The sequence below is a fragment of the Epinephelus lanceolatus genome, chromosome 9 (assembly GCF_041903045.1).
Source record: "Epinephelus lanceolatus isolate andai-2023 chromosome 9, ASM4190304v1, whole genome shotgun sequence".
In the NCBI taxonomy this organism is placed as follows: domain Eukaryota; kingdom Metazoa; phylum Chordata; class Actinopteri; order Perciformes; family Serranidae; genus Epinephelus; species Epinephelus lanceolatus.
Genome location: NC_135742.1, coordinates 34,796,835 through 34,941,013, shown reverse-complemented (window position 1 = coordinate 34,941,013; position 144,179 = coordinate 34,796,835). Strand labels below are relative to the sequence as shown.

General features: G+C 43.1%; 4 protein-coding genes across 14 annotated transcripts in view; all 4 read left to right on the top strand.

Annotated features, from left to right (window-relative positions):
* cdca2 (cell division cycle associated 2) overlaps positions 1–8,437 on the top strand; it is a 15,666-nt gene extending 7,229 nt beyond the window's left edge. For 3 of the 6 annotated variants that reach the window (XM_033619899.2, XM_033619904.2, XM_033619903.2), the window contains 9 exons: positions 563–692; positions 1,895–2,223; positions 2,511–2,562; positions 2,668–2,742; positions 3,191–3,321; positions 3,844–3,909; positions 4,148–4,216; positions 6,253–6,418; positions 6,687–8,437. In XM_033619899.2, coding sequence (XP_033475790.2) covers positions 563–692; positions 1,895–2,223; positions 2,511–2,562; positions 2,668–2,742; positions 3,191–3,321; positions 3,844–3,909; positions 4,148–4,216; positions 6,253–6,418; positions 6,687–7,633 — 1,965 coding nt within the window. In that variant the 3' untranslated portion in view covers positions 7,634–8,437. The remainder of the gene's footprint in view (positions 1–562; positions 693–1,894; positions 2,224–2,510; positions 2,563–2,667; positions 2,743–3,190; positions 3,322–3,843; positions 3,910–4,147; positions 4,217–6,252; positions 6,419–6,686) is intronic. The other 3 variants (XM_033619902.2, XM_033619900.2, XM_033619901.2) reach the window with 3 other exon arrangements.
* A 19,227-nt stretch (positions 8,438–27,664) lies between these two features.
* On the top strand, positions 27,665–60,229 carry kat6a (K(lysine) acetyltransferase 6A). 2 transcript variants are annotated; one of them, XM_033619898.2, is made up of 17 exons: positions 27,665–27,798; positions 29,264–30,750; positions 42,190–42,298; positions 43,997–44,112; positions 45,434–45,515; positions 46,373–46,487; positions 46,795–47,108; positions 49,437–49,549; positions 50,860–50,975; positions 51,811–51,952; positions 52,914–53,075; positions 53,579–53,672; positions 53,814–54,045; positions 55,159–55,357; positions 55,468–56,172; positions 56,328–56,586; positions 56,701–60,229. In XM_033619898.2, exons 2-17 carry the CDS (start codon positions 30,058–30,060, stop codon positions 60,078–60,080), a joined length of 6,831 nt encoding a protein of 2,276 aa, XP_033475789.1. In that variant the 5' UTR covers positions 27,665–27,798; positions 29,264–30,057; the 3' UTR covers positions 60,081–60,229. The 2 variants fall into 2 exon arrangements, with proteins under 2 accessions (XP_033475789.1, XP_033475787.1); XM_033619896.2 differs by having other exon boundaries at positions 56,325–56,586.
* Positions 60,230–66,316: 6,087 nt separating this feature from the next.
* On the top strand, positions 66,317–77,490 carry ap3m2 (adaptor related protein complex 3 subunit mu 2). The gene is made up of 9 exons (XM_033620514.2): positions 66,317–66,427; positions 68,826–69,118; positions 69,220–69,391; positions 70,757–70,894; positions 71,373–71,458; positions 72,085–72,218; positions 72,463–72,670; positions 72,816–72,960; positions 75,762–77,490. The coding sequence occupies exons 2-9, from the start codon at positions 68,846–68,848 to the stop codon at positions 75,860–75,862; spliced, it is 1,257 nt and encodes a 418-aa protein (XP_033476405.1). The 5' UTR covers positions 66,317–66,427; positions 68,826–68,845; the 3' UTR covers positions 75,863–77,490.
* Positions 77,491–83,927: 6,437 nt separating this feature from the next.
* tet3 (tet methylcytosine dioxygenase 3) lies at positions 83,928–135,947 on the top strand. 5 transcript variants are annotated; one of them, XM_078170894.1, is made up of 11 exons: positions 83,928–84,308; positions 95,650–95,709; positions 112,265–115,205; positions 119,741–119,831; positions 122,904–122,997; positions 124,708–124,916; positions 126,270–126,420; positions 126,602–126,691; positions 127,021–127,158; positions 127,327–127,681; positions 127,895–135,947. In XM_078170894.1, exons 1-11 carry the CDS (start codon positions 83,943–83,945, stop codon positions 129,718–129,720), a joined length of 6,321 nt encoding a protein of 2,106 aa, XP_078027020.1. In that variant the 5' UTR covers positions 83,928–83,942; the 3' UTR covers positions 129,721–135,947. The 5 variants fall into 5 exon arrangements, with proteins under 5 accessions (XP_078027020.1, XP_033476195.2, XP_078027021.1 ...); XM_033620304.2 differs by lacking the exon at positions 83,928–84,308 and adding an exon at positions 94,456–94,928; XM_078170895.1 differs by lacking the exons at positions 83,928–84,308; positions 95,650–95,709 and adding an exon at positions 101,184–101,924.
* The last annotated feature ends 8,232 nt before the right edge of the window (positions 135,948–144,179 follow it).

Sequence of the window (144,179 nt, the reverse complement as noted above, 5' to 3'; positions counted from 1 at the left end):
AAGAAAATGGAAGTAGTGATCGGGACCCGGCATCGGTACATACTCAATATTGAATGACTTGGATTGGATATCGGGGGCAAAAAAAAAACCTCAATCGGAACATCCCTGATTTTGGAACGGGGGGAGCTGTCTCGTCTTTAAGTCGGCAGTGGACCTAGTAACAGTGCCGAATTATCGTCTGTGTAAAAAGGACAGCTGTCCGGACGGGATGGGTGTGACGATTTGGCAACTAATGCTGACTGAGCATTTCCTTTTTGTCTTAGCTAGCAGCAATAAGAAATGCAGTTTTTGTCACTTACTTCACTGCTGACAGCTGTTGGTTAAAACAGCTGGTTTACACAACAAGGTTTGGATTTTCCCCTTTTTTTTGTAAGTGGATCAGTTTAAAATGTTATAGAAGAGAAAATCTACATTGAACTGATTAGATGAATTAGTTATGATGATGTAATACTCAGCATTAGATTTTGTACACAAACCATTCTCTTGTACAACACCCTGTTCTGTGAAGCTCCTTCAACTGTAGTCCAACAGAATGGGGGGCTCATTTATTCTCTCTCAACAGGACAGTGTCTTTGAACACCAAAGCCTTGGCCAACCACCACCTGATGATCCTGCAGCCGCCTCACCAGCTCAGCCTGCCTCCCCCTTCTGCGTCCCCTCTTTCCCTTCTCTGTTGGAGATGAAGCCCATGGGTAAACACACAGTTCTCTCAGTGGCCATGCAAGAGTAACCAGCCTTTTATCTCGGTTCAGCCCTGCCTTTGAGGCTTGATATGTAGAGTTAAGCTTGATGCAGTGTATCCAGGCTGTAGGAGAGTGTCAGAGTTGTATTATCAGAGAGGAAATTCATGTTAATTAACAGGAGTTTTCTGTGTTGGAGGATACCATGGGAGATTTAGCTACAAGGGGAGTGTCTGCGTTCTTATGAAATGCCAATGTTGGCATCAAATAGCTCGACATGGGATGAATGTGCAACAGTTGTGCAATGTAGGGATCAGTACCCATCACTCACCTGAGTGAAGACCTGTGCTTTGATTAGCAAATTCAGTTGTCCTGATGTTGATAGCACAGACATGACTTTAACCTGATGAAAACCTTTTTTTCTAGTTGTGTGAAAACTACAATTAATCGGAACAATATTTATGGTATATTATTGTCTTAATGGAATACTTGCTGGGGCAGAGTCACACACACAGTGACAGGGCTAACTAACTAACTTGCTAACTGTTAACATCACACAGCTAACGTTACCCCAGAGTTATTAATGGGTTTAGTGACAGGCCTTTTTGGTGTCGGTGTGAGTTTTTGGGGGGCTGTTTAACAGCTCTGTCGGATGTTGCAATATGCATTGCAGTTTTTTAGAAAAGCGGCTGTGATATCAGGCATTTCAGGCTGTAACAATCCCAAAAAAGAGCCTGTAAAATCCTGAAATGACTGATTATTGTGTGACTGTAGTGAATCCTAACCAACCCTTCAAAACTAACTGATAGAGGCAGAGTTTGTAAACGGGTGCTTTGATATAGTTTTGCCGTTAACTGTGAACCCATATGACTGTAATTCATCAAGATTTTTTTTCAGTTTTTGAAATCTTCAATCACCAGAGGCATGCAAGGGAAACAAACTTTTTTTTCCCCAAATTTTTACATAACGCAGGATGAGTAATTGAAATACAAATGGTCATCTGGAGGGTTACTTTGAGTTTAGTTCTAGTATGTCATAATATATCTTCTAATAGATTAATTATAGTTTTTAGCTTCAACTACTATTTTCTGGTCTGGCTTGACAATATCTGAAAACTTTAAATTTATGTTGACTCAACTTGCAAGCATTGTGTAATGACAGTAACAAAAGGTAATCAGCTTTTTTGTGCATTCATGGTTTTACTGTCTTTGCAGGAGAGGATGACTCCACCGGGACCTCCGCAGTTAAGAAGAAAAGGAGGGTGCACTTTGGAGGTCCACTCTCCCCTGAGTACTTTGATAAGAACCTGCCTCCCAGTACACCATTACAAAAGGGGGGCACGCCGGCTCGGGCACCCACACCAGGTGGGAGCTTACTGCCACGCTCAGCGCTGAAGACACCGCAGAGAAGTGAAGCCCAAACACCTCCAGCTCAGCCAGATCTCAGCAGCCCTGCTGTGTTTGGCGCCTCACCTACACTTGCAATGTCTCGCAATCGCAAACTGCAGGCTATAGGAGGGGACAGTGAAGAGAATGATGTTAAGGTAGACAACATGCCAGGATTGTTTTAAGATTTTAATGTTTATGTGATACTAGCATGGGATACTGTTCTGTACATGTCATTAAATATTAGTTACAACATTGAGGTTTACATTGAAAGAACCTGGATTATCCAGGTCACTCTCAGCTAAAAATATCCAAGCTATCACAAGCAACTAGGGCTTTCTTTTCAGTACTTTAAAGGGTCAGGGTATGCCCTGCTCTCTGGTCTAGATTATGCATGTTATAGTCAGCATGAACAACATTGTTTTTCTTTGTTTTGTGGTTCTAGATTGTTTTTCCTTCACTGGAGGAGATTGACTCTGGGGTGACAAGAGATACAGGTTGATTATTACAGTTTATTTTCCCTGAGAGTTGTATCTTATTGTCTCTAGAATGCAGTCAGACTCTGTACTATAACAATTCTTTCCTTTTTATTGCATTTTCAGAATTTACGTGGGACACCCGGCCATTGAATTTAAACATTGCTTTCCATGAGGAGTCTCTTTCTCAGATTGTGACAGGTGAACAACAGTCATACTTCTCCATTTTTTCCTTTCATTGACACTTAACTTTATGTCCTCATCTCTGCTGTTCTCCACCTGCTCCCCCATCTCCTGACACATTCAAGAGTCCCAGACTATAAGACCTAACAGAAATGAAATTCATGTTTGTTTTGTGTAGCTCAAACAACTCAGGTTTCTCATTTTAAGTCAGCTGAGGAAAGCAAGCCAATTGCCAGACTACAAGTGTAGGAAAGGGTAAATATCAGGGACTTTTAAACCCCTGATTGAAAATATCAGAGATGGTACAGGACCTTTTTCATATGGATTCAAACTCCTGTGAAAGATCTGTTTACTCTGTGGGTTACCATTTACCATGCTAACCCACAGAATCGATATTAATGTTACTTACAGCTGACAAAGTCTCAGCAGGTGTCAATTCAGCTATAATCCTGTCGATTTTCCTCAGAGTCTGAGACTGAACCCAGCACAACCTCCCAGATGGATGCCCTGGATGAGCCTACATCCTTGCCAGATAAGGAGATGCAACATGAAGCAGATGTGGAAACCTGCGCCAAATTGAGAAACCGAAGGAAAAAGGTCTGCCGCCGTTAGAGCTCCAGGCTTTTTTTTTTTTTTTTTTTTAATCTTCTTTCTTGGAAAGGTCATTGTGGATTCACAAGATACATTTTTAGCAACACATAGCTCTGCATTTATTCAGTGACAGTCTGTTGAAGTCGCCTTTATTAAAATGAGGTCTAGGCAATATATTGATATTTTATTGATATCCTAATATGACACTACATATCATCTTAGATCGTGATAATGATAGTGATTTAATTTTCTGAACTTACCAGGCTGTTGCAGCTGTTTCTTGATTAGCCTTTACCCACCTAGTCATTAAAGCCACAGTAATGATGATGATTTATTGTGTAAATATTTTGTGAAAGCACCAATGGACAACCCTGCAATATGGTTGCAATATAAATATTGAGGTATTTGGTCAAAAATATTGTTGTATTTGATTTTCTCCATATCGTCCAGCCCTAATATTATCTTCTACAGAACCCCATATTGTGAAAATTCCATGTCATACACTGAAAACTTCTAAATTTCTTCCAGCAGTCAGAGCCAGAGCAGACATTTACCAGTGAGACTCCAACTCGTTCCAGCAGTCGTAAGAGAAAGGTCTGCTATTACCACAAACTGCTTTCAGCTTGATCTCACTTGTAAAAGTCTCCATTTACCAGATGAGATGCCTTTTTTTTAATAATTTAGGGGTCATAACATGCTCCTATTTAATCTACTGTTTAATTCCACTGGATCTGAGCTAAATCGCATCTGAGGATATCCACTTTGTGTGTGAGAGAGTGTGGCAGAGACGGTCTATATAATACATCCTCACGCCAACTCTGTGTTCCCCCAGCAGCCAGAGAGCGAACCTGTGAAGAGGTCGACACGCTCTGCTGCCAAGTCGGCCTCTGGGAAGATGAAGGTGAGTTGGCTGAGTCTGCTTGTTTGATTTCTCTTTACACCACTCCACTGAGGGATATGCAGGCCCGTCTTTCTGGGAGGCAGTCACGGAGCTGATAGCTGCACAATCTTACTACAACTTACTTTGCCTGAGTGGGGGAAAAGAACCGTGTTTAGTTGTTTATATGCCACAGTCAGTGTTGCTCCTACGTATGGCACACACCACAGATTAATAATGCTCACTACAGGATTATAAATAATATGAGTTTCATTATAAAATCTTAAATACATTCATAAAGTTATACCAAGTTGTGCATGAGCGGAGAACCTGCACTGCTGTCACAGATAATAGTAAAAAGCAGTTTGGCAAGGCTGGAAGGTGTTTTTAAATGCTTTATCAAGTCTCATTCAGCCATGTTAAAGGACAAGAAGGGCAGTATTCTATATTTATGGTATTGTCAACTAATCCATCAAAAGACCAAAACCAGAAATGTTTGTCTGTCTTATAATACTTGCTCACTGACAGCTGACCGGTGTGTCAGCCTTATCAGAAAAATGCACACAGTATTTCTTAATACATACATTCATTGTTGATTTCAGTGTTTTCAGAGTGTTTTTAACAAAAATTAACTATGGAATATCACCAGACTTTTAGCACATTCAGACCAAATTAATAAATGTGATAATCCAGACCAGTACAGTAAATGAGAGTCACAGGAGCTGTGCTTCTCACTAAAGACATGCATCATTCTGGATGGAAGTTTATCTCGTAGAAAAGTACAGCAGATAGTTTGTAGTTGACAGTATGCATCAAATAAGTCATTTGAAGGCAGTCTGCTTTCCCAGTCTGGATAGCAGTAGCTGTCCTTATTGTAGCTCACAATACAACTGCCCATTTATTGAGCTTGCAGTGTCTCAGTGTTCTCACAGCTTTGTAGTTGTTTTTTGTTTGTTTGTTTGTTTGTTTGTTTGTTTGTACACACACTCAGGCCTGTGTTTTGGTCTAAATGGGTTCCTATTCCAGTTCTGCCATCTCACTCCGCAGAATGTGGGCAGAGCTGATGAGATTTGATGAAAGCAGTGTGTAAATACTCTGAGATTAACTATAAGCCACAAGGTATCACTCAGAAAGGGCCCTAGTAACCAAATGGGAATTAATAGCCTCTCAAAATTAAAATGGCACATCTCTCAGTGAGCTAATTTTGATACATAATAAATTTGAACACAATAACACTGTAAGGGAAGAGACGTGACACACATTTGCCTCATTAACAATGTAAATAGCACTGTAAAATCTACCTAGCTTCTGTAGAGAAGTAAATGAGTGAGTCAGCGAGGGGTGGGGGTGATGTGATACAACAATGACAGAGTTACGGCTGACTCATATAAACAGGTCCAGCGCGGGCTGAACTGGCATCGGCAAGATTGAGTTATAAATGTTTGGTGTATGACATGTCTCTATCGTTACTGCGCTGCATTTTACAAAGTATAATAAACTCCTGCTGCATCCAGGCACCTCCTCTTCCTCCCCTTGCAGTTCTCGTACTCTTACGCCTGAGGTTGCATCCAGTAACGACTATTAGCCCACTAACAGCAGAACATTACCAGCAGAAACACTGAGTGTTTTTGCATCATCAGTGCATACATTGGACACACAGCTCTACTCACTCACAGCAGCACAGCAGCTCCGGTCTGGCTGTCAATTCTGTCTGTCACAGCAGCCTTTAGTGTTGGTAGGCTTTTACTCCTGACATGGAACCAATCAGATTTTGCTATGGGAAGGGCATTAAGGAAAGCTACAGACTGACTGCAGACAGACTGGTGGCTGCATCAGAGTCAAAGTAGCACATTTATTTAATCAACTATTAGATTTTAAATTGTAAAACTAGAAGAAGAAAAAAACAGAAAGTCATGACGTTGTAACTAATGTCGACATTGTGTTGGGCCGCCACAGTTAAAAGTTTTATGGGAAACACTACACTGAGGCAATATCAAATTTCAGTTGGCACTGATGTCTCATTACAAACCTTTCTAACAGTACTGGTTGTCTTTCCACAGACAACCTCTATGGCAACACGGCGGTGGAACAGGGAGGTGGACCGCTCCCTGTACGGCTCAAGGGCATATGCCTCAAAGAACCCTGCCCTGAGTCCCATCAGGGAGAGGTTGTCTCTTATCAACCAGTCTCCAGCAGCACAGCAGATCCCCTCTACATGCTGCACAGGTAAAACATACATGCAATAACTTTATCTTTATAGCAGGTGATATTTTATTATGCATTTTCTTCTATGTTGTTTTAGGAAAATATATTGTAATTCCTGTATTTTCCTTTCTTCCATATACATATTTCCATTATGTATGACCTCTTCAAAACCTGCAGTTGTCAGATGCTAAATATATTTTTGATTCCCGAAAAGTTAGAACTTGTGGAGGGCAGCGGTGATCGGAAATTAATACCCATAATGTTGTTTTGTCCTCATGTCTCCCAACAGCCCCAAATGATGAGACCCACTTGCACCGTGAGATGGCTAACGACACTCAAGCGATCGGTGACCTCACTATGACAAATGGCCCGGAAAATTCTTCCGAAGATTCCGTCACATCTCCAAACTCCAGTGAAGATGGCATCACAGGGAAGGGCAGGAGGGCTTCAGGCCCCAGGGTCAGGGAGAGAGGACTGAAGAAAAGGAAGGTTAGTGTTCCAGATGATAACTGGCTTAGTGAGGAGAATCTGGACCAGACTGGAGAAAAGACACAGGAATACTGTGAAGACCAAACCACTACAAACCTTGAGGCATCAGGGGAAACCCCACTAAACCACACTGTGCTCGAACAAGAAGTCAACACGGGACATACTGCCCAGACTTCTCCAGATATACACTGCACAGACTCAGATGGAAAATTAGAATGTCATGGTAGTCTGGAGGCACCCATTTCAGACTGTCCACCTGCAGCTGAAAAATCCAACACTTTGAGTCTGCCAGCAGAGCCATCACAGAGGAAAGCCAAGCGGGGCAGGAGGAGCTCTGCAATCAGCTCATTGCTACAAGAGCAGGGGAACCAGGCAGAGGAGCACCCAAAGAGCCATGAAGTGGAGAAGGGACAGGGAGACCAAGCAGCTTGCCAGCAGGAAAACATCAGGTCAAGCTCTGATAGTCAGGAGGAGGAAGGAGCTGAGTTCGCCCCCTGGCAGGCTGACTTTAATTTTGAGGATGTGTTCAAACCTGTCGCCACTAGAGGGCAGCGCTCAGTACGCCGCAGCCTGAGGAACCAAAGCAATGCAGAGCACAGCAGCAACAGTGCAGGTCTCGCCTGGCTGCCTCGGACCTCCCCTGACTCCAGTAAAGAGGCCCGCAGGAGGACGCGGGGCCGACGGCTCAGTGCTGCTCAGCCTGTCCAACCTCCACTCCCTGAGGATACACAAGACAGCGCTTTGTAAGACTTTCAATCGACAACATGAACTGAGATTAAAGGGAGGGATAACTAATTCATTCATCACACCTTCACACACACACACGTACCCTGTTTTCTTGGGATTAAATGGAATGATTTTCCAAAGAACAGGCTGATTGTTTTATATTAGCGAAAACACTGATGCTTTTGTTCCCTGTGAATTATTAGAGCTGACCAGTAATTTGTAATTTGCCTGTTTCCCCTCTGCTAACCAAGCCGGTCAATACGCTGTGAGCCCAATCATCTCTGCTGACCACGTCCCAATCAATATCCAACCACTCAGCTGGTAATCACACAGCATCTTCAGACTCACTCTCCAAAATCATTGGATTGAGCATCTCCAAGTCAATATCTACTCTTTGTGGATAGATGAAGATGGCTGTACTGCGTTCACCTTCTGTCACGCAAGGCTGGGCAGGAGGAGGGGGTAATAATAATGGAATAGTAATGGGGAGAGAAAATGTGCCTCACACACAGAAATCTAATTAATAGGCTTGAACATTTCTGTTTATTTGTGGTCGCTGGAGTGTTGTGTTTTTTTGTTTTTTTTCTCCCAGTGATCCAAACTGTACATACAGGAGGTTCCCAACTTGTTGCAGTATCTGAGCTTTAAATAGATGATTTTGATATACTGTTAATAATTATTAGTAATAGCCTGTTGGATTGAAATGGTCTTAAACATTGCACCAAATCAAAAATGTGGTAGTGTTTTCAGTGAGTTTCCTGGAATGTCAGATGTACCTTTCTTGACTCTGATTCTGATTAAATGCTTTGGTTGCAAGTAAAGACACCTCATTAGACCAAATTGTGTTCATTTGAACGGATGATTTATACTCATTTGGAAGGGAATTCATCCAGGTAATAAAAAAGCCACTATCTCCACAGATGTGGTGATCCAGCTGTGTGGTCCGCTCAGCTCAAGAACAGCAGCTTCCCATTCACATAAACCAGGACCTCGCGCTATAACCGAATGCACGGCTACATAAATTACCATTCTGATCTACATTTTGAACACAGCCAAATGTCTGGAAGTAAATTGACCTCTAACCTCAGATTCCACCAGTCACAGATTCAAATCATTTCGTCTGTACCAGCTCCATCCATCTGTCAGAGGAACGGAGAGAGCAGTAACAAATTGAGTTTCAAATTCAGTTCACATAGGAAAATTGGCTCCCAGAATGATGCATGGCTGTAATCTATCCATCACGGGGTAATTGACTCGCTCCTTTTACATCAAGTCAGAGTCACTTGGCTGAAGGACACCAGAGGTTTCTGGCTCCCAGTGTGTGCCAAGGTCTATTCTGTATCCCCACTGGAAGACTGATGGACAGAGTCATATAGACACTAATATAGTTCTGGCTTGACACAGCGGGGCGACTGTGCCATCTGGTGGCACACCTAAGGAACTGCAGTCAGTTACTCAGCTGTGAAGTTGATCAAGTACGAGGAGGTGAAAGTTTCAGGAATGAATGTTATTGTCGGGAGTGAATATAATTTAGTAGATGCACATTCATTTGTGTCAAAGGGGCTTTTGTTGGGTGCTGCTGCTGAACAGGAATCACTTCAGGCGTGCCTGTATTTACTGTTTGTTTTGTTTTTTAATAGCGTCATGTGCCCATGTAATGACTGTGTCTTGTTCGCGGTCTGATTTTTAAACTTGTAACTGGAAGTCTTTGTGACCTGGCTGTTTTATTGTGTGAGCGTACAGCCAAACTGCTGCACCACTATACAAGTGGGTGTGGGGTGTGTTTTCAGTGTCTGAGAGAAAGCGGGAGTGAGTGTGTGTGTGTGTGTGTGAGAGTGAGTGAGTGAGTGAGAGAGAGAGAGAGAGAGAGAGAGAGGTGTGAAGCCGAAGCCCCTGTCCCTGGCAGACGGGCATAGTGAAGACGGCTTAACACAAGAACAATGGGGTCCTTTGACCAAAACGACGCCCCCAAGACATGTGGCCTCCTGTCACCGTGGCAACCCCCCATGGGACAGGGAGCGGGCTGACAGCTGGAGAGGAGGACTTACAAAAATGGAGTCCATTTCTTTCCACTGAAGCTCCCCTGCTCTATATCTTTTCCCTCTTCTCCCTGTCTGCCTCTGCTCAGGGCCCTTATGAATGTGGGTTACATCTCATTTTACAGCTTCATGTGATTGACCTTATGGGACTGACTCACCACCTACAGCCCATCTAACTCCTCCGCACAAAAAAAAGAGTTAAAGAGAACAATAAATCAAGTCTTTATAGGCTCTTGTTGCTGTCCGTAATAAGAGAGCATTGATCTCATTGACAAATATGGGGCTGAGCCATAAGATTTCACACTCACTGTAAACTTGATTTTACGGCTCATTTTAAAACGGATGAGCACTTTCTGTACGGACACAAAGAGGCATAATCACTTATTTGTACTTCCAGATTTAGAGACTTTTGTCTTTCAATTAGTTAATTAGTAGCTGAATGGTATTAAGTTGTCCCACCGCCTCGGTCCTTTCTGTGCTCGATGCTGTGAGCCCTCTATTATTGATGCTCAGAGGCGCGCTCTCTAAGCCTTGCACAGCTCTCCTATGGTGCTAAAGACAGCAGGAGGAGGGCAACAAACAAAGGCAGGACAACAACAAGAAACCCTCTAGCTACTCTCAGTTTGGTTTTCTGTCCCAGTGTGTGTGCAAGCTACAGCTACAGCTGTGGCTGGCTCAGACCTGCTCCCAGCAGCTGCCTCTGCATGGAGCACGCAGACAAGGTGTACAATAGATTTGCTACAGAGCTGTTTGGGGAAGAAATCTGACATTCATCATGTAGTATGCACTCGGCACATTTACACAGAGGTGTAAAGCAGTCATATTTGCCCTGTTCTTCTGAATTAATGAGATTATTATCTCAGAATTCTGAGAAAAGTTTTCTTTGGAAACAGTGCTCTTGTTATTCTGAATTCTCAAGATAATATTGTAAATTGTTTTTCTGAGTCAGTGAGCTCATTATCGCATGGTTCTGGGAAAAATCATGAAGAAAATGTTTGCTCATGTTTTTTGGATTAAAAAGATAATTTTCTCAGAATACTGAAGAAAATCCTGCTGTTATTTAATGAAAAATGAATGAGGTGAGCTGAACTGATTAATGAGATTATCATCTCAGAATTATGAGGAAAGAGTTCATGGAGAAAAATCAATTTTTTTTAAATATTAATTAACATTATTATCATTGTCATTTGGAAAAATAAATTCCATGCTTTAGTTTTGGTACAAATAAACTGATCAAGATTGACAGTATCGGTGAGTTTTAATTATAACAAGCTCATGAACCATTTCCATCAAAAAGGATTCAACCTCACTGCAGCAGCTGGAGGGAATGTACAATATTTAAAAGTTGTTTTTTCAGTGAGAGGTTCTTTTTATTTTTTGATCAATCTCTATATAAATGTCAGCCTTTTTCTAAGTTGGCTTCATGGGCATTTCCATCGCCCTCCATTGCTGCAGACCTCCAATACAGTACACTCAGCATCTCTGCAAAGAGCTTTGAATAAATGCATATTGAAATGTTCTTTTAAAGCTTAATAAAATATCTGTATAGCATGGTCAGTATTTAACACTGATGCATTTACTGGTGGTGTCTATCCCTGCACTGTCAGTCTGTGTATCCTCAGGTAAAGGTTGCCTCAAATTTACCTGCACCAAGTGCAATACCTTTGATTCCTGTCACATTAAAGGGGAATTATATTTCTTCATTCTGGGTCAGATTGGGTGATATTTTCTTGAGAGCGTTCTCTATTGTCCTATACACAAGTGATCCTGGTGTGTAACCATCTTCAGGTGAGTTTATGTCTGAACGTGTAGTGGCTTTTATAACATGTTGCCACTGTCTCTAGGTTTCTGCTTTGTCTGTAAACACGTGCAGGGAGAGGCCAGAGGAGGAGAAAGGAGACAGCTAGCGTCCTGGTTGTGTCAGGAAGCAACAGATGTGTGGTAAACAGGACTTCTGTGACACAGGTGCGGACAACACTGTTGGTGTTCTGGCTAACAACACCACACATGAAAGAGGCATCCAATTATCTTAACCACAGTCTCCGTTGTTTATGAAAATGATGTGCATATGAATCATTGCAGCGTGATTCATTGGACGATGATATATTACACCTTTCAGGGCATATTAACAGTTTGAAAGGAGCACCTTCTTGCAGACCCTTCCATCAATAGGTGAATTATAGAAAATAAGATGAATGCATTAACATGTAGGCGCAATCACATGGTGTATTTGAACATACATGGAGTGTCCAAAATATACTGGTACTAGTAAAAGGAGTGAGGGCAAACAGTAGTGTCAGTATGAAGTGTAGCATGTTACACAGGACACAGAGAGCTGCCCACTGACATACCTGTACAAATCTCTAATCTGTCTGGGCATGTCTGAGCTGGAGTCACCTGTGACTGATACAATGTAGAAAAGAGTGTCTTCAGGTGAGGGAAAGTAGCGTCTGCTTGAACATGAACTGTACCAACATACAGTACTTAGCTGTACTAAGAAAATGTACAGAGATTTGATCACTGTCCGATTTCAGTGTTGTAGGAAACTTGGAATTTATGTAAAAGATTTGGTGGTGTTAATCAGGGTGTCTGCAGATCTTTAAAAAGATTTAAAATGTCCTAACTTAGATATTAGATATATATAGATATTAGGCCTTAAAAGTCATTAAAATGTGAAGTCTTAATTGCCACAAATATTTCATCTCATTTCATTTATTTATCTTTTAATTTTTTTTGCAAAAATAAGAGTGTCAGACACTTCATTCCTTGCATTCTGGTGAATTTTTATGCACTCATTTGTGTATTTTTGGCACTGATTTACACTTTAAATGTCTTTAATTTTGTTAAAAGTCCCCTGCTACTTTCATGGATTTATGGGAGAGGTGCAAATGGACATGTTCTAAATACTGAGGGGTGTTCGTGTGACCTGCATCCCACCTGATGTCTACATCTATGACATGGCAGAATACTGAGAAAAACATTAAGTTGATGAAACCTTTGAAACATTTAACCCCCTGGTTGCATACACTGTTAAGAGAATGAGCCATCTATTATCTAATTCTCATATTTACATTTCATAATTGCTTGTACATTTGGGTATAACTGGGTTTTACATTTCTGCAGAATTTGTATTTTGTATCAACAATTCTAAAATCTTTTAATTACCAAACTATTTGATATCATTAGAGACACTGAAACTGCTGAAAACATACTGGAAAGATGATATTTCTGCCTCATGTCAAGGATGTTCTGCTAAATTTGAATCTCTGTCCAAACTCATGTTTCCCCATGTTCATGAGTTTCCTCCCCATTCCGGAAACATGCCTTCCCTCTGGGCATGGACGTGAGCTATCTCTCTCTGTCTGCATCTTGTGTAACTGGACTGGTGACCTGTCCAGGGTGTTTCCCTCCCCTCTGCCTGTTACATGCTGGGAAAGGTTCCAGGCCCACTCCCTGCCTGTATGTAGTAGACACAGGAACTGGGGGGGTATAAAAAGAACAAAGCTCTACACTGTAGGCCTAAAACATAAATGCTCAATGATATCAAAAACTTGTCCATCTGGGACCCACTAGTGCTGGGCGGAGGAGTCAACTCAGCCAGCACATCATCAGTGGCGTCTCCAGAGGAAGGAGGTAGCCTGCCTTTGCAACTGGAAGACAAGAACTGTTGCTGTTTCTTGAAGAAATCCCTGAAGGGAAGCTCAATCTTTGACTCTGTGTTCAACTGTGTGAGCATCGAGCTGAAGGGCACTGAAGGCAGCTGCTACTAGTTCTACAAAAGGGCCTCAGAGATTTAGCTTAAGAAGAGCTATAAACTCAGCTCCAATACAGGAAAAGAAAGGATAGTATAAATAAATCAAATACTAATGATGAAAGTCATTTTTAGCCACGCTACAAGCTAAAAAATGGCAGTGCCTGCCTCAGTCCACACCAAAATATGTTAACAATTGTTGGATGGATTGCTATTAAACTTTGTAGAGACATTCATAGTCCTCAGAGGTGATCAACTGATGCCCTGATCTCACCCTGATCTAAAATAGTTGTTTCCAAATGCTCGAAATTGGTCTGTTTAGTTGTTAGGAATTAACATAATTCCATCCAGATGCCCTGGATGGGCATAATACTTGGCATAAGTTAGATCAGTGATATGCAACTGATGACCTGTGGGCCAAATCTGGCCCATGGTAGGGTGCAGGCCGGCCTACTGACCATCTTCTAATTCACAGTGAAAATATTTTTTTCTTTACAAATTGCACTTTAAGTGTAAATACAGTGCCAGAATACATAATCGCTGCTCCATAGTTGTACGCCTCCACAAATCAGTCAAGCTGTAGTTAAAGTTTACAGCCATGCCTGTCCTGTCTCCTCTGTTGCCATGACAGTTTGAAATACTTTAAAAAATGGAGAATGCAAAGATGCTGAAAATTTTCACACATACATCTTGAACCCAGCAGCACAGCAATCTATACGATCAGCACAGTTTCAAGGTGGACACCCAAGATTTGTGTCACCAATGCAGTATTTGACCAAATGTCTCCCCTTCTGTTCCTGAGATATGACGTTAAGTAATGGCCAGAAAAGTGTTTCTTGGGAAAAACTGTGATGTCACAGTGAAGTTTTGACCTTTGATCTTTGACCTTTTGAATATAAAATGTCATCACATCATAATTTTGTCCTGTTAGACATTTGTGTGAAAGTTTGTCACAATTAGTGTCTGATTTCTTGAGTTATGGCTAAAAACATGTTTTGCAAGGTCACACTGACCTTGACCTTTGACCACCAAAGTCTAATCAGTTTATTGTTGAGTCCAAGTGGACATTTGTGCCAAATTTGAGGAAATTCCCTCAAAACATTCTTGAGCTATCATTGTTCATCATCGTTCACGAGAATGGGGCAGATGGACAGATGGACAACTTGAAAACATGGCTGGATTTGCCTCAATTATTTATTTTATCTGATAAATAATAGTATATAATAAAAGTGTTTTTTTATTACCTGGCTCCTGATCCTGTTTGAATCTGTGGGTTAGTTATCATAACATAACATGTAAATTAGATATTTTTAATGTAACATTATTTTTAATGTAACAATGTAACATCTTTAGTGCAGGTAGGTGACACAGGCCCTGAGAAGGCCCTCCCCAGATCTGCTTTACTTATATCAAGGCATGTGCGTGCTCTTTATCTCCTCAGTTTGTCAGTTTATCAGTAAATGTTTTTTGTTTTTTGGGGGTGTGGTTTTTGCAGTTGCGTACAAAAAACAAATGACTCATACCTTTATCAGATGCTCCCTCATTCCTCATTGTGGTGATGGTAGTCTAAATTATCTTTCATGGCTGTCGAATGTGTTCTAGAGAAAGACATATGACTCATTTTATTATCTTCAAACCTTTCATGGAACCTTTGTTCCCTGTATGAAATCATCTGCATTCATAAAGTTTCATCCCTTATATATTCAAGTTTCTCAAAAGCTTAACCTTTAGTTTGTTGCCCAAGATATTGCAGTGAAAAACAAACACTCCTGTGCAGCATGAAGCTGCTATCAAGACAGACTTTTACACACACTGTGGCACAGACTGTTGTTTTTATGGGACAGAATCCTACAAATGTTAAAATAATGTGCACCAGTTGCCAACCAAATGCAACCAAAATCAGTAACACTTCATATACCGTGTACAATCAAGGTATTTTGAATCAATAACATCCATGCACACACTTTGTCAGCGTCCAGGATTTTGCACTAAAAAGCCAGTCATGCCACAAGCATGACTGTGTAATTATTTGCACTTAACTCTGTGTGTTTTCCATGTATCAATCTACTCACTAAAGCCCCCCCCCCCCGAACCGGAGGTGACCTGATCAAGATCTGCAGTGGCTGGCTCCTCTGTGAGCAATGGGCCAGGCTGACATGTGTCAGCCATGATAAATGAGCAGGTGTTTGGGTCGGTGTTAAGTAAATGGAGTCATTATTGATGACCTCAGAGCTCCCTGTGTGTTGCCAGTATCAGTGATGACTTCCAGGCCCCAACTGCAGTAAAAGAGGATGTTGTGATTTTGTGGGTCAGGGAAGGACTCACAGCCTCAGGGGCCAGCAGGCTGGAGTGTCTGCCACAGCGGGGTTAAGTTGAGTTACTTGGACTGATGACCTCAAAGAGGGAAGTTCATTGGCACTGAAGCTCTGTGGCAGCCTCTGAGTGGACTGGCTGTTACTTGAGCCTGTCACGATGGTTAGAGCTGAAAGTTACTTTCATGCTTTGACATAACTTTATTGTTTTCTATGAGAGACAAACTGATGTAGTGGTGAAAAAAGATGAATATGTGCAGGGAGACACAAGGTGGCTTAGCTTGAGGCTTCACTAGTATACAATAAGAATGATAATTAGAGTAAGAGTAAAAATAATAATTAGAAAAAGAAATATAAAGGATAACAAAATGGAGAGTTCATTCAGGAACACTTTAATCAAAGAAAACTTTATTTCCATTTGCAGTATTATATTTGGCGATATGGCTCTGTTCTGGGACCCCTCTGCCTTTCCTCGGGCCTATGCAGAAAGCCTCTTCCGCGTGCCTAAGTGGAAAGCATAAGGCAGAGAGAGCATACCTCTCCACCCTTCCACATGCCTGCACGGAAAGCCATAAGGCAGAGAGAGCACACCAGTCTGCCCTTCCATGTGCAAATGAGGAAAGTCTGAGGCAGACAGGCAAACCTCCCTGCCCTTCCATGCACCTACATGGAAAGCCTAAGGCAGGGAGAGCAGCAGCAAAGACCCCCAGGGAACAGAACAGAGCAGCATCAATGACAAACAGAAATGACATTGATAAGTCAGACACAACATGAAAAGGAGGAGCTGGAATGGAGGTTGATTGCAAAATGGCTTGCAGAGGAAGCAGCAACAGTAGGCAGGCCAGAGCAGTTTAAATAGGGCATCCTGAATGAGATTTGCCAACTGGTTACATACAAAGGAACCATGTGATCTATCAGCTGACTCCCTTTCATCAATCAGCTGCTCCATCAGTTGATTGAGCTGTTTGAGATCAACTGATGTAGCTGGGATGTGAGCTGAGTGTGACTTGTGTCCTGCCTGAACTAATGCTATGCTCAATTTTAGAGTCATGCTAGCAGCTATGAGACAGTGCTTAGACCATGGAAGTTATTTATCACTCTGCTGGTTTAAGTCATTTTGTTAAGTTCAATTCAAAGACTTGTTCTAACATCAGCATGATAACATTTGAGATGCTGGTGTATAAACAGCTCACACAGGTAGGGAGGAGGTTGTGATGGATGGATGGATGGATGGATGGATGGTTAAAAAAAAAAAAAAACATAGGACTTTGACCCAGGAGGCCTACTTACATGATGTACTTACGTTAATGTAACATACTTATGGGACTTATTTCAACCACAACCAAACCATCTTTTCAAAAACCTAACCAAGTAATTTTGTGCCTAAACCTGCATGTTAACCACTTGTTTAACATTGCAAGTGTTAATGGTCATATAGACCGTTTCAAACTGGACAACATAAACATTCTAAATGGGTCCCTTTGTATTTCTTGTTTGAATGTATGTTAATGCAGAAGCTGACAGGAAGTAAACAGGGACCAAAGTTGTTGCCCTAGCAACAGAATAGCAATGAAATGGTCCACATGTTGTTTTGGGAGTCACTGGCAAATGAACTATTCATATGTTTAGGTATGAGGACATGATGATCTCCTGACACTGGTAGGAGAACCAGTTCATTAGAGGGCAGGAACATTGTGGGGGTTGAAGGACTTGTAACATTCTCAGGATGACAGTGTTAGGATGCTAATGTTTAACACATATAATGTTCAAAATGTTCACCATTAGTTTACCACAAATTCTGATCTGTTGATGGAGGCAGATGAAAAGTTAAGAGATTAATAAATTTACCACATGTAATCCTGAGGGGGGCATAAGTGTACCAAATTTCATGGCAATGCAGCCGATAGAGATTGAGACGTTTCACTTAAAACATGAATGTCAACTTCATGGTGGCGCTAGAGGGAAAGTCAGGGGATCAGTGTGATTCATCCTCAGTGAACCATGAATGGCTATACAAAATTTGAATGCAATACATCCAGTGGTTATTGAGATATTTCAATCAGGGCTAAAGTCACTAACCAACTGACAGACAAGCTGACTTTGCCATTTCTAGAGCAAAATATATTCATGAATGAAAAATTATGAATATATAAGTATTAAGATACTATTGTATATATTGGCATATTGTGTAGGTGGCAGGTGCAATTCCAGTTAATAAAATGTTAAATGTACATGGCTCAGTTGAAAAGCAAACTATACAAGGCAAACAACCATTAACGTGAAAAAAATCAATTACATATCCCCTTTAAGATTTATATCAGCTAATAAAGTGATTGAAATGTATCCCACATTTAAAAAGGCTAAAAGCCAATTTGCCGGGAGTTCACCCTCCACTCCATCCCTGTAGCTGTCTGTTTCCAGGCAGGAAGTGTGTGTGCTGGGAAACCTGGATGGATGAGACATGATATTATCATCACTCCGAGCAGCAGTTTCTGTTGTCTTTCTCCATATGAAAAACACAGCAAGCCCTCTGTCATTGTCACCTGGATGAGATACTGTTATCCCAAGGGGCTGAAGGTATTTATCGCCCTGAGTGTGATATGTATAAGCATGTCACTTTGTTACACGTCTCTCAGGATAATCTGTGATTTTAATTTACATCAATATGATTACATAACACGCTCCATCTGTTGCCTCTTGGTAGCACAGGGGGGAGACAAACATGCATATCTTTACACAGACAAGAATCTAATTATTCAATTAGGGTCCATATTGAATGAATAACTGATTCGCCACAGTTTACATAATAACAACACAGATCATTACTGCCTCTGTAATGCAATTTACGACGACCGTGAAGGGCTCATCATTCATGGGAATGTACACTTTTTGCCCCCATTACCCTGCAGTAATCTGAAAGTGGTATCATTAATATAAATGACTGTGAACTGAACGGCTTTTAATATATATTTCATGGCTCACACTGATGAAATCAAGGAATCACATCATTTGCGTTCACTCGTCCATTAACCAACATATCCTCTTTGACATAAATCTCGCTCCTGACTCTTAATGGAATTGATTAAGGAGGTGTCCGTGTTCTGTTTCTGGTGTGAGAAAAGCTTGTTGTGTCAGTGAACACTTGGTAAGAAAAAAAAAAAAAAAAAAGGTGGGGGTAGCATTTGGTTGGGAGGGGTGGAGGTGGGGTGATGGGGGAGAAGTAGACAAAGCCTGCTGAGCTCCAGAGGTTAAGTCCCCCCCACCACCACCACCAGGCCCACAGGAATGTGTGTGTGAGAGAGTCCTGGAGGCTGCATTGTTGTCTGTGGTGCATCCTGCTCTGCAAACACCACGGAGCTGCCGTTCTCCAAGACTCTGAGGCTTGGACTTGGTAAGGAGCCTGTAATGTGGGAGGTCTGGATACCAGACAGCCAAACAAGTCATGATATATGGTTTCTGTGAGACAGTTGTGTGGTCATATGAACGTTTTCACTCTTAAGAAAAAGTGCTTTGATTCTGTTTAAGCACAAAAAACCTCCAGTAAAAACAGAAACTAAAACGGCAAGCCCATGGCCATCGGTGTCTTTTAATTACTATCCTTCCAATCTCTATTGTTGCCTCTTTCATGGTATCAGGCACAGTATTTTGTTTATGTGGACACTCCCTGCTCTCCCCTACGCTGTCTCAGCTTGTCTGGTTTGTTTGGTTAGGTGTTGTGTGCCTAAAGTGGTTGCTGGTTGTGCCTTGGAGTGTAGCCAGAGGAATTAGGCTGCCAGACTGCCATACACAGCTTCTAACCAAATGGTGGGAGTCTCTGCCTGCATGTCTGTCCCTCAGTTCTCTCTACAATCGTTCATCCAAACGACTTCAAACTTGGCAGGTGTATTGTTGAGGACCCCAGGAAGTGCAGTGTCGAGTGTGAGCTCTTGAGATCTTTGGGACATATTTACTAGTAGTGTGTTACGACTACCAGAAGTACACACTGTGCAGTATATTGAGAGGAAATCCCTATTAACAATTACACTGCCAAACGGCATTCTGGGTTTAGCTTACTCTGCATCGCTCATGTTACATAATTTATGCGTCTACTCGGGAGCCAAAGTAACGAAATCTCGTTTAATATGTGCACCGATGGTGTATTTGTTGAATGACAATAAAGCAAGTCTAAGTCTCTAAGTCTAAGTCAAGAATACATGAAAAAAGAGAGACTGGAGAAGTTACCATGTAGCAATGTAGCAAACTCAAACATTTCAAGTGTCAGCGATGTAACTTTTTGTTCCTGGAGATAGCCCAATCCCCAAAAGTTATCTGTTAACAAATGATGTGAAAACTTCAGCATTATTAAGGGATGCAACTATGTCCTGGCAGGTTTATTGCCCAAGGAAGCGCAGTGTCAAGCGTGAGGTTGTCTGGATTTGCAGTTCTCAAGAATGCTGCAAGCAGCAATACGGTAGGCCAAGCGATTGGCCTGTCCGGAACAGGCCTGTTTTGAATGGGTACTGTGCTAGTTAATGAATTAAAAAGCAAAACAATGGCTACTGTTGCTAGAAATGTAATCGGGACCAAAGGGAAAAAAAGTGGGGATGTATTGGAAGGGAAGAAAGAGAGTAAATCTGAAATCCTACAATCCAGAATAAAAAAGATCACATATTCATCTCTACCCAAATAAAAAGTTATGCAGTTTTGTGAGGTATGCTTATTTGCTCTCCATGTCGGGAATTCACCTCAAAGAATAATATTACTTATTGGGGCCTTAGAGGTTTTGGTAGGCAGATCTTGTTACCGTTGAAGTGAACAGAGTCATTCTAGCTGTTTCCCCATGTCTTTTCTGCCTTAATGCTAAGCTAACTGGCTGCTGGTGGTAGCCTTATATTTAGCGTACACTCATGAGCAGTGGTGTAGTGGGAAGTAGTAGTGCACTACGAAGTACATGGGAAGGCTACAGAGGAGGAAGTGGGTATACGCTCCTATGTATTCCAAAGGCTTTTTGGCTGACATGTGAGTATACTGTAAATGGCCAAAAAAAAAGAGGTGGTTATACCTCAAATATCTGCCTATACCCTCCACTACCTCGCTGGCCATAAGAGTGGTATCAATCTTCTGATCTAACTCTCGGCAAGAAAGTGGGTAAGTATATTTTCCAAAGTGTCGAACTATTCCATCAAAACAAACTATAGTCTTAAGGTCTAGATAATGTCCCGCTCAACTGGTTCCATGTTTACCTTTCACAAAGAGCTGTCCATTCTGGTACATTTCTATTTACACTATACTTAACATATACAAAATTCTGACCTGGCAGCAGAATGCAGGGAGGCAGGCTGGGCTGCAACTATCCACGCAGTGGAAATCAGATGCAGGGGCTTTGTGGGGAGGTCAGCGATCCACCTGCTATGGGAGGTTGGAGTTTCAGGGGTGAGGCTGCAGAGGGCCATCAAAGAGCTGACTGAAGAGGCCGACAAGGCTAGCCACTGGTGGCTAAGGAGGAGGGAGAATATGTGGGGTAATACACCCCAGTAAGGTCAGCTGCAGGGGGTGGTGGGGAGACGTCCCCACACAGCCACTGCCCCGCCACCAGGAGATGTACTGGAAAGGGGGTGAAACATCAGTGAACGGTGGCTGCAGCTGACGACCCTGCAGCTGACCCAGAAGGCACTGGAGGAGGTGCGGCAGGCAAAAAGCCTAGCAGGTACAACAGCACCTGTATTCTTAATTGACGAACATCATTCTTCCCAGTATCCCCTTCAATGTAGCTTTTTATGCAGATGATACAATTCACCATGTCTTGATTCCACTGCAACCGACTTTTCAGTCTGCATATTAATTTGTTCCAGTGGAAGGAATCCCCTCCTGATCATAGAGTTGTTATAATTGCAGATAAGATCAAAAACATGGTATTCTCTACATCTGGCTCTGACCACTATGCTATTACAATTTTTTTTACGGTATTGTATCACTCTTGACAAGTCATACAACTTGACAGCAGACTGTCATTCAAAATTCAACGTCTGCCAAAACTTTAAAATCTGATTAGGCTTACTGTACAGAATTAAAAGGAATAGTAATTTAGATGAGATCGACTAGCCTGGCTCTGTCAAAAGGCAAACAAATATGCTTACGAGCTTACTAATTAACACAATATATCTCGTTTATTTGAGTCATACAAAAGGTGAGAAAAAAATCAACAATTTGCTTCTTTACTGGGGATTGTGTGTCAGACTAGGCTATTCTTGACCAAGACAGTTGCCAGGCAACCAGACTCCAGGAAGTAACTGGTGCCAGCCAAAAAGTAGTGCAGTGCACAGCTCTTTGTAAAACAGCAAATGTAGTTTTTACATATCAGCTTTTGTATGGATTACATGAGATATAACATGTTAATTAATGAGCTGCAGAGGTGCTGATAGATGAGCTTTTTTTTAATAAAGAGCCAGGTTGGCTGTTTCCCCATTTGTCCAGTCTTTATGCTAAGCAAAGATAATGCTGCTGGTTCCATACATTTACCGTACTCTCAGTAAGGAAAAGGGTGTATTTGACAAAATTATGAACTAGTCCTCCTTTATTTGACTGTAAAACATTTCCTACTGGCTTGCCTCCACTTCAAGGTACAATGTATAGGATTAAGAAGGATATATTGGCAGAAGTGGGAAAATAATATTCATAACTATGTTTTCGTATGTGTATAATCACCTGAAACTAAGAATCATTGTGTTTTCATTACCTTAGAATGAGCCGTTTACATCTACATATGATGCAGGTTCTCTCCCTCTGAGCCCATCATGTTGTTTCTACAGTAGCCCAAAAAGGACACACCAAACACTGGCTCCAGACAGGGCCAGTCACCTTTCGTGTGAGCAGTTTTTTGCTGAGCTACTCTCAAGTACGACGCATCCTTTAAATGGAATGAACCACAAACTGCCCTCAAGCTAGACTTGAAAGCTTTACCGCCGGATGTTTTCAGGACTCCTATGATTATTTTTATTCATTATATTTTGTTGCTTGATGGTTGTAGCTCTGACCATGAAACATTCCTGCCCTCAGGTCTGTCTTTAAACCTGATCTCAAAGAGATTATCTGATTAAATAAAGCCATCTTATGATTCCTGCCTTTAAATCTAAACTAAGAAACAGATGTGTCAGGGGTTTTCCCGCTTCAGCACTATTGATTACTGTGACTTGTTCCTCCTCTGCTGTACTTAATAGTGTTAAAGTCAGAGCTATTTGTGCATCTTAATGGCCTTGTCAGAGGCCCCTGCTTGAAATGTATGTACACTTAAAACGACTGTTAACCACAGCAGGACAATTGATTTGTCAAACAAAGTAGTTCTTAACATTTCCCTCCCTGTCTCTACACCGCTCATGTCTGGCATACAAGTGTACTCTGCGGTACTCTTAAGCACTTCTGGGTTCAAGTGAAGGAGGTGGTGTTTTCAGACAGGAGGAGTTGGAAGGAGCACGAGAGGTGTCTGGGTGGACTTTCAGCTCAACGCCGACAAGCTGCACTTCACCTTCCAGCTGCTCCCTGTCCCTTTGGATTCAAGGCAGGGGAGGGAGCAGGGGCCACAGGGAGGGAAGGAGGGAGGGTGGGAGGAGGGGTTTGGATGATGGTGGGGGTCATTGGACGGGTGGGGGCATGCTCTTGAGCGGACAGGCCCTGGAAATTTCCGTTGTATGTTTCAGCGCTTTTCAGGATGGGAGGGGTTTGGAGTTGGAGTTTGGGTTGGGGGGGAGTGGTTGGGTTGGAGTTTGGGGACTTGGCAGCTAGCCAGCCACAGCAGGAAGCTTGCTAGTTTCACACGGACAAAAAAAGCAGTCCTGGACACTGCCTGGCTATCTGAGCGCAGCACTCCAGTCATCACCCAAAAAAAACAGGAACTCAGAAATGTAGTGTGCACGGGTGGTGGCACAGATTGACTGCGAATTAGTCACAGCTGCACTTAACTTTCATATTGCCTTATTTTGTTGATAAAGTAAAAGGCATTAGCTCCAGAGGATGCACTTCCCATTTTTCCTTTCAGCTGAGTCACTTCCAGACTTCCATTAGATAATGTTTTATTTTCAGCTCTCATCAATTCACCCCATATACACCTGCCTTTTCCACAATACAGAAACTGCCACGGGTTCAGTATGGGTTAATTTTGGATAAGTTATGTGTCAAGAGGCCTTGTTTACTTGGAAAACGTCCCCTCGGCTGGATGCAATATGTAAACATCCTCCTTAACTGAACCTAAACAGGCAATCAATCAGATCCTATTTTAAGCACGTTTCACAATAGGGGAACTGACTGCAAAATGATTTAGCATAAAAACAACAGTAAAACCTATTTATAGGCTGCGTGGAAACTGGCCAGCTCCCAATTAAAAACGTTGTAACAAAAACAACAGCAGCAACAACTAAACAAGAATGGTAATTGTAGCATTATTTTTTTTAAGAGCGAAATGGATCCCTTAAGTTTATTTGGCTTGGCAAAGCACCAGCTTTTAAACCGGAGGCAGGAAGAAGTGGAGCAGAGCAAGAGCCAGCAGGCCCGACAGCAGGCCCAGAGAGCAGGAGGTGCTGCTGTGCATCAGGTGGACGGGATGTGTGTGTTTATGTGTGTGTCGGAGAGGGAAGGGTTGCAGGGGGCAGGTGGACACTGGTGCTGGGGGCTCAGGGCCCCTAGCAGGTGGATGCTCAGCGAATAGAAATTAAAAGAGGAGGGATTAAAGGGATGAAAGGAAGCTAAGGATTACTTGCCTCCTTTTCTCCACCAAAGATAGAGCACAAGCCGAGGGTCTCATACCAAAACATCCATTTGTGGGTGAGTGGGGGCAAAAAGTATTACCCAGTGCTATTTTTTTTCAACCTTATCGATGATCAGAAACAGTTCATTGTTCTGCTGTTTTAAAAATATATTTTAAACATAGATGCATGATTTAGGGATGCAATAACTGATTTTTAAATGGGTAAAACATCAAAAAAGTGAAAAATATCAGTCACAATTTCCTATTAGGTGTCATTTTCAGAATTGCTTCTTTCGTCTAAAGATATCTAATTACAAAGAGAAAAGCAGCAAATCTTCACATTTGAAAATCTGGAACCTGAGAATTATTGACTTTTTTCAGGATAAATCAACATTTAGGGAACTATTCATATGCTTTCAGTTAGATTTGCCAACTTGCTGCTGGCTGTATAGTTTGAGTTTTATTGAAAGAACAATAAGTAGCCTAAGTGGATCACCACATTGGCAGATCTTCCTGTAGGCGAAAAAAAAAGGGAAAAAAAATCAAACATGAGGGGAAAATGATTCAAAGATCTAGTGCCAACAGTCAGTATGTAGTAGGGGCGCTACTTTTTGTCATGGCATTGGAGTTTACCTTAACCTGTTCATCAGTGAGTAATCATGGTCAGAACATGCAAGAGCAGTGATAGGTATGGTGGAGTGTGTTTGGAGAGCATTAGAGTCAGAGAAAACTTAAGGGGAAAAAAATAAAAAATAAATAGCCAACCATATTCTTTTATTGTCTGTTATTTATTATTATTGTTTTTTAGCTAAGTCATTTACTTGTGTTGACTTCTCATTCGCTCTTGTTATCACTTTAATAATAATAATAATATAATGCCAAATGTAGTATGTCCAGCACTGGATCTCCAAAATACTTAACCATTCATTTAAATGACTAATGAATTAACAACAGACTTGCTGCCCATTAATTTTCCATAGATCAGCTAATTAATTAATGGACGCATCATTACAGCTCTTGTATGTTTTGATTGATTGATTGATACTTTATTGTCAGAACAGGTCTGAAATTTGTCTTGCATCTCAGTAGCTCCATTTGCAACATCATAAAATCAAACACACATCAGGACAAAAAACAAACAAACATACATCCCACATGACATTAAAACCATGAAAGTTAGGACAGGAGACAACAATATTACATTTAACAATATAAACACAGAAGATGACAGTCAATGTTTTCCTTATTTGGAAATGCTTTCATGCAGCATACATGACTTTTATACTGTGTACAATTACATATGCAGTAATATCTTATAACAATTTGTAATATTTAGTAAAAAGATAAGTTATCTTGTAAATAAAGATAAAATGAATTTTCCCTCCTTTACATCCCTGCCCTCATTCTTCCAATTACTGTAGAAGTTGACAGCACTCATTTGGAATAAGTAAAAGTCTTCAAGTTGTGCCTCTGCCTCCATTTTTCTGACTGAAAATCAATAAGATCTTATCACAATTACAGTGAAATGACTCCCTGCTCCTCCACCCCAACCCCGGGTAGTTTGTTTCTGTTGCTGTGTATTAGTGAACATGGCCTCTGCTGTAGATCATGGCAAACAACATTATTTATTCATGGCCGGGAACGATAGATGCGGTGCAAGCTTCTCCTGAGTACTGTCCATCTGTTAGTCGGCCTACTGTACACACTAATGTAATATGTGAGTCCTCAGGAGGCGTACTAATAGCCGATCATGTGTTAACGCTTCACACTATTTATCTGTGTAATAACACTGCCGTTAATTATAATTAGTGCCTTGTCGTTGGAATGTGATTTATCTGTCCCTGAAGAAGTGCAAGATAAACAGCAAGTAAAATGTGACCTTACTGGTTTTATTTGATCACCACTGTGCTGACAGCAGTTCACCCTCTCACAAGACACCTCTAACATGGGAAAAGCTCAGGTCTAATTGCTCCCTATAAGACACTCTATAATCTGTCTCTGAGGACTGCCGTACACATCATTTTACACAAAGCTGCAGATAATTTAATTTCCACCTAGGGAGCTTTCAGCGTTAGCCTGTAATAGAAAAGGAAGATTGCTGCCAGATTTCCAACACAAGTGCCTCTGTATCACTATGATCATGAAATTGAAGCTGCAAAATCAGTTTTCCTCTATTGATTGTTTTTCTTCTTAGTAAGAATGCTGTACTTAAGTTGTTCAAATTTCCCCAAGGCAGATTCATAAATTATGGGGCTATACGTGATACTTTATCAACCCTTGTGTAGAACTCTGTGTGTTCTGAGACAAGATTGATGGCTATTTCTTTTAATGTTGTAATTTTTAATTTTCTACAACATATATTAAACATAAAGTGTCCATAACTTGCATATATTAAGTGCAAATCACTTTTAAATTGAGCACACTGCAGATTCAAATGTGATACCTTCACATTATGTTGCCTCCATCTGTCACCAGATGCTGTAATTTATATTGCACTGAGAGCTGTAAAAAAATGCCTTCTCTCTCCAAACATAAATTAGAAGAAAAGGTGTTAGACTCAGCTGTCATTTAATGAAATGTAACAAAGTGGATCGGCTGCAGACAGTTTACATAATAGTTTTCTTTGCTGGAAAGATAATACTCAGTTTCACAGTCTGACGAGCAATGCATTTGGAGACTACTCTGCATAGACAGATAATAACATGCTTTATCATGTACTGTAATACTCCAGATAGCTACACACTGCAACATCTGATCATCTCTGGGGACTGGATCTGTGTGGCTCTCTTCCCATCTTTAGCTTAAAAAACACACAGCTGCTACAATAGACTGCAGTGTGGTGGGGTGTCTCACTTTGATCTTTAAATACCCTCTAACGTTAAGGCACGCTCATTGGCTTTGATTTTTTTTTTTTTTTTTTTTTTTTACAACTGCTGGACAAAATGCGGACGCTCCCTTGAATCCCCCCTATGTAGCTGTAGTACAGCAGAGAATGCGAGAACACCTATCCTCTCTTTTTATTTTTTTTTTCCTCCTCCAACACCACCACCATCTGTCCCTTTCTTCCATTTCATGTGCTCAAGCAATATCCACACCCCTCTCATAGCAACAGCACAACGCCGCCGCCCCCCGCGCCTTGCAGTGAATTTTTCTTCCCCTAGATCTTCGCCTCGCACCATGCAGACGGTCCCTTGGCCCTGCCTGACGGTTCAGTGTTCCCCCCTCCCCCACCAGCCGTGCTCCTGTTTCACTCAAAGATGGCGTCGGCTCTAGAACCCCTGGTCTGTGGCTGCATTTTTAGGCTTGTTGTTGTCTCCGTTTCGCACGGTTTTGGCACCTTCTCCTCGGCGGCTCGACACGAAATTCCGGTGAGTAGCAGCGGAAACCGGATGGGGGAATATGAGATTTTTTACACGGTCTGCTTTACCCGAGCTTCCCTCGGAAACCAGAACCGGACCAGCTCGGGCTTTCTGGGGAACCGCGAGAGGTAGAGGGAGAGAGGGGTACGGAGGGATGATGATCGCGGAGGTGGGTGGGGGGTACGGAGGGGGGAGCCGAGGCCTAGCTACTTCGCTCCAGCGGCCTTGTCTTCACCGCACCGCAGGCTGTAGCGTTACGTGGGAGGGCGGTTGGTGGAGGGAGGAAGTCAGCGAGGTGGGGACCGCTTGTAGGGACGCGTCTAAGCGGGCAGAGGCTCCTCGCCCATACCACAGGCTGAGAAGGAGGCCGGAGAACATGTAATACTGCAGAATCCGCCGCTGTGATATCTTATTTTTTGCACTTGCCCGCTAGCCGAGATGGCCGTCTGCAAGTTGCATTGTGCCTTTTACAAGGCCGCGATCTTACGTTAATATCTGAATGACATTCAAAATGAGATTATTCGCTGTGTTTGCTGCGGTGTGGTGGTTAGTGCTGTCTGAAACACAGACTGACGGGGAATACGTTGTGTTTTTGAGCTGGAGCGCTGGCTAACCGCTCGTTTCATGCTGTTTACGTTTCGGGTTAGCGACTAACGTTAGTAACATAATCGTAACGCTAGCTCGTTGGCTAGCTTCTAACGTTAGCTTGCTAAACAACAGCAGTTAGCGGGAAGGCTTGTTGTCAGATACTTATCTACATAATATCATATCAGTGAGAGTAAACAGCACCGCAGGAAATAGTTTGGCATTGCAACAATTGGCTAAGCTTTGATTTTTAGCTAGCCTCTCAGCTAATGTTTGCTAACAGTCTGTGTTTTGACTGCATCATGTTTACCTTAGCAACCCAACTAGCCCACTGGTCAACTTGCTAGTGCAGTTTTTAGGATGGTGTTGTTTACCCTGTTATACCTCATCATTTCCATCATTATGTGACACATCTGTGCCATCTCCAGTGGTTGTTAGAGGTTATGGTCCTGTCTGTTTGTTGTGATTCCTGTACTACTCTGGCAGTTGTTTGGGCTGTGATATCTATGTAACATGAGAATTGCACGGTTATTTACAAAACCATACCAAACCATAGATTCATAAGCTGTTAGGAGGTGTATCAGCTAAGGGACTTCTCCTCTTCATAATTTGCATGGTATTACTAGTGCATGGCCAAAACTTATGGTGCTTTCTAAAAGCATGCATGGCTTTGTTTATATATGTGTGTTAGGGTACTATATGATGTCCCAGTTTTGTTTATAATGCTGCACCTTTTCTAAGGTGATCTGCGTCTAATTAAAACTCTCATCTTTAAAAGACTTAATTTCATTGTCATATATTTTTCCCACTTAACAAAGGTCTCACTTATTTCTGCAAGGTTTCGCTAACCTCTGTCTCTGTGTGTTGTTTTCTTATTTTTTTTGTGCAGGGTTCGTCAGCACCCGAAGTGCAATAAGCATGAAGGTGATCAGTCGTGGCTGCTCCCTGGGGTGAGATATCTGTTCCGTCCCAGAGCTGAGAAGCCTAGACTGCTGGAAGAATAAAAGACAGCGAGAGAAAACAAGTAAAGACAAGGAATCGTGGATGCAGTGGAAGTCCCCATCTTGTGGAATGTTATAATCCACAGAAAACATATTTACTGTGTTGCGCTCACCTTTATCATTGAAACACTAATTTTATGTCTTGGAGACCATGATCATCTTCCACAGCTTGCATTGAGATTCGGCTAGTTTGCCAGCGGCAGGAAACTGACTGAACCAGTTTTATTGTCCGTGTGTAGGTATTTTGCGACAAAGTGGGAAACACCTTATTTTTTGAAAGCCCCTCTTATCACCAAGATCTGCTCTACCCTACTTTGTGTTCTGTGGAAGTTTAAGTTGCTAATAGACCTGCTACTTCCTCCACTCCCCCTGCTTCTCGCCAGGAACTTTCACCTGGTTGGGAGTGGGTGGTGGGTGGGCTGCATTTTACAGGGTGGAGGGTTGGCTCGGGGGGTTTGTGCTATGGTCAGCTGCTCATTACCGTGCTGCTCATACTCAGCTTCTGAGGGACTCTCTGTGCGACCACAGGACAAGGGATAGTACGCAGGCAGAGGGCGAAGAAAAAGAGGAGGCGGCGGCGCTACGGCGCAGGCCAGGTGTGTCCTTGGCTTACAGTCCCTTTTTTTGTGTGTGGTCATTGCGGTAAGGCCTAGGGCCCCCTGCACCCACCCAGACCGCAGCCATGGTGAAACTGGCCAACCCAATGTACACCCAATGGATCCTAGAGGCCATCAAGAAGGTGAAGAAGCAGAAGCAGAGACCGTCAGAGGAGCGAATTTGCAATGCGGTCTCCATGTCCCATGGTCTGGATCGCAAAACGGTTCTGGAGCAGTTAGAGCTTAGTGTCAAGGATGGTACCATTCTTAAGGTCACCAACAAAGGTCTCAACTCTTACAAGGACCCTGACAACCCAGGGCGCTTGGCTCTGCCCAAGCCCAAAGGTAGTGGCAGCTCAGGAGGAGGTGGTGGAGGTGGTGGAGGCGGTGGAGGGGGAGGAGGTGGCAGCAGCAGTGGCAGTGGTAGCTCTCACTCCCATTCGGGGAAGAAACCAGGACTCGACTGGAACAAGTTGATCAAGCGGGCCCTGGAGGGGCTCCATGAGCCTGGCGGCTCCAGCTTAAAGAACATTGAGCGCTTTCTCAAGTGCCAGGCTGATGTGGCGGCCTACTTGTCAGGCAGCGGCTCCATGGGGCCCGGCCTCTTCCACCAGCAGCTGAGGGTGGCCCTGAAGAGGGCCGTGGCCCATGGACGTGTGGTCAAGCAAGGTCCTCTGTTCCAGCTAGTCAGCCGCAGCAGCTCCCTGGATGACGGAACCGGGACAGTGTCTCTGGAATCACTTCCACCTGTCCGGTTGTTGCCCCATGAGAAAGACAAGGTGAGAAAGACAACAAACATGTAAAGCTATGTGCATGCACCTCAAACTTAGACATGTTAATAAAATACACTAAATAGTAAACACCTGGTCACAGTCATTATGGACATCAAACAGCAACAGTTACCATTTTGATGTTGTTGATCAGTGTTGATAGAAAGTTTTTGTATACATTACACATGTAAAAAGATAAAGGGGTTAAACCACTCTTATTTGTTGGCACCTTGTGTCTGATAAGATCATGCATATACTGTTGAAACAACAGCTGTCGTTGAGGAAAGTGTGACAAGAAATCAGATGTGCTCCTCAGTCAAAACTTTTTGGGGCAACAGAAAGAGAGTGAATGTGATATTTGAAAGTAACAAAAAACACCCTGTGAGTCTTTTTGCAATCCACACAACAGTCACTCTACTCATATAATAGTTGCTGTACACCCAGATTTGTCCAGATCTATTAGCTGGCATTACCCAAGACATTGGCACTGCATTTTCTCTGCTTGTTCAAATTGGTATTTTCCTACAAGGCTGTATTTTACTACAGCACAGCATGGTCTTTGACTGTGTGAATGTTAGTTGTGAATTTTCATCCAGCATATGGTGTAGTGGTTTACATAGCACATTGCAAAGTTATTTTAGAAGTGGCTGAGAAGGGTTGAGCAACATCAGACAGATGCCAGAGTGAGGATCTTTGCACAAACTGGAGTGTGCATCTTTGTGTTTAAGACGTGAGAACAGGGGTACTGGGTCAGAATACATGTCAGAAAGACTTCACTGAACCCAGCTGGTCAGTGTGGATGAATATATGAGTGACAGAATCTCAGGTGTGTGCGCTGTGATCCAGGCGAGCAATACAGGCGTGATGCTGGGTTGGTGGCTGGTGGGCCAGCTTTCAGCTGAGGAGGAGGTCAGGGTAGAGAGTCACATGGCTCTCAGCCTCCTGCAGGGAGTGTGGACCAGCTGCAGGGCTGCTCCTTGTCAGGAGATGGGTGGAAGAAAGGAAGAGAGGGAAGGGGAGGAACACAGACAAGTGAGAGAGAGAGAGAGAGAGAGAGAGAGGTGGTCTGTAGTGGTGCCAAAGGAAGAAGCCTGGATGACGCAAGCTACAGGCCTCTGAAACCAGAAAGGGAGAGAGAGGCAGAGACACAGAGAGAGAAGAAAGCGAGAGAGACAGAATGAGTTAGAGAGAGAAAGAGAGAGAGGGAGAGGCAGACATGCAGGCGACAGAGGAGAGAGGGAACACACCCACTTTTGTAACCTGATCAGAGAGAGCAGCCTGCTGCTAACCTCTGCTTCGAAGGGCCAGGGACATGTGTACACACACACACTCACGTTTAAAACCATACAACTGCATGCAAAGAAAGGAACAGAATAGTACAAACAGACATAAACACACAAGCCGAGTGCAGTCTGCCACAAGATCTCACACGTACACATATCACTTCAGATGCCTACAGACGTGCAAACATGCATACATGCATTCTAACAACCAGCACGTAAGTAAACCTGTTAGAGCTACACGCCAGTATCTTTCAGCCATGTGGCCCATCATTGGGTCATATGTCACTTAGGTTATCAGACAGCCAGTAGATCTGGAGGATACCAGATCAGCCGTAAACACTGTTTTGACTGGCTCCTGGCTTTATCTGGCCCCTGTGTGGATGTGTGTGTGTACAAGTCTGTGCAGCTACAGAAGCTCATGTTAAGGACAGCCTTACACATACACACACACACACACACACACACACACACACACACACACAAAGTAGGATTAGCCTAGAGAGCAGGCTGAAGTCACATGGGGTCTGCCTAACATAGTGACCTGCTTGGCTGCAGATGGCCCGCTCTTAAGACGAACAGAGATCAACCTCTTTCTCTCTGACTCAGCTACTGATAAGCCTGCCTTAGAGAGCCAAATGAAAACACAAAGGAGTGCACACCTCAGTGGGAAAGCGATGTTTGTACACAGGGGAATTTGTAATATCTAACTTAATATTGCACCAGTAAGTGTAAAAATTATCACATCCTGTAAATTTAAACTAAATTTTGTCAGAAAATCAATTTTAGCCCAAGTGATTTTGCTGAAAGAGAAAAAAAGACCACCCTGTTGAATCAAATTGTTCAGCAAAGATGTTGAATTAAACGTGTGGTGATTTTGTTGTTTGTGACGCGCATCTTCAGGCTGGATAGGGCATGGAGAAGCAGCTGCAGCAGTGAGGAAATTGACATTTGCGTCTGGCATTCACACAAGCCTGTTTACTCTTCTCCCTCCTGCTTCTTGTGATGTTCCTTTTCATATATCTCTCCAGAGGATGCAACCTTATTGCTGCTCCATCATGTGTGTTTTGCAAGTGACTGCTGGTATGTGCTTGATGTATATGTTAGCCTGTGCCGGTGCGATGGCATATGCATCAAAGAGATAGAAACTATGCGCTGAAGACAGAGTTGGCGTTGCATGATCACTCCGCTCAGTTCCCCTGCTCTTCCACCGGTGCATCATTGCTATATTGCCCCGCATGATTGCTAACAGTTATGATTTCCCAAGGAAAGGGGGAGAGAGAGAGAGTGTGTGTGTGTGTGTGTGTGTGTGTGTGTGTGTGTGTGTGTGTGTGTGTGTGTGTGAGTGAAGGCAGGGGGGAGGAAAATCCAAACAAATGGCTAAGCACTGGCTTTGACCCCATTTGCGGGGAGATTTGTGTACTCAACACGCTGATGTTTGTATCGGAGCACTCCATTCAAACAGGATCCCAGACCCTATTTCTGTCTCCCCCCTCTCACCCTAATAGGGTACCATTGCCAGGTCATGAAGGGGGAGCTGAATGGGGGAGTGAAGTCAACCAGAGGTCATGGATATATAGATGGCAAACCTCATTGCCTCCCTGAGCACCCGTTAGCAGTATGAGGCTACGGCCATTAGGTGGGATGGGCTTGACGCTGAGCCTTTGTGTGTATATCTGTGTGGGTATATAGTTGTGTGTGTGTGTGTGTGTGTATGATGTTCATTCCGTCATAATAGGCAAGAGCAATCTCCCTGCCCCGCAGTTGCCCTCTCCTCAACAGCTGGAGCGGGGTGAACCAGAGTTCTCGATGTGGACGTGCAGTGTCACGGCGAGGACGTGTGAAAAAAAGTGGCTCGTGAACAACATACACACAGACACATTATCTGCTCGTACACAGTGTTGTGGCAATTTCCCTCCAAAACATCCCACTGACCCTTTAACAGGTTAGCATCCAGCAGCTAATGGTTCCTTTGCTGGTAGTGGTTGTCAAGCTGCTACATTAGGCAATGCTTATTATAAACCATAATGGATATATTTATTCACTGTAATTCATTCCACTTTTCCAGTATTGGATCGACCCCACCTGTCTCTCTCTACCATCACACACATTACCTCTGCTTGTGTTGGTTCAAGGTGAAGACATCATGTATCATCACTGGGAGAACCGTGAATACAAAATGCCCTCAGACATCGATTATATGCCTTGGGTGCAACCTGCTTCTTTTTCCCTCTCTCTCTTACCTTCCCATCCCCCGTTGGCGCTATATCATGTTGTGTAGTCACAGGAGAGGATTTTGTGTGTTCACTGGATGGATGGAAACATTCTCAGAGTTAGCACAGCATCACAGGAATGCTTGGAAAATTATCTAATTGGGTGCGATGAAATGGTCTCCCTTGACTCTGTTGTCGGCTTGAATTTCAGATGTAGGACTCATCTATTTTTCCAGGAGGAGGTGAAACTTGTAGAAAGTCTTTATTTCTGCCTCCATTTCCCTGACAGGGATCTGTTGTTTCCATTCGGCCAGAGCCCTGGCCTCAGTTGACCCATTATTAGTGCCTAAAGTTGAATTTTCTTGTTCCAGTCTCTGATGGCACCAGCTTTAACCTCACACTGCGCTGCTACCACAGACCCAGTTCTTGTTTGACATTTAGCAGTACACACCAGCTGTGAAGTGGAAAAACTGTAGAGCATTTATTAAGTTGGTCAGTTCACACAAATTGTAATGAACATATTTTCATCTCTGCCGTAAGCAGTAATTTGCCAGTCATTGCCATTGTTCAATGTCGGTGGTAGGTGAGCACATGTTGCCCGAGTTTGGGTGGTATGTCCTGCACCGTTGGCACTAGCCGGCCTTTGTCAGCCCTCGTTGGCTTTAGTTAGCTAATTCAGCATGTTGAATTGGCGATTAGATGGCGAAACTTGTCAGTGAGTAAAATCACTGTGATTGGCAGTTCAACTCTGTCCATGAGAAGAGATATGGAAGTGATGAAAGCAAACAAACAGCTAAAGTCAAGTGCGCGCGAGATGAAAACAAACTTGTTACATCAGTGAAGTTTTTTTGTTTTTTTTGCCATTGAGCTCTGCAGCAAAAACGATTTGTACTTGTTTGTGTTATTGCTTGCTACCGCAAATCCAATAACTTTTGTTCTTTCAACATCGAGTTGTGTTGTTCATGTGCTAACTGGCTAAATAGCGTCTTCAATCTGTCCTATCGCTCCTTTGGTTTCCCTTTTTTAATAAAAAATGCAGACTGCCACCACCTGCTGGTATGGAGATTGATTTTTCTCTCACGCAAACGCAGAATGTATGTGCAGTGTGTACATGTGCAACTTTTTGGCTGAGAAACGAGGCGACACAACAGTCAGCCTTTGCGCAACTAGTTCTTTGATGTCAGTTTGGTGTGTCTATGTGTGGATATTTTAGATATCTGTCTCAAAGTTCCGCTGCCACCCCAAATACAGTCATCATTTATGGTGTGTGAAGTAGTGAAAAAACACATTTGAAAGATCAACAAACTATGTGTTTTTCCAGACATGGTGTCCCCAGGTAACTTAAAGGTATACTATGCAGGATTTTCCTTTAAGAAAAAGATACAGATGCAAAAGTAATCCCTCTCAACCATCACTTACAACCCACTAGAAATGTGTGGTGGTGTATTTATCTGCAGAGACCCTGCCCTCTGTCTGTATTTTCTGATTTTCTTATAATTGTGCTGTGGTTAGGATGTGTAGAGGGGTGTCGCCCACAGCCAATGATGGCATGCAGAAAAGGTGGGGACTTGATGAAAACGTAGCCACCATGTGCTAGACCATAAGCACCACACATCTAGGAAGAAGCTACGCAGCACAGCACTTTAAAACACAAACATAGTGAGGCGAAATACTAAGTGGACAGAGCTTGATCCGAAACAAAAGTGAAAGCAGAGAATGGGGATGAAAAGTGACACAGAGTTAGTCTGTTCTCTGTTGGACCGGTAGGTGCTGGCAGTTAGGTTAGCTAGCTTCCTCAAGTATTGGCTTTTCCTTAACAACAAATGTAACGCTCTTAGAATAGTAGTTTTTAGTGTACGTACAAGTAATGTAGGGAGGTGTGGCCAAGTTTGGATGTTGTGTTTACAAACAGTAACTGACAATTCCTGCATAGTATACCTTTAAGATAATCCACAGACCTCATTGTCAACAGTTTTCATCTGGACTGTCTTCTGAAAATGATTATGATAAAAACTGTTCAAAGTGAGGTCTGTGTCTAATTTGTCACATGCAAAACACATGCCAGACAGTGTGTTTATACAGTGCCAGTGTTTTACCAGTAGCCTTAGCACTGGCCATCATTTGTGTTTTCAGCAAAGGTGTTCCAATCTGACCCTACTGGCTGCAGAAGAGCAACCAGGAGCAGACGCTGCGAGCCATGAGTCTATAGAAACAGCATTAGCAGTGGTGTCAGCACCCAGGGGGAGCAGTTACCTCGAGCTCACCAGTGACTGTGATGTGAATGGCATTTGGCAAGGGAAGTGTAGCTGTGTGAGGCCTTGCGTATGGCTAACCTCACCACCCTGCAAATAGAGCCAATGTGTTGAGCAGCTGTGGAAGTGACGGCTGGAGCGCGGCCAGCCCCGCTCCGTTTGATGCAGTGATTTAGCTTTGTGCTCCCTGGCTAACCTCGACCATAATGGAGGGTGATGCTTGGCTGAAGGGAGGGCACGCTGGCACAACACACTTCCTCAGGCTGTTGTAGACGTCACATGAAAATGTAGACCACTTACTTTAAAGTCATTTATACGCCAGTGGGACCACAGGGATTTCAGATTTGAAATGTCAACATCACTCTCTTACATCTCAACCAGAGTCACTTGAACATCAATGTATACATGTTTGTGTACTTTTATATGACGCCGCCACCGAGTAATGTCTCATGACTACTAGTGCTTCGTGCATCTAATGACTACAAGTGCAAATGTGTTTGTGTGTCGTCTGCGCGGTGTGTCCTGTAACAGTGATCAATGGGTTTGTGTTCAAGGCGGGGGCGTCCATAAGGGAAGTGTGGTGGTGGTGGGGGTTGCTGAGATTGGGCTCCCATGTTAATGAGATCCTTGACTTGAGATGAGACAAGGACAACAGCAACGCTTTTCCCTCTTTCTCTTTTTCTCCCTTTGCCTTTTATCCTTCTTTTCCTCCTCCTCCATTTCTCCCTCTCCTTTCGTCCTTCCTCTATTGTTCTCTCCTTCCTGTTTCACTCTCCTGTCCTCTGTCTTTAGATAAAATAAGCCAGTTTATAAAGAGGAAACCCGGCCACAGTTTGTTGTTTTCCATACCCTGTTATCTCTCGGCACAAGGTCTCAGACAATGCTGCATGTTGCCTCAAGTATTCATTTTGACCATTTGAAAACAAAATGAATAATTATGCCAAATTTGGAGCACAGTGCTACAGGATATGGAGCGTATCTGACAGTGTTGACACAGCATGGGTCAGACTAGTGTGCACTCACCTGTCCGTTTGTGTGCAGGCATGTATTTATAGAGGAACCTGTAACTTGTAAGACATGTTTTTAATGGCATTTCAAGTCCGCCCAGTCGATGTGGCTAGCTGCTAACGGTTGCCACAAGGCGTGTCTTTTTGGCTCAGAACAGCGTTTTGTTCCTGAGCGCTCCTTACGTTGAGGGGAAAAAAGAAGAGCACATGCCAAAGCATGAACACACAGGCTTAAAATAGACACACATCCACACACATCTCAAGTCAAAAGTCGGCCATGACACTTAACTCAAGCAGTCGGTCGATGTGAGAAATTTCTAGAGCGATGTTGTGGTGTAAGAGCAGTCCTGGCAGCCGATGCTGGCTGAGGTAGAAAAGGCTGAAACAGGGAGGAAAAACAACTCTCAGGAGGAATTGTGTTTCACTGTTCCAATATCCCTGTCATGAAGGGAGGATTAGCTTTTCATTTTTTAGTATCTGTTGGGGATTAATTTACAGTGGCAGCCAGTAACTGAAGCCTCACTGTAACATGCGTCTCTATACAGGGTGTCTGTGTGTGTGTGTGTGTGTGTGTAAGGCAACGCTCGCTTGCTCACTCTTGGCTCGTGTTTACTCGAGCGCTTACGGGGCGAGTGGGAGCAGTTGACCTGCTCCAGCGGGGAAGGGGTTAAGCGTCAGGAATGATTGAGGTGTTGGTCGCACGCAGGCTGCTCAAAGGACTGCCGCTGCAGATTTTCTCTCTTTCTTTACACTTTTCATTTCCTTCACTCTCCTGCCCTCTGGATTCTTATTTTTGTCCTCGCTCTGTCTTTTTTCACACTCCTCTTTTCTTTCTTCTCACTGCTGACTTTCATTTTTCTTCAGTATAGCTATTTTTTTTATTGTGCATTCATATCATTTTGTAACAATTTGTTTTGGGATCTTACTGTATAATCCAGTGCATGATCACCATTTTATATACTCATTACCTGTGAGACTGTAAAATGGTCTCAGGAAAACAGAGCTAGTGCTTATATATTTATCCTCAAGTACGACTCTATCTTCTTCTTTGCACCCTGCGTGTCTGTGCTTATCTGCCTCCCTCTTCACTACTCATTCTTTACAACCCTCCTCTCTCTTTACCTCTTTCTTCCCTTTACTCCCTCACTCCTTACCTTTTGTTTCTCTTGCTCTCTCTGTCCCTGTGCTGTTAGGTGGGTGGGTAGAGGGGTGTAGTGGGGGTGTTGGAAGGAGCCTGAGTCAGAAGGAAATGAACCCAATAAATCACGCTCTTGTCCCTGTCTCCTCCCTGCCAGGACCTGCTGCCTTCCCAGCTCTCTGCGGCTATGTGCACTTACACTGTTGTCCTGTGGAAAACCTTGTAACGCCATCCTCAGTGAATGTCATGTTGTTTTTCCCATTTAAATAAATGATTGGATTGTTCCCTGTGGGATGACGTGCATGTTATGACCTTGTGTGCGCCTCCTACAAAGTTTTTCATGACTTCTATGATGTAAAATGATCACAATGATGTAAAACGTACACAGTAGTGTGCTTGAGAATAGAATTCCTTTTTCATTTTTCAATTTTTGCAGCTATTCTGTAAACTCATAGTAAGTAGTGACAAAAAGACAATCTTGCACAAACTTCAGCCTCATTACTGAGTTTAAAATGGGTGGATTTAACAGCTCAACAAAAAGAAAACCTATGCTGTCTGTTAAAGGAATACTTAATCCCCCAGATGACCATTTGCACATCAACTTGCAGTCCCCATGCTACACATGCCCATTCTGCTTGGCCTGTGGTAGCGCTGCTTGCAGCTTTCTCAAGAACTGCTCGTATAAACACTGTGCTCCTTTGGGTTTTGAACAACACACCTGCAGTATCTATAGATTTATCATGATGCTTAGGTATGGGAAATATTCAATAATGTTGCTATTTTAACTCCTTGTGTAGCGAAATAACCAAAAGAAGGCCCCCAAAGTAAAAAATAGGCATCTCAGTGGAACTTAGTGTGTCACAAAATATGAGACTTTATCATTCATTAAACTATCCAGCATTATATAAGAACTGAAAGCTTCAGTTCAGTGTGCTGATAATTTCTCTCTTTTACTCACTTTGAGTAAAAAACTGAATTCAGGACTTCTACTGTGCAGTATTAATAATAGTGAGTAGTTTTACTGAAGGAAAAAAGTTGTGAGTTGCTACTTCTTCTCCCACTGCCAGTTCTGACATTTCCAGTTAGAGAAAGGGTGAAAGGTAAAGCAAGATGATGTTGGCCTTGGGCCCCCAGATCACTAAATCCACCCCTGAAAAACACATTCATCGTGGCTACTTGTGGTTAAGCACAGTGATACACTAAACTGGTAAAAAAAATAATAAAGTAGAGCATGGATTTAATTGGGTGAGGTATTTTGCTGGTGGTAATGTTATCTGTGTTAAAAGTTAGTATGGCAAACTTACACACTTCGACTTGCGAAGGCAGAGTGGTGCTTATCCTGAACGTTATCCAGACTTGCTTGTTGACTCCAGGGAAGTGAAGAAGAGTTCGGTTGTAATGTTATTATTGCTCTGCTCAATGTTTTTTTGACTAAATTTTTTACTATTAAACAGGCTTCAGCATAAACAGCCCCAGGCACACATGAGTAGCACGCCTGCCCTCTTTCAGTTCAAGAACTTTCTCCGTTTTTTGGATTCGTCGTTCACTGTAAGCGCTTGTGAGAAGAGCCAAGTTTTCTTTACAAATTCAAAGTAACATGGGGTGAGTAACTGAAACTGCCACATTGTTGTTTGGCAGGTGAAGTATTCTTAAAGTTGCTTCATAATGTTGTAAGCATAGCCTGTGAGTATCAAGAACCATTCTTTCATTCAGACACATGAACCTGGTGATGTTGGTGGCTCATTGAAGTGTCTGAAGAATCTCTTGTTTCTCAGTATTAAAAGATTTTGTTTTTTTTGTGTCTGCAGAAGTATTCATCTGTCCTGGGCTTTTTAATGGCATTCCAACTTTAAATAATTAGTAGAATAATTAGGCTTTTTGACACAAATGAACACAAAAAAGACAGTCAAAGTGAAAACAAATCTCATCAGGTTCATCTGAATTAAGCATGGATGTAAAACACAACAAGTGCTAAGTATTTATCCACTTCATGTCAGTTTTAAGTTGTGAGAGCTGGGACATTGCTCAATTTCTGCCAAGTTTCAAGAGGACTGGGAATGAACAGCAATTTTCAAGTCCTGCCACAAGTTTCAAATTGGATTGAGGTTTGGATTCTGACTTGTTTTAAGGCTTTTGATTTTATATTTGCACTTGTGTCTTCTCAGATGCTACCATGCAGTGTTTGGGCTGACACACAAGAGTTTAGTAGGATGATCAAAACGTTCCACTTCAACAGTGGCTTCCACCGTAAAGCTTAGCACGTGGAAGCAGTGAGGCAACAGATGTAGTATGCACAGTGTCCATCACTCTTCTCACACACACACTCAGTTTTTGAGGACAGCTTGTTTACACATAGATGATCCTGTATGTGACCTATAAGAACAAACGGTTGCTCCAGTGACGATTTAAGCAGCTTAGATTATTTTTTCGTTTTAAGTTTGCTTGTATCAATTTGAAGACATTTATTTGGGCTTTTTAGTTCAATCACAGTCAGAAGATCCTAATTACACCTGCTGCTTTTCATTGTTGCTCTACAACAGAATATGAAAAGGTCAAAATGAGTTTTATTGGCACCTTAAATCACAGAACAACCCTATTACAGAATTTTAAATACACAAAACAAGTTCTCCTGGCATTTGATGCTACCAACATTCATTTATATTCAGGACATTTATGTGAGTTGTAAATATCACAGCCAGATTATATGGATTTTTATGTTTAAATTATCTCAGTAATACAAATTTGACTCACTTGTATCTCTTTGATACTCAGCAGTAAACAGTGTGTTGCTGAAAATGACTTGTGGTGTACTCTGAGGTAGCAGTAAGCCACCACTTCCCCTCAGGGCCTCCAGGCTCTAGAAACTTTCAAGGAGAGTCACCCCACGGCCCCTCCCTCTCGTGTTTGCGCCTGTGAAGTGCACCTGCAGTGCTTCGGGGATGTGATTTTTCAGCTTTATTGGACACACAAGTCCTATTTGATGTCTAACAACATGTAAAGTGTTATCCTGCCTTTTGTTTTCCTGGACACAATCCTGGCTTAGGTGCGTATCAGATAATGTGTTTGTTTTGTGTGTGAGTGCACACCTGCTGACACGGGTTGTGTTTTCGGGGATGCGCTAAAAGATTGATGCAGCACCAGAATTGAATGTCTGATGGCATGTTTCAGTGTCAAAATGGGACACGTTGCGCTGGAGTTAAACTCCTCAGCCAATACAACCAAAGGAACTGAGATACAGCTTTTGATCACACAACACAAGAGACATTGACACAAGATGGCAGCCTCAAACATGTCATGTCACATAAATTATACAAGCTCACTCATCACTCTGTAACTCTCATGCTCTTCATTATCCTAAACTCTGTTCACAGATCAGCATGCTCTGTGGTGTCATTGTAGCGCTCAGTCTGCTGTTGGCTTGTTAATACACACAGCAACAGTCATCCACTGTGGCAGGATGCACAAGGCCACTTTGTTGTTTTCATTTGTACAGTTAAACTGTTAAGTTGACTGACGGTCTCAACTTCTCTCCCCCTCTCTCTTCTGTCCCTCTGCCAGCCGGTGGCGGAGCCCATTCCCATCTGCAGCTTCTGCTTGGGGACCAAGGAGCAGAATCGCGACAAGAGGCCGGAGGAACTCATCTCCTGTGCCGACTGTGGCAATAGTGGTGAGTGCTGCTTTGTGACCAGCAAGTGCCAGTTCAGTCTGTGGCTTTGTTAATCTTTCCTAGTTTTGTGGTAAACAACAGCACAACAAAAGAGGGTCCAATCAGCTGTTTGCAAAGTATGGATATGATTGGCTAGAATACAAATCTGTAATCTAATCATTCTTGTAAAAAGGCTTTTGCAGCTGAGAAAATAATACAAGCACAATGCTCACATACTGGAGCTGTAAAAAGATTACCATGAGTGTACTTTTAGGAAGCTGCACACATCAGCTATTTCTGGTGCTGCTTCTTCTACTGAACTTTCTATAACTTTCATCTTCTTATTCAACTGCTTTCAGTGGTTACATGTCAACTGACATTTCAACCAGCTGAGGCCACATCCACACAAATGTTTAAACACTGTTTCAGTATTAATCTCCGTCCATAATAACACGCCTGAAAATGCGTATCACATGACCATTGACGTACGCTGGGCTTGCAACTACCTATGTAAACAGGAAGCAGATTGTCTTCTCCGTGGTTGGTTGCTTACTGACAGGAAACACTACAGAGACGGTGAAAAGTAAGACCAGAGATTCCTTTGCTTGGACCAATAATGAGATGGAGCTCCTACTGATAGTAACATGAGTGTGAGGTAGTCAAGGTGATGGAAAACAGATTGGGAATCATTCAAAACAAATACAATGATATATCAGAGCTGTCATGGGAGCGTTATCCATCACTGCAGGAAGCCATGGCAACAGGGAAGGAATACCCACACAAGTAGTATAAAATCACAAAAGGCATATCAGCCAGCTTTAATGTTTTGGCTTAATCTGTTGTGACTGATAAGACCTAATTGGTAAATGAATGAGGGTGTCTTCATCATTGTTTTCAAAAGTCTCCATTTTCACCCCCCCAGACGTAAATGCAAACCTGGAGTTTTTAAATTAAAACAGGCTTTAAACGCTTTTAAAGGTCTCTGTTTTATAGTTCCAAAACATCACAGTAGCATGGACGCTAGGCGTAAACTTAGCAATAACTTTCAAAATGAAGGCATTAGTGTGGATGTAGCCTAAGACGTCCATTTTAACTACAGTTTTCACCCTCTTTCACTATTGTATTTGGACTGCCACTTAGTTTCTTTCAGTATTTCAGACATATCCAATGGTTCAATTGCTGTTTTATAAGCTGGAGCACAGTCACATTTTCTTTTGGAAATGTAGAGTTCAAGAGTTGTCCTTAATAGTTGTTCTGTGGTGATATTTTCATTATCTTATTTTCTCTGCCCCCTTTTTCGGTCCAGCACACCATGCTTAAACTTGAGTAAGACGAAGACAATAATTGACAAATACTGGCAACGGTCTCTGCTTTCAGAGAAGCTGGGATATAATTATGGTTTTCCTGCTGCTTTGTGAAAGCAGAGGAGAGATTGTGTTCCTCCTCTTCCCTCAGTGGGTTTCTGTCCCAGACAAGACCATCTTGTTTGCTACTCTTCAAACAGCAAAAGCACAGCTCTGACAGATTTGCAATTTATGTTTGAACACTCTCTTTGCAGCCAGGTTTGATTCAGTGAGGGCTTTCAGTTCCAAAAGGATCTCTCTGTTTTTTTTTCTTCCTACAATGATGCAAGTGGGTCATGGTTGTCAGTCAGCAGCCACTAAAAAAGTCTGTGACATTGACGCACTTGTTTGTGTATGTGTGTCTGTCTACCTGCAGGCCACCCGTCCTGTCTCAAGTTCTCCCCAGAGCTCACAGCGCGAGTCAAGGCTCTGTGGTGGCAGTGCATCGAATGCAAGACTTGCAGCAGCTGTCAGGATCAAGGAAAGAATGCGGTGAGTGGATGAGCGAATATGGCGGACTGGCAGCCTAACGGTGCCTGTTAACGCTCTCTTCTCTACTTAAGTGCCAGATAGAGATGCTGATAGACATATCTGTGGTCCTGGGATTGAGCTATTTTAGTCAGCATCGGCATGATTTCTCTTCCTTGTCAAGTGAGGCATCATTGTTATTCAAATGTTTGTAGAGAGGTTTGACAGTGAGACAAAATGCACAACATACTGCCAAGATGCACAGTGATAAAATACGTCTTTGAGAAAAGAGAGCAACATGGAAACAAAGAAGCTGCTTAAACCAGTCGAGGTGGATATTTTCAAAGTACATTTCAACTTTAACCTCTTCTACGATTTGTTGCACAGATTTGGTGCAAAATGTAAACATTTTTAATCACTTGAGAATTGATAAAAATGGTCAAAAATCCCTCCAAAATACCATATTAAGACACCAAGACTTGAAGGACAACCACAGAAAAATCTGTGCTGTGATTTGATATCAAAAACTTGACATTTGGAGATTTTTTTCAGTGATGGATGGTGAACACCTCTGTTCTGGAAAGACAGCATACATCTTCTGAAAGCCTAACGTCTCTAGGTTGTGGCTGTCAAGTTTCAGGCGGCTATGATTATCCCAGAGGTCACAATAGGTCATCTTATACAGTGATGTCAAGTTTTAAAAATGATCTTATCACAGTGAGGAAAACTGCATGGTTTTTTTGTTGTTTTTTTTGGCCCAAAATGGCACGGGACTAGTATAAAGTCGGCATGTCTGCAAAGAGGAGACCCATTGGTACCTATTTAACCCATTTTCATTCACATATCTTGAAGTCATGTGATCCCTGTGAAATTAGCTTTGCCAGTTTTTCCCTTGCCAAAATGTTTCCTGCCTTTGGAGCATTATTAAGTATGACATGTTTGTAACCAGTGGATTCATCAGGTCTTTTAGTTTCATGCAGTATTTTCATTCTAGCTTTAAAACTCAGTGCACTACAGCCACTAAAAGACAGTATTGTTGGCCGAGGACACCAGCGTCCCTAGCACAGTGAAAGAGGTTAATGTACTTTGAACACTTACATAAATATGTGGAATTCTTATTTAAGTTTGTCATAAGGATGATCTCAGGAGCTTTATCATCAAACAAAGTGCATCATAACCATATTATTGGACATGGGTGACACATATTTGACTTCATGAAAATACAGTTTGCCCCTAGTATATTGTTTTAGCTTTCATGCATGTTTATTGGTTCCATGAGACTTACCTTGTCTGTAACACGTCTGAAGTGATTAATAATCATCTTGTGCATGTTTGTACTGTGCAGGACAACATGTTGTTCTGTGACTCCTGTGACCGGGGCTTCCACATGGAGTGCTGTGATCCTCCCCTCACGCGGATGCCAAAAGGTAAGTAAACACAGGACTGCTCTTTTAAGTCATAACCTGCCTCCTCATTGCCTGTTTACTGCCTCCCATGAATCCATCTGATATAATATGCAAAGCTCTAGGGCTGTACCCAACTCAGTTGTTGTGAGTGGGATCAGATTCCGCCGTTTAACGTGATTGTTCCCCCCCCCCCCCCCCCCCCCAATAAAGTTTTGAAGTTTGAATGGGTTCAGCGGGACAATGACATTCATTTAATATACTGAACAGGCTAACGGCACTAATGACGGACGTGAAATGTATAACAGTTTTTGCCGACACCAGATACCAAACAAAAGCCAGAGACTGTGTCGTATTAAGTTGCTGTGAGCTGTTATTTCACCACTTCCAAGCAGAAGAGAGAAGTTAATGTTCTGGAGACTTGTGGTGGAAAGTTTCTTCTCCTCTGTGCCGCTGCATCACGTCCACAGCTGTCTGTACTAAAGTGCAGCGTGAAAGTCAAGAGCGCTCCCTTTGCAGCAAATTCTGGGGACCAAAACATCCCCAAAAGTACATGGCACAGCACACTGACTAGCGAAAAAAAAAAAAACCCGACTGCTCGACTTGAAGCATTCCCAGTCGACTGAGGGGTCTCTGAATGACGATTCAGATCTCCGACTTTCAAGGGGCAGCCTGACCAGGCTCATAAATGACCACTCTATTTGACCATTAAAGTCACACTAAATGATTTCTCGAGCTCTCTTTTGAAGCACGTAATGCTTCACCATGAAGTGCTAATGTATGCAATGTGTCCCAGGGTGTGTTGGTATCTGCACTGAAGCTTGTCTTGTCTAATCCACCTCAAAGTATGTGAACCTGTGCTTTTACTCTTTCTCTCCCAGGCATGTGGATTTGTCAAATCTGCCAACCCAGGAAAAAGGGAAAGAAGCTTTTACATGAAAAGGCAGCACAAATCAAACGGCGCTACAACGCACCACTGGGGCGGCCCAAGAACAGGTAAAGAGACGCCTTCAGCTGCTGGCGTCTTCTTTAGTGTTAGCCCAGTGGAGAGCCGCAGCACGATGCCATGTATCCACTCAAGCAGGGAGCAGATGACCTAACAGCTAAAACACCTCGTCTCAAAACAAGCTTAAGGCTATTTTTTCTTTTATTGACATTTCTCTTCTTTATGTAATTTATCAATAAAAACATAGTGTTTGTTTTTCCAGTGGATTCATATGTGGTCCCATAAGTAAGACTCTGGGTCCACCAAACTTTATTACTTTCTGACACAGTGTTTACTGACTTCTGTCTTTCTCCGCAGGCCGGGGCGGCCCTTCAAGAAGTTGGGCGGGCGTGGTCGGCGGAAGCGCTCGGCCTCGGCCAACTCATCTTCCAGCTCATCCTGCGAGGGTTACCCTGGTGACGACAGGCTGCTTTTTTCGATGCGGGACGATGACCTGTCGCAGGGCAGCCTGCGCTTCAACAACAAGACCAAGGGCCTCATCGACGCCCTCACAAAGTTCTTCACACCGTCGCCCGAGGGCCGCAAGGCACGACAGGAAGTGGTGGACTACTCTCAGCAGTGCCGCATCCGAAAGAAAGCCAGTCGCAAAGGAGAAGGAGATGACAGAGGAGGTAAAGATTAGCTTATACACACATTTCACAACCATTGGAGGATTAGTCTTAAGTCTGCAGATAAACATCTCTCTTTGCTAAAAGATATCAGATATTTACTGGTGCAGTTGACAAAAATCATCAATTTTTTTTTCTATAAATGTAAGTATTTTATTACTAAGAGCACAAGATTCTCAGCTTTGAATATTTTATTATAAAGTAACCAAAAGGGGGTTTATAGAGTTCATGTACTTGACATAAATATGATAAATAGCCTTTGAATTGCAACTTACTGGAAATAATAAGTAATGTACATAAAGAGATGTGAATGAACTGTTTTGTTTGTAGTGAACACATAAATTTAAGCAACTTTTTAATAGTGCAGCAACAAAATTATTAATGCAGCGACTGCAAAAACATGAAAAGGAGGCTATAAATTTGATCATCTCTAAAACTTTCACAGCACAAATTGGTAATAGTTACAGATATCACCATCGTTGCTCTAAAAACATATTGTATCATGATGCCTCTTTTCCTAGTTTTTTTGTCAGACACGAATAGGGGTTGTGACCTAGCCGGTTTGCCAACAGACAGACTCTGTACCACCAACTATTACTGTGATGTATAGACTCTGCTGCAGCATTCTGCCCATTTTAAAAATGATCCAGCCCTGATGTTACTTATTTGGAAATTGTAGACCAAGGGTAGAAATGCTGTAGAATTGATTTGTCATTTTCTGGCTGAGAATACTGTTGCTTATGCATCAAAAGAAATTGCTTTGTTACATGAAGTGGGTGGCCACCAGCAGTTCTCTTTCCGCAGAACTTTTCATGGTGGCGCATACACACACACACACACACACACACACACACACACAGTCTTAAGTACAGCACAGTAGAAGAGAATAAATGTGACAGAGCAGACACATTAGGAGTACTCACTTCATGTTTCATTGGCACCAATGTCTGCGTTTTGACCCACTTTGAAGATTTTGTTGTACAATGGATTATACAACCTGTATGAATCCAGTTTTGTGACACATCCAGAGTCTGTCAAAAGAGAAGTGATCATTTAAAACCTGTCTACCCTGTATATGAATAAAACAAACCCACAACAGCCACATTAGTAGGTTCATCATCAAAAATAAATGCGTATCTGTGGTGATGAGGCTCAAATATAGCCATCTATAATTTATTTTACTTGTTCGTTGGGAAACTGTAGCAAATAAACTTGAGCCCTTTTTACACAGAGATCACACTATAGGGCCAATACGCAGTTGTTTCTTTACATCACCTTTGCATTTTTACACAGAACCAAACAACTGCCGCATCATGCTGTCCCCGTATATTATTTCAGACAGCATGCTGGCATCGCGGATGCAGAGGCATGACCCTAGTGTGACATATAACATAAGCGTTGGCAGTGCAATATGCATATGTGCATATTTACTGTCTCAGTTACATGGTGGCTGATCTCGTCCTCTGCTTGTAGGGTAATGAGCTCCAGGACCTCGTTGCTTTCCCAATTTGAGGACATTTTCGGCCGCTGTTCCTTCTCTTTGAGTTAGCTGCTAACTGCTTTTAGCTGCTTTTTGAATCTCCTGTGGTGGGTCACATGCATAACACATCATCAAAACGGCACACCTGTGCCGCCTATGATCTTGTCCTGCCAGCTGTCCCGTTTATACAAAGTTTCAGCGCTGTCACTACTTCCATTCCCAGACAACTCTTTCCCCCCATGCTGCAATCGTACCTTTTATACAGAACTGGGATGGGGAATAACAATGCAGTATTCCCACCTTGAACAGGCAGTGTAAAAGGGGCTATGGAAGCCCAAGTGAATTTCTTGAATTCTCTCAGCACTTCGTGTCTTGTGTGCTTTGAAGACTAACTTTAAGCTCAGTAAAATCAGAGCAGAGTGTGCCAGTGAGGTAAATTAGAACAATTCCTTACACTTTATCAAGAAAATACTGTTTGATTATCACACACAAACACACAGGCATCAAATGCAGAGAGATGCCAGAAAGATGGGTTGCTGCAGCTCAGCGCCCTCAGCAGTTAGGGTGTCAGTGCCCCGCTCAAGGGCACCTCGACAGTGCCCAGGAGGTAAACTGGCACCTCTCCAGCTACCAGTCCACACGCTGTACTTGGCCCATGCAGCAACTTGAACCAGTGACCCTCTGGTTCCCAGGCTGAGTCCCCACAGACTGAGCTGCTGCCACCCCTGGAAGACTGTTAACCTTGTATAAATGCCTGCCCACTGTCGCAGTAGCACCATTGTTAAAATCGTCTGTCTAGAAAGCTTCTCACTAAATTTGCATTAATGTTGACTCTGTGTTTCAATCCCCAGACAATCAGGAAGGCAGCGACTGGCGTGATGAAGATGAGAAACTGCCCGGTCACGAGAACCTGACGGAAAAAGACATTGAACTGTTCAGACACATCCAGGAGCTGGCACTACAGGTACACAGTTGGAGACAAAATATTAAATGTCTTTTAAATTTATTGAATGAACAGATAAGGGATGATGGAAAGGGAGGACATGAAGAGGGATCACATTGTAGAGTGAGACAGCATCAGCAGGGGAGCCAGGGAGAGACCTGTGAGGCTATAACTGAGGCTGCCATGCTGGAGTCATTGGACGTGATGGTTATGTAAACCCACGGAGTACAGCGGGGGAGCTGGATTTCAGTGGTGATGAGAATGTGGTCAGAAAGAGCGGAGTCAACAACAGCTAGGTCGTAAAAGATGACGTCACTGGCCTTTGACAAGGTCTGTAGGATGTAGGCACGTTTGTGGGTGGAAAAGTCAATGAGCTGTGAGCCTATTGTATTAATATATATGTATTAATAGATTAATTTGCCATGGAACAGCTGCTGGATTCGGCATGTATATTAAAACCATGCAGGGCACATGGGGCAGAGCAGGATGATGAGTGTAGCATTCAGTGAGGTTCAAAGGTTTGGTTTTAAATGACCAATAGATGCAAATAACAAGCTTTGCTACGATAGTTAAAGTACAGTGTTGTCTTTGGAAATTTGCTTGAATTTCACATTCTGTTTCTGATACTCCCACGTTTGAAGGGCACAGCTGGTCAGTATGACTATGCCCTGGAGGCCTCTGAGTGCACGAGGCCTCTGCCACGTCTCAGCTAGGCACACAAAGTTAAAGTTGGTGTCAAAAGAACACCCCGTGTTTGATGGAGTGAATATTGCAGCTTTAATGTCAGTGTCCTGCAGTGATAGGTTCGCCCAGCCAGTGTAGTTACAGAGAGGAAATGTAAATCAGCACTAACAGCCCTTTTCATGCAGCCGTTGGAGCAGGTGTTTGGCCAGTGTCACGGGAGTCATATTAAAACACTATCTCAGATACCGACTGGAATATTCACACCAGTGTTTAAGTGTTTGACGCAGGGAGTAGTAAACCTTAATGATGTGTGAAAAGGGCCGATGTTATTATCTAGGCTGAGTAGTAGTGGAGTAGAGTACATGATCATCATAAAGGGCAGACAGGGAGGTTTAAACTGATCTTGTTAAATTTAAATCTAAGCCTGGTGGGCTCCACTGGTTTGCTTTTATCACTGATGTGTCACTGATGGCACCCAGTGTCCTGCAGAGCTCTTACGCTTGAGTGTAAGATCCTAAGGCAGTCAGCCCTCATGTGTAATCTATCTGTTTGCCCTATGATCTCTCAGATGCTCCAGCAGTAAACCTAAACTTGACCTTCCATCTCCTCTCCCTTTCTCCCTTTGTCTTTGTCGCTCACACAAACAGAAAGTCGGGGTGACGGGTCCGCCAGACCCTCAGATGCGCTGTCCGTCAGTCATCGAATTTGGCAAGTTTGAAATCCAGACGTGGTATTCCTCTCCCTACCCCCAGGAGTACAGCAGGTAAGCTAATGACCATAATGAAGCACAACAGCATAATGTACTTAGCTCACACTCCTGCGTGTAGACAGCACAGCCACCTCCAGCGTAATGCAGCTCAATTATAAGGTTGTTTACAGTAGCACCTACTTTGGCTGGTAACCAGCCAGAGCCTGATTTGGAGTAGGTGGGGGTGTATTAATTCTTTTAATGTATGTAACCGTGGAATAAAATCTGCCCTACTAATCTTACCTAATCTGCTTTGATTAGGTATTTGAAAATTTAGTGGAGGTAATAAAAGTGAAGTAATATTAGCAGAGAATAAAAGCTTAATGACCCACTCAGAGCAAAAAAATCTATATTTATCCTTGTTCACATCCTATTGCCTCTGTAGGCAGTGTGGAATTATTTGCCTCGTTCAAATCAAGAGCTGTGAAAAGGGATGCAGTTAGCATTTATGTTCAATATTTATTTATCTCTCAGTTGCTTCCTCAATTAATCGGTAATTGCTTAGTTAATAAAACTTCCAAAAAAAGTTTTAAAAATGCCTATCATGATTTCCCCAAAGCCCAGAATGACGTATTCAAATACCAAAACCTAAAGATATTCAGTTAACTATCATAGAAGATTAAGAATACAGCAAATATCTACATCCAAGAAGCGGAAACCAGAGAACGTTTGGCTTTGTTGCTTAAAAAAAGGCCATGAATGAGTCAATTGTCAAAACAGTTGCAAATAAATGCTCTGTTGATCCATTTATAACTTACTCGACTGTTCATTTTAGGTCTAACTGTGACTTTTTACAACCAGTTTGCACTTACACCTTTTCTTGTTGCACTCCCCTTCCTTTTCCCTCCAGACTACCCAAGCTCTACTTGTGTGAGTTCTGCCTGCGCTACATGAAGAGTCGCAGCATCCTCTACCAGCACATGAAGAAGTGTAACTGGTTCCACCCCCCTGCCAACGAGATCTACAGGAAGGACGATGTCTCTGTATACGAGGTGAGGATGAACTGTTCGGAATGATGGACTGAACGATGGTGAGAGCTAATGAAGTGAAAGACTAGAAGAATGTGAGTGAGTGATGGTTGATGTGACTGAAACAGAGATAACAATCTGTAAACCACAGCAGCGCTACAGCCACATCCTCTACTGAAGACACCCGTTCTTCTCTTCTTGCCTCACAATTGCACCTAGTGTTGCACTCCAGCCCTGTTAGTCACTTCCAACGACACACAATTGTCCAGTGTAGTTACAAAACAGACCAATGAATCCTTTCTCAAAAATGTATTCCATGCCTTCTGTAGACTTTTAACAAGACCCACTCATTTTTATTTAAGACTGTGGGAGTATCTGCAGGGTCAGAGATTAATCTTATGCATGGCACACCACTTCTTTCCCCCCCAGCCTCATGAATATACAGTATGTTGATCAGCCCACTTCCTAATGTTGATTAATAGACATCCCTACACACCATAGCGGAATATTCTGCCATTAATGCCATCAGGGAATGACACTGTTATTATTAGAAGAATTCCTAATTACCAATTTACAGTGAAGCTCTTCTTCTTGGTCTCGTAGCACAGCAGCAGATTAATTCAGTGGGTTGTTGTCTGCAGGCCATGGCCACTGCAGCTCCTGTTTCCCCCGCTCTGCAGTCCATCCTCGCTCGGAGGCGAGCAGAGATAACTGGCCGGCTGCCAAGCCGAACCTCCCTCCTTCTCTTTCTCTTCACAGCTCTTTGTTTCTCTCCTCCACCCTCTCTATCTGTCAGAGTCTCCAGAGACACAGCTGAGATCATTGCCTGACACCGACTTCTACTCCATTCACCTTCACTTTGTTCCACAGCTCTCTAACAGCAGCTTAAAGATGTACTCCTGCACAGTAGAGTGTGTGGGACTGAATTGTAGTCGTTTAGGGAACTTTGTGTCACTGATGTGTTTCCTTGCTGATCCCACAACAGGTTGATGGGAATGTGAGCACAATCTACTGTCAGAACCTGTGTCTGCTGGCCAAGCTGTTCCTGGACCACAAAACCCTCTACTATGATGTGGAGCCTTTCCTTTTCTACGTCCTCACCCAGAACGACAGCAAAGGTTGTCATCTCGTCGGCTACTTCTCTAAGGTACGGCCATGATGCTCTCAACCTGTGATGGATTTCAGTTCCTCTTGCCCACAGCCTCTCAGCCAATTGAGTCGGAATTTGTGTTTTTATTGTCCATGCACCTTCTTCATTTTCAAGAAATACATACCTCTGTAATTATAACCCCTGCACAAACTCACCAAAACAGCTACATTAACCAAAATGGAGAGAAAAATATATTCAAATGAAATGAAATGAATTTGCACTGTCATCACCCCACACAGGTGCATTCCAGCAAACGCACAAATGCTCATGTTGAGTTCCAGATAAACACTGGGCGCCGTGAACTCTGTTGCTCTCCGTGGAGTCGCAGGTGCACCCATTAACATGCTACTTCCCTGCCAAAACACAGCAGTTAGTGAGCGGACGCAGCACCATCAACACCCTGCTGTTCACCCACACAAGCCTGCTCTGTGATGTAGTTTCCATTACATTTTTTTTTTTTCAAATGGTGGAATGTGTCTGTGTCTTTATCTCTTCTCCAGGAGAAGCACTGTCAACAGAAATACAACGTGTCATGCATCATGATTCTTCCACAGTACCAGCGCAGGGGCTACGGACGCTTTCTCATCGACTTTAGTAAGTAACAAAACATAGTGACACCACCAATTACTGGGAAATATATCTGTGGATACAAAATTAAATTCAATAGAAAACACTGTGGTGTACATCTTTTTGGCTCAAGATGTCTGTCATTGGTTTGTTCCTCCATCCCCGCAGGCTACTTATTGTCCAAACGCGAGGGCCAGCCAGGCTCCCCAGAGAAGCCTCTGTCGGACCTAGGTCGACTGTCTTACATGGCATACTGGCGCAGCGTGGTGCTGGAGTGTCTCCACGAGGTCCGCGATCGGCAGATCACCATACGACAACTCAGCAAACTGACTGGGATCTGCCCGCAGGACATCACCACCACCCTGCACAGCCTCAACATGCTGGAGCAGCGAGGAGACAGGTCAGAGACACGACTGGCATACACTCTGAAACACTCCATATTATTTAGTGCCATATGAATTCTTACCCTGCATTAGCACATTATATAACTTACTATAGTGCAGTGAGAGACGGAAGAAGGATCTGGTTGCCAGACAGTTCTCAGTCACAAAGTATTAAAGGCTCTTGTAAAGCTTACCCCAAACGAGGCAGAATATGGCTTGTAGCCAGGTTACACCTTGCATGTAAACAAAGCCAGCCTTTAAAGTAGGCTTTAGTAGGATCATTGCTCATGCTGTCCCTATAATGATATATGGATGCAGCCTGATGTATTTAAACTCCCCTATCAATATAATTTAGGTGTCCTGCTGCTGCCTTAATTAATTGACTCCTCAGCAGATGTTGCATTAACCTAATATTTTCAGCCATTGACTAAATATTTTCAACGACATTAAAATGTTAAGGCTGTCCATTTTGACAGATAAAAACACTGAGGTCGATTTATCATCACTTTAAGTAATCCAAACCCTGGTTCAGATGGTGGCTTTGGCACATGAATAAGCTATTGTTTAGTCTTGGTTTGATCTCATGTGCATGACCTCGTTGTCTAGCTGGCTTTCATTTTATAGTTATAGTTGACTAACGTACGTATACTTGCCACTGTCGCAATAGTAGATAGTGTGTGTCCATTTGACACTTATTAATATTCCGCCATGTTTTAGCAACAGTAGGATTGAAAGGGAAGAATGATGGGCCGTTGGTTAAGTGTAATTAGCACAGTTTAAGTTTATGCCTGTGATTAATGTACTGTCACTGTCTGACAGTATTGACCCACAAAACTGGGTTTTTGGGTCACAATGATGTGAACAAAGACAAAAGTTGGTGGCAGCACCAGAAAAGAGTGGCACGTTGTGACGCTTTGCTTTAAACACAAATATTAACAATCCTTCTATTGTAAGTACACATACACATACTAATAGTCTTGTAAATACATAGTGATCTGCACACATAGGTGTGGATGCACATACACCAACATACACAGCCATATTAATCTAATATCTCTATGCTTGCATGTAAAATAAACATGCATACAGAGTTGTAACGCTTTTGTTTCTTTTCCCTCTGGTTGTGTCAGGCTGGTCCTGGTGCGAAGGGAGAAACTGGTGGCTAACCACATGGCTCGTCTAAAGGCCCGGCCACGACAACTGGATGTCGACCCTGAGTGTCTCCGCTGGACTCCAGTCATTGTAACCAACACTGTGGTCTCTGATGCCGACGGAGATGACGACGATGATGAGGAAGATGAAGAGCCAGAGGAGGAAAACCGCAAGGAGGTAAATACATTAAATTTGTATTTGCTCAAAAATTGAATAATAGATTGTCAAAGTGGTTGTATGTTCTTATTGATTAATTATTGATTTTATTCTACTCTATCTGTAAACAGGTCAAACCAAGTCATAAGGTCCCACCAATGTCCTCCTGGCACATGCGTCAAGCAAAGAAGAGGGAAGAGGAGGAGGACGATGATGAGGAGGAAGAAGAGGAAAGAAAGGGCTTCCTGGGGTTTCCCATTAGCCAGAGCTCTCCAACTTCTCCTTCTGTTCGCTGTCCACCCTCTGTCCCAGAGCCACCGCGTCCCCCTCCCCCAACAAATGGAGAACGCAGACCTCGGGGGCGTCCGCCCAAAAACTGGCCTTGGGGCAAGGTGAAAGACAGTGCACGGGTGGGACGGCCAGCTAAGATCCGCCCAGTGGAGGACGAGGATGATGAGGACGAGGAGAGAACAGAAGAAGGAAAAACCGCAGGCTCTGCCAGTAGCCCCCCTTCCCTTTTCTCCCTGGACAGACAAACAGAAGCCACAGCCTTTCACTCTCTGGACATGGCCAGGCACCCCTCCATAACCCCCACACGGAGAGGGCGGCCCCCCAGGAAAAAGAGAGGCCCTAAGCCCAGATTGTTGGACGGGCCTGGAGAGGGGCTGGCACAGCTTCCTGTGGTTTCCAGGTTGAATGAGTCTCCGCCCGTCAGGAAGAACTGCTACAGTGAAAGCAGTGAAGAAGAGGAGGACGACGATGACGAAGATGATGAAGAGAGGAGGGCATGCTCCCCACCCATCCTCACCAAGCCTGCCATGGGGCTCAAATGCAAGGTGAGAAACTAAAAGTGTCTTGTTAATAGAGAATGTTAAAATCGTCAATCATCATTGTCTAATTTCTGATCAAAATAAACTAGTTTTCAGCTGTATTTACAACTGGATTTATGATAACCTGGATCCTAATAACCCGTCCTGTTTCTACCTAGAAGCCACTGAGGAAGCGTCGTTTTCGCCAGCGCAGCCACCCTCACAGCAGTGTGGTGACAGAGACAATTTCTGAGACCACAGAGGTGTTGGATGAGCCCTTTGTAGATTCAGACTCAGAGAGACCAATGCCCAGGCTGGAGGAGGAGACGCCCCTGGGCCACCCACTGCACCGCTACCCCCCAGCCCGCTCTGCTCTGAGGTTGTCTGACCCAGCACCTAAAAGGGGCCGTCACTCCAACCTTACAGATTCAGAGGAAGACGGTGAGCAGCTTTGATGCCAAACCTGACAGGATTTAGTGATGATTGGTTTGTGTGTATACAAAGATATGTGTTAAGCTTTATCTAACACTGGCTTATCTTCTTGCCTCCTCTCAGAGCTAACACCTGTGCTGAAGCCTGTGGCTGCTCTGCCAGCAACTCCCTCAGAGACTCTGGCAGCCAACCCTGAGGTCCCAGTCAAGAAGAAGAAGGGTTGGCCCAAGGGAAAGAGCCGCAAACCACTGCACTGGAAGAAACGAGGCCCTGGAAAACCGCCCAGTGGCGGGCCTGCAGAAAGCCAGGCCCAAAGTGGGGATCCACCACCTCCCAAAATCAAGATGAAGCCTGGCCGCAAGCCCCGGAGCTGGTACCTGCAGCGGGCCCAGGAGGAAGCAGAGAGGCAGGAGCAGGAAAGACAAAGGCTGTTGGAGCAGCAGCTGGACAAAGATCCTCAGCTGCTCCAGACAGACGATCGTAACAGCAAGCGAGTGTGCAGAACCAACACTGACAGCAAACAGAAAGACTCTGATGAAGAAGATGACTACCTCCCTAAGCCTGTTGAGCAGAAGGTGCCCAGGAGGCGAGGGAGACCGCCCAAGAACCGCGCCCTCCGCCAGCCACCACAGCCCGCCCCCAAACCACCTCCAACCTCTGAGCCAGAAGAGGAGGAGGATGAGGAGGAAGAGACTGAAAGAACTTGGGAAGAAGATAAACCCAGCCGTCCACCATCCCGTCCCCTGCTGTCCCCTTCTTCCTCCTCTTCCACCTCAGGGCCCCGGGCTCCACAGTCTCGGCCTCAGGATGCAGACATGGGCGACAGGGAAGAGGATGATGACGATGAGGAGAGGGAGGAAGAGGAATGTGGCAGCATGGGCAGTGGTGGCGGTAGCATCAACAGGCGAGCAGCAGTTACACCAGGTTCAGGCAGCAGACGCAGTGAAGACCATGACGCAGATGATGAAGGTGACGGACACTTGGAGGACAAGAGCAACGGCAGCACTAACAGCAGCAAGAAGAGAAAAAGCCAGGACTCTGAAGATGAAGATGATGACGAAGACGAAGAGGAGGAGCCTGCCTCCCGTGCAAGCTCTCCTCCGGTCAAAGAAGAACCCCAAGGTGGAGAGGCTTTTTTAGACATGGAGAACAGCGTGGCCCGGGACTACGTGAGCAAACAGGAGGAGGAAGAAGAGGAGGAGGAGGAGGCTGAGGAGGAGGCGCAGGAGTCGAAGTGTCGACCCTCCTCAACTGACCCACAGCAGGAGGAGAGGCGGCGCAGAGAGCAGGAGGAGTCCGCTGCAGCAGCTGCAGCAGTGGAAACTGTTACGGCCATGTCTGTTCCCTCCGAACCCATGGAGCTTCAGTCTCTGCACCCTGATGACAAGGACGTCACGCTGTTGATGGAACCCCAACACACACATCCACACTCCCACCCACACCAGCACTCTGACTTCAAAGAGGAGCTGGGCCACCATCATCCGCACCACCCCCACCATCACTCCAATGAGCTGGACCTGGAGACTATGCAGGCCGTCCAGTCCCTGACACAAGGGGAAGCCCAGGACGAAGAGACTGAACCCCAGCCACACCATGGGGCCTACCAGGACTGTGAGGAGACCCTAGCTGCCTGCCGGACCCTGCAGAGTTACAGCCACACAGGGGAGGCCGAGGAGGAGGCTCTGGCCTTAGTGGAGGAATGTGGGGCCTCCCAACACAGCAGCCCCCTTCCCAATCCCCCAGTGCCGCCTCTGCCCAGTCAATCTGTGCGCTCGGTTAACAGTCCGGGGTTGCCCTCGGGCATTATGGACACAACACCAGCAGGGCAGAGAGGAGGGACACCTGGCCCTACTGGAGCAGGGGGCAGTGGTGGAGGTGCTGGAGGGGGGTACACCCAGATCACACCAGAGCATCCCAGCTCTCTATCTGCCCCCTCCCAGCAGAACATGGAAACGTCGCCAATGATGGATGTACCGTCTGTGTCGGACCATTCGCAGCAGGTGGTGGACAGTGGCTTCAGTGACCTTGGCAGCATAGAGAGCACCACGGAGAACTATGACAACCCCAGCAGCTATGACTCCACCATGGGCGGAGGGGGTAATGGAACAGGAAATGGGGGGAACGGAGGGGGCATGTCAGCCGCTGTTGTTGCAGGAGCTTCCACAGCTTCCTCATCATCAGCCTCCTCTTCTTCAAGCTCGGCCACCCCGTCCTCCTCCCAGTCCAACAGCTGCTCCTTTGCACCAGCCCCCAGCCTCACATCATCCACAGGAACGGGAGGATCCCAACTAGCGATGGGCAGCTGTAGCCTCATCCAGCAAACAGGACCAGGGCCCAACAGCGGACCAGGTGCCAGTAATGTAGGCAGTGCTGTGCCTCAGCCGCCGCCACCCCCACCACCGTCCAACACCCCCAGCTGTGGCATTAAGTCCCCTCAGAGCTGTGGTGTGATAGAGAGGCCTCCCAGCACTAACCAGCAACAACAACAACAGCAGCAGCAGCAACAGTCCCAAAAAAAGGTTCCTCCGCAGCCTCCTCAGCAGCAACAAGCCCCCAACCCTCAGCCTCCACCGTCGGCGCCACCACCGCCACCGCAGCAACAACAGCAGGCCCTGTCCCAGTGTAGCATGGGCAATGGCTTCGCCTCCACGCCCATGATCATGGAGATCCCTGAGAGTGGAGGTGGGGGAGGGGGCCGCACCCTATATGAGCGCATGGGTCAGGACTTTGGCACAGGGGGCTACCCCCAGCCCTCAGCAACCTTCAGCCTAGCCAAACTCCAGCAGCTCACCAACACCATCATGGACCCCCATGCAATGCCCTACTCTCATTCAGCCGCTGTCACCTCCTATGCCACCAGTGTTTCTCTCTCCAATCCCGGGCTGGCCCCTTCACCCCACACTCCCCTCCCTCAGGGCCAGCCCACTATGACCCCACCTCCTAACCTGAGCTCTGGCTCCATGAACCTGGGCTCCTTGCAGCTGCAATGCAACATGCCCACAACCAACATCGGCCTGGGACCCCCACCGCACACGCAGCGGCTACAGGGCCAGATGGCCACAGTCAAAGGCCATATTTCTATCCGGTCCAAAGCCACTCAGCAGCTGGCCCCGGCCCCACACCAGCAGCAGCTCTATGGACGCAGCTCAGGGGCCGTGGCCATGCAGGGCACGCCGCGCACCTTGGCTGTGCAGCGCGGTATGATGCCAAACCTCATGCCCACGCCAGCACCGTACAATTCCATGAACATGACGCCCCTCAATGCCATGTCTGCCGGCTACCGAATGCCCCAGCCCATGATGAACAGTGGTTATCATGGCAACCCCCCTTACATGAATCAGCCAGCTCAGTACCCCATGCAGATGCAGATGGGCATGATGGGAGGCCAGGGTTACCCGCAGCAGCCTATGCAGCCCAATCACCACGGTAACATGATGTACACCGGCCCCTCCCATCACAGCTACGCCGGTGTCCCAAAACAGTCACCTTACATGAGCAGATGAGCTGCCAAGAACTGAGAAAGGAGACATGAGGCCAGAGCTGATACTCGCTGTACTCTAAATGTCCATTACTCCTGTTCACCCTCTCCAGTGCCACGGCAGGCGCCAGGGAGAGTAGGTGATTGGAGACAGAGAGGGTCTTTGGGTTTCCTGTTTTTTTCTATGTTGTCATTTTGTCCCTTTTCATTTGGGCTCGTTTCCCCCTCCCCTCCCAGCTGGCTGTTGTACGGGAACAAGTCGGTGGGGTTCTGGGTCGGGGTGTGTACATGGACCTCTGGCGTGCCGTGCTGCTTCAGGCCAGGCCTACACAGTCCTCTGACGTGATTTCACGCAGGCCCAGGAGTCTCTTCCTCCTCACGATGCGCAGGAGGAGAGCAGGGGAGGACAAGAGTGACGAAGAAAACACACAGAGAAAGACAATACAGGAGTACCCTGCTCTGTCGGACTGCAAATGAAAAACAGTGGTTAATTGAATATATTCAACCATGCACACAATCTTTTAAGTGATATAGGAAGCCTTACCATGAAAAAAGAGACAATGAAACATTGTAGGCGGACTCTTGTTTTGTTTTGTTAAACATAATGTTGAATCTTATTTTTGTTGTTGTTGTTTTTGTTGACTGTTTTTTGAAATACTCGTGTGCAGTCCGACCTCTTATATGCTTTGGTCTTTATATGTGTGGCATTCTGAAATGGTGATACACCCTGTTGCTCTCTCAGAAATCCCCGAACATCTCTGTGGCCACTCTGTCAGACGGCTTTTCACCCAGTTCCAGAAAAGCATAGGAGCGGGGCCTCCGGTGTTTGAGGTGTTGAGCTGTTTCCAGAGTCTCTGTCTTCCCGGATGGACCTTGTTGTACCAAAAAACAGCAAAGACGCAGAAGAGACGAGCGCGTTACTGTCTAATAAATGTCCATAAACAAAACAAGTAGCATTATGTTCCAGTTTGCCACCACTCTGAAACGTTTAGATGTAAATATTCCGGTACTTCCCAATATCCAGCACACACAACCACACACACACCCACCCACAAACACACACACATGCTGGCTAGCTGTCACCAATTGGTGGCTAGCTCAGGAAACATTCAGCTGTTCTTGTCCACACTCCACTGACAGACGGTGTACTATGTCAGCCTTTTTTTTTAGCAGTTTAAGGAATGCAGAACAAACGGTGGGATTTCCATTTAACTGCTTTAAGGAAGGTCAGTTAACTATTGCTGACCTCTCCTCCTTAAGTGTTAGTGACCCAAAGAGGTCCAGGAGTCTGCTTTTGAATGGTGTATTCTGTTAAAACTGTATTTTTTCCTTTTTCTTTTCTGCAAAATTCTGCACTCCCATTGGCTGGAAATATGGCAGTAGACAGTTAGCCTTTAGAAAAGGTGTGCCTAAATGCCTGATCTAGTGCATGGTTTGGCCCTCACATAGAGGCACACTCATATAAAAGCAGGGTCGGAGGTGAGTTAAGTGTTAGAGGTTCTGTTGGTTGTGGCGTTCAACCGGCAGGGTTGATTTGGTCGACCTTGTTGCTCCATGTACCAGTATTCAAAGTCGAAAGAGGAGTTTTAATTTTCTTACAGACCTGACATTGCATACTTTATTTGTGTGTATCGTTCTGTTCTCTACTTCTTTTGTGTTTTGTTTCTTTCTGAATTTTATCAGACTGGGCAGCTTTCTTTTATGACACAAGCTGACTCTTTTTGACTTTAGAAAAACCTATTGTAGAGAAAATGTTTTTTCTATAATATAAAAGGAAACTCTGACATTGATATTGGTACTGTCATTTTTTTCACTTCTGTTTCAGGAAAAAAAAACAATACATATTTTTTAGCTCGCCTCTTGGGTAATAATTACTAAGAAATTCAAAATTTAAAAAAATTACCACTCACTTTTAGTGACTTTAAGATGCCTTTAACCTCTTCATTCCATCTCATCTCTAGAGTTTTTCTATCTTTGTGTAGTATATTAATGCTATTTTAAACAAAAGGACTACAAATATCTAAAGGTCACTTGGCATTCTTTTTTTTTTTTTTTTACTTGTGTGTGTATAGGATGACTTCCTTACATTTAAGAGGCATGTAAAAAGGAGCTCAGTATATTTCTGTCTGTTTATATCGCTTCCCTTTTTGTATCCTTTGTAATTGTACATGTTGCGTTGTATGCTAAGAGAGAGCGCAAAATAAAGAGAGGAGTGATGGCTGGGCACACAGTGAAGGTTGATTTGCGCTCAGCAGCCTCAACTCTCTACTCTGTCCCTGTATGTATTTCCATTTATTCTGTTTTTTTCTTTCTTTCTTAGCAAGTACTTTCAAAGAACTCTGTACATTTTAACATAAAATGAAAATAAATTATGTTGAGCCATTCATGTTTTCCTCAAGCTTTTTAAAATTTCATCAGTTCTACAATAATATCATCATCTCAGTCCACTCCTTCAAGATTCACCCCAAAGGGACAAAGATGCTTTAATTATGACTAATTAAATGCACATTTTCCAAAACAATGAACCCTCTTGTATAAACTCAACGTTTAGTATTGGGAATTTCATTTAATATTTAAGTACAGAAAGGAATCTTGCACATAAGATGACGGAGGAATTGGGACAACCTTACAAACAGCAGACAAGTTAATGGTGTCAGCCACTGGTAAAACAGTGACAAGGACATTATTCCAAATTGTGTGCATTTATTTAAATGCCTCTGAAAATTCTTCATAATATTGATAGATGTGACTAAGTTAGCAACAAAGTGTGAAAATAAACATCCTTAGGTATCATTTATTAGAAGTTAAAAACTCAAAAACTCTGCTAATGTGTTTTATCAGACTGTTTGGGTGTGGTTTGATAAAATATTTCCTACAGAGCCCTGCCTATGTCACACCACAGAGAAGAGGAAGGATTAAAAACAGAAATCTCATGCCAAATAACCAACACTGTTACAACTTCAGTATAAAGCTGTATTTTTATGTAGGATCCCATCTGTCACAGTGAAAAGCTGATAGAAGTTAGTCTTTAGTGTCTTTAAAGGAATACTTCACCCCCCCACACACATGACTATTTGTCTATTTGACTGTGTTGTTAAATTTGTGAAGAAACTTTTGTTTTTCTCACATGCTTCCATGATGAACGAAGAATCCAAAAAAAAAGACCAAATCTTGATGAATTGAAGTCCACCATTAACACCAGCAAAACTATATCAAAACACCTGTTCAACAACTCACACAACTTGTGCAGTATAATCCAAGTCTTGTTTATCCAGTTGTACCCTCAGTACTTGACAAGTACATGCGTTTTCGCTAGAATTCCAGCATTTAAAACAACTGAAAGTTTCTGTGCTTTCTTCAAAGACAGACACCACAGACAAAGTCAGTACTTTTACCTTGCTGAACGCCGGAGCTGCTGGTCAACTGCTGCCTCGATCACTTTATTTGTTTGTGTTATTGTGTGACTTTGATGTTTAAAGGGTTAATTTGGATTCGGCAAAGTCAAGTCAGTAATTTATATAGCACATTTAAAAACAACAGGAGTTGAACCAAAATGCTTTCCAGTCGAGGCAGATGGGTTAGAATCTGCCTCAACGCAGGTTTACATGATTAAAGAAGTAAAGGGTTCATAAAAGGCAGTTATACATAATGTAATACAATAAAGCAGTAATAGAGAGAGGGCAGGACTAAAATGAAAAAGCAAAAACAACTCAAGATAAACAGCAAAGTGAAGAAAGAATTTAAAGAAATTTAAGTCTTTGGCTGAACTACAAGCAAGTGAAAAAGTTGTGTCTTTAATTCTGATTAAAAACTCAGTGGTGGAACAGGACTTACTATGGGAGCTGCAACAACAACAACAACAATAATGTGGTCACCTTTGGTTTTGCGGCATGAGTGAGGGACCGAGAGTTGTTGCTGTGAGGAAGACCTGTGAGATCTAGGGGGAGAATATGGAACTATCAAGTAGGTACTGTATTGTGAAGCCAAACCATTTAAGGCTACAAAACACAAATAGCAGGAGTGATGTGTTGTAGTCTCTTTGCTCCTGTTAAGAGTCTAGCAGCTGCAATTGAACCATCTGGAGTCTCCAAAGTGTGGAGTGAGTCACCCCCATATACAGGGAACTACAATAATCTAGTCAAAAGGTGAGTCACACAATAACAGACTAACTGATTGAGGCAGGGGTAGACCAGCTGCTCCTGTGCTCAGCAATATAAAACTACTGTTTTTGTCGATGGAGTCTGGCCTTGAAGAGAGCAGGAATTTTTACCTTCAGTTCAGTTTAGGAGGGTTTTAGCAAAATTGCATGTGCACGACTGGATAAATGAGACTTGGATTATACTGCACTCAGTTGTGTGAGAGTTTGTAAACAGATGTTTTGATATGTCATTAAAGGTGGACCCCTTTGACTTTAAATTATCAAGAATTTTGTTTCTGTTTTTGGATTCTTAGTTCACTGGAGGCATGCAAGAAAAACAAAGGCTTCTTCACAAATTCAACACAACAAGGGGTGAGGAATTGATATACAGGTGGTCATGTAGGGGTGAGATATTCCTTTGATACCTTTTTATCTTTTCCATATTCCTTGTTCCGAGTTGAAATTTAAGTGAATAGTCAAAATGCGTGTGAAGAATGCTATTGTCACGTGTTTGAAATCATCCAGCTGCACAGGGCCTTTCAGGCTCCCCCAAAACTGTAGAGCTCTACATGAGCTTTGTTATAAAGGGCTCAGGGTGTCACTGTGATGACAGATCAAGGAAAGACTAGATTACATTTCATTTGAAGAAATTAAGTTTTACAAAGCTTCACACCATTATTGATTAACTGATCAATTTTACCCGCTAGTTGGCGAGCATTTATAACAGACCTACTGGCATTAGTTTAGTCATTTGTGGAGTTGCTGTGACCACTTGTGGCCACTAGATGTCCCTGTAGAATGTGAGAATATCATGTCAAATGTAGTGCTGTGTTCTCATCCATTTAAATCTTTAACAAAATCTAAATACACAGACTTTCCTTCCTTGAATTTTGCTGGGTTGTGGATGACATGGTCTTGTTTTCAGTGTAATATCTCTGAACACACAGGAGTCACATTCATTAGATCTATGTGATGTAAAACCCCTGGTGTTACAGTTAAAGTTTCAGTTGGTGAACAAATATATTGAAGGTGATGTTTGGTTGACAATGTAGCTAAATGTTTCCTTCTAAAACACATTATGGAAACCAAAAACATATATAATTTTTCTCACTTAGTCAGTCACTGGCTTACAGTAAAATAGATAGTTATTTATGAGATTCAGAGCATTTAAAAAGCCATCTTTGTTTACGCATTATGCAGATTTACAAGCTGACCTGTGCTGATGAGTGCAAAAATGTATACTGTAGCTCGTAACAACTTTAGAATCAGCACAATTTAACACAGATTTTGCTTTTTCCACATCAAGAGGCTCATCATGATCATAACATGGATAAGGTTATAAACTGGCAAACCGATCTCTGTTATCTTAGTTTAGTATTTTGTTCTGATGTCTGTGCTTTTCTGTTCCTACATTTACTGTAAGGATTCAACTTATTGACACTGAGGGCAGGATTTCTCACAGCTTCATTGTTGTGTGTTGACACTTTGTCTTGAGGGTGTGAGCTGCACTTGGAAAGAAGGTGGAACTGCAGACTGTGAACTCCCAGATATCATTGTGCACTTAGTTTTCATTCCTCCATGCAATGCAGTGATCTTTACACAACAGTTTTGAAACTGGTCAGCAGTAAAATGCTCTGTATATGTTATGTATCATACACAAATAAGTATGACTTAACATCCAGTGACGTTCTGTGCCATCTTCATTGGTATTTTACAATAACCTTATTTAAATATATAACATTAGATTTGCTGTGTGCATAACAATATAAGAAGTCTAACATAGTTTATGCTGCAGCCTCACTGGGAAAGCATTTTTGAATCTAAGCACTGCAGTTTTGTTCTGAGTGAAGTTTTAAATAAGCCATGTCTCTGTATCTGTTTAATTGAATGGAGAGGAGCTCCACAAGATGAAATCTGATACTGGAAACAAAATGTCAGACCAGCTCCATCTTGCGGCCAATCAGCGGCCAGTTTTACTGGTGTTTACTGTAGCTCTCCCTCCGCAGTCCAATCACAAGCGAGTCACGAGCCACTAACTTCCGTATTGTTGACCTATGACTCCATTAAGCGGGAGGGACTTTACAACCTGCCTGGATTCTGATTGGTTCGCTGCACTCTCTATCCTTCCTCGCACCAAGAACGTCGCCACCTAACGGGAAGCAACGACGGCAGCTCAATCTTCCATCGGGAAAAGGGGTGAAAGGCGAGACGAAAACGTAAAACAACTGTCTTCGGTAAGTCGCTTGCAACCTATTAATCGCTCGAGTGGGAAGTGGTATATTTTCAGTGAGAATAACATCGTTATTTTGGAGTATTTTCATCCCGTGTACCGGGTGACGGGGCTTTTCCTCTGTCATGAGACCGTGTGAGACAGGAGGAGGAACTGATGGAGCATCTTGTGTGGAGACGGAGGCCTTCAGCTGCTCTGCGATACAGATAGCTACAGTTACACGGTTGTTTCATCTTAGCAAACAAGATAATTTTGTGTAGCTGTAATTTATACCAGTTATTGCGGCGCTGAGTTATATCCGGGTCAGAACTCGATAGCTTAGCCGCATATTTAATGAATATTCCGGTGTTATGTTTCCCCACCACCTTACACTGACACTAACTAAAGAAGACTTGGTCTGATAGTATTGTATCACAATAATTCCTGATATGTAAGCACTGGTCTCTGTGTATGTGAAGAGCTGTGCGCCAAACTCCTCTTTAAAAACATGACATTTAATACACTTAAAAATTGACCCATTACACTGACAGCAGTTTATATCAGATGACATGAGCCATTCATTCGCATGTTGCTAAGAAAAAGTTTGTACAACCCGTACATTGTATCTACGTGATAGACATACACATACTAAGCACACAGACCCATTCTCTGCTACTGAATTAAGCACATTGTATGAACAGTGTGTGTGCACTGTCCAGAGCTTAAAGCCTGCTTTTATCCACCAAGAAATGTGTCATGTGAGAGGAGGAAGGGCTCGTTTCAATAGTGGGCATGGACTTACTGTTTTCATTAATTTTATTTTTAGCTCCAACATTTGATAAAGCACAGATTGAACCTGGTTATACGCCTTAGAGTTTAGGTCTTATTCAGAGACTTTATTCAAACGTCAGTGTTCATAGATCCATTATGAAATGTTCACACATTCATATTTATGTCTCCCTAACATTAACAAATCACTGCATTCATCAATTGCTAGTGTGTAAAGTGCTTCAATGTACTGTTAAAATATTTAATTAATACTTATGGCACCATAATGCAGAGCTTGGGACTCAAGTCACATGACTTGCATTCAATACAGATTTGAGTCATACGTTTGATGACTTAAGACTCAACTTCACAAAATCATAAAAGACTTGCAACCTGACTTGGACTTTAACACCAATGACATGACTTTCCATAGACTTGAGACTTTTGACTTGTAAACACTTGATACTTTCTCCAAAGCTCAAAAAGTATGTTATTGAAAAGGGATGCCACAAATCAGTTCATTTCTCTTCCATTTCCTGAATTAACTACCTTAATCTTATTCATTTAGCAAGTTTCTTCAATCCGACAGCATCCAATTACGTTGTAGGAGGGAACCACAAAGACCTAATGTTATGTTACAGAGCCATAAATTATACAAAGATATTTTTGTTCAAAAACCAAGCAGTGGTCAACAAAAATGATAAGTTTGTCAAAAATTATAGACAGAGATACAAACCTTAAAAATAGATATTTGTAACTTTAATAGAATATTACTCTGCTGTTAAAACGACTTTATGTTACAATACAAACTCAAAGTTTTCGACTTCAGATTTGACGTTGGACTTGTCCGTCTTGATGTGGGACCTGAGTGCAAAGACTTGAGACTTACTTGTGACTTGCAAAACAATGACTTGGTCCCACCTCTGCTATAATGCTGTCATCACATTGTGTAAAACAGAGACATCTCACAGTGGGAAAAGCACAGGTGTAAATGATGAAATGAATGGTGGCTGAATTCCATTTAGCTGCTTTAGTGTCAGGGTCCTGGTAGTGTGCATGCTGGCTCACTGTAACACTTTAATGGGTTACTTGGACACCTGAATAGAACAAAGCTCTTGTTAATGTTATAATGTAGTAACGCCTGTGCTTTTCCTGCAATGATAAGTCAAAATATCTGCAGTGATAAAGGCCTTTATGTCAGAAATTAACTATGATTATTTGTAAGTGATTTTTAACTTCATTTAGATTTAAGAGATGATGTTCATCAAATTGACAGAATGTATGGTATGTTGTTAGTTTGTTAAAGACATTGCTTTTTTCATCCTTAATTGGGGATTCTTAATCAGTGACTACACACTCAGTATTTTGTATTTAATGGGCTGTACTGTACTACATCATTCTTTGAAGACATACACTAAGTATAAACCAGTGACCTCATACTTCTGGGTCTATCTTTGCTTAAACCTCACAGGAGCCATGAACACAGAAAGAAGCATTTTTTAAAAAGTTTTTTTCTTTGAAATATACTGCAGTTAATATTATTTAATATGCCACGTGTATGTGCGTGAACAGCTCAGTTTGATTTGAATTCTATACACACTTTTTTCCTCTACCTTTTCTAATAACAGCATCTTTGGTTTCTCTTCCTATGTTAGCTTCTCAGCCTTCAGCCAAAATGATCCACAGCCTGTTCCTAGTTAACGCCTCGGGGGACATTTTCCTGGAGAAGCACTGGAAGAGCGTAGTCAGTCGCTCCGTGTGTGACTACTTCTTCGAGGCACAGGAGCGTGCCACTGAGCCGGAGAACGTCCCACCAGTGATCCCCACACCGCATCACTACCTTATCAGTGTGCTCCGGCATCGCATCTACTTTGTCGCAGTCATCCAGAGCGAGGTGCCACCGCTATTTGTCATCGAGTTTCTGCACAGAGTCGTCGACACCTTCCAGGTTCTGGCCACCTTGCGTTTTTTGGTACACTTTTAGTTCAGCTGAAGCAACTCTTATATGACTTGAAATACTCATATCCTGCCTGTGTTTTTTGTTCTCAGGACTATTTTGGGGTGTGTACAGAGGCTGCTATTAAAGACAATGTGGTGGTGGTGTATGAACTACTGGAGGAGATGCTGGACAACGGCTTTCCACTGGCCACAGAGTCCAACATCCTCAAAGAGCTCATCAAGCCTCCCACCATCCTCCGCACAATGGTCAACACCATCACAGGTACAGTCCTGTTAACCACAGGCCACAGTGCCTGTAAAATTCAAACTGAACTGGACACTCCCACTAAATGTTTGGAACATTCTGTCAGCTCATGACGGTGATGTTTGATATGATGTGTGCCAATGTGTGCAAAGTGCTGGACAAATTAGTCCTGGTATCTCGGTGCTTAAAACATAAGGGTGTCCCATTAACACTTATGATGTAATGTTTATTATGTTGTGGTGGCATTAAAGGTTAAGGCCCAAGCTTTTAATTTTCCATTAGCTTTTCATTATGCAAATAATGTGCTGCCGCTGGGCTTGAACAAAGTGTTTTAATTATTAGTTTTATATGAATGCGATGTGCTATCTACATATTTTAGAGGTAAGTCTTTGTGAATGGCGGACTGATTCTCTAAACAGTATCAGTTACTTCAAGTTGATACATGTGATTGTATCGAGCGGTTCGAACTAATGAGTTTTGATACTTTTTGCAAAATATGTCAGTTTTTTGTGGCACTCGTTTTAGAAGATGCACGTTCAACAGCCAGTGCTACCTACCCCAACAAAACATCAATGTATTATCAGTCATCATGTATCATTTTACATGCACATTAATAGAGATAAAAAAAAAGTTGACTTTAATGCATTGATTCAGCATTCTACTTGTGTGTAGGTAGGCTATGTATGATGTTATAGAAATGTCACTGACCAACAATCTGTCATTCTTTGAGGGGCAATTAGCAGACGTCCCAGTTGCCTCCGCAGCCTTGTGTTGCATTTGTGTGGTGTCAGAATAATGTGAAAAATTAGTTCATATTTCACGGCTCACCAGATCCATTTCCTCTGCTCTGTTATCAATGTATTATTTAAATGCTCAGAGTGGTAAAATACAACACATCTTCTTTGTAGCCCCCTTGCTGTTTCTACCTTATAAGTTAAAGCTCATGATCACACCGAAGTTGGAAGAATGACCATCTGAGGACCACCTAAATGGTCAAGTCTGAATCCTTGCTTGTTCATTCAGTGCTGTTGCTGCACTACATTACAACACGTTAAGGATTCATGAGCAGTCTGACATTCGACAGGATGACCCGGTACACACAGGACATTAAAAATAGTTGGTCAAAAAGATTTGTTTGTTCATTTTCACTCATCACTAATAAATCTCACAGCACATCCTTTTAAACCAAGTACTTTAACATTATGTTTTGTGCATTGACAGAAAGATCCTGTTCAGATAAAATAATAATGTGTGGTCTAATTTACAAATGCACAAAGTCAGCCATCAGTCTGCATTATGGCAGGAATTGTTGCAACAGCCAATTTCTGTGCCCTGTGTAAATGTGCTCATTATCATACATGTGGTTCATGTCTGTGTTTTCAGGCAGCACCAATGTTGGTGAACAGCTCCCCACAGGCCAGCTGTCAGTGGTGCCATGGCGACGCACCGGAGTCAAATACACCAACAATGAAGCCTATTTTGATGTGGTGGAAGAAATTGATGCAATCATTGATAAATCAGGTATTGCTCTGCACAGCCTGCTAGTCAAACACTTTACTGTACCAGTGCTATAACATAACCATTCATTATTTAGCCACTCTGTTAGCTGTGACTACTTTTCTGTTAAGGTTCCTCAGATAACTTAATGGAAAAATGAAAATAAAAAACAACAACAGAAATTGCATAGATTCTGATAAATGACATTATTGCATCATATTAAAATTTTCTTCATGATAATTCTTAATGCACACTGTGATGTAATTTGATTGTATTCATTTGCACGTTTCTGTTTGGGAGAAGAACTACATTTGGATTACTATTAGAGTTGTCAAGAAAATGGCCAGATAAAAGATATGGAACAACAGCATAAAGTACCAGCCGTTTACAGCTTTACTTAACAGTTATTAGTGTCTGCGTTGGAAATAAGTTTTGTTTTTAATTTGCATTGTTTTTGTTTTTTCCTTTGCCCATATCAACCTCCAACCCTCCTCCTCCTCAGGCTCCACTATTACAGCAGAAATTCAGGGAGTTATTGATGCCTGTGTAAAACTGACGGGCATGCCTGATCTCACACTCTCGTTCATGGTGAGTATGTTTTTTCCCAGAGTTTTTAACAAAGGTGCTTATTCTTTTTATGTATTCAGTGGACCCACACTGACAGACTGACAAACACATTGAAGTTTGTAATACATACATACATGTGGGGCGGCAGTAGCTCAGTCCATAGGGACTTGGGTTGGGAACCAGAGGGTCGCCTGTTGGAGTCCCTGTCTGGACCAAAAAAAATATGGAGCGTGGACTGGTGGCTGGAGAGGTGCCAGTTCACCTCCTGGGCACTGCCGAGGTGCCCTTGAGCAAGGCACTGAACCCCCCAACCGCTCGGGGCGCCTCACCAAGGGCAGCCCCCTCACTCTGACATCTCTCCACTTTGTGCATGTATAGGTCCTGTTTGTGCATGTGTGTGTCTTTCGGACCTGTGTGTAATTGACAAGCAAGAGTGAAAACATTGAATTTCCCCTCAGGGGGATTAATAAAGTAAATAAACTTAAACTTAAACTTAATTGCAAGTCAAATCTGGAGAGTATCACATGCATCTCTGGGTTGAGTACTGAAAGTTCTCACAGACATGGACTCTATTGAATTTTTCCTATCAAGTCATTTTAATTCTTTTTAGCTTTTATCAAACCTGGCCCTCTGCCTCTCTCTCCCAGAATCCTCGGCTGCTGGATGATGTCAGCTTCCACCCGTGTGTTCGGTTCAAGCGCTGGGAAGCTGAGCGGATCCTCTCCTTCATCCCACCTGATGGAAACTTCCGGTTGCTCTCCTACCACGTCAGCTCTCAGAAGTCAGTGTTTTTTTCCATTCAGAATCTGATCACTTATTCATCATCACTTTATAGCAAAGACACATGAAGCTGGAAAAAAACAGTATATTATCCATGTGTTTTTGTTCAATAGTTGCAAATATACAGTATGTGTTCTGTCTCTCAAGCAGTGTACTAATATTAGAATACAACATCAGAATCACAAAACGTTTGTTTGTTAGTATGAGTCTGATTCCTGTTGTTTGTTTGCCCGGTTCCTCCGCAGCCTGGTGGCGATCCCAGTGTACGTCAAGCACAACATCACCTTCCGAGAGGGAAGCTCCCAAGGACGTTTTGACTTGACTCTGGGACCCAAACAGACCATGGGCAAGGCCGTGGAGTCAGTCCTAGTCAGCAGCCAGCTGCCCCGGGGCGTCCTGAATGCCAACCTCAACCCCTCACAGGGAACATACACCTTTGACCCAGTCACAAAGGTACTTAGACACTGTGTCTGAGAGTGTGTTTATATGCCTAAAGGAAAGAAGAAAGGAATTGAAAATGAACAAGAAGTTGTAGAAGTCTCAAAAAAACCTTAAATTATGCCATATTGCAATCCTGATGGTTTGTCTTTTTGGACAGATGTTGACATGGGATGTTGGCAAGATCAACCCACAGAAGCTTCCCAGCCTGAAAGGCACCATGAGCCTGCAGGCTGGGGCCTCCAAACCTGACGAGAACCCAACCATCAACATCCAGTTCAAGATCCAACAGATGGCCATCTCAGGTACACACACACACACACACACACACACACACACACAGCATTGTATTATGATAGTTTTTATTTTTTTTATTTTTTATGGCAATATTGTATCGTCACACAGTGCCAAATATTGATTTTTTGTTATATAAATGATTAATATGACAAATACAAGTTAAAACTTTAGGTAGCCTACTAGAATAATACAATCAATTGCTTCTTCAGTCCACTAGATACATTTTGCTGCTGCAAAAAAGGCTGAAGTGAGATGAACAGACTGAAAATTTTATCTTATTAGATGAAACAGATGTCCCCCTATGTCCACTTTAGGGAAATAATTAACAGTTGAAAAATGGTAATAAATTGGAATATATTGCAGTGTATTTTATCGCAGTACTCAGCATACTGTAACATAATTAAAATCGCAGTAATATTGTATTGTGACTTAAGTATTGTGACAATATCGTATTGTGGATCCTCTGGTGATTCTCACCCCTAACACACACTCTGACCATGATCACTTATTCTCATGCAGTCATGAGTGCGTCATTCCAGGAATTCCTCCATGTATGGAATGAATAGTTTTTCATTATTGAAATTCTCTGTGAAACAACACCTAGTTTAAATTCCTGCTAAACTATCACACAAAACATCCGGGCTGTTTCAGCGAGTGAGATTCATGTGTTATCATTAAGTAATGAATATTATTTCCACTTTGTATTCTGCATTGACAATAATGTCCCTCCAACCCCCAAACATAAGAGGAGCTTTGACCACATCGCCTGCTCAGCTGATAACCACCTGACTGTCCCACTCTGTGAGCACAGTGACACAATGGCCACTAGATGGTGCCAAATGCAATAAATACACCTCCTCATATGATATCAGAATGTACTCAACAACAGTTGTTTTCAACCTGTTTCATGTGAAGGACCCCTAAATTGATGCACATGAGGTCACAGACCCCCATTTGATAAGATTTCACTGCAGGGACCTCCATCTGAAAAGATTTGGTTTTAAATATGATTCAGACCAGAATTCTGTAGTTGTCAGCTCCAGTTAAGAAGACAACCATGGAGGAAGTGAAACCTATGATCAGGATAATCACTCTTATGACTCTTACTCACATTGGCCTGACTTGTTTACTAAATAAGATAGACTATTCCCCCTTGTCCTGGGAACCCTCTGGAACTCCCTCAAGGCCCTGGGGTTCCCTGGACCTATGGTTGAGAACCACTGCTTTATAAACAGATTTTGATACACATGTCATAAATACTCATTTATTATACTCATTATGTGGTTTGCCGTAATGTTTATCTCCAGCTATAGTGATTTGGCTTAGTTAGCAAAGTTAGACATATTTCCCAGCATGTAATTAGTCCAAACAGGATTTTAGGTAATATGCAAAGCAATATTACCTAAAACTCCATTAAAAAAATGTCAATTTTTTAATATTGATGGTAGTATGACAATATGACTAGCTTGCTTATTGCATTTAGTACATAGTTGTCTGTGTTTTGTTTTGTTTTTTTAACTACAATTTAGGCAAGTACAGGTGTGATGACCCCCAGTTTGTGCTTTTCCATTAAACTGTGCTAAGCATCTGATTTTCCTAAATTCTGACAACAATAAAATGCAGTCCCTTATCCAGGTAGCATGAAATGACTTGTTTCTCTGCACATGCAAAATATTTGTTTGCTGTACAAATTTAGCACAAACATATGTCATCCCGGGCTACTATCTTGGTTTGGATTTGGAAGAAGATCTTTTTGTCATGCAGCAGACAAAAAAATCCTCCTGAAGGTATAAAGAGTCTTTTAATGCTGGAAAGAGGGTCTTTCCACACACTAGGCTGCCTATGCAGTAGAAAGACTCAAATATTTCCTAAATTGGTGCTGTATGACCAGAGAAAAAAAAGGAAACAGAGGGCTGTGGCATTTCCTTTTGCTCAAAAAAATCTATGACTGCCAGAATGCTCTGCGTCGCATTGGACCCATAAACATTCCTGTTGGTGGATGATGTAATGCAAGTTGCTTTTCTGAAAACAATTTTGCACCCAGCTGGTGACAAATGATGTTGTATTACAGTTAAACAATAGGTTAAGATATGTTTCTGAATACATTTTAGGGCGAGAAATACAGGAAACAGTGTGGTGCCCACTTTCTGTTCACAAATTCTCATATTACAGCCAAACAGTGCACTAAAATATGTTTATGAAGACATTTTAGGTTAGAAATAGACAATACAGTAACAGAAACTTGGTTCGTATTTGATCAGCGCTGCCTGGTTTTACTCTGATTGGAGTTTGAGAGAGACAGGTGGCCCTCTGGGTGTTGAGTAGGGAGATCAGGGCACTGGCAAGATGGAGTGAAGTTTAACATTGTTAATTTACACTGACTACCCACAATATTATAATACAAAGCTGGTTGAAAAGCAAAGTGTCTCTGTATGGATTCCAGAACAGCCTCAGATGTTCAAGAATCCTCTGGGTATTTCAAATTTCACCAGGTGTATCTTTAGTGTAGTGGGGCTGTATGGAATACTTACCTAAAGTAAGTGTATTACATACAGTAGATGGTGGTCAGCGTGCTCGTCATACAGCCCCACTTCAAAAAAACCATCATCTCTGTACTTGTAGCCCAATCAGATCTGTCTGGAACATCCATAAATGAACCACCCACCATCCTCAAACATTCAAGTTGGATTTGTTTTGGTGTTGGTGTCAGTCATTGCTCTTGTCCAGGAACACAAGTGAAGTGCACATGAGACTGTTTGTATTGAAAAATTTAAATGGGGGAAAAAAAGGTGTCTTTGTCCTTCAACAGGGCTGAAGGTGAATCGACTGGACATGTACGGTGAGAAGTATAAACCCTTCAAAGGCATCAAATACATGACGAAGGCTGGCAAGTTCCAGGTGCGGACATAAAGACTGCTGCTCTGTGACTACTGGACCAAACCACCATGAGACTGAGGGGTGATGTGATGGGGGAAGGGGAGTTGGTACATTCCCTGTGTATATGCATTTCAGGATTTTACAAATTGGAGGCTCCATGTAGCAGTAAAGAATGGACCATTGCACATAGAAACCTTTGTCAAAGTTAAAAGCGTCAAATGTCTAGTAACCTGGCGAGAGCTTTGAGTCTGGAGAATAAGATACAACACTTCCATGTCTGTCCAAGCTGAGCCCAACGCACAGCCCAACTCATCCCAATTTATATTTCTCTTTATATGTGCTCCTCAGAGCATTTTTCAATTATTTATTTAATCATGAGCCCAAACTAATCCCAAAGTTTGTGTCAATACAGGCTCCATCAAGTTCAAACATTTCAAGCTCTAACAAACAAACAGGCCACAATCTGATGCTGTACTGTTTCAGCTGTGGGTATCAGGGTTTAGAGGAATCTGTCCTCCACATTTCAACACAGTATTTCATTGTTTCTGGCTTGTTTGTGTGGATAGATGTGTGTTGGTTGACATGGGATGTTTTCACACTCTAAACAATTGTATTTTAAAATAGAGCTTCCCCAATAATAAAGTGAGATAGCATGCTGTATAGGATGGTAGAAATGTTCCCATGTCAAAGGACCTCTGTAACATAAAACAATAGCATTGTTTTACAGCACATTAGCACACCAAACAGACAAGGAACTAGTGATCGGGTGGATGTGCTTTAACAGCCTGTACTGTACGCTCCTAAATTTTATCGAATATTGTCTGATATTACTTTTCTTCTCATCTGTATTAAAAACTCCCCATAGCAGCCTGCCAGTGAGAGTTGATATTACTGTGTTTCTCGTCGTCCCTCCTCTCCTGTCCAGTTTTTCCGATTCTTTTTCCAGCATTCATCCATTTTCTGTTTGCTCTCCTGTTTGCTCTGTTCTCGTGCTCCTCTTCCTCTGGTTGCAATAACTTGGTGATTTTGTCTGCAGCGCTGGAGTCAGCATACTGACATATGAGAATGTGACACTGGAGCCGTCCTCAATCATGCACTTTCACATCTGCTGGTACTAACATTTCCTTTGAATGCAAGTGAGATGGATGTAGGGTGGCTTAAGCTGTTAGAGCTATTTATTACCGTGAAGGTTTTTGGGAGGATTTCAGGTATATGTTCACCTGTTTTTTAATTATTATTTATTAATCAAAACAAGATACTGCATAGTGTCATTAAATTCTTCTTAAAAGCTTTAACTCTGCTGGAGCTTATCATTTAACCATGTTACGACCAAACAGTGTCAGGTTTTGTTTTCGACACAGAGAAACACATGGCCATGAAAAAGATTTTTGATCCCGTCATTCGGTGCTTTACAGTGTGGTCCAAATGATCAAAGAAGAAGAGTTCTCAGTGCATCATAGTGTGCATCTCAATGTCCACTGAACAACTAAAATGAAACAGAATATGTCAAACTATGTATTATGGTGTAATGGTTGGGTACCTCAGAAGAAATGTTAAAGGTTTGCATTTTGTGTTTACAGCATTTTATTTGTGTTTGTTAAGCAGCCTCCAATGGAGCGTTACAGTGGTGTAAAAATAAAGATTTGATGTGTTATAACAAAGTCATAACACTCATTATTTAATGTGTATCATACTGTGAAGTCAGATATTGTTATACCAGTCATGAAATAGTTTGGAAATACGACCTGCTTATAGGCATTTCAGTTCTTAATGTTGAACAGACTTTGAAGAGACAGTTTTGATGAATATTCATAATAGCATCTTTTTGGGCACTGACTACTGTCATGTTGTGGGCCAATTGATATGTAGCACTTTTTATGTGGAGTTAGGGTGTGATAAAAAGGGGTTGGCTATACATAGATGTACAGTGGGCTACAAACCTCAGAAAGATAACCTTGTGGCTTATGGATCCACATCTGAGATTTTCAGTCTACACTGAAAAAAAGTTTAAATGCAACAGTTTTGTTTTTGCTCCCATTTTTCGCAGGTTTAAGTTAAAGAACTCAGATTTTTTTAATGCACTGAATAGATTTATTTATCTCAAATTCTGGTCAGAAATTTGTTAAAATCCATGTTAGTGAGCACCTCTCCTTTTCCAAGATAATTCATCCACCTGATCACACAACACAGTGCCACAGATGTCACAGGTTCTGAGTGAGTATGCCATTGGCATGCTGACTGCAGGAATGTCCACCTGAACTGTTACCCATAAGCTGAATGTTTATTTCACTTCCATTAGCTGTCTCCAGTGTCGTTTCCATGAATTTGGCAGTACATCCAACCAGCCTCGCAACCTGCCATGCATCATGGCAGTGGATAAATGGCGCAAGTATGTGCTGTGCATTCAAACTGCCATTGATAAAAGGCACCTGTGTTTGTTGTCCGTAGCTTATGCCAGCCCATACCATAACTCCATCGCTACGATGGGACACTCATGTCACAGCGTTGCTGGGATTCATCAGTGAAGAAGGCCATTCTCCAAAGTGCCAGACACCACTGACAGTGAGCAGTTGCCCACTCAAGTCGGTCACGACGATGAACTGCTGTTAGGTCCAGACCCTGGTGAGGACGATGACCATGCAGATGAGCTTCACTGAGACGGGTTCTGACAATTTGTGCAGACATTCTTCAACAAACCATTTGTTGTATCAGCTGTCCTAGTAGCTGGTCTCAGATGATCTTGCAGGTGAAGACATGGATGTAGACGTCCTGAGCTGGCGTTGTTACACATGGTTTATGGTTGTGAGGTTGGTTGGATGTACTGCCAAATTCATGGAAATTACATTGGAGATGACTTATGGAAGTCACATGAACACTCAGTTCTCGAGCAACAGCTCTAGTGGACATTCCTGCTGTCAGCATGCCAATGGCACACTCCCTCAAAACTTGTGACATCTGTGCTGTTGTGTCATGTGATCAAATTGCACATATTAGGGTTGCATTTTACTGTGACCATCCAAAGGCATACCTATGTAGTAATGATGCTGTCTAATGAGAACGTTGATATGCCACACCTGTCAGGTGGATGGATTATCTTGGGAAAGGAGAAGTCCTCAATAACAGGGGCTGTAACAAATTTGCGACCAGAATTTGACAAGAATATATGTATTGAGTGCATTTTAAAAAAGTCTGAGCTCTTTAATGTAAACCTGTGAAAAATGGGAACAAAAAATAAGTCTTGCATTTACATTTTTTGTGTAATACAGCATCGTTAAACTGTATTGTTCGTCCACAGTTATGGGATAAGTCAAACCACAAAAGTTGTTTCCAATTTTGTTCGAACTCTTTAACTTAACATACAATAAATTACAATAGCTGCAGTTGTCAGCATTAACTGCTGCTCTGGATAGACCCCTTGGAGTTCCTGTATCTGATTAGATTTGCCACCATAACTTCCAAAGCTGCTTATATGCAGTAGTTTTGTAACAAAGTGGTGCAATGGCTGCTGACTGACAAGATATGATTTGCTCAGTGGAAAATAAATTTAGTAAGCACTGGTCATTAAACTGCCAACTTGGAGGGAAGAGGGACAGTATTAATAACATGAATGAAAGAGGAAATCTATTTTGTATTTAAGCAGAGGTCTGATTAAGGATTTAAATTCAACCATATAAAACATTTTGGTAAATAAATAATTGTTTAAACATTGTTTAGTATTTTTTATATCATTGTTGACAAAGGGTTGATTAATATAACTGTTAGTTTTTTCACTGTCTGGTTTGTTCTTCACAGTGTAATGCACACAGGCACTGTTTTTTCCTAAGGGTGTTTGAACTATATTTTTATATCTAAACCTCCATCTATTTTCCATCCTTTTCATAACCGTAGTCCTGTATAAGTCCTGTTCTGCAGCTGAGGATGGTGTGGATCATAAGACCGACCATCACTTGAGATAAAAGGCAGCTGACATACCTGAATTTTGTCAGCCGGGGTCACTGCTGCCATGTATCTGAATACAGCAGCCCACACTGGTGCAGGAGTGATTGAGGGCTGCAGACCTTAAAGGTCCTGATCCTCATTCCCCTCATGATGTCATAACATCTGGTTTAAAACCCATGCATGACATCACAGGAATATGATTATCACCCACTCTTTGACGTTCAAGCCACCGATTAAAGTGCCATCAAACACTATGAGGGCGATTTTAAACTGACCTCAAAAATACCACTTTAACTCATCACCACACAGGGCCAGTTTTAACCCACACGTTCCGTGGTATGACGTCACTGTTCCCCCTTTTGCTCCAGCTGGCGGGACTCCACTCCATAATTTGTTGATGACTTTAACCCCTTCTAAAGATACAACCTCTCTCTCTCTCTCTCTCTCTCTCTCTTTTTGTGTATGTGTGTGTGTGTGTGTGTGTGTGAGTTTGTGTGCTTTGCACCATCGTCCAGATGCGCCTTTGAGTCAGAGTTATGTCATTAGGCTACAACTTTTTCCCCTCTTGTGCACGAGTATTTTTTTTTTACAAGTGGACAAGTTTTTGTAGGCGCATTTTATCTCTCTTTTTTAGTCATGCTGTGCCAGTGCTTTTGTTAGATATTTATCTAATTTATTTTAAGTTTGCAACCGCGTTTGAAGGCTGCAGTGAGGAGAAGTATCGAAGCATTTAAAGACCTACTCATCGCGGGTGGTAAGTATTCTCTCTTCATTGTGAATGTTATGAATGTTTTTCCTGCGCAGACATGCATGTTATTACGTTTATCGGTGTTTATATAGTCTATTTGTTTGCAGAATTGTGAAGAGTTTTTATAGCTTATATATCAAACGGTTAGAAGTTGCGTTACCTTGGGGTATTTTAGCCATGCCTAATTATGGATGACATCATGAATGATTTTAACTAAACTAGAAATTTTGACTTTTATCGGTGGCCATGTGATGTAGGCTAGCTATAGAATAGCCACCGATAAGTGGTTACAGGTTGCCTATTGACCTTTGCCAGAGAGTTTGAGACTGTCGCGTGGATGTAATTCAAAGTGTGTATTCACACCCGCTGTAAGTGCTGTTTCTGTCACCTAAAGCAATTATCCCAGTGCCCTCAGTCACAGCTCTAACGTGTTTTGTGTATCCCGCTGTAGATAATGAGCATTATCTTAATGTAAATCTATGATGCCTGTTAGTGTTCATCTGATTACTGTGATAGGTGCGCGCGGGCGGGGCTCGCTACTGTGATGTTTAGAGGGTCCCTGTCAGTGACCACGTGCACTTACAGTTACAGTAACAACAGAGACAGTGGGGAGCTCGTTTATAGCACTGTCCGGGGGTATACTGGAGAAAGTGCTGATTAGACCACGTGCGGAGCTGGCAGAGCGCGTGCCATGCAATGGCCCCGCATCAAGTTATCATGTAACGTTACCTTAGCTAATGCGCATTTATATGTAGCTAACTCCACATGACTGCATTGAATATCTGTTATCTAATGTTGTAGCTTGAGTTTTGCAGTCGCCATTTGTGTCATTATGCGGTATCCAATCATATTTACTTTTACATTTCCACTGAGGTCATTGGTCACTCACCTAACTTTACCGTACCTTTCCTAATTTGGTGCTACTGTAACAGCCGACAGGTCTACCACATGCTAACTTTATTTCTGTCGTCACAGCAACTAACTAAGACTATAAGCTACACCATGGACCTTCATTTGGTAAGGTTTTAGTCCCCAAGTAAGAAATGTGGTAGCATAAATTAATACTTGTACATAAATAATTAGCTGTGAGGCCACAAAGCTAGTCTGCTAATGCTAATTGTTAAAACTCAGGCCATGCGTTAGCTAGCAAATATGCTAACAAGATAAAAGCTAAAATGTTTAATTTTAGGCTAATGGTAGCTTCGAAATTTTATTATACATTTTTTCTTTGCGTTTTGGTTAAACTGTTTGTTAATGAATACGTTTTTTTCTTTATAAAGTTGTAATTGGTGTTATGCAGACAGTCAGAGAGCAAAACAACCACCAACAGTTAATTTTACTACAATAAAAGTCAGTTTGTGATTTCCCTGCCTTGAAAGGCCTTGCCAGAGTTGTAAGTTTTCAATTTTTAAATCCATATTGATTTTAAATCCATATTGATGCACAAGCCCAGAGGGTAATGTTAGAGTAAACTTAAGTAGCCTACATATTTTATAGTGGCTTTTACCCTCCAATGCATTGCTGTTAGCATCTAAAAAACCATGCTCAGTGCAGGCTGTGAAACCAGGCAGCAGCAAAGAGATTTCTCAGCACAATTCGCTTTATTGACGGTTGACTGGAGCGTGTGACCACAAGACAAAGAGGACTGTCCCTGGCATCAACTTATCACCCCCCAGCCTTTCATTCAGGCAGACATAAGCCAGCCTGGCCATGTGGGGTCTGCCATTAAAACACAGTATCTTCTCAAACTGCTCACATAGGCCTGTATGGCTATGAGCCAACTGAAGGCACAGCACTAACAGCTGTGTTAGGAAACCAGACAGTATCCAGACAGCAATCAGGGGTGTCAGACTGAACTCTAATATAAAGCAAAGCATCTAGTGTTATCTGATGCTGCACAGCCAGTCAACTATTCAAGTACATCCAGGGTTGTGAAGTGACATCAAACAAGATAATATTTGGTCAAACTGATAAATAATAAATGTAGTGCAATGAAAGAGTGTCTGAAATAGAACATTGTTTCTTTGTTGACCTCATTTCCTTTGCTTTTCTTTGCTCTTCCCACAATTTCCTCTTATCTTTCTTAGTCACACAGTTTAAAAAAAAATGGCCATAGAACATACTTCGCCTGAGGCCTGCAGTAGACAAAGATATGCATATTTTACCAACCTTGCCAACCAGCCATATTTATCATGTGTGTAGCCTCATCTAAATTAGCATATAATCTAGGAATCAACCATTAAAAGAGCACTTCACCCACAAAATGATCACTTGTATATGAGTTATTCACCCCATGTTTCGTTGACTTTGTGAAGTAAACTTAGTTTTGTTTGCATACATTCACAGTAACAGAAAACCCCCAAAACAGATCATATTTTTTAAAAACTGGAGTAAAAGGGGTCTGTGTTTAACGACAGCAACTACATCAAGACATCTGTTTACAAACTCTCGCACAACTCATACAATATAATCCATGTCTCATTTTTCAAATCGTATGCTCAGTACTTCCCAAACACATGCTTTTTTGTAAAAACCTTCCTATTTAAAACACTTCCAAACAGTCTCACTCATGGAGGAGGAGGAGCGCGCCTGGGCAAGTGCGTGTGTTTGAACTCTGCTCAATGGAATGTACCAACACAGTTCAAACGCACGCGCTTGTTCAGGCGCGCTGCTCATGTGTGGAGGGGATTTAAATAGTAGAATATTGTAAATAGTAAAATATTAGATTCAGCAGATAAATGTGCACTGCTAACTTTATTTATGGCACAAGTACGTTCAGATGTCTTGTATGGGAAACATCAAAATTACCTTTAAGTACACACAGAAAATTTGTATTTAATCATATAGTTTTTCACAGGAGTTGGTGGACAGAGATACTGTAGACACTGACCATTTTTGTTTCATCCCTCTGTCCTAATTCCAGACTGTGCCCAGGCTGTGCAGACACAACCATGACTCCTCAGGCTCCAGCTACGCTACCCAGACTGTGGTGGACCACCAACCATCCCTCAGGCTAGCTGGGAAAGATGGACTCCATACTAGAAGTTTAAACCAGGATTCTCCAGGGCCTCCCGGGTGACACAGAACACAATATAATAATAAAGGTGTTCCTGGAGGGCTCAGACTAGAAGACAACATGAACAATAAAATAACTTTTTTGGCTACAGCTCATAGATTAATGGGACTGAGGCTTTCTCCAGCTGGTTTAATATCTAAATAGACAAAGTCAGTAGCACAGACTGATTCAAGAAAAGTTAATCTACCTGCCAAATTTGTTGTTAAGACCAGACAAACTTCCAGCAAGTGCACCCAAATATCCACAGTACATTTGGATTATATTTGGTGTTGATTTTAAACTCCACTTAAGTCGTGTTTTTTGATTTCCCTAAACAAGAGACAGAATAGGCACAAATCAGGGCTGTCACCATGCCCAAGCCAAGGGCAGGGCCTGGTTCACCACAGGAGGACATTTATGAATTCTCCATGGACGCAGAGGAGGCTCAGTCTCTCTACTTGTACAAGAAATCCTTGGAGAAGACGTCTCCTCTGACCAAATACATTAAGACTGAACACCAGCAAGCGGGGCTCTTCTCTCTGTCTCCTTTCGATGCCTCCCTGGATGCCGCCGTTGACCTCCAGAAAAAAAGGAGGAAGAAATGTGGTGAATGCACTCCCTGCCTCCGCAAAGACAACTGTGGTACCTGCACAAACTGTCTGAACCGCAAGACGGGCAAGCAGATCTGCAAGCTGCGCAAATGTGATCAGCTGAAGAAGAGACAGAGTGCGTGGGAGGTGAGTGAGAAACAGATTTTTTGTGCAGTAATATTACGTTTATTGTTAATGGGAATACTGTATTAGCGTAAGCATATCAACAGGGTGCGAACTGCAGGGAAGCCAGAGGGAACTTGGCTTCTCTTACTAAGACATGAGCTCTGCTGAGAGAATGATTTGATGTGGGGTCTCAATATGTTATTATTGCTGTGCATTTCTATATTTCTGTATCTTTATCATCATAGACCATGCATAAAATTAGTTTACTGGTGTTATAATCATGCATGCAGGTAATTCATCATTAAATCACTTCAATAGCATGGTGCATTTTCATGAACTCCACTTACTCTAAGTCAGAGATCAGAAAAAAACAAACACATATTGTATGTACAGACATGAATGAAGTAGGCCCACGTGCTTGCAGCTAGAGGCTTGCAAAGCCAAGGTATAGTTTGCGCACTGCATATCAATAATATTAATAATTTGTGTTTCCAATCACCCACTTGCTGCAATAGTTTCATTTCAGGCAATATAGATGTCACAAACATCTTATTTGAGATGTCCATTCAGATAAATAACATTAAGTTTGCTAACTGCTGGTGCTTCTAATGACATTCCTCATCTGTCGAGCCTGGACCTGTTTGTCTTCAGGCTGGGTTCAGAGTGCTTGTAAGCTGCACCTGCCACATATACAGTGTGTAAATGTTATAGCACTTACCCAAATGACAAATGAGAAATGTATAAATGTACATCTACATTTTAATATTTCACTGTCTGCATGGCAACTCTTCTGTCGCAGTTTCTGCATGTGAACATTAACTAGTGTTTAACAGAGTCAGAGTGGATGGTAGAGTTTGTTCTGCCAGATCAAATATATTTATAGAGCACACTTCATACAATGATGCAACACTCTGCTTTACAAACATGGTCAAACAATTAGTGGTTATACTATAACTAGTAGAACAAATGATATATTAGAAAATCAAATTAAAAGCAGGGCTGTTGTGAAATGCTACTTTGACAGAAAATTGCAAAAAATGGGAATGATGGTCAAAATGATGGTGGAGAGGACTCAGAAGCAGACATCACGGAAGTCTCTTTAGTGAGTTTTATTGACAAAGAGTCAAGCAAACAATGGAAAAAGCAGAAGAAAAAACAGCGGACACACTGAGGTCAAAAATCCAAAAGGCTAGGCAGTAAGGCAGAGGTACAGGCAAGCCCTAGGCAAAATCCTTGTCAACTTGAAAACAGCAAAAAGTCACAAACAGCTTACAAAAGCAAGGCTTGAATGAGTGGTTTGAGAGTTTTGCAGGAGCACAAGACAATCTGGCAATGGCTTTAGGAAAACTGAGGATGGAATAGGAATCCCGACAGGCTGAATTGCACTGGTGATATTTGCAGGTGATCACTAGGGCAGGGAGCAGCTCCTGAAAGATACACTCATATACAGCAAAGCCCTAAGAGAGAAGGGCTATGTTTAGGCCTGGCAAAACAAAGCAAAACGTTTAAATGGAAACAGCGGTGTTGAACTCCTGGTTGTGTTATGCAAGCATAGCAACTATGGCAGCTAGTTAGGCGGCTTACTCTATTAAAAAACTTTATAAAATACAGATGTTAAACATGTCTTTAATTGTTGCATACGCCAAGCTGTAGTGGACACATTAGGAAAGGACTTTGGTTGGATCCATTGTTCGTACTGCCTTTTTAATATGGCAGTGTTTATATACACCTCACTATTGACTGGTAAACACCTCCAACACACCCATCAAACAAGAAAACGTACCTCAAAGCCCGTGGCACACCATTTCACACAGGAAACTTCTAATTCAGCCCAGAAACCGTAGCAAAATGGTCTCAGATTTAACGTGCCCAGGAGAAGCAGGTTGCGTTTATCATTTCCCCAACCCACTTTAGATGAAAAACACGCCCAACTCCGCCTGATGAGAGCAGGCTTCCAGCCCACTGCTTACCAGCACCATTGTAAGAAACTGCTACTAGCTAGCTAGTGTGCCCATGGATGTACCCCACTGACAAATGAGCAGGGAGCTTAGGTGCTCGCAGCATAGGGGGAAGACAAACACCATTCATTCGCACACACTGTACACACTGCGCTAACACAGCTGGTTGAAAATCCTTTAACGGTCGTAGCAACTGGAATTCAGCCAGCAACTTTAAGTATAAACAGATAAAAACAGGGGAGGAGTAGGGAGCATTTTAACCCAATGTCTTGCCTCTAAGGACAGGGATAAGAAGGGGTAGAGAAGTTTATGCTTTGTGGCAAGTCACTGATGAACTCGAGCTGTGCTGTTTCACAGGACGCCCAGCTCTAAGATGCCTCTTTGAGCTAGCACCCAACTTCCTGCGTGCCACAGGGAGTACTACTTTCAGCAGTAAACTGGCTGCCAATCATCGGGCCTTGATGTCGTCATGTGGTAGTAGGTGTGGTTTTATCTGAAGTGCGTTGGAAAATGATAGAAACCAGGTTAGGCTTTGACAATCGGCCTTATTGTCTGATGACGATTACAGGCTGAATGCAAACAATGCAAACAATCAAAGCATGAAGGCATCATACTTGTAGTGATTTTTGTTGGACAGTTAAGCTGCAGTGCCAGACTTTTACATGTAAAACATAGAAATGAAGGTCTGTTACATTCAGGAGCTTGCCAGACGAATTCACAGGGTGCTAATTAAACCGTGTCAAGGGAAAGCTCTATGCATTTGGCAGCATACTGGAATTGCGGCGTCTTGTGTCTGCAGCTGGCCCACCTGAACGAGTGCATTTAATGTCAACCAACTAGAGCTAAAGGGGGCAAGACACAGGGAGAGTCCATACCAATGGAGTAGCAGCTTAGAGTATTGCAGAAGCTACGGCGGAAAGTCCTAGAAGCATCATAGAAAACTTTGTGGAGTGGATGCTCAAAATAAAAAGGAAACTTGACATTGTGAGGAAGGAACGAGGTAAAAAGAAAGACTAAAGACAGAGCTCATAAGCACGTGTTTACGGTGTTTGAGTAACTACTCTCACTGCCAATGTCATAGATCAAATGATAAGTCGATGAATCAAGAAAACAGTTCGTCACTTACCTCACATATCTTGATTTGTCTTGGCCTTCTGTCACTCATGCTGGAGTCCATGTGGATGTCCCAAACTTCAACTGTATTACAGAGCAGCTAGTGATGCTGTCCCCTCACACTAATCTTTTCAAAGTAGAGTTCTCAACTTTGTCTTTAACATTCGGAAAAACAGAGGGACACACCCACTTATAGTTAATAAATAGAGAGAGTATGAGTATCTGCTTATTGTGCATTTGTGATGAGGATGCAGATGGGTAACCTTCTAACTGTGGTTATAGAACCTGCTTAAATAATGTCCTCAAGATATACCAGTGACACAGTTTTAGTCTGTTTGAAATGAAACCACATTTTATTCTTTTTTTTGAAAAGGGACAATTTACACAATAAAAATTCAAATAAATGTAAATATACCTGAGTTAGCTGAAATGCAAGTTTTCATAGGCAGTCTGTTTGCCTGATGTTATTAGGTGTTCAAGAATAAAAAAATAATGCAGTAACAGTTAAAAATATACAACATATATAGAAAGGTATATACAATGCAGTTACAAGTTAAAGTGAAGTTAAGTGAAGTTAAGAATAGACTGTGAGTGAACAGGGTGTTGCTTGACTGCAAGACTGTGAGACCTGCCAAACAGCAGCAGTAGAGAATTCCTGCAGTTGCCTGGGCTTTGTCCTTTGACCTCTGGGGCTTCGAATGAGGGTGGGGGGTTAACCTTAGGCCAGTTTGTATTTGTGTGTGTGTGGGTGTGTGAAGAAAGAGAAGGAGTGCGTGTTTTTAAAGTGTGCACTTCTGTGTTAGTACAAGTGTGTGTGTGTGTGTGTGTGTGTGTGTGTGTGTATGTGTGTGGGTGGGTGTGGGTGTGTGTGCGTGCGCGTGGCTTTGTGCGTTTGAATGTGCATCAGCTTCTTAAACGGGGGGGATGGGCTGTAAAGTCAAGGAGGAGGACGGGAAGATGCAGTAAATGGTCAGCAGTATTGCAGGAGGAGAAGCAGGAAAAACCAGACTGGGCTTCTAAAGCATGACCAAGGAATGGAAACTCACCGCTCCTCTGAGGGCTGCAGACAGCAAAACAAGCCAATGGCCACTGTTTCTGTTACCAGCATTCCCACACTAACCAACTTTCTCACACAACATGAAGACTATAAGGGCAGAAGCTGTTAAATGATATTAACAGGGTTGTATTGGGGTCCAGTACTTTAACCAGTATTTATCAAACAAAACGTGTATGTCATAACATTTGTAACCATGTCAAAGCACAGCTGTTTCCTTGCTAAAATATTCAGTAATTGTTTTCAATTATTCAGTCTTGCAAGGACATTGTTAAAGAAACAGCGGATAGACCATCACAACACCAAGTGTCCTATGTAATGTTTTCCTCCCACTGGCCCCTGAGGCAAGTACATCAGAGTTTTACTGGCTCCTTGCATATTTCTTTATTGGCCAGCACCCAAAAAGGCTTTGGTTGTTTCTCTTTAGTTATTTATATGTAATGTTCATTTACAGAATTGTAAAAAACAAAGCACAGACGCTGTTTTCCACTCAGGAAATATTGTTGCTTCCACAAAATTAGAAAGCTCCTCTTTTTTCATAGCTTTGCCCGAGCCACGCTGCCTACCTCTACTGTACCTGTGCGTGATGGCTACCTCGCTGAACCGCTGCAGCTCACGTGTTGCTGCTACAGCTCTGCCTGCCAGCCCTGTCTTTTGACATTTAATTTGCCTTTGATAATGGCCATCAATAATACAACATTTCCTTTAACTTTATTATAAATGTCATTTTATGTATTTTGGACAGATAAAGGTTAAGAAGCATTTGCTCAATGGTAAATAATAATAAATAACAATAAAAGCCTTGTGTTAACAATTGAAGGGATTTTGTCCATGGAGAGTGTTGAGTTAAGTTTCGCTGACATTTTTTATGAGTATGCGCAAGAGGCTATAGCAGCTGAGAGTGCATCCCACAATGCTTTTCATCCTCGTGTATTTGAGCATATATCTTGACAACGATGACATCTTCTGAAGTGTGCTAATGTCACAGACTCTAATTGGTCACTCAACTTGCCCAACATAAACTTCTTCTGGCCCCTGGCCCCTGGCCCCTGGCCGTCAGTTATGTCAGACCCTGCAACATCTCAATAAAATGCTGGTTTATGATTTGAAAAAAGTTGTATACTTTTGTGAAATCCATTTAAAATGTTTTTTTTATGAGAATCACTTCAGATCAAGGGCTTCTTATCAAAGTAGTATTGATCAAGTACACGCAAGGGTCAGAATATAGTCATTAAAGTACATCTTGTCCATTAGTGTTTTGAGTGTGGCATGGCCTGGGTGATATCCAAGACTGTGAGGCCAGTAACTGCCTGACTCACCATTGTGTTCAATTAGCAAGATCAGAAATTGCTGTCAAGTGATTTGTACTGTTGTTTTGGCATATACTGTGTGCCTCCCTCTTTCACTCAGTATGTCCAAAGGTGTAGATCTGAGGTGCAGATGACTTTGCAGACAAGACAATGACGTGGCTTGTTTGTGCTAAAGAATAGGGATAAAGTCAAGAGGAAAAGATTTGTGTAGCCACAAAGAGGAAATCAGGGTTTCCATCAGCTTTGTTGAGGCCTGTCCTGTCCTGTCTGGTGAGCGCTTTCTGAAGTGGCAGCAACAACTCATAAAGGTCTCCTGCAAAATGAGAATACTTTACAGGAAGACAATTCAGTATTGAATCAACAAACACTAATTGTTTTAGTGGTTTATGGGACAGATATGTGGGCTACTGTCACTATTTGTTGCCCCAAAGCTCCCTTGTTGTTGAGTGGTAATAGAAGTTTACAGCCTCCATATTTTAAAACCCTCGACCTCTGAGGGACCTCTGTCCCTAGTCAACTAAACTTTCCCCCATTTCCTTCTTCATCCAGCTTCCTTCTACAGTGTCTCTCATGTAGGTTGCAGGGACACAGGGATACTTGTTACTGCTGTTTCAAGCTAGCTGTGATTGGTTCAGATTCAGGGCAAACCCACTTAAACTCAGTTTAACCTCATTTTGATTCGCCAAAAATTTGTCTGACTATGCACATCTACATAAAGAATAGGAACAGATGTTTGCGCAGATATTTTTGTGCCCATCAGGATGATTTGTTTGTGGATTTGGCGATCCTCTGACTTTTCATCTAGTGCCATCATCAGGTCAAAATTTATACTTGTCCAGTGCTTTGGCTTATGGCCAAATACAACGCATACAGTCTGAGTAGTAAAGTCGAGCATGTTGTGCTGACGGAGCTGGCAGTTCAGCGTGCCAAGATGCAACCAAAACATTCAAAAGTATGACTATACTAAACACCTGTGGCATCTGATTAAAGTAAATGCATAAAATGCAGAGGGATTCTCTCATATGACGTACTCTATTGGTATCAGTATCACTTTTAGGATGCTTTCACACCTACGCTGTTAGGTGTTTTCTAGACAAGCTGTGGAGGGTTTCGTCAGATAGTACAATTCGTTTGGGCTCACACGAAAGCCTTGAGCGGACAAAACAACCGAACCAAAACCACCTGAAAAGGTGAGTCTCGGTCCACTTCCAAGCAGGCACTAATAAATCCATCTGCTGATCTTGAAATATGTCTGTGATCTTCTAATTTGGTAACCATTTCCCTGATTAATTGGTCAAAAGCTATTAAAGCTGCTGTGCTTGTATCGGACTCAGTGTAGGCTACTTTGTCAGTTTATTAAGTCCATTAAAAATAGTATGTCAACAGTAATAAGCCCCAAATTACATGCGGTCAATTTGCAGTATAATAGTACTAATAATACCGCTAATCAGTTATTTCTTTGTGGGCTCTTTTTGAGACATAAATATAAACATCATAAGCATTAAATGGCTGCATTACCTTTTGTCTGTCACCAGAATTTGATTTCCCCACATGGGTCTTGATGATGCACTGATGATGCAATCGCATGACGATAGCCAACTGTCCAATCAGCAAGTTACCTTTCAGTCTTTATAACTTCATGTTTACTCCACATGGCGTGTTTGTATAAGTTCAATGTAAACAGGAACCAGAACAGAAGTTAATGCAATGATGCATCAATTCTTCCTCTTGGTCAGGACCAAAAGAGCCAAACTACAGGTGTGAAAGCACCCCATGGATACTGGTATTGGTGCTGGCATCATCATTTTTTAAACAATACCCAGCCCTAGACACTGGCTAGTTATATTGTCGACTCTCATAATAAAAATTTTCTGAAACCATAGCCAGGCCAAGCTGTTTCGTGGCCTCACCTCACCCTGCCTCCAACACTATCTCACTTCAGATATTTTTACAGTTTAATAAAAAAAAAAAAAAAACACTTCTGGCCAACAAAGATGTTTATTGGTCCACTGTGTATACAGACAATGGTGAGTGTAATGTGCTGCAGCATCAGATGTGCAGGAGCTTTTCTCCATAAGCTCTTAACCAAGTGTCCATCCATCCATCAATATCCCTCCCCCAGTCCCTCCATCCCTGCCCTCTGACCTCGGTATGGATGTAGCAGCTGAGTCCCTTATTGCCTGGCAACCACATCCTCCATCTTATACTGTGACAACTGCTCACTGATGCACTATGCTAATATCGGCAGCAGCTTTAACCTCGTCAACAAAATGCAGGACCATCTGATTTCATACAATCCATTAATGTACAATTCAACAGACTAAATTTAACCATTCAGTATGTGTTTTATTCGTGAGCCTTTACAGTCGCATAGCCTGTTCTTTCTTAATAACCTTCTTGATATTCCATTCAGTCAATAATGGGCTTCAGGCTGTCTTTCCAGGTGAATCCCTTGAGACAGGTGACTGTAACTGTTCATGTGAGTGAAACAGAGGAGTGGGGTTACCATAAGGATGTAAGAGTAAGAGTGGAACAAATCAGCTCAACCATTATCATTAATTAGACTAATTAGTCTAATTGCAGACAGACTACCCCAGCACCCTCATCTTCCTCTGTCCATCCTCTGCAACCAAATGCAACATTTTTACAACATGTTATCAGAACAGCGGTGATGAGCCTCCCTCCCCTGCGTCTGTGTGTAGTGAGTGTGATTGTATGAAGGGTTGGTTTGTAAGCACATCTGGGGAGTCTCTATTAAATGTGCGAAGAACAGAACAGCATACAGGGCATTTGTGAATGAAATGAGGTTGAATGAAGGCAGGCGTACGTCAGGATTATGACGCTGTCTAGGAGTAGATGGGATTTGCTCTGTCAGTGATTGCAAAGTGTCCATTGAAGGCTGACAGTCTGAAAGAGGAGCGAAGGTTTGATCTAACAAGATTTGCTAGATGTTTTATTCCTCCTTTGCATTACTCTTTCTCGCAAAGACATGCCTAGCTGTGTTAGAGTGATTACTTAAACTATTACTTTGAACTCAGAGTGATAGTTACTCTTACTTTTCCTGCTGCCTTCACTAAAACGCTCGCATTGCGACTACACTGATAGCACGACTACTGCTCTGAGCACTACAACTACCCCGACAAACTGTAACGAAGCACATTTAAGCCCAGCCACCGCTCTCACTGTCCAGCTTACCGCAAACACGCCTCTGCTCACACATAAACACACGCACTCACACACACACTCGTACAAACACGTGGCCCGTGTGTGACGTCAGCAGAGGGGATTTCCCATGCCATATGAGAGCGTCAGACAGACACTACAAATGCTGTGTCACTGTGTGGCTGCCTCTCCTCACCACGCCACACTTCGGCTCCCTCTCTCTTTTCGATTCCCTCTCTGTTTCTGTGTCTCTGTCTGCCTCTCGCTGTCTGTCCGTTTCACCTCAATCCGCTGTGTCTTCGGCAGCCTACATGAACTTACGCTGACTTTGTCTTGTCCTGCAGCGGTTACTCATTCAGCAACCCTTTTTACTCTGGCACGTCTTTGCGATTTCTAATATCTTGCAAGTCTGCTTTGGCGCACTTGTTTTTGTCAAACTTCCTGTTTCACAAAAGCTGATCATTTACAGTTTTTAAGAGGGCTTCGTTAAAAAGGAGAAATGCATCAAGGCAGCGGTACCTCTTTACTGATATGCACCAAACCATTTCCCCTTGTTTTTTGTGGGAATGTCCAGCGCTTTGGAGAGAACGTACGCTGATGTCTGGTTTAAAAAGGTACATGGTGATGATCTTTCACATTCAGAATGTAAACATTATGAACACAAGCTTCCAAAATATGCTTGGTATGTCATTCTCAAACAGACCGCGTATAAAAGAAATGCAGCTTACACAGTGTTTGCACGTGTATGCTTTAGAGATCATTCATTTCACTCTGATGATTCGTGATCTTTTCTGACATAAGAACTTTGTTTATGGCACTTACATAGCTTTATTTTGAACTTCTCTGAACATTGCACAGTATCAGTGGCTCTGTGCTCGTTTTCTGCATCTTCACTTGCTTTGAGTCAGCATGTTGGGCTTTGCTGTGTAATTGTGCATTTTGCCTGTCAGAGGCAGGGGGGTTGTGAGGCAGTCTGAGAGGGTCTGTGTGTGTGTGTGTGTGTGTGTGTGTGTGTGTGTGTGTGTGTGTTTGTGTGCGCGCGCACTGTGCAGTCCAGTCCAGTTATTGCAGGCAGCCCTGACACAGATGGTGCTCAGCGATACCACATACCAGAGGCATTGTTTAGGGAAGGCGAGTTTGAGGAGATAATTGACAGGCATAGAGAGAACCCCCCCCCCCCCCCCCCCAACACACATACACCTCCCGTCCACCTTCACTCTGTCTCTTTATGTCAGCCTCCCTTTTATGGTGCTGCACACACACGCAGGCACAACAGACCCCTTCCCTTTTTATTTTAACCTCCTCTTTTTACTAGCTCCAGTCTCTCTCTCTCTTTTTCTCTCCCTCTCTCTCTCTCTCTCCGCCCTCACTTGCTCTCCTTCTATTTCACCCTAGCAGCAGAGCCCAGCCCGGCCGCTGATTGGCGGACGGACTGCCTTTGTGTGCTATCTCTAGCGTGACGTCTCTCCGGCGAGCTCTGTGCGTGTGTGTGTGTGTTTGAGTGTGTGTGTACATTTGTTCATGAGTGTATATGTCTGAAGAGAGAGAGAGAGAGAGAGGGGGAGGGGGTGGTTTAGAGGGCATTCACATGATGTATGCAGAAGCAGAAGAGAAAAAAGACCTGATCGAGTGGGAGGAAGGAGTGATAGCGATCACAGAGAAAAAATCCCTTGTGTGTACGTGTGTGTGTGAGTGTGTGCGGTAGACCTATTGGCATACTAGCAGGAGAGAGAGAGAGGAGGGAGGGAGGTAGAGCTAGAGAGCAAGCGACACACAGAGAGAGAGAGAGAGAGCGTGCGTACGAGGGCTCATGTTAAACCAGATTAAAAACACAAGATGGCTTCCTGAATGGGCTGCTGGAAAACAGACGAGAGAGACAGAGAGACCGAGAAAGAAGAGAGGGGAGGTAGAGAGAGAGAAAGAGAGAGCGAGAAGAAAGGGATAGAAGGATAGAGGTGAAGACAAGAGGGAGCCCGAGTCTTCTGATGGGGATTCGGCCAGCGGACGGAGGAGTACAAACCAAGGCAGCTCAGAGGCTTGGAGGGTAAATATTCATCATTCCAGACTATTTTAGGATTGATAGGTGGGTGGGTGGGTGCGGGGGGCGGGGGGGGGGGGGTGGAGGGGGGCAGATGAGGTTGGCGGGACTGGGGAACAGCTCGAGGCAAAACATATCATTTAACATTGAGACAGCCAGGGCTGTATAGACAAGGGGGACATGCTGTGCCAAATAAGAAGATGCTATTGTTTTACAATAATCAGACCTGCTTTGATGAACCATTTCCATCCATTGCATCTCACTCTCAGCCAGCCTATTCACTGACACTTTTTTGCCAATTTACCCTTTAAAAAAACTGGGTTACGCAGACTTGTCTAATGCATATATTAGGAAGGCTGCGCCAGGTCGGGATACAGACATTACATAATTCTATAATTGAAATTGAATCTGGCTTCGCTGTCTCTCATTCTCTGTCCCAGCAGTAGAGGGAAGTGCCGGATCACAGTTTGAACACAAATCAAAGAAAAGACATTTGTGTGCACAGCTGCTTCTTGATGGTTGTTGAGGATGACAGGAATGATAGTGAGATTGTATGTGAAATGGCATACATGTCATACCTGGTGCTCCTACTGTCCTTAATGACGAGTCTTTCTGAACAGGCCCTTGTCGCATTATTCTATTGATTGTTATTCTCACCCCCTCCCATCTCTCTCTGTCTCCTTCTCACCCCCACCCCCTCCCCTTGTTCCGTTGAATGGCCGTACAGGTGGAGTATTTTGAAGACAACCGACGAGGCTGCTTGGGAAACCCTGAACTGGCAGCTGAGGTAAGAGAGGGCATTGGGTTCGTGTCTCTGCACTGTTGTGTGTGTCCTCTCTGTCATCTGTTCGTAATCTCTGTCCGTGTTGCTTTTGATTCTCAGCTGTTATTTCATCGGTGCAGTGATGCTCTCATGAGGTGTAAATGTGGTGGTTAGTCAAGGCAGGGACCAGTTCCCCTACTCTTTCAATGTGTGTATTCACACGTGCACTTTTACAACCCTGACTACGCTCTGCTAGTTTTGTTATGTATGTATATGTAAATGAATTTGTGTGAATGGGTTTAAGCATCGACACCTATTACACAGAAAAGGCTGTGATTCTCACCGCTGTCGCTGAGATGTCATCTGACTATTTACTGCTCTCTCCGGCGAAGACATGAGCTCATTATATTGGCCCTGATATGATCGCAGAGAGAAATAAAGGTGCATTAGACATCTCTAGGCATCTGCCTTCCTGTACTAGTTGCCGTGCTCCGAAGCTGACTATATTAAACTTCGGCTTTATCTCCAAGCCGCGGTGAGCTGAGCGCCTCAGTGATGAAGTAGCGGCGTCCTCAGTTTAAAGCGCCCCACGCTGCCCGCTGATTGGTGCCAGAGCCAAGCATGTGTAGATACAAGAGACCAGGGAGAGGAGGAGGGAGGAGGAGGAGGAGGAACCCTACGCGCTGGCTCAGGAGCCAGGGGGGCCGTCCTTCTTCTCCTAGGTTCTGGAGTCAAATGAGGTAAAGGGAGTAAAAGTTAGTGGGTCACGCATGCGTACATGTTTGACTGTCGGGCGTAGTAACCTGTGGCGTGTGGCCGCTGAGAGCTGCTGTTCTACAGCTTGCCGAGCCGGGGCACGCTTGTGTGTTTATGTGGAAAGGAAGTTTGAGCGGCGAGGCTTCATAGAGAAAGGATTTACTGAGCACCGAACAAGCTGTTGTCTGAGTTCTAAGAATCTTGTGATGTCCTCTCCAAGTAGAAGAAAGAAAGCTTTGATTTGACTTGCCATCACATGCATAGTGGAACATTTCGGTGTTGTGTGAACCTAGACATGTGGAAGTGACAAGGTATGACTCAAGTACATTTGTGCCAGGAGATACATTCAGCTGCATCACCAGTCATATGACATATAGGTCAGTCTGTTTCAAATGTCATGAATGGGTTTAGCTCAGTGACATCCTCTAACTTACCTCTTAGCCTGCTCTAATCCTCATCCTTATGTACATGATCTCTTTATCTACAAGGTATATACGACCATCTGGTTTGCAGAGGGAAAAAATCACTCAACTGTCTGTTCGTGACAAGAGGTCTACCCTATGTTAAACAAGTTTGTGTTGTCTGCTTCTGTGGCTTTCCTGAGATCCTGTTTGTTAAGGGGCCTTGTCCTTGGTGGTGTGTTTATCTCGTGAGGACCTGTTTCCTTGTCAAACATTTCCCTGGTTACACAAAGGCAAACCCAGTCTACACCCAACAAGCTGACAGCACTATTTTTGACATTTTAAATAAGTAGTTATACAGTATCATTAAGTATTTTAAGGATCCACACAACAGCTTCAAGATGTTGGAGCATAAAAACATTTCGTGATAGTAGACACGGTTAAAATCGAGCCAGACAGCACTTTCAATGATTTATTTTCAGTTTTGCTGTTCAGGAAGCAAAACTGAAGTAAGAGTTTACCACAACACATTACAAGACAGTAAGACTGCACACACGTGATTTTTCTTTCCGCACCCCTACACAGGATTTCCTCTTTCTACGTGAGATGAACTTCACACAGTACACTGGTGGGAAAGAGTCAAAAGCAGAGTAGAAACACTCAAACCTCTGAGTGTGTGACGGCAGATGGAGCGTTTGTTAATCATATGTTTAGCCTTGCGTGGAATCCCCAGCCTTGTCCGCAAAGGGTTAACACTGACCTAGTTTCCGTGGCAACACTGAATGTCTGATGACATCATTGCTTTAATTTTAGCTCAAGTCCGGCATCCAAGGTTGGTCACATGACCAACTAGCCGGCACCACATGTGTGTATGTGTGTGTATTTGTGTAGTAAGTGGTTTGGTTTATAGTACAGGCTCCGGAAGCGGAGGGTTTGACATCACCTCTTCCATTCAGCATTGGCTTTCAATGTATTTACTGCTCTGCAAGGTTTCCACTCTGTCAGTAAAGAACTGCAGCTCTATTTCCCATGTGCCCTGACACGCAAACAGTGATCTAATTGTGACATATAGTCGAGAGTTTCCCTTTGATCTTGGTATCACGTTGTCACAGTCTTGCTTTGGTCGGAACTTCATCTCAGATGTTGTTTTTTGGTTGATAAATGACATATCTCATTCACTTGTAATATTCCGTGTTTAAAGATACTGGAGTAAAAGGCATTTAGTGATCAAAAATATAAACTGAAATAAATTATATGTCCAGAAAAGCATTCATTTAACTTGGTTACACCAGATCTGTGATGATTAGTCAATCAAAAGAAAATTAATCCCCACTATTTTGATAATAGATTAATCATTTCAGTCATTGTTCAAGCAAATGTTTTCAAACATTGCTAGTGTTAGTTTCCTAAATGTGCGAGTTTGCTGCTTTTCTTTGTCATTGATGATAGCAAATGAAGAATCTTTTTTCTTTTCTTTTTTGAATTTTGTTTTTGTTTTTACATTTTATAGACAACAAATACCAATAAATTGTGGAAATAAATGGCATAATAATTTGATGATGACATTAATCATTAGATGCAGCCCAAAGTCACACTACTATTTTTTTTTTACAGAATGCTCCTTCAGTCTGATAGTACTGATTATATGAATTAGTTCATAGTGAGTCATTGTATGCACTGAAAAAGGTGACTAACTACATTTACCCATTTAACTTAAATTACAACCCTGCATGCAAACCCAGCAAGAGTCGGTTGCTAACACCCACTGAACAACGATCTATAGTATCTATAGTGAATCATGTGTAGACGTGCTGCCTAGGCTTCCTTTAATGGTTATGAAAGAGCTGTTTTATCAAAGACACCCCAAGGACTTGAAATCATCATATCCTGTAAGCTCTCATGGGATTCCAGGTGACATTTTAATGTATGTAGTCAGCAACAATTGTCTCACTTGCATGCAGTCATTGATGTATATGGACATTCTAAGCTCTGCACTGTTGTCAAGTTTCATCTCTGATTAATGACAATTAGCAGATAATTGTCTGTGCACTGTCTGTCCTGCTACACTGCTTGTGTTCCTGCATGTGCCAGCCTACATGGCTGGACTCAGCCCACAGCCCAGTCCAGGGCTGGATCAATACCCTGCATGGCACAACAAGTTGTGGTTGGTGGCTTGTTGGCATCATTGGTGGTATCCGTGTTTGATGTCGGAGGGAGGTTGTCGGCTGCCTGGTGCCGCAGTTAATAAAAAATGAATGGAAAGAGCAGGGGGAGGAGCCCTCAGCTGTTGCTCGAGCTCTTTAACTCTCACCTCTCTGGTGGCTGCTCCTCTGCTCCCGCTGGGCACCCACTTTATACAATCCTGAATCCCACTGCTGCCCGACGCTGCCAGGTTTTATGTAACACAGCGCCACAGCTGTTGGAGTTTTCAACACACACTATTGGAACAAGCACATGAAAATATTGATTTCTGAAACAACAAAGGTATATTCATGTTAATTCAGTGGATGCTGATATCTCCAGAAAAGGTGGTGGATTGGACTAATTACAATGCAAGACAAGACATACAACTGGAAGTAGCCCAGAAATGCACAGTAGTTCTCAAAATATCATCCTGTCATCATCCTCTAAGAGCCTGACTTCCACATGAATGATTAAAAATACATTTTGACATTGATTGTCAATCTGGATGATTTAGTGTATGTAAAGACCGACATGGCTTCATAGTGCACAGTGGAGTACTGGCCCTTTAAGCCCGGCTACGCCTGACTTGAACATATGGGAAGCTAATCTTAGCCCAAGTCCTGAGAGAGACAAGGCTGGCAACCAGCCACTGTGCAGAGCTGAGGAAGGTTTCTCTTGCTTTCACCCTGTCTGTTTTTCCCTCTCAACTCTGAGCAGTTTCTGATTTTAACCCCATAATATTGTCTTCAAAAAGTCATCACATAATCTTTCAGGCTGTGATGTGTCTCGCCTGAAGAAAATTGCTCTAGTATTTGAAACAACTGTGTTCTGTCAATGATTACATCATTTTCCAATTACATTTGACCGCTCAGCTTCTTACCATGACTTGGCACACATTAGCCTGGCAGGTAGTAGTACACAATGTTCTCTTTTTTTTAGCTCACTTTTTTCCATTGGTTTCCCTCCTGTCTGTTGTCTACTCTCTTTGTCTCAGAACCCAAATCATATTCTATATATTGATTACAATCCTCTCCTTCTTTTCATGTCCCAAAACCTCAGGCACAAAGAGCTGCCTCTTAAAAACAGCACCCCCTCCTCCTCCTCCTCGTTATTTTTTAGTGGCTCCACCCTGCTCAACAGCCCCCCACCCATCTCCACCTTTCCATTTTTTCTCCCCTCCCTTCCAAACCACTCCTCCCTTTCTCTTTGTGAAGAGTGGTAAAGAGGGGGTGGGGGGTGGGGTGGGCTGGTTAGGCCTTCCCCAGCTGGGCTATGCGTGCCGACTTGCACGTGCCGAAAGTCAGGAGGTATGACTCAGACTGGTTACCCTACACTCAGCACTACGATCTACACCCAAACACACCCTGAACCTAACACCATCCTGCCTGCGAGCATGGAGGGGGTGGATGGGTGCAGGTGGAGGGGGGACAGATGGCAATGAAGGCAAAGACAAAGAGAGAGAAACAGCCAAGCAGGCAGATGCAAGGTTGAAATAACAAGGTGATGCCTAAAATATGAACAATATGTTAACAGTGTGTTACTCATTATAGACGAACAGATGGATAGATACAGTGCTTTCATAGATACATACACACTCTGCATATGGTTACACATTCTCGCGGAGGATGTATCATATCTGATACAAAAAGGCACTGTCTATCATTTTACTGAAATCAGTGATATCCAAAACAAAACACAATTTGTACCTTGAAAAAGACAAAACTGGGCGAAATTAATAATTAACAAATCGTAATAATAAGAGATTCCAGTAACATATTAGTCTTTTTTGTTAAATCAGGCTCAAACAGTTTGTGACGCTTCTGCTCCGTTTAGTATGATGTGCTCAGTGTAGCTCTGCAGCCTCTTGTCCTGCCCACCAATAAACCCAGTGACCCTGACTGAACAATCCAATACTGTATGCATACTAGTGTGTGTGTGTGTGTGTGTGTGTGTGTGTGTGTGTGGAAAATCATTAAAGCGTGCCTCTGCATTTGTTTCCAGAGTGTGCTTATGTTGAGTGTTTTTGCCTCTGTGTGTATGTGATGAGAAACATGCAGGAAAGATAAGGAACTGAAAGATAACGTGATAGAGAGCAAAAAAGGGAAAGAAGGGGGGAAGGAAAGGGAGAGTCACAGAGTGTGTCAGATCAGATGACCTTGATGTCTTTAGACTGCAGGGCAATATGGGTTGGGGGTTGGGGGTGTATGGAGGTAGATGGGAGCAGGAGGTGGAGTCAGCTGACAGGAAGAGGTGGGAGGAGGGGAAAAGGACCCTCATGTCATGACCGTGATGCTCATATGAGTTATTTAATGGCTGCTAGGAAAAGCTTCTTTTTTTTGCCTCAGATGCTGCAAATCCTCCCACTGATGAGAGGTGATGGAGGTGTCGAAATAGTGAAATCACATTAATTCTTGTAATAATTATTCACCCATGATACCCTTGAAACAGAACAAGTTATTCTCTTTTGGCTTTTGTGCGTTTCATGCACGCAGCCCTCCCACCTGCTATGTGCTGGTAATATTTTAAAAAGCTTGTTTCGGTGTGTGTGAGGGTTTTATGTCAGGACTTTGTTGAGAAGAAAAGAGAAAGATGACTCAGGCTTAGTCATATGCAAGCCAACCCAACACACACTGCTGAGGATGGACTTTTGTTGTCAGTCATCCCTCCTACAACCAAGACCTTTCCTCTGCGCTGCTGAGAAACAGTGAGCGAGAGACAGAGTGAGAGCAATGGAGAGAGAGAGAGAAACAGAGAGAGAAAGAGAGAGACGAGGGCGTGAAACAACTCATTTGAACGATAATTTGAGGAGATTGTGAGATGAAGTGATTGATGTGAGAATCGGAGTCTCTGTTGAACCTTCCTCTCCCTCTCTCAATGCCGGGTTACAGCAGGTTTACCGTAAGTGTTAAACATTCATGTTTTCCATTTCATTTTCACTGAAAAGTTTAGGTACTTCAGCTGTTGTTATCATTTGTCCTGAGGGCTTAGTGTCATGTGAAATGAACACAGTTGAATAAGAAGTTAACTAGGGCAAGGCTACTCTTCCAGTTATCATCTGTCACATTGTTCTGCTATCTGGATGAGAAGTAACTGATTGTGTTCAGGAGGTGGTGTCAGGACAGCTCTCTTGGGCAAACCTGAATAGCAGCATGGTGGTGTTGTCTCTGTGTATGGCTTTAATCACACAGAAAGACATAACACTAAAGTCATGAGCATACTTTATGACCTTCTCTATTGTTGTAGCTTATCTAAATGATCTAGGAAATTTCTGTTCTTTTGTCAAACACAGCCAAACCTGATTGAGGTAAATACCCGAAATGTTTTACCTGAAATGACATCTGCTTTATTCTGCTGGCTGAGTCATCAAAGAGCATGTGTTTGAAGCAAGATTAGCCTCACTATGATTTAGTTTTATTTACCTACATACAGTACATTATGTCATATATATACTATATTTACAATGTGTTGTTTAGTATCCGTATCTTGTGTTGGAAACAGCTGTATTTGTTATGAAGGTGGTTCTTTCTCTTATGTTGATGTTTAGGTCAAATCATACTTCTTTGTTTTACTCAGCTATGTATGTGGACAGTGACAGACTCACTCCTGTTTTTACAATATGACTTAATGTGTTTTGGTGAAGCGCGACACTCTTTCCTAGGTCACAAGTTCAGCTTGTTTTTGTTCTGCTTTCTTGATGTTCATTTAAAAATGGTGATCGCCATGTGATGTCCTTCGTTTATAGCACAGTTTAAATTAGATCCAGTTGTGATAACTGCTGGTCTGCCTAGTCCTTCATCTGTCCTAACAAACGTTAGTTTTGACAAATGAATTATTGTGGCAAATGTTGTATACGTTTTTTGATAGGAGCATAGCATTAAAGGATAGAAAAGGTCTGTTGTGTTCAGTATTTCTTTAAAATGAGGAACTGTGTGTTTAGAGCAAGTGATTCAGGGGTTAAGTCGGGTCTCAAACTCCAAATGCTGTGTCATTGCAGCCAGAGGAGTGAGTGAGCACAAGCGAGTGGGGTGAATGAAAGAGCATGTTTTTCGAGTGTCCGTTGGTGTGTGTCGATGGTGATAGTAGAGAGTGGGCACATGTGTCAGATGAAACGTGCCCACCCAGTGGTGGAGGCAAGCACCCTGGTGGGAGACACTGATGATGACGATGACGATGTAGCTACGTCATCGCCACATGTGTTTTCTACCTCTCTTGCTCATTGCTCTCCCTCTCGCTCATTGGCACTCCCTGGTCATGTGACCTAATGCTCTACTTCTCCTCTCCTTCCCTTAGACAGCTTAGGCTGCGCTGTGTTTCTCTTTGGGATTGACGCTCATCTCTGTGTGTGTATATACGAATATGTGTGGCAACAGAGAGGCAGACAGTGTGCAATTTACAGGGCCAGAGAGCGGGCGCGTCAGAAAGTGTTGGAACGGTAATGCAATAAGCTATGTTAGAAGGAGGAAAGGCTCAGGAAACAAAACAGAGAGGCAAATCAAGAGAGGGAGGCAGAGGCACTTTGAGAAAGCCAGAGCAATGAGAGATCAAGAGAAACAGGGTAAGGCAAAGTAAGAGAAGCAGGGAAAGGCTACTGAAGTTAATCCAGCCATAGCGCGGTGTAGCCGGCACATGCTCAGTAATATAAGGGGAAAATACTACGCAGGAGCTGAACGATCTGCATGGGGAGGACGGCCATGTTTCTCCCCCCCTCCTCCTCCTCCTCTTCTTGGTTAAATCTGCTCCACAACTCCAGCAATGTTCGAGAGAAGAGAGGAGACGCCACAAGGCCGGTCAGCCAGCAAGTGGGCGAGGGGAAACATCCAGCGATCATGACGACGTTGATGATGATAATGGCGATGACGCCAAGGCAGAACAATGGTGAGGAGACAAGAGGACATTATCTAGTGGACAGGAGAGGACAGTCCTTCGTCCTCAGCGAACTGTAATGGGTTGATTACTCGTGGTTGCTGTCTTCGTTTGGCAACAACCTGCAAAATCCTCTTTGTGTTTGCGCCCTCTTCTTCCTCATCATCATCTCCGCTCCCTTTACAGAATCAGTCACATCATAACTGAGCGACTCTGCTTTCTCCTCAGACTTCCCTCTTGTTGTCTTCCCTCTCCTCAGTGTCTCCATTCCCTTCATCCTGCTACTCTTTCTCATTGATGTCGAAGTGTCATCTGCTGTTCCCTCTCAACTGCCCAGCGTAGTTGTCTCGTTCTTTTACCTCTGTTGTAATCATATCCCCATCGTTCTTCCGTTTTCTTCCCCCTTGTAGGTGAGTGGGTTGATATAGAATGTTGATGAATGATTGTATATCAAGCGACCCTCAGCTTTCTTCAATCAGAAACCTACCACCTCTTCTGTATCCTTTGGATCTTGGAGGAAGGGCCAGTAAGACCGTCAGCAAATCAGCTCCCTCTTCATCAAGCAAACTCTCTCTTTTCTTTGCGTGCAGCCTTGTTAGAGGATCTATTATCAGCCACAGGTGTAAGATTGAAGCTTTATGTTGCAAGCGATCAACGGGCAACGGATGTGAATGTGGATGGGGACGAAGATGAAGATCAAAGAACCATTATCAGTGGCTTCTCCTTTGGCCCAGGGCTGAGCCCAATCTAGACGCTCAAACATGGAACGAAATCTCCGTAAGGAAAACCAGATACCGTTTGCAGAAGGCATTAACAAGCATAACAACGTTGCTTTTCTTTGCTCCTTTTCCTTTTTCCTGTTGATGCCGTTGTGGGTTGAGATTGTGTATTCGCTTGGCAGCCACCGGTTCGCCTCTGCACTCGAAAGCAGAGAAGCGCTGTCATAGCCGAAATTGCCAACACCTTTTGTGGACAAACCAAACACACAACATAGCCTGAAATGTAACATCATCTAATGCAGTAGAGCAAGTAGTGCTGAAGGGCGTGGATAGTGACAGAGAGGTTTTCTCATTGGTAAGAGCTCTGCTGCACTGTGCTGTTTCCTAGGCTGCCGCTACTCGCGACTATCCCCCACAGCTCTCTCTGTTTCTGCTCACTGCACACTCCTCCATTCCGTACGTGCCCGCTGTGGCTCAGATAATGGCCTCTCGCTCTGCACACACAGAAGAGAGAGAGGAGATGGAGGGAGAGGCTGCGTGAGAGGGAGGGGAATGGAGGGAGGGAGGGAGAGAGAGGGGGGGGGAAGGTGGGGGCTGCAAAGAGAAGCCGACTGCATGTGTAGCCGTGAGGAAGAAAGAGGATATTGAAAAAGGGAAGGGAGGAGCAGACAGAGATAATGAGAAAGGAAAAAGGAGAGAACAGAAAGCGTCGACCATAAGAAGAGGCAAGAGAGAAATGAAAAACGTGTGGTTTGCGCTGGGGGGAGGTGTGTTGTGTGTGTGCGGGTAGCTGTGTGTGCGTGTGTGAATGCATGTATGCGTATATCCGCGCTCGCTCTGTCTGTGCGCCGCACAGACTGGATGAAATAAACAGGAATACAACCCCAACAAGGCTGGATTGCTTGTGGGCTGCTTGCCAGCAAGCAAGTCTCATGCTCCTCTCTTTCTCCTCTTTTTCATCCTGCTGTACGACCGGCTACTTCGTCTGGACGTCTAGAACCACGTAAGTATGTGTTGCTGGTCCTTGGGTTCTCAGCCGGCTTCATATTGTCAGGGTCTCTCTCTCATGTTCCAGCTCTGCATGGCAGAAAAGGAAGGGGTGGGGGAAGAAGGAGGAGGACAAGAGGGAGAATGGGAGGGGGGGAGGGAGGGGGAGCATGTGTTGTATATGTGGGATTTAGGTTCAGCTGTCTACCACAGTCTGAACTTAGGCCCCTCACCACTAGCAGGATCTTTAAAGGCTTTGTTTCCTCCCTCTAGTTTTGCAGTGTCAGTGTTAAACAGTACTCTCACACAGAGATGTAAAGGCTTGTTTAAAGGGCTCCCAGACTTGAGTGTCTGGTCTACCAGGTTGTGCAAGATCTGCTTCGGTCAGGTGTGTTAATGTTTTCAGATGCACTTTTTGGTGTGTCAAGCATGTACAAACATGACATAGAGTGACACACTTAGAGAAACGACTGAGATGAACTCCTGGCAAGCGAGTAGACTCTGTTACGGTGTAAATATTTGTCAAAGCACGTGGTCTGTACACTCCGAGGCACCCGCATAGGTGTAAAGCGCTGCAGGTGTGAGTGCAGTGTTTCCATCCTGGACCAGCATATAGATGCACAAAAAAGTCAATCAAGGTTAATCAAAGCTCTGATCATATGATTGAAAGATCTGTTATTTTGTGTGCAGTGCAGTGTTTGTTATCTGCACCAGCCAAGCAGAGTAAAGTCCATTTGTTCTCAGTGTGCAGCTCGAGGTGCTTTAAACCCACGTGACTCATGTCTGTGGCAGTGTTTTGTATATGCAACTGAGAGAAAGAGGAAAAGAGAGTGTCAGTGTGACTGATTGTGGGATGTTAGGTTGTGCAGTGTTGCAGTCACTATGTTTCAACACACTGCAGTTCTCATAACTGCCGTGCACAGCTACACCCCCCCTTCCTCTTTCCCGTCTGATGCCACTGATAGTGCAGACATGGGGCCTCTCACGTATTGCATGCCGGCTGTTCATTGCCACCCCCGACAACCCCCCCTCCAACCCCGCACCACCTCTTACCAATACCACCGCCACCCCCTGGGACCCCCAACAGACACCCAGCGCAGAAGGTGGATTCAAAAGAGCCAAGCATACTGCCTGTCCAGTAATTAGCCACTTCAAAGGCTCATTTCAATAATATTCAAATGACTGGGGAAGCTGGACGTCAGGCTCACTTCTACTGTCATACACTGATGGATCTACAAACAGAGGCCATGTTGGGGCTTTTCTGACTCTTCTGAATCAGGAACCAGTTCAAATCTATGTTGGGGTGTGAGACTGACAGCTAGCCGGAGGTTAGTGTGTGAATGTGTAAGGAATTACTTTTATCTCCAGCACTCTATCTTAGTTCAGTTCTTGTTGTGTCTTCCGTCAGTGAAGGATTGTACTTGCAACCAGAATTTTGTTGCATGGAAGTTTGTCACTATTGTACAATGTGAGGCATACAGCAGGTGCATGTTGTGTGTTCATAGTACACACAAAGGTTGAAGATTTAGACATTGAAAAGGTCATTACCACAGTGTGTTGGCTTCAATCTATTGGGTTAACACAAATGTATTTATAAAGTGAGTCTGACATTATTTTCTTCTCACAAGGCTGTTAGATATGTTCAGCCACAACATGAACTCTGTCAATGATTTCTGAGCCTGCCCTTGGATTATCTTTGTTTGCTGTTTCTCTAGACACAGTTAGATAATAATCTATGAGGAGCTAACCTGGGCTGAATACTGTTTCCAAGTAACATTTTAGTATTCAAGTGAATTGGAGCACCGTAGTTGGCTTCAACATGTCAAGATTGTAAATGTAGTAGTTACTTGTGAATCGTCTACACCTTTTTTTATGGGGGAAACTTGTCCCCTTGGTGCTTTAAGACTAAAATAAACTTAATGCTCAGAAGATGTAATTTCACACAAGTCCAAGTGAGGTATTTGCACTTTTTAATGTAACTACTGGTAACTAGCCCAATTCTGACTCAGAGGAAGTGAGATAAGTAGCTGCACTGATCAGCTCCTGATAGGAGTTACCAACTGCCTGAGACGGTCTTTAAACCTATTCAAAGGACAAAAGACATGAGAAGCAATCACTCCTTTATTTGTGATTCTTAGCCAGCATGTTTATAAAATATTTAGACACTTCCCATCACACCTCTTCCTTACTGGACGCAATGTGAATGAACAAGCATGTGAGCCAGCAAACCTCAGATTGTTTCAGTGGTGTCCAGTGAAGATGTCCTAACCTGCTCCATGCATCAGCGAACAGGCTATGCAACTTGTCACTTGTTTGAACCCTGGTTCTATTTTGACGAATTTTCGTGCGCCTCCGTACTATTTTCATTGCAACAGCAAGCAGTTGCTTAGGCTTGCTCAGAGTTTGATAGGCTCCCTGAATGTCGTTGCTCATAGTATATCTGCTCTCTATCTGCCAGACTTCGCTCACTCACTGTATGTCATATACTGGAATGCAGTTCCTTCCTGCAGTAAAAAAAAAAATTAACATCTGTGACAACAGTTTATCTAAAATACAGGTGTAGTTACCATGTTACTTATCCAGCCAAAGATAGATTCAGTTATAGATCAGGTGGTAATGTCAGAAGCAGTCAGTTGTCACTTTCTTTTTTGCTGTATAAATCACTGATAGCAAAGACAAGGATTTGTTTGCAACAATAGTTTGAAAACTAATAAAAGGTCAAAACATTTATTGAAAGAGGCTCTTATTTCAACTGTAACGTACAGTAAAGTGCATGGTCCAAACTCCTCAAAGAAAAACTCCTGTTTCACCATCAAAAACATACAACCTACTTTTTTGACAAATTACACATTTTACTGAAGTATAGTGAATTAAAATGAGGATTAGAGTCCCACCTGTGCAAGGTGGTTTGACCCAAATGACTGATCGAGTGACACATTGTCATTACTGTGCTGAGCGCTGTGCTGTCATTTGTGGGATTTTTTTTTTTAAATTAAAGTCAATATCTCTGTACTTCGGCCCAGTGTTTGCCTTAATTATGCACTGTTTCTGGAGTCAGTTCAACATAATAGCACAAAACTTGAGAGTCTACATTATCACTAGTCTTACATAGCTGTCTTAATGGGTTGTTTGTATTTCTTTAAACCAATCACAATTGTCTTAGGTGGCATTAAGCCCAGGAAGCCATGACAGTGCCCTTGCAAAATAGTGACAGGAGGCAATGTGTTATGGTGGAGAGGGAAGCCCTGGCTTTGTAAAATGACTGAAGTTGTAATTAAAGTTGTGGTTGTTGTTTCAGGCACAGCGCTACAGTAAAGTATGTAGATAGGTGGCTGTACAAAACTAGTTTCATGTAGCAATGGAGATTTTGAAAACGGTAATATGCAGGAATTTTGTTACTGTCTGAGATAGGCGGCCAATGACAGGCCTCATAGCCACAGTCTACATCCAGTGGGCAGAGTACATTATCCCATCACTCATTTGGAACATTCCAGAGAGCATCTTGGGATGCTGTAGTCCTTTGTCCTTCCTCATATGTTCCCAAAAAAACGTATGCGTCCTTTGACTTGTGAGGAAAAGGTGTGCAAGTCAAGTCAACTAAATATTTCCTGTGCTTTCATCACTGCATCAATTTCTCATGAGGCGATTTAGCCTGTTACGGAAGTCATTTTATTGCACCATGTCATTTGCTATCCAAACATTTATGTCCATGGCTTGTTTAACACTAGATTTGGTGCCCATTATATCTGCATTCACCAACTCTGAGCTTTGCACTTTCACTGCTACACACTGCTTTGCTTCCAACAACTTAATTCCCATCACTTTGGTAGACTCCTTCATTGGGTTTTCTTTAAATATTTGTTTGCTTTCATTAAATGTTGTATATCTCAGATTGGCTCAGATTATTGGAGAACATCATGTGAGCAGAACCATACCAGAAAAAACTTCCTTGCATATTGTTGTAATGAATGGTTAAACCCTTATTGTAAGTGTACTGACTGAACAGCTGTGGTGTTGAGTTGGTAAAAGGACTTTTACCAACATGGGCAGAGTGGTCATTGATCAGTTGGCTTTGTATCTTAGATCCTGTGTGTTACAAATTATTTTAAACATACTGCTCTTCAGATATACAGGTAATTTTCAGTTTACCAGTCAAGTCCTGTTTTGGATGAAAATGTCTTTGGATTTTGATAATCTCTCCAGTGAATAAGAGTTGCACTGCACACTTCACTTCAGACACTCAATTACGCTGCAGTTTGCTGCTGAAATAAAATTTCAGCAGTCAAAAGATACCAATAAGCCTTCAATGAACAACTGGAAAACATATTCCTATAGAAGCACTCTCTCTGTAAAGAGAATTTTCTGAGTTTAAAAGTAGCAATTAAACAATAAGTCCTCAAAGAGCAAGATAACTAAGATAAGATAAATTCAGTGTGTATTTTATGCCCCACCTCTGCCACACACAGTCTCCCAGCACTATGGGTGACATGTTTGTAACTCCCAACTGCCTGCTTTGCATAGTCCAACTGATCTGGAGCACAGTGTCCATTTATAAAAAACAGTGAAACCATGTTACATGACTTGTGACTTGCTTGACAAAACACTTGTCTGTTATGAAAACACTCCACTGAAGCAATAGTTAATGCATTTTTCCATAGCCCTACTGACCTGACCCTGCAGCACTATATGTTCAGTGTAGTGGTGGGAGGGAAATCCTGGATAAGAGCTGGTTAGAAGGGAATGGAGTCTGATATTACTCTGATGATTGATATTTATCATTCTGTCAACTGATTCTTGGAATACAGATACAAACACCAATTTATTTTATTCAGTTACAGCCATTATTAAACAGACATTTGGTGATTATTCAAAATAATGCCTAATGTACAGTAGTGCTGCACACAGACAGTTTGCAGGGCAGGTGCTCAAGTGTAAAAAGGGACATCACTTTCACAATTCATTCTTTCTTTCTTTCTTTCTTTTTTCCACATGCAAAGTGCTGGTGCAAAAAACACAAACTGTGCACACACAAAGTGCACCCTTAAAGGAGGTTTCTATCTGCCAGCACCAGAGGGCTTCATTAGCTTGAGGCCTAAGTACGTACAGTACATGTGTGCACAGTAGAGCAGGGAAATGTCTGTTTGGGTTACGTATGAGGTGTCAAAATATCTATATTTCATACATCTAGCAGCTGCCATACATTCTACTTTCTACATTTTTTTAATTTATTGAAATCAGGCAACAACAAAGAAAACAATGCTACATTGTGCACACTTTAGTAGTCTATCAAGTAAAGAACCATCACAATCAACAACTCTACACACAAAATTGAAAATTGAAAATCTGAATAAATAAAATAATAAATCAACCAGTCTACCCTCCGAACTACAGAGTAGGCCTACGTACAGTTACAACTACAGTTACCTCTCCTCTCCTCTCCACTTTGATAAACTTTTTGCTTGGCTCTGCCAAGTTGGCTATCTGGCTGACTCGCAGGCACCGAACTCGGGGTGCCGGCAGTGTGGAGCTGGTGCCGGTCTTAGAAGCACTCTTGAAATCCCGGCTCAGACTGGAATATTGTTACTGTCAATCTGTGGACAATTTACAGTACTTTAAAGAAAGATGGACTGTTGGGGGTGTCATGTGCTCTGTGATAGGGAATGGAGAGCTGGTATATCATTTCTGAGTAGTTGTTTAACGTACTGTGTCTGGCAGACTGTTTATTCAGGAGCAGTTTTTCTCTGTTTTTGTTTGTTTGTTTTGTTTTTCATTTTTCTTGATTTGAACTTAATGGTTTTCAGTCATTGCTGAAATGATTTAATAAAGGGACTTGAAAACCTCTCCTCTCCTCTCCGCTCCGCTAAACTCCTCTTTTTTTCTCCACTCCTTTTCCTTTGCTCTCCTCTCTCAATTTGTTCTAGTCTTCTTATCATTCTCTTCTCCTCTTTGATTTTTTAAATAGTCACATGCTAATTCCTATAATTATCTTCTAAATAAGCTTTAAATATTCTTAAAGTATCCCAGAAAACAGATGCATGCAGCTCGGCACTCCTCCTCTGCCCTGTTTACACACTGCAGCCCCAAACTGCATGTCTTTTTTGTTAAAATTGATTATCAGAGATGCAATGTGGGACAAGTTAACTTTATTTCAAATTTAGTTTTGGTTTAAAAAAACATGTGGAAGTGGGAAAGAAATTCACCGTCTCTCTCTGCTCACACAGGACAGCTGGTAAACCCCCAGTTTACTTGTTGTTAAGCTCAATGGCGGGTTATTGCCTAAAATATACAGGGTTTTTTTTTCAATGTTTTAATAGTGGTTTAATGTCACAACAGTGACAAGCAATGCTGAGGCTTTGCAGGGGGCTTGATTTGTGTGCGACAGCCACAAGGGAATTTGAAGAGAAAGGGGCAGGGGCTCGACTTAAATGCAGTTGTCGGGCACATAGCACACTTTTGAGTATTAATGCCATGGGCCAAATTTAAAAACTGAAATGAATAATAATTAAAAGAAATAGAAAAAAATTGCACTTGTCTAGACAGAGGGCAAAAGAGCACCACTTGAGGTCTATCTGTTCAAGTGTCTGATGTACAGTGTATAATGTTGTTTTACATATTGGATTGATTAGATTCCCAAAACCTCACTAACCTCCCTCCATGGTTGTCTTTCAGACTGTTCGCGAAGTCACTTCAGTGGATGGCCCCAGAAGTGGAGGCCAGATGGAAATTGGGTCACATGACCGCCTCCAGGAAGGCGCGCTGAGCCTGGAACTGGCCAATGGGGTGAATCGCTACCCTAACGATGATGCGACATCTATGGAAACAGAGCAGCAGAGGACAGGAAGCGTGCCTCCAAGGCAGTGCTGGGTGTCAGGACATGGCAAGGTCAGTGACACCCAACAACAGCAACCATGCTGGAACAGCAGCAGCAGTACAACCCCTGGAGAACCTGTCCACCACGCAAACATGGAGGATGCCCACAATCTGGTGGCTTTTTCTGCTATTGCTGGTTCCTTGCCTCCCTCCTCCTCCTCTCCCTGCCTCGTGCAGCCTAACACAGCCCAGTTGTATGAGAAGTTCACCAAGGAGATGGGTGCTGAGGGGACCCAGGCCAAACTCTCTGCAGGAGCTCATGAGGGAAGCTGCCAACCTCCAGAAGACCTGAACACCCTACAGACAGCACTGAGCCAAGCCAAACATGGTCACAAGCCCCCCAACTGCAACTGTGATGGGCCCGACTGTCCAGACTACCTTGAGTGGCTGGAGAAGAAGATTAAGTTGGCAACCGGTGAGGATCAGGATGCGTGCAAGATAGCTGATACTCCCCCACACTTACAGGCTTACGCACAGCCACCCCGTTTGCAGCATCACCCTCAGCCCTACCCCCAAATGAATGGTGGCCACCACCTGTCTTCTTCATACCCCCAGCAACAACAGGGAACGCAAGGCCCTCACCCAGACCAAGTGCCCTGCCCCAAACCCCCGATTCCGTGCTCTCCCCAGGTGCTCTCCATAGCCAAGGAAAAGAACATCAGTCTTCAGACAGCCATTGCCATAGAAGCCCTTACCCAGTTATGTGGTACTGGTCCACGAGCTGATGGCTGTCCAGGTCAAGCTTCCTACAACAGTAACCTCCATCACCACCAACATACCCAGAACCTCCCATCTCAGCCCCCCAATGGGACTAGTTTAATCCCGTCCTCTCCATGCACCCACTCATCTTCCTCACGCTCTCAATCCGTCCCTCCAGGACTACACACCATCCAGCAGGCCCCAACGTCCTGTGAGCACCACAGGCCCCAATCCCAAGGCCAGCCACCCCATGCTACCCCTCTGCCATCCTCTACCTCTCCCTTCCCAGGTCAGGGAAAGCACCCAGGCTTCAGCCCTAATCCCCAGCAGTGGCAGCAGGGCTCAGGCAGAGGTTCTGAACAGAGGAACCCATGGATGTGTATAAAATCTGAGCCCCAGTCTCACTGTGTTGCTGCACCTCACAGCAGCTCAGACCCCATGTCAGAGCTGAAACAGCTGCTGGGTGACACCAGTGGCAAGTTCAGCAATGCTCATTTCAAGCCTCCAGTCACACAGCAGATCAGCTTGAACCAGAATGGAGGTATCCAGGCCCAGGACAACCCAGCACTGGCAAGGATAAAGCAAGAACCAGACTCTGATGAGCACTACCATCACACTGCCTCCATGGGACATTATGGCATGGCTAATGGTCAGCAGCAGGGTCAGCACTACCATGGCACTCCCCTGTCTCCTGGCCAAGCAGCCATCAGCCACTCCACTCAGGCAGCTCTGCAACAGCACCTTCACTACAAGAGAAACCTCTTCTCTAACCACTCCCCTGGCTTTGGAGCACCAGGCCCCCGTGCACCTATGGTTTGTCAAAACTTGAAAAAATGGTGGCCACAGATGGACGCAGAAGGTTTGCCACATCTGGCCATCAAACAGGAACCCAAGAAGAGAAAAGGCAGCCAAGGATCTCCTGTCATAAAAGCTATGAGTGGGATGCTTGCGGTCCCTCCTCTGCCCAAACCCAAACAAATAATCATCAAGAAGACCAAGCAGAAAGCCTCCATGCCAACCTTCCTGCCTCAGACTCAGATCTCCATACAAAAACCGCCAGTCCTCATGATGGACAGAGCCCCGGCCCTGACCAGCCTGCAACCAGGTCCTCTTCCCTCTCTGCCCCTCCACTGTAACTCCACTCAGGCTGCTGCTGCAGGCCTCCCTGCCCCAGCCCAATCTCAGGTATCCATTTCCAACTCCTCAATGACTCCCTCTTCCACTGCTTTGTCAGAACACACTCCATCCCTCATGGGCCCTCTGCCCCAACCTGTGTCCCCTGTAGCCCATGCGAAGTCAGAGGAAGTGGGCAGCCTGGCCTCCAGTAACACCAGCACCACCACACCTGTGACCTCCACATCTCCATCTAGCACCTTACAATTACAGAGTGTCATCAACATCGACCCGAAGTATGAAGAACTGATCCGCCAGTTTGAGGCTGAATTTGGAGATGCAGTCCCAGACGTACCTGCCAGTCAGCCCATGGAGGAGACCGCCACAGCCCCTCAACCGAGGAACTGGTCCCAGACCACTCCTCAGGACCTCAGTTCCACATCATCTTCCACCCCTCAGTCAGCTCCCTTAATTCTTGCCACTCAAGCCAACTCCACACCTCATCCAGATGATCAGGAGATGGAAGTCAGCAAGGATGAGTCAGGGACCCTAAGTGAAGCCACCTTGAACCAGGCATCCACAGAAGGCTCTAAGAGGGATTTCTCCTTGCATCAGGAGGCCATTCTGGACAAGCAGCAGCAGCAGCAGCAGCAGCAGCAGCAGCAGAGTGTGTTACAGGATACATTCAGCATGCCATGTTCTCCACTGTCAAAACGCATGAAGCTTGAAACCTCGGGTGATATAGCAGTACTTTCCACCACATGCTATTCTGAGGAGGACACGCCCACTAAGGACAGTCTGCCTTCTTCTCCATCTCTCAGAGGCTTCTTAGAGTCTCCTCTTCGCTACCTAGACACCCCCACCAAGACCTTGCTGCATACTCCTTCCAAGGATCTTCAGGCAGAGTTCCCCACCTGCACTTGTGTCGGTAAGTCACTGTTGGTGTTGGTTGTGTGTCTTCAGGGAGATGAGATTACTGTCCATCAACATACTGTATTGGCACTTTTCAGACAAGTTTAAAAGTATTGATAATCTAACAAATATAACACCACTCCAAACATTAGTCATTTTTATTTCTTAGTGGAGATAAGCTGATGTAGGGCTGTAAATCTGATCAGTGCTTTTCTCTGAAGTTCCTTATAGCAGCAAGGGAACCACATTTTCTAAATCTGGTAATGTTTACTTTTTGTACTACCGTTTCAGCTAAATGTAATGCTGTCACTGTTAAGTGTTAGTTACTTTTTGAAATACACAGGTCCACTGTTGGGTTTTCCATTTCCCCATCTGCATGAGCTTTTCTGTCTGGATGCTTGTTGAGTGCCTCTAAGAATGTGTGTGTTGCCAGGGTGTGTGGCTGCGACCATCCAGACTGCGACAGTGTGAGGCACTAAAGGCAGCGGGCAGGAACAATAGCAGTGGTGGCAGAAGGAGCCTTTTGTGTGGGTTTGGGTCTGGCAGGCAAGCAGAACAGAGCCTTTGTTAGACAGAAAGAGGTTGAGTCCCATAGTTTGGGTCATACCCTGCTCAGGTTATTTGTTTACAACAGAGTAGGTGGCCATACAGTAGATGTATAGATCATATTACTGTATATACTTTATATTAAAGATAAATAAGAAAATAACAGATAAAGTTAGTGTAGGCGAATGCACCCTTTGATACAGTCATATTATTATAGTGTAAAAGGTTGAGTCTATATTATTTAAAAAGACACAGCCTATCTGTCCATTAAGTCATTAATTAATGACTCAGTAAATCAAAATATTACTGCTGCAGCTGCTGTGGGTAACAGTTCATTAACTTGGTGCAATAACTTGCACAATGAAAGATTTGTTCTTAGAGAAGCTATGAAGATATCATCACAATTTTCTCACATATACTGGGTGTTCACTGGAGGGCTACGAAGGGTTAAGGCCTGGTAAATAGACCCTTGCTATCCCTAAACATTGAAGAGGGTGCACAGCAGGGGGAGAGCAGCTGCAGTCAAACACTTGCTAGCTGTGTGTTGTTACTATAACCACCAGACAACAAGTCTTCATATAAAGCTTGGTTACACACTGCCCTGTCAACTCCCTGTAGCCAAACACTGCCTCCAACACACACATAGAGTGTACAGCCATTATGTGCAAAGTACACACACAACCAATTTCCATGCAAGAATTTAGTGTGACTCCTCCACTTCCTGACCCGAGCCACGCCCTGGTGCCTCCCTGCACCATCAGGGAAATGTGACCTCATATTGCCTCTGATCCAGAGACACACACAGCACTGACTGTCCACACTGTAGATGATCAGCTAGTGCTGATCATTTACATTTAGAGCATTTAGCTAATGTTATCCAGAGTGTGTGCCACACTATGATAAAGAAGTGTTGTGTACAGAAGCAAGAGGAACACTTTAGTTGGCATACAAGTGAGCTGTTACAGAGCTGGACAATACAAAGTCCATTAGAGACATTTAAAGGGCCAGTGTGTAATATTTGGCATGGTTTATTGTCAATCTGAATCTGAATCTGAATATTCTACCCATTAATATGTTTATACAAGTGTATAATCGCTATAAAATAAAATTCGCTTGGTTTTCGTAGCCTTATAAGTATGCTTTTATATATATATATATATATATATATATAGCAAGGGCCTTGCTTTAGAGAGGTCGCCATCTTCCGCTGCCATGTATGTAAGGCAGCCCGTGCGGACAATCCAGCCAGCCAGAGAATGCGTTTTGCGTGTATAAATGAACCAACGAAGACAGCGGAAGGAAGGAAGAAGGAGGAAGAAACAGCAGAGTGTTAGTAGTTCATCGATAGAGAGTAGTGAAAAGTTTTTTTAGTTATAAAGTTTGGGAATGGACCACACTTACCACCCAACAGGAGAGAATGAACCCGAACCGTCATCTGCGAGGAAAAGAAGATGCAACTTCACTCCTTGTGATGCACTCTCTGCGGCGCTTTTCCTCCTGATGATATATCTCCCCAACGATGGCAGCAGTAGCACCAAATCCCATTGTGTGCATTCAGCCTCTCTTCTTGCCCGCTCAGCATCAAACACATGGAGTTCCTCATCTGTATGCTCCGGCTCAAACAGGTATGGCTCTGGGTCTGTGTCCGCTACAAGAAACTTCAAAATCGCGTTCAAAGTCATCCATTGCAGCTACTATAGTCCAAAGATATTGCTAGGCTAAATAAACAGCTGAGCTCTGTTTACAGGCTATGCTGTCAGTCAGTGTGCGGGCTGGAGATTGGTGGAGCAGAGAGGGGAGGGAGGTCCCCACTCGGTATGGTAAACTAGTATGTGTGTAAAGTTATGAAGTGTGTCTGTTACGCTAGAAGAGTCAGAGTTTGGGACGGAGTGGAGTGTTACCGGAGTTTCTGGAGCGCTCAAATAAACTGGCCTTTTTCCCGAACGCTCCTCTGGTCTCCTGCTCATGAGGGATTCATTACAATATCGTAACATGGTTTAGATTTCTAAATAAACATTCACCTCGTCGCTAGATAGACCTACTCCTGAAAAAGTTGTGCGCAAGGCTTTTTGTCCCTACGAGGCCACCGTCATTTACCCGACGGGAGGGGTGAGCGAGTGAGCCCTGCAATCTAGAATTTGACCACTGATGTCACTGTTTTCAACCCATTTTACACACTGGCCCTTTAACGTAGGACACATTCAGCTGCTCAGTATCACATACTGTACAGATATTAGCAGTGAAGTCATAGGACGTGGTTTACAGCCACAGATGTATGTCAGACAATGGTCAAATGCACTCACGCACACATATACACACACTCATACACAACATAAACACAGATGTACACAGCCCCCACACAGACACACCCTTCCTCCCTCATAACACTCACGCAAACTGAGTCATTCATCACTACCTCAGAAGCTTCTGCTTTACAAAATGTCTCCACACACACACCACACCCTGCAGTCACAGCCCACTGTCTATGTGCTCATATGTTTGTGTGAACTGGATGTTGCAATCAGTTGCACATTCTCACGCTGCTCATAGTTGAGTTGATTTCAGCTACAAAGAGGATGTCTTTGTAGTTTTTCCAAAAATACATCAAAACACACACCTCTGATTATTTTTTTAAACAAAACTCTGTAACACCTGAAATGTGATTATATGCAAAGAAACTTCATTCTTGACTGAAGTCAAAGGACTTTTACTGTTAAATAGTTTGAGTGAGACATTTACCCCCAGCTTCAAGCAGGACTCTATCCAGGAGCTAGTAAATAAGGATGTGAAGCAGAGAAATTATTTATTTGATCAATGTAATGTGCAAAAAAACATGTATAAATCCTTAGTATCACTGCAAAAAATTTGGGTCACACTGCTGATAATGTTGCTGCAAATATTATGTCCTTGTAGGTGGTATATAGTGGAAGAGATACTTTGCCGATTTTCAACCAGCTTATCATATTATATTATTATATAACATATTATAACATTGTAGAGAGTATGTTTAAATGAACTGTGGTAAACTAGACAGTGCTTATCAAATATAAACCAAGTTTCTGTCACAGTATTGCCTATGTCTCATCTAAAATGTCTTCAGAAATATATTTTAGTGCATTGTTTGGCTGTTATAGAAGAATTTCTAAAAAATGGAGGCTGAAAAAATGAGATCAAACTGTGAAACTAAGCAGTGCTGTTTAACTATAAACCAGCTTAATGCTTAACTGTGATTTAAGTTTTTTTTGTATCCAGCTGACCACCATGTTGTTTCTTGTGTCAATACAGCCAAGCTCGCAATACTTCACCCACCACTGGGAGCGTTTATTTGTCTGGTGCAGCGCATTGCATTCTGGTAGTTGCAGGGTTTCTACCTCTTGAGCAAAAGTAAATGCCACAGCTCTTTTTCTCTGTTTTCACAGATCACATAGCACCAATTTCAGAAGTATTTGTGTCTATTTACTGCGTAGACAGCCCAGTTTTATGAAAAGACCATCTTTCCAGCAGTAAAACACTACTTTATGCAAAAGCATAGTTTCACATAATCTCTTTGGTGTCATTCTACAATTTGAGAAGAGACTTTAGAAGAAATATATCCATATAAAACGGTACATGATAATGGCTGCAACCGCAGCACCCTCTGCTTTCTTATTGGTCAGTTCTGTTTAAGTCAAGCAGCAAAACACATGTAAGTACAGATCTGAGTGTAAGATAAGGAAGTTGAAAATGAATCATAATGTAGCGTACATGTAGTATTAATATTTGTATTATCTTAAAATGATAGAACAATCAGACTAAATAATGATAGCTCTATTTACATAAACTCAAGTGCTAATCACAGAGTGGTTGTAATATGCAGTACACCTCCAGTGGGAGAATACATACAGTATCATCGCTAACCTGTTGTATATTGGGAATAATTGTGTACATTTTGGTGTGGAATTTGCCATAAGTCTTTTTCAGGTCCAGTTATGTGCTGTTTGTTTAACCTCTATTGTCTCTTTCTAGAACAAATCCTGGAGAAAGATGAAGGGCCCTACTACAATCACCTGGGATCTGGACCTACTGTAGCTTCCATACGAGACCTGATGGAGATGAGGTGAGCCTTCTCTTCTCTTCTCTTCTCTTCTCTTCTCTTCTCTTCTCTTCTCTTCTCTTCTCTTCTCTCCCTCCTATATGCTCTTGCTTTCTCTGCCTCTCCCTCCTCCTCCTCCTCTCTCTCCACCTTCCCTCCTCCTCACATTTTGTCCTCAGGGAATCCGTGACCCAGAATCCAGTAGGAGAAACAGGAAATATCAGCATCATCAACATATCAGAGGCAGAGGAAAAAGCACAGGGGTAGCAGCAGATGATAGCTGAGAATGAGAGGAATGAGGGAGGATATAAATCCAATCAGAGACAGGGAGACAGTGAAAGATAAGACAGGAAGACAGACAGAAGGGAGGAATGAAGAGACAAATAAAAATTTTAGCATCACAGTAAGTATGATATGGTGCGTTACTTTTGCACTAATGTCGGCATCAGTTATTTATGTTATGTAACAGTCCTCAGAATTAATTAGGGCTGGGAATTGATGTTTTGAATGCAAATAATGTACAAACGAAGCTGAATTCCCTCAGTTTGAAACCTCAAATTACTGTAAACAAATAATCTCCCTGTAAAATTGAAGGTAAAATCTATGTGCAATAAACAAGAAAGCAGATGACATTTAGCATTAACAATCAGGAATTTAATGTTGATCATGTCACATACACAGTAATAACCGGACATTCTCACCAAACCAATTTAATAAGCTGTTGTTACTTTGTCTGCAACACATCAGCAGACTTGGTAATAAAAAGACAGATTGAGTTGAGCAGTTTGATCTTCATAGGATTAGTATTTAATCAATTTTGGAAGGAACAACAGAGAGCTCCCCAGCTGGTGATTTTGATAACCAAAGTGAAGCCACAGCCTCTAGAAATCATAGGGCTGGGTATTGTTTAAAAAAAATACTAAACTGGTACCATTAAAGTGATATTGATACTAATGGAGTACTTCATTCTATACCTGTAATGTGAATGGAGTGCCGTGTAGAATAGCTGTTCTTTTGAAAGTTTCGATGACATCACCCAGCACACGCAATTACAGAACACTTGTGGTGATTGACTGTGAAAAACCATGCAAATAGTCATTTTTTTCTAGATCTGGCTACAAAAAAAGGATCAATGCAAGTTTTGTTGGACTGTTTTGATTTTACTTCCTGGGTTATTTTGGTTGATACCTTAATGTATCGAGTACCGATACCCAGCAGAAGTAAATCATTAAATTATTGTTGAGCTATCTTACTATAACATAACACTGATCAAAGGTGATAAGCAGATTTTAAAGGTATACTATGCAGGATCAGTTACTGTTTGTAAACATGCTGGCCAGTGAAAGTGAAAAAAATAAGCCAACACAAGATTTAGTCTTGGTTGGCATTTGCCTTGCTATATTTGTGTTTTTTCAGCACTGTGTCTCTTAGATGCCAGGTGCTGACGGTCTGCTACCTAGTCATTACCTTTTTGTAAAGCCCTGGCCTCACCTGAGCATTGTGGGGTACACATCCATAAACAACTCAAACACAGACAATAAGAAGAAAATCTGAAAATATAGGCAGAGTCTTTGCAGAAAAGCATACTCCTAGTAGGTCATTCATGATTGTTGATCCACTAGACTCTGTCTGAGTTTGTACATTGTTTTTAAGGGAAATCCTGCATAGTTTATCTTCAAGAATTAGTGTTTTTCCATACTCATTCTGATAATGTCTCGTGGAGTCTGTTATTTGTAACCCCAGACTGCATATAGCCATTGTACTTCGTGTAACCTTTTATTACCGGATGCCTCATTGTGTTATGCTTCATGTTAACAGTACTGAATAGTGTACTGAGGCACACATTTGGCTTTTATTCAGAGAGTCTGGATTTCAATAGGACCAATGAGTCATTAGTCCCTGAAGAACACAAGTTGAATAAGGGTGGGAAGTTGGGCCAAAGACCATTTTCTGTTGTGTGAGAGATGACATAAATGTTAAGGCCCCAATGTCTGTAGCTGACCTTTGACCCAGGCCTGACCCCAGCAGGCCACCCCTGTGGTGACAGAGCCCACTCCACTCCCACCCTCTGAGCCACTTCAGGGTGATTCCTATTCAGCAGGAGCCTCTTGTGTTCACTGTCACATCAGATTTGCTCAGGGCTGACGTTTTCACAATAGCAGGTATCAAGCAAGCAGGAGACCTGATATGGGCCACGAGCAGACCTCTGACAAGTTCTGATGACCTATCCCGACCCCTACGCAACCTCTGACCCCTCCCCCCTCCTATACACCCCAAACAGACCTGCAGAAATAGACACATGCACCATTAGGACTACTGTTATGTAATCTCTCAGCAGTCCATTATTTACTTCAGCAGGTGTTCACAGACAAACACACAGAACAAAACAAATCAAAATAGATTGTGTGTGTTCACAAAATAATCTCATGCATACACACGGACACAAACACCAACACAGAAATATTTCCAGGTGAGGACCCTCTGGCTGGCATTGTGTCGAGGCTAGTGGGTTCTGGTTTGCTCTGCCGTGCCTGTGTGAATCTCAGCAGAGCCTTGTGAACACTCCTCATAAGCCAGTGCTGCTGAGGTTGGCCTGTCTTTGTCAGAGTTGACATACACTACAACTCCCAGAGACTACAAAAATAACAGATTCAGAGCAACACAGGCAAAAGCAATATGTGGCATAAACAGAGAAAACTCTCTTGATGAGGTTAATGATGACAGAAAGAAATCATTAACTTCCACACAACAGGACTGTGTCTCCTATTACAGCTATCGCTGTTATTGAGTGGTACTAGTTGACCTGTATCAGCAACCATTTAGCCAACTGAGCATGTTTAATTTGAGTTGTCAGATTGTTCTGATCAGTAAATAGGTAAATCTGCACTTTTCCTGTGCAACTGATCAGTCAGACAGCTAATTCATTGAAAGACAACAGTGTGTGTTTAGGTTTAGGCCACTTGATTGTTAGCTTGGTGTGTCAGAGCCATAAAGTCAGGCATCAGGACGATCTGATGTGAGGAGATCTGGCTCCAAACACCAACTGTTCAAGTGGATGAACATGAAAAGAGCTAAGCTGTTTCTCCTCTTGTGTAGGTATGGAGAGAAGGGGGATGCCATCCGGATTGAGAAGGTGGTGTACACAGGCAGAGAAGGAAAGAGCTCACGAGGATGTCCTATTGCTAAGTGGGTAAGTAGCATAATTGTCGCATCACAGCTGTCATGTGTTTAAAGTTTTGAAAGAGCCTTTGACACAGATGACTGCAATAAGATAGAGAGCAATAGCCTTGAGACTTGGTATTCTCACGGTGTCCTCTTTTTCCTTTTATTTAAGACACAGGTAGTATTTTCTATAAAAATATATTTTGTCATATTTGCATAAACTGTCACTTAATCCAGAAAGTAGTGCATGATAATCTGTGGAAAAAATCAGGTTCCTCCGCCTCCTTGTAGTGCTTCTGACTGCATTTGCTAGAATCTACCATGGCCTAAGTAAAACAACCACACATGTAAAATGAGATAGTTGGTCTGGTTACTAACATGGTGGCCAGGTCACAGATGCTCTCATTTTACAGCTAAACAGTACACTAAAATATAGAAATAGGCAATGCAGTAACAAAATCTTAATTTAAATATGATCAGCACTGCCTAGTTTGGCAGTTTGACCGCAGTTCACAAGCTGTGACTGACATGATTGACAGCTGTGTTAGAGACTTCTCGGCTTTGATTTGTTGTTTTTATTGATATGCGGTGGATTCTTGTAAATGCCATCAGAAGCACTATGAGGAGGAGCGGAGCTATGATTTTATTCACAGATTATCTCGCTCATATACTACTGGGTCGATGAAGTGACAGTTTCAGCAAATATGACAAGAAGTTATTTTTTATAAAAGTTACCAACTACAGCTTTAAGATTACTTTTGAGAAGAACAGCCTGTGACTCAAAAAATAACATTTTTGACAGTCTGTCAACAACTCAGTCAAAGCCTGATTGTGTTGGTGATTGTGAAGTGAGTGAAAGAAAAAAGATGCTTTTGGACTTTTGTCCCACCTGACAGCAATGACAGCCAATCAACAATGGATTTATGCAGTGTGTGTGTGTCTGAGTGTATAATGAAGGGTCCTGGGGAGACACCTTGCCAAGTTTGTCACCCACAGTGAGTAAATAAGTAGGAGGTCTCACTCTGTAACAACTGGCCTGCCTCCCCTCCTGTGTCACCCCTGACACATCCTGCTAATGACTTTATGGATTCAAAACAGCCATCCTACTGAGGGAGGGGGTGTGTGTGTGTGTGTGTGTGTGTGTGTGTGTGTGTGTGTGTATGTGTTGGAGACAGAAAGAGAAAGGCTGTAAAGATAGTAAAAGTGAAAATGAGCAGGCTAGCATTTATCAAAAGACATTCATCTTTCAACTGTTGTGAGGGATCAGATATTACCGTTTTGAGAGGCAAAACATTGGACATTTATATTTTTTGAGCACTAGTATATTTTTTATAGTACAAGTCTCTCCAGCTAAATTGATTTAACCTTTAACATTACATGCAGACTTGGGACTGGTATCCAGACACCACAGCAGGTCAGATTTCAGTACAGGTGTAAAATATCCCTCCAAAATGCAGTGTAACTTTCACTGTTTATCAGTGTGTCTGGTTCAGTATTTAAAAGCATCAGACATATAAAGGCAACTGCTTTTTATGCACTAATGATTTCAGATTCCTTCATAACAGAATTAGACAACAGGAGGTTTGGGAGCAGGTCCTTTTGGTTGCAATGATGTAATTCTGTGTCAGTGGAACATAGCGAGCATAAATTAAAGAGTTACTAGTTAAGAGCCTGGGTGTTTACCTAACCTTTCCTGGATGAGTAACAATAAATAATGATGCGCTGTGTTTCCTATCAGGTGATCCGTCGTGCCAGCGATACAGAAAAGCTGCTGTGTCTGGTGCGTCAGCGTGCAGGCCACCACTGTGCCAACGCTGTCATCATCATCCTCATTTTGGCCTGGGAAGGTGTCCCGAGGGCCCTGGCTGACAAGCTGTACAGCGAGCTCAGTTGCACCCTCACCAAATATGGCAACCCCACCAGCCGACGCTGTGGCCTCAATGATGAGTGAGTGGCTGATGGTTGCTCTTTGACACTTGTTTTCTAACATACAAGTTTGTGAATGTGCAGAGAGGTGACAGGTTTTATGTATTCCATCATTATATTGTTTTGCTGCACCTTCACTGCACCTGTATGAGTTTTTTTTTTCCAAACAAGCATTAAATAATTTGATCTCAAGTCATCTTTTAGGAGGGTCTTATGACATTAATGAGAATATGCTGAAAAGATTGTTGGTTTAATGGATGAATCAGGTGGAGGTTGATTGCCCTAGTCTGTGCTCGTGTGAGCATCCATGACATGGAAAAGTACTCCAGAGGCATGAAGCTAAATTTAAGCCAAATAATGTGTGTAAACACAAAAACATACATCCTATTCCCACAGTAAGCCATAAATGAATGCTGGCACACCCTTGTTTAACATGGCTTAAACATAGCCACTATTTGCTATCTGGATTTATAAATTAAGTCTTTGCTGTGTTCATACTACGAGGAACAGGCTACAAATCAATTTCAATGGAGGCTGTTGAAATGAAGCCTCAAACTGACACCCAACACTTGTTACTGCATGATGGGTGTAATGCACTTCAAATCAAAACTGAGGTGGCCTCAACTTTTTTTTCAGTGCTCCAATGACACGGTGAAGCATCAACCAATCATGTTTTTTGTTACCAGCTGTGGTGCTGTGTTGTTTAGCTAAGTTAGCTGATTTGCAGTGCACACAGGGATGCAATGAGGCAGTGATATGTGATGTAAAGATGGGGCTTAGACGTTAATCAAAAGGATAGATTTTTATTTGACAAACTGTAGATGAAAACTTGAGGTGCATTGCTGCAAGTAGCAGACACACATTAGCCGACGACATATGAACTACATCAACAAACAAATGATTAAACAATACTTCAACAGCGATTCGACAGCAATGTAGCTGGCCATACTGTTTCTGTGTCAATGTTAGTGTGAACACAGTGTTATTCATTCCTAGAAGCCTCTTTGTTGTTAAACTAGTTATATACTATAAACTGCATTACCTTAGTAACTGATGGCACATCAGTAGGTCAAATTTTATGTCTGTGCTACAAATAGTTTAGTTAGTTAGTTTATTTCAGTGATTTTCAAAATATGGACTCAAATACAACAGAGAAAAAAAAGAAAGATATACAGTGTATAAATGTAATATAAAAAAGATATTTGTATTATGACGCTTCTAAGAGGCTGTAACCATGTTAATGCGCCATCTCCTCATCTGCTACATTTTTATATTCACTCGGCCTAATATGGTGTTTATGTGATATAAACCATGCATGGATTACACATATTGTATACCTCAAGGTAATAGTGTGCTCACTGTCTCCCCCTGCAGTCGAACCTGTGCGTGTCAAGGCAAGGACAGTGAAACTTGTGGTGCTTCTTTCTCCTTTGGCTGCTCTTGGAGTATGTACTTTAATGGCTGTAAGTACGCCCGAAGCAAAATGCCACGCAAGTTCAGGCTACAAGGAGATCGCCCTGAAGAGGTACTCATCACATCAGAGCCACTTGTTGTATAGCAGGATGTGTGTATAGGGTTTTTTTTATGACATTATTTTATCTTAGAGTTAAGTCACGTTTGTCATCTTGAGTAATTTTAAGCTGCCACTTAATAGCTCTGTGACTTTGTGTTTGTTTTGACCTTTGATCTGTGTTTGTGCTCATCAGGAGGAAAAACTCAGGGATAACTTCCAGCATCTGGCAACTGAGGTGGCTCCTTTGTACAAGAGGCTGGCACCACAGGCCTACAGTAACCAGGTTGGTTATACAGCCAATTATCCATCACAGTCTTCACACAGTAAACACCAACCTCATGGTGCCCTCTAACTACACTTGTCACCTTCCTTACACACAACGAGTGGTTCTGTACACCACACCATCATAACTTTGGCTGTTTGCACAAAGACTGAGAAACAGAAAAGAATCTACTTCTCTATTTTTTATTTATTTATTTATTTATTTTCAATATGGCATATCACATCTGTGAAGTGCGGCCTTTAAGAAAGGCAAAAAAGCAACTGCTGTTTGTGTGTCCTTCTCAGATAAATGTAAGGAAATAAAGTTATCCCTGTCCTCTTCATCCTCAGTGCCAGTCGGAGTCGAAAGCTCCAGACTGCAGGCTGGGCTTGAAGGAAGGCCGGCCGTTCTCTGGAGTCACTGCTTGCATGGACTTCTGTGCCCATGCTCACAAGGACCAGCACAACCTCTACAATGGTTGCACTGTGGTAAGATCACTCACCAGACTCTCAAGTTTGTGTTTTAGGATATTTTGAGGTGAATAAAAAATACCTTGGTCTTTTGTGTGAATAAGTTAAATGGCAAATGTTGATGTTTGTGCCTTGACAATGACATAGTTGACATTTCATCTTGCTCTCCCGTCCTCTCTCTGTTAGGTGTGTACTTTAACTAAAGAGGACAACCGTTCATTGAAAGGGATTCCTGAGGATGAGCAGCTCCATGTGTTGCCTCTTTACAAGGTCTCGCCGACCGATGAGTTTGGCAGTGAGGAGACCCAGCGTCTCAAGATGCAGACAGGAGCCATCCAGGTGCTTCAAGCTTTCCGCCGTGAGGTGCGCAAGTTGCCGGAACCTGCCAAGTCCTGCCGACAGCGCAGACTGGAAGCCAAAAAGGCCAATTCGGAGAAGAAGAAAAATAAACTAATGCAGCAGGCTGGGGAGACGCCAGAGAAAACTATGGTCAAGACTGAAATGTGTGTCACCGGTTCCCCTCAACCCCAAGGCAATAAAGGTTAACTGTTTGTTTGTTTTTTTGTCACTCTTAATAATTGTGTTTAACACATATTCAGACTGTAAAGTAAATTATATTTCAAATTGCTTGTCTTGGTACCTTGCCTGTTTGCTTTCAGTGCATTTACCTTAACCCTGACCTGCAACTAGTGTGTCACAAAACTGAACTGCATTTGAAGTTTAGTTTGTAATTTAACTTTTCTTTGTCATTCAGCAATTATAAAACAAGAGGTGAAGCCCATCATCAAGAAGGAGCCCTTCAACGGATCAATAGATGGATACCCTGTGCAGGTAGCAGACCCGTTCAACAACATCTATCCACACCCTGCCTACTATGCAAGGGGAGGCCTCCCCCCAACTGGCCAGCCCCATGCACCAGACCCAGTAAACGGTTACCACCACAATCTGCCCGCAATGCACTATGGTTACTACAACTACCCCCCCAGTGCACTTTTCCCCCCTAAGCTGAGGACCTATGAGGGTCGAAATGGCTCTTTGCCCAAAGCAGGCAGCAAGGCTGTCCAGGTTGACACGAAGCCTGATATTCAGAGCCTTCAGGCCAGACTGGCGCAGTCCTACCCGAACCACCCAGAGCAAGCCAACCAACCAAACCACAGTGCTTACATCCAGCCTCCAGACTACAACCAATCCCGTCCTTCCTCTGTCTGCTCTGAACCCTCCAACAGAGGCACTCCAGTCATCAAACAGGAGCCTATGGATGTGCCAGTCAGTGAAGGCACAATGCAGATCCAGGCTGGTGCCAACACACCTAGCACCACCCCCCAGCCTATGCCTTGGCCAGGGCACAAGCTTAATGGAAGTATCATATCCAACAACTGGGAAGGCCACCTGAACCCCAAAATAAGTCCTGAAGTCTCGCTGTTGAACCCGGACAAGCAGCAGTTTCACCAGCATCCCCAGCAGCGACAGCCCTCTCCTTACCCCCAGCAGTGGACACCCTACCCTGGCTCAAATGCCCTGATGGCTTCCCCTGCCCCGTCGCCATCACCCCAGGTACCTCCTTCTCCATCTCCGTCCCCTCACTTAGGCACAGTGCTCCCGGGTAACATACACCAATTGTCCACAGGCCCTGCCACCCCACACCCAAGTACCCCTCACCATGGTACACTACAGCCTGGCAACTCTCACTCACGCTCAGTTACACCACAGCCAGGCACCCCAGGTCCAGGCACCCCAGGTCCAGGCACCCCCAGGCACTGGGCCAGCCCTGCTCCTAGTCCTCAGCCGAATGCTTGGGCCATGCGGCCTGCGGCATACAGCCCTGGTTTGAAGCACAGCAATCCTGCAGGAGCCTATCCTGACAAGATCTGGTCCAAGACTGGGGAAAGTCGGTGTTCCACTCCCCTTGGGCTCCAAGAGAAGGCCTGGAAGTCTTGTGGAGGTTCATTAGCAGGCAGTACCCCGTCCCCTGCCCCTGAGGGTCGCCTCTTCCCTGATGCCCTGCAGCAGTCAAATCAGGCCTGCTGGAATCCCAGCCGAGTGGAGAGTGACGTTGAGAGCACCAAGGGCTGTGAGGACCAAGAAGATGAGGTGTGGTCTGACAGCGAGCACAACTTCCTGGATCCAAACATTGGTGGTGTAGCGGTAGCACCAGCCCATGGCTCTATCCTGATTGAATGTGCCCGTCGGGAACTACATGCTACCACTCCACTCAAAAGGCCTGATCGCTCCCACCCCACCCGCATCTCCCTGGTCTTCTACCAGCACAAGAACCTCAACCAGCCCAGGCACGGCCTGGCGATATGGGAGGCCAAAATGAAGCTGCTGGCAGAGCGAGCACTTCAGCGGCAGCAGGAAGCAGCTCTTCTTGGCCTCTCACAGGATGACATCAAGGCCCTCGGGAAGAAACGCAAGTGGGGGGCTACGGTGGCAGGTGCCAGTCCAGGACCTGGACAATCTAAAGACAAGAGGGAGGGGCCAGTGACGCGGTTAGCCCCCACCTTCCACACCTCCTCTATGGTTACTGTGTCTCCCTATGCCTTCACCCGCCTCACTGGCCCCTACAGCCACTTTGTCTGAGGTCAGAGAGACACAAACAGACTGATAGCTTCAGAGTGGTGCAGTGGAGGGCTGGAGAGAGCAATGAGCAGGATGAATGTCTCTCAGCCGTCCCGCAGTCTGGCATCTCTCCATCCTGCCCCCTCCGCAGTCCCCTTGGAGGAGGGGACGTTTTTATTGTTTTTTACCTCATGTCAGGCAGTGGTTTGGGCTTCAGACACACTGCCTGTGGTGCTCTTCCTCTCTCTTCCCTGGAGAGGAACTCCATTGCTTTTTCTTGTTCATAGAATTTTAATGATTCTAATTATTGCTATTATTATCAATATTATTATGATTGCTATTGTTACTGTCAATGTTGTTATTACAGGTATTATTATAATGAAGACTTGTTTGTTTTTTATTATTGCTGTTTTCATTAATGTTATTATTAATGATGTGATTGTTTTTGGTTATATATTTTTTTAAATCAATCAGTCTGAGTCAGTCAGACTCAGACAATTGCTTTTTCCATGTTTGGAAAACGTGTACCCTTTTTTCTGTTTCTGATTTTCTTTGTTCTTGTCAATCTTCCAGCTGTACTTAGAGGAGGAGCCGTTATCTGCCTGGCAAGACAGCAAATCAATATCACAGTAATCATATGTACGCATATAAAATTGGCTTTCCAGTAGGCTTGCCTCAAATATTTATCTCTATTTTGACAATATACAGATATGTATGTACCTATTTGAAGGGAGTTTAGCCCTCCATAAAAATGTAATTTTAATTATGATCAACCTGGGCCTCTATTCCATCGTTTTGTGTTCACATTTTCATCGCCTAGGCTGACCGTATTCAACAACAGCACTACTGTCTAATACACAGAAGACAGTAACACTGTACTGGAACCTGCCAACATCCATTTTTAGATTTTCTATTGCCTCCAGCTTACAAATACTGCATCTGGTATTTGCGTAATCAGTGCACTTCAGCCTCCCAGCATTATGTACAAATAGAACAAACTCTATTATTGTCTACACAGCTGGTGAAAAACAGGAAAAAAGAAAGAAGGAAAAACAGGGCTTTACCAAAGTCAGTTGTCAAAGCAGTATGGTGCTTATTAGAATTATAAGTTGGATTTGCACTGATACAAACGTTAGCTTTTCGATGTGGCCACTGTAAGAATAGACCACATTAAAGGACTTTTCCATTTAGAGGCTGCTTGTTTACATGAGTACAGCTGAGGAGCAGTGCTTGGTTTATTTTGTAACTGTGCAGAGCCCCTAGAAGGCTCAAACTGAACTCTAACGTTATCAAGAAAAACCAAACATCACGATACAAACAGTAGGTAGATAATGCCCAGGTTAAAAATAATTGGAATTGTCCTTTAAACCACATTTGAAGAAACCATTGGGTGCTTCTCTTGGCATTCGATGACGTGCTCCTCCTCCTCTCCTGCACCCCTCCAGCTTTCGACTGGTGCTCAGCTTCCAGCTCTGATCGATTTCCATTCCGCTACTCTTCATGGCACTTGATGCTGTACTGAGGTGCTCTAAGTCTAATCTGGTTCAACTAGTATTAGCAAGTGAGTTTGTTTCAACCGATGTGGAGTAGCAGAATGATGAGATTTATTGCTTCAAGACTGGAAATTTGTCATGCAACGAGAAGTTAAATGGAATATCTTCCAAATTCTTACCTTTGCTTGTCATGTGTTCCTGTAACTGCACATACCTGGTACTCCACAGAGGTTAAAGTAAGTGATACTTCTTGCAAATGCATTTTGACCCAGGTCTGCAATTACCACATAGAGATGGAACAGGTGGCACACTTCATCTTCCTTTAACATTCAAGTAGGGGTGAGCATCTCCCAGTGTAAACTCTAGAGGGCAGCAGTGACTGCCTTTTCAAAGTGGTGTGTAAAACAAACCTACAAGCACTTGAGATCCATTCAGAAGCCAGTAGAGCCTTGCCGTGCTGCATTAACCACCCATGGCCAGTAGAGGGGGGTCTCACACCCTGTTTGCTGACCATGGATGGGACCTTACCAAAGCAGCTTAAGGTAAAATTGATCTTTGTAAATGAAGTCTGGAGATGCTTAAGGGAGGCCCGTCCTGGGTTTGAGCAGAGGGAAACAGTGTTGAGTCAGCAGATGCTTTTGGTGCTCCTACACACACACACACACTCTGGTGCTCTCCTATTACACTTGATTTACTGTGAAGGGCCCACTCCTCCCTCTGCATGGTGCTGTCATCTTCGAGCAGAGGGAGCTGTGTCCTTCTGCAGACACCTTGTCACCACAGAGCCAGCTCAATCAAAGTGGCTGCCCTGTGGTCACAGCTCTGTCACTGGGCTTCGAAAACTGGTCCCTTTTGAGGTGCTTTTGCAGTTTATTGTGGCAAAGTGGTTTTGTCTCAAACAAAGTACACTGTACAGGGCACTCAGTGCACTGTTGGTAACCCATTCACAGAGAAAACAATAGTGCTGAGAGCTAAAGGGAGACCTTGAGAAAACAACTGTAGCATCTGGGAGTTGGCTCCAAATGCAGGTGCATTGAATCAATGAATCTCTCACTTTGTGTGTGTGAGTGTGTGAAAATGACTCGAATGCATGGGTGCGTGAAAGAGGAAAGCCAAAGAGAGAGACTATTTAACAGCCCTGACAGAATCCTGTGAATCACTCCTTTTTGTTTTTAGGCATCAACCATGTGACTGAATGATTCATTCAAGTGGTGACATGGCTGACTTGCAACATGTGCCGAAAATGAAAATGAGCTACTAGATAATTGGATAAAGGCTGACTCCTGGCTGCTGTGTGGTTGTTTGGGTCAAGGCCCCGGTCATCTGTGAAAGACCCTGTTACCTCTCCTGAGGGTCTCCAGCTCTCTACCTCACGCTGTAGAGACACTGGTCACAATCACAACTTGCTACTGAGGGCAGAGAATCAAGCATATGTCCCTTTGTGTGCTCTAGATCTCCACACTCATTTTAACCTGCTTTGTTTTTTTACTCTTATTTATTACTACATGGTGATGATGATAATGATTGTCTTTGATGTTATTGTTTTTTTCCTCTTTTTTATATAGCTAATACAAATTGTACATAGAGAAGAAAAGATTTATAAAAGCACTTTTAATCTTGATTTTAATGACAAAAAGAAAGAGCCGATTATTGACAACTTGAAGCTTAGTTTTTTGTTTTGTTTTTTTCTCAAGAGAGAGATAAAAAAAATGTAAATATTAAAATATTTAGGTAAGATTATTTAACTGGTGAGGATAGTAACTAAACCATGAATGACAAGGGGGTGTTTTGAAGTCTCTGACAGCCCCCACCAACAGTAAACAACACTTGGTCCCGATGTGTTGTGTGTAAATGTGTGCTTAGTAACACTGCTGTTTTGCTTTCGTAAGTACTGTACCCCTTGTCAGCATGTAACTGACAGAGACTTTTCACTCTCTAAAGACAAATTCATTAGCCCAATTATGGAACATGAAACCACACTTACTCACTGACAGTCAAAATAACTGGAGGATCCCCTGTTTTGCAGTGCACTGATCAAAACCTCATAAAAAAATATGAATTTAAGAGTTTTAGAAAAGCTTGTCTGCTCAACAGCAAATCATTGTTTTGACATTTAACAGCAGGTGTCAACAACCCAAGGCAAACACTTAAATTTCATCTTTTTAATCAATTTTAATTTTTTTTAGTCAACAACAGTGATCTAATTGGCAGTAAGCTAAGGACATATCTAAAATGGTAGCCATAAACCCAATATGGGCTGTTTGTTGTTTAATGGAATAGTTTGACATTACAGGTAAAATGCTTATTTGCTTTCTTGCCAAGAGTTAGATTGACACCACTGTCATGTCTGTATGCTAAATATCTAGCTGGAGCCCGCAGCCTGATAGCTTAGCTAGCTAGGCTCTGTCAACAGCTAGAAAAGTCCACCCATCAGCACCTCTAAAGCCTGCTAGCATATTATATCTTATTTATTTAATCCGTTTGAAATCCAAATTCTAAACACATGAGGTTGTGGTTTTATGGCGGTTATATGCCAGGCTATTTCTTCCAGGTAACCAGCCAATCAGCAGAGACTGCAGGCCGTCACTGCTCCCAGCATAGACACTAGGTGCATTTCCATCCAGGAAAAATGACGTATAATCATGACATACCATCACTGCAAGCTCTCTTCGTCATCTCCGGATGGCTTTTAACATGCTTATGTATGCACACAGGGCAGTTAGCTTAAATATTACTTGGTCCTTATTTCCATTGCCCTCTTCATTATTATACATTGTTTTACTTCATTTGAGGTTTGACTGGTGCTCTTATAATGACATCATCTCATGGTGCCCTCTTCTGCAGTTGCACCTGACTGGAGAATTAGCACCACCCACTGCTTTTATTGATAAACCGACTCCCAGTAATAGCATAACAGTAGTGGTTTGAAAAGCACAAACATGCAGATTTTCTTTTGCCGATTTTCTAAAAAATTGCACGACATTTGGATGGAAACCCATCTCTTGTCACATAAACTCCTGTAAAGTTGTTTTCTGTATAGATTAAGCAGTTTGGAAGTGCTAGTAGGCAGATTTTCCCCGTTTCCCCCTGTTTTCGCTAAGCTAAGCTAACTCCTAAGCTAACTGTAGCTTCATATTTAGCACACAGAAATGACAGTGGTATTGATTTTCTCATCAAAGTCTCATATTTCCCAAAATGGTGAACTATTCCTTCAGTATCAGCAGAGTTGCCCTTTATAAATTTACAACAGATCATGTGCAGAACCACATCCGAAGGGGAGATGTTTAGGAACATAACCGGTAGTTGCAGAGCCAGTCTGAGTCGAATCGGTGGGCAACGTTTTAGCGAGTAATAGCCCAGCAATCTTTGTCAGTTGTGTTAGACTATCAGGTAAGAGACTGCCTCCCTGCTTGTTTAGATGTATCTATCATTATCTATTCTAGTTCTCATAATAGTAAGTATGAACTTGGCATAAAAATCATGACGCCCCTGGTGAACACACCGTGTCTTTAGTTTGTAATGAATCATATGATACTTAGATCATGACCAACAGTAGTTGAACTGGTGCAGGGGCTGGGACTAGTACAGTAACAGCCCATTTTAACCATAATGCATGGCCCACATTACACACACACACACACACACACACACTTGCCTAACAATGGGTGCTGAGGATACGGTGTACATGATATCTTAATAACTTTGTAAATTTCTAAATGTTTCAAGAGTTTGGTGGTTGGTTCTCATGAGAGGCGCCTCCTGCCAAGCACGTACTGAGATGGGGGGCGTCGGTCAGCTGGTGCTATGATGCTTCACCTTAAAATTCACTGTGTAAAAAAATATGAGGGATAAATGATAACCACAAATATTTTTCTGAGCTCTTCGAATGTCAAGAGAAGTATACTTTTGATTCAAGCAGTTTCATAGGATGGGAAGCTGCCCTGGTGCTGACTTTATGAAAAGTCTTTTGTTACGATGCTACAAATTTACATCTCTTTTTGAGGGCAGGGGGGCACTCAAACGGTTGATTACATTACATACATTGATTATTAATATTCATTCAATATTGTACTTGAACTCATTAAAACTAGGATGAGATATAGAATCATATTATATGAAGACTGTTATCTGGGTTTCACGTTTGGTACAGCACAAGTACCAAAGGCTATTGAGATGATCTTTTGAGTATGTTGTACATGTTCATGTTAACTGAATGCTAAGATATTTGAACAATACAAAAATAGCAATTGTGTACTGCCTCCCTTCCTCTTCTTCCCCTGGTCATGCACTTCCTTTACTCAACCCCTCTCTTATTCTTAACACACCTTGTATATTTTGTCTTTTTCTCTCTCTCTCTCTCTCTCTCACACACACACACACACACACACGCACACACGCAAACATAAATATACATATGCATCTCACTGTGTGTGGCCCACTTTTAGTAATCTATTGAACACCTAATTTAATGCTCCAAATTTGGGATAGAGACGTGGACCCTGGCCTGTACTAAAAAATAAAAAATAAAAATGAACCCACACAACTGGCAGCTACATTCCCTTTTGAGTTTTAGGATTGTTCTTGGTTCTTTATTTTCATGTCAAGGATGCAGTATGTAAAAAAAAAAAGTGTTTTTGTTCAGTCTCTCTCTCTTTGTAGCTGTATGGTGTATTATGTGAATACATAGTGTATGTGGTAAAAAACCCCACAATATTGTTTTATGTTGCGCGATAAATAAAAACATTGAAGTGAAAAGATGTTTCATTAAGTGACTTTTTTTCTTGTTCAGATGTAACCAATTCTGATTTTGTTTACAGCAGCGCAGTAATGGTCAAGTAAGCAGCAACATCTGGGGGTTAAAAATGTAACTGACACAAAGTGCTAAAAACTGCAGTTCCATAAATGGCCACTTGACGCTGGCTCCAAAGCAAAGCAGTCCCCATAGACACCAGTGTTAAAATGCCCAGCTTTACAGCACAAATAAACATGTTTAAAGCCTGGTACAGGCTAACATTAATATTAATGAATTTTTATATAACTCAACTGTTTACATTTTGGCTTGAAGTTGGCTGCTTGAGTAACAGGCTGTCTGTGAGGCATCGCCACAGTCTGAGTAAGATCCACCCCTCACTCCACACCTCCACCCTCTTCTCCATATATGGTCTACTGCACGTGAACCATATTGCAGTATTGCACATTGTTCTTGTGTGATGGTGGTGTGTGTGTTGGGGGTGCTGAGTGGGTCTGTGTGTGTAAGTGTATGTGCATGGTCAGTGTAGTGATGGCTTGTGGGAAGAAGCTTTCTCTGAGCCTTTTTGTCCTGGTTCTGATAGACCTGTAAGGCCAAACAGGTGTGAAGCAGGATGGGTGCTGTCTCTGATGATTCCCACAGCTCTGCTGAGGCAGCAGGATGTGTAAATGTCCTTCAGAAAGGGGAAGGGGGAGCCAATGATCTTCTGCGCTGTCTTGACCACTCTCTGGAGCCTCTTCCAGTCTGCCTCAATGCAGTGGGCAAACCATACTGAGATGCAATATGTTAAAATGCTCTCTATGGTTGAGCGGTAGAAGGTCACCAGCAACTTCTCAGTGACGTTGTTCTTCCTGAGCACTCCTGGAGGTGCAGATGCTGCTGTGGCCTCTTGATGACAGCCGTGGTGTTTGCAGTCCAGGAGAGGTTGGCAGAGATCGTGGTGCCCAGGAAAGTGAAGGTGTGGACCCTTTCCACACAGTCACCATTGATGTAGAGGGGACGGATCTGCCCTGTGCTTCCTGAAGTCCAGGACGATCACCTTTGTCTTTGTGGTGTTCAGAGCCAGGTTGTTTGCTGAGCACTACACAGACAATTTCAGGACTTTGTCCCTGTAGGCAGACTCATCTCCACCTGAGATCAGCCCCACCACCGTTTTGTCACCAGCAAACTGCACTATGGTGTTGCTGGTGTGGGCAGGTCTGCAGTCGGAGGTGTAGAAGGTGTAGAGTAGTGGGCTCAGCACACACCCTTGTGGGGAGCCCGTACTCTTGGTTTGTAAGAAAGTCCTTAATCCAGTAGCAGGTGGGTGGGGGGAGTCCCAGGTCAGCCAGTTTGCTGACCAAGATCTCGAAGATGATGGTGTTAAAGGCTGAGCTGTAGTCGATGAAAAGCATCCTGACGTAGCTCTCCTGGGGTTCCAGGTGGCTCAGCGCTGAGTGAAGGCCGATGGCTATGGCATCTTCGGTTGATCTGTTTGTTCTGTAAGCAAACTGGTGGGGGTCAAAGGAGGGAGGGAGGCAGGCTTTGATGTGATTCAGGACCAGCCGTTCCAAGAACTTGGTGATGACAGGTGTGAGTGCGACTGGGCAGTAGTCGTTGAGGCTGACCATGGCTGTTTTTTTGGGTACAAGGATGATGGTGGCAGACTTTAGACAGGCTGGGAGGGTGACCTGTGTCAGGATGAGATTGAAGATTTTGGTGAAGACCTGTGAGAGCTGGACAGCATAGGCTCAGAGTACCTTTCCAGGAACACCGTTGGGTCCGGCTGCTTTCCTGGGGCTCACCTTGCTGAGCATCCGGTACCTGCACAGTCAGTCATTGGGAGCTGGTTGAGGCTGGGATGGTGTGGCTGCAGACCAAGTTGGTGACGGCCCAAATGCCGAACCTGAGGTTTCAGAATGGAAGTCCACAAACCAGTGCGCAACATCATGGTAGCTATGTCCATTATTTCTATATCAGGGATGGCCAAACTACAGCCTGTGGGCCAGTTGTGGCCCGCTGCCTGTTTTTTAATGGCTCTTGGAAAATTTTTAAAAATAAACTAGAATATGGCTTGAAAACTTTTCTGATGATTAGCACTGTATGTACATTGCACAGCCTGTTAACCATGATGTTGCTATTAGTCCTGCCATTGCATGCACTTCTTAATTGTAACACTAGATGTCCTTAATTCGCTGACAATGATTGGTTTCTAGTCGATAAAAATGTGTAATATGTGGGTACACCAATTCACTACTGTACTGTAACGTCAGATGTTAAACCATTCAGCAGTATTGATTGTGATTTTTTTAAGGCAAATTGGGTTTTTTGGTCCAGAAAAACGGACTATCTGGCCGTGTAACTCCACGTGTTTCCTCCACCAACATATGGTCTTGTCTACCATAGGAGCATCAAAGAGGGCAATTTTGCTGCATTTTTGAAAATAATGGCACCAATGGGGTGATCACCTTGTCACCCTGTCCTTTCCCACTAGCTTTTAAGGGAACAAACCATTGCGTAGGCTTTATTGTGCATTTGACATTCACCAGCAGCAACAAGCAGAAAATTGGACAGGTCATTTGCTCAAGTCAATAAACACATAGAACTATGCAACAGATTTCCACAATCTCAGAAAAAGTGAGGGTGTGACCCACTGGGAATGCTTTCATCCAGAGTCAAGGTCTGCTGTCCGTGGAAGGCCTGTTTACTCTCCTGCATTATCACATCAATGTGTCTAAATGCACTGAAGAGGTCAGCACAGCAATAACATAGGTTTGGCGTCTGACCTCAAAGTTTTCCAAAGAGGGAGATGCAGAGATTACTTCAAATCTAAAGATCATAAAAGCACAATGTGCGTTCTTGGATAAGGACTATAATCAAGAAAGCTTCTATGTGTGCAGTCTGACAGTATATGGTGTGGCATGGGCTGAAAGGAAGCCATGTGCTAGTCCATTCAAAGGCTTTAAAAGCCAGGATGAGTGCTTTGAAATCTGCATGTACGGACAGATCAAAATAGGTGCATGAATCAAAATTTCAATATCTGATCAAGAGAAATGAACGGACGTTGATTTTTCACAGATGTTGAAAAGGTGTCTTGACAGTAGACCTAAAGGAATAAATTGACATTTTTGGAGGTACTCTGCCTTGCTTTCTTGCCTGTGAGTCAGATGAGAAAAATTGATACCAGCTATCTTAAATTAGCTTAAGACAGGAAGCAGGGTGAAACAGCTGGTTTGAGCAAGAAATAATCAGCAAACACTTGGCAAAAAGTGACAAACACAGCAACAACGTAACCAGCTACATTATTGCAGAGTCGCCGCTCAAAGTGTTGCTTAAGTGCTTGTTAACACCGTTATTTCACCACAGGCTTGTGTGTCTGCTACTTGCCACAAAGCACTTAAATGTCTTCTAAATTTTGTATTTGGTCAAAAAATATCTATTGAAAATCACATTTTGTTGCCCAGTTGGATCCCCATGTGCACTGCAGTGCACATAAAGCTAGCATAGCAAATGCTATGTAAGCTACATACTGTAAGACAGTACTACAGCTAAAACATGTGATTGGTCGACGCTTCACCGTGTCATTTGAGTGCTGAAATCTGTTAGGGCCAGCTGAACTTTCACTTCTCACCTGCTTCCATTGAAAATGACTTGTAGCCTGTTGCTGTGTCACTTGTAGTTTGAATACAGCATTAGATGCAAGTGCCACCTTTAACACAAATGATCAAAATATTCTTGGTCTCTCTGTGAGTGCTTTAAATTGGTTCTGCTCTTACATATTGGAGATACTTTTTTTGTAACTATGGAAGATCATGTATCAAAGAAATATAAGTTACCTTTTGGTGTTGCTCAGGGAAACTGCCTTGGTCCTCTTCCTTTTGTGTTGTACATGCTTCCTTAAGGTGATCAGAACATTAGCTTAATTTCCACATTCATGCTAATGTAAAATGGACTTGCATTTATATAGGGCCTTTCTTGTCTTCTGACCACTCAAAGCTCTTTCACATTATGTGCAACATTCACCCATTCATTCAAAAACTGATAGCAGAGACTCCCATGCCAATCTGCTCATCAGGCTCTAATTCTCCTCATCATTCAGACGCACATTTGGGCACCTATGGCACAGCCTCTGGGACAGTTTGGGATTCAGTATCTTGCCCAAAGATACTTTAACATGCAGACTGGAGGAGCTGGGGATTGAATTGTCGATCCCCCTATCAATGGACGACCTGCTTTACCTCCTGAGCCACAGCCGCCCCACACATGATGACACATAGCTGTGGATTTTGTTGGACCCAGGTGATGACCAAATCCTTTGTCATTTAACAACTGGTTTGGCTGATGCAAACAAAATTTGCTTTCTAGTTGGTCCACAAACAAAAGACATACATTCACCAAAACCTCAACAGGATTTACAGCACGATAACACTGAAAGCCAACAGCACAATAACTACAATTAAATTCCCCAGTATATTAAAAACACAGGATTTACAGGAGAAGCAGTGATTGTGGAAGCTGAGTTTTTACTGCGCCTAAAATCAGCTTATCATATTTGATGTGTATGTGGGAGTGTGCTTACCACACACAGGGCACAACCTGCTTATTATAACAAGATCCTGTCATGATGACCAGGCCATGAAAATATTATGCTAAATCATTTTGTAAAACCCTGATACAGATTGTTGTTTTTATGCATAATAAGTAGTGAGATGGCTGAAAGTAGTGAGATGGCTGAAAGTAGAGAGACGGCTGAAGGAGTTACTGATTATACCTTTTATTCTGTCCATGAAACTCAAAGAGATGTAGCACAAGGCTGGCGGACCTACGGCTGGTCCCCCACGGACGATTTGGCGGTCCTTCGGCGGAATCCGCTGGCGGGTGCCTCGATATATGCACATCGAGGAGCAAGTGGACTTCTGTAGTGATTAGTAGCGTAGAGGACAGCAGTCCGCCAGTAATCCGAAATGCTTCCACTGGCAGGTTCCAAGCGGACCTTTGGTGGATTAGTAACTTCAGAGACAGCAGTACACTTGCAATCCGAAATGCTCCCACTATTGCTCCACCACCATTCCACCAGTATTTTATAGTCTATCCTAGGCCCATAGGCCAAGGCTTATGGCTTGCTTCTTTATACAACCCCCTAATAACCAGACATTTACCCTAATAACTGTTAGGGAGGAAAGTGGTGGCTATATCTTATTTAGAAAGAAGACAGGATGGTGTCAGGACAAAGGACTGAAGAGGTCAGAAACTTCTCTCTGAACTGTATTGTGATCCAGATAGCAGTATAGTTAGTGTTCTGAAAATAAAAAAAATAAATGGCCATTAGGCACTGCCATTCTAGTATACAGTTTCTCACATAAGTGAGTACACCCCTCCCATTTTTGCAAATATTTCACTATATCTTGTCATGGGACAACACTATAGAAATGACACTTTGATATAACTTAAAGTAGTCAGTGTACAGCTTGTATAGTAGTATAGATTTACCCTCCTCTGAAAATTACTCAAAACACAGCCATCAACATCTAAACAGCTGGCAACATATGTGAGTACACCCCACAGTGAACATGTCCAAATTGTGCCTAAAGTGTCAATATTTTGTGTGCCAACCATTATTATCTAGCACTGCCTTAACCCTTTTGGGCATGGAATTAACCAGAGCTCACAAGTTGCTTCAGAAATCCTCTCCCACTCCTCCATGATGACATCATGGAGCAGATGGATGTGAAGACACCTTGTGCTCCTCCACCTTCAGCTTGAGGATGCCCCACAGGTGCACAGGTGAGTTTAGGGCTTGGGGGCGTTGGCTTTTGCCAGGCAACACCAGTGTTCGGGGCTGAAAGAAAAGAAGAGAAAAGAAAAGTTAACTGTGTTGACATAAGAATACAGTAACAGAGCTTAAAGTGAAAAATTTTCCTGAGCCTGAATTTCACATGTGTGAAACTTTTTTGTATGCTTGCAAAGCACAGTTTGCTGGGATGTTTCTGTGTGTCTACTGGCACCAGAAGGGCTCTTTAGGACTAAGTACATACAGTACATGTGTGCACAGTAATGAGCAGGTGAAATGTTTGTCTAGCTTACATATGAGGTGTCTCAAAATTTAGGAACATACAATTTTATTGAATATAATAAAGTAAAAAGTCACTTGACATGCTGCTGTTTTGTGCTATGACCTATTTAAGTGCTGGAAGTTGTTATTTACGTGACAACACCTGAACGCAACACAAGCTCCGCACCAAATGAGTACCACGCTGCGCTGCTGTGCGAGCAGCGTGTTTGTCTGTGCATAACAGCAGTCAGTTGATGGTTATTTACACACTGTCCATAACAATAACTTTGTCAGCTGACAAACTGCACCGGGCTCGGGTCAGATTATGTCAGGAAAATGCAGCCGAATCGCTCTAGCGTGCTCACCTGTGTGTGTGGTGGAACTCCGCCGTGCACGATACAGAGAGCAGAGAATTGTTAACACGTGACCATGTAGAGACAGAAATGACACAATGACATAACATGATAAATAGTATATTGTTTTATTATATGAAGCTTCCGTCGCGCAAAATAATATAACTTTAGTTTATGAAGAGGTAAGACGGAGCCCTCTCCTCTCCTCTTCTATAGGCTACTTTACTCGCAAGTGTGTGAATTGACCTGGATAACAGTTAAATCAGCAGCGGTCATATTTCAGCAGCGGCCGTGCACCGGTGCTAGTTGCATCAGTGTTTCCCATACATTCATTTATCTGTGGCGGTGCGCCACAAATAAATTATCTCCGCCACATATAGATTTTTCTGATTTTTGGCGCTACCTGTTCGACCTCGCTCATAAACACATTATAATGGGACTCACTGTCTGTGAATGTAGCTTGTCGTTACAATTCCGGTGCAATAGGTGGCGGTATGCATTGTAAAGACACACTTAACGCACCTGGTCCGCCAGAAGAAGAAGAAGAAGCAGACGTAGTAGCAGAATGGATCTAAAGACCTCTCGGTACAAATATGTGGGCAAACATGTCCAAAAGTGGTCCGAACAACTCTAACTCATCATGTTATCTTAGCCCGTGTCTGTATTAACATAGCTGGAAGCTCAACATGTGCAGAGACATTAACTCACGCTGTTAGTAGTGTTAACTGCAGTGCGAGTCCCGTAGCAGCTCGCCCCCGTTAATCAATTACAGCGGCTGCACCGGCAACGGGAGCGGCGCGACAACCACAGTCTGTCGCGCGACAACTCTATTTTACGCGGCTCTTCTATTTTTGTCGCGCCACGCTCCCCTACGCGACCCTCCATCAGATAAAAACTACATGAAATAGTGTGCTAAACGAGTACAATGTGTAATGAATAAACCATTATCAGAGGTGATATATGATGATTTTTTTTTCATGCATTTACCCATGTTTATCCGTGACATTGTGTAGGCTAAATGTCCGTGGCGGACATTTGAAAGCGCATGACATCCGTCATAACCAAAATAACAATCCTCCTGTGTACTCTTGGGTCTTTCTAATTAAAAAGCTTATATCTCAACAGTTTTACCACAAAGTATGACTTTCTTGACCTTAAAATGTATGTTTTAAATTCATTAACGACATATTTGGATTTCATGTCACAACTCAAACGGGACCAAAAGATAATATTTCTCTCCTCATTCACTGCCATTCATATTTTTCCGATCTAAGGTCCCATGAGCTTCACCGGAAGGGGCGTCACTTCAGCACTCTATAGGCAATTATCAGAGCCCTTGAATAGATGTTGTTATATTCTACGGCACTGGCAATTATACAACAGTTAGTTTCGACCGAGTAATTTGATTGGACAAGAGGCATTCCGTGAGTGCTGATATAGAGTATAACATCACTGGGACTTGTAACAGTAAAATCACTCCACTCACAGGTGTTATAAATATAAATACAACCGTTAATTAACCAGCTGTCACACTCGCTACATTGACGCAAACTGACTCTATAGCGTTACACCAAGAAGATGGATATTTTCCCCCAAATTACATTTGAATTAAATTATGAGTGGTCGTCAGGAGAGGACGAGGAAAAGGAAAGCCAGGACTCTTCAGTGCAGACCTCCAGGTGTGTTTGAATACGGCCGTGCCAACATCCAGGTTTGCAAACGTTTCATCAGCCGAACAGGACGAAGTTACACAGTTGCAGATCAATGTAAATACAAAGTAGCTTGTGAGTTCCTGGCGTGTGTGCTGCGTTGCCTGGCAACGGACTGGGGTAAATGGTTTTTTTTTCACGGAG

What these genes read in the sequence shown, in the direction of transcription:
- kat6a (XM_033619896.2), top strand. Translation starts at nt 30,058, where the DNA reads ATGGTGAAACTGGCCAACCCAATGTACACCCAATGGATCCTAGAGGCC. An exon ending in CTGGGGCGGCCCAAGAACAG is followed by an intron (nt 46,488 to 46,794) that starts GTAAAGAGACGC and finishes CTTTCTCCGCAG; the next exon opens with GCCGGGGCGGCCCTTCAAGA. An exon ending in CTGGAGCAGCGAGGAGACAG is followed by an intron (nt 54,046 to 55,158) that starts GTCAGAGACACG and finishes TGGTTGTGTCAG; the next exon opens with GCTGGTCCTGGTGCGAAGGG.
- ap3m2 (XM_033620514.2), top strand. Translation starts at nt 68,846, where the DNA reads ATGATCCACAGCCTGTTCCTAGTTAACGCCTCGGGGGACATTTTCCTG. An exon ending in GAGTCGTCGACACCTTCCAG is followed by an intron (nt 69,119 to 69,219) that starts GTTCTGGCCACC and finishes TTTTGTTCTCAG; the next exon opens with GACTATTTTGGGGTGTGTAC. An exon ending in TACCACGTCAGCTCTCAGAA is followed by an intron (nt 72,219 to 72,462) that starts GTCAGTGTTTTT and finishes GTTCCTCCGCAG; the next exon opens with CCTGGTGGCGATCCCAGTGT.
- tet3 (XM_078170894.1), top strand. Translation starts at nt 83,943, where the DNA reads ATGCCCAAGCCAAGGGCAGGGCCTGGTTCACCACAGGAGGACATTTAT. An exon ending in AGAGACAGAGTGCGTGGGAG is followed by an intron (nt 84,309 to 95,649) that starts GTGAGTGAGAAA and finishes ATGGCCGTACAG; the next exon opens with GTGGAGTATTTTGAAGACAA. An exon ending in ACCCTGAACTGGCAGCTGAG is followed by an intron (nt 95,710 to 112,264) that starts GTAAGAGAGGGC and finishes GTTGTCTTTCAG; the next exon opens with ACTGTTCGCGAAGTCACTTC.